Source organism: Melanerpes formicivorus, unplaced genomic scaffold (genome assembly GCF_026170545.1).
Source record: "Melanerpes formicivorus ecotype bairdi unplaced genomic scaffold, bMelFor1.0.p_v2 SCAF_72, whole genome shotgun sequence".
Taxonomy (NCBI): domain Eukaryota; kingdom Metazoa; phylum Chordata; class Aves; order Piciformes; family Picidae; genus Melanerpes; species Melanerpes formicivorus.
The window spans coordinates 685,836-821,846 of record NW_027142424.1 but is presented as its reverse complement, the minus strand read 5'-3'; the positions used below and the strand labels follow the sequence as shown (position 1 = coordinate 821,846).

Sequence of the window (136,011 nt, the reverse complement as noted above, 5' to 3'; positions counted from 1 at the left end):
TGAGTCCAACCTATGACCCAACACCATCTAATCAACTAAACCATGGCACCAAATGCCTCAGCCAGGCTCTTCTTAAACACCTCCAGGGATGGTGACTCCACCACCTCCCTGGGCAGCACATCCCAATGGCCAGTCTCTCCTGCTGGGAAGAACTTCTTCCTAACATCCAGCCTGAACCTCCCCTGGCACAGCTTCAGACTGTGTCCTCTTGTTCTGGTGCTGGTTTCCTGGGAGAAGAGACCAACCCCCTCCTGGCTACAACCTCCCTTCAGGGAGTTGGAGAGAGCAAGAAGGTCTCCCTTGAGCCTCCTCTTCTCCAGGCTAAGCAACCCCAGCTCCCTCAGCCTCTCCTCACAGGGCTGTGCTCCAGACCCCTCCCCAGCCTCGTTGCCCTTCTCTGGACACCTTCCAGCACCTCAACATCTTTCCTAAACTGAGGAGCCCAGAACTGGACACATCCTGGAGGTGTTCAAGAGGGGATTGGAGGTGGCACTTGATGCCATGGTTTAGTCATGAGGTCTGGGGTGACAGGTTGGACTTGATGATCTTTGAGGTCTCTTCCAACCCTGGGGATTCTGTGGGGCTCCTGGGATGATTCTGTGGGGCTCCTGGGATTCTGTGACTGTGGTGGTGGCCAAGCCAAGCTTCCCAGCTTGAACCCCTGCATCTTGCTCGCCAGCCAGGTCACCTTAATCAAAGTTTAGCTGCCTGGCTGTTGCTGCTCATTACGGGCAGACCCAGCACCGTCTCGCTCCTCGCTGCCTCCTGCTAGCACAAATTAAATTGCAGGTGACACCCAGGGCCACGCAGCTGCTCGGGAAGATGCTTTTCCCCCAGCATTTTATTGATGGCACCTGCGGCAAAGCCTTCCCCGGGAGGGGCCCGACGAGCTCTCCCCCCCCCCTGCCGCCGCCACCTCCTCACCTCCCCCTCCCTCCCGGCAAGAGACGGCCTCCTACCTAAAGGCAGCCCCAATTTAGAAGTGCCTCTGATGACTTAATTTGCTGCTGAGTATCTCAGTAATTATCTTTATGGCTCTTCTTTCTGTCCTCTGGCATTGTTTCCCTGGCTATTAAGCGAGCCCGGCCGCGGGGCGCGCTGGCCGTCTGGCCCGGCCCCTCGCTGGGATCCGATTAGCCCGCCCCGCCGCTGATTCAGTTCGGGATTAATTTCATGGAAAAGGTGAGCTGCCTTCCTCTGCCCGCCCGTGCTGGCGGCTGACAGCCCCTCTGCCTTCAGACGACCCCAGAGTCCCGGCGTGGTGGGGCTTGGCAAGGGGACCGTCCCGCCGTCCAAGCCGGGGCACCCCCAGCGGCTCGCCCGGGAGCGCGGTGGCTCGGATGGGTTTGGGAGCTCTGCACATCCTCTCTGGGCAGCCTGCTCCAGCAGCCTCACACCAAAGAAGTGTTTCCTCTTGGTCAGATGGTCAGTTCTGGGCCCCTCGATTCAAGAAGGACATTGAGAATATTGAAGGTGTCCAGAGAAGGTCAACAAAGCTGGGGAGGGGTCTGGAGCACAGCCCTGTGAGGAGAGGCTGAGGGAGCTGGGGTTGCTTAGCCTGGAGAAGAGGAGGCTCAGGGGAGACCTTCTTGCTCTCTCCAACTCCCTGAAGGGAGGTTGTAGCCAGGTGGGGGTTGGTCTCTCCTCCGAGGCAAGCAGCACCAGAACAAGAGGACACAGTCTCAAGCTGTGCCAGGGGAGGTTCAGGCTGGATGTTAGGAAGAAGTTCTTCCCAGAGAGAGTTGTTAGCCTTTGGAATGTGCTGCCCAGGGAGGTGGTGGAGTTCCCATCCCTGGAGGTGTTCAAGAGGGGATTGGATGTGGCACTTGGTGCCATGCTTTAGTTAGTCATGAGGTGTTGGGTGCCAGGTTGGACTGGATGATCTCTGAGGTCTTTTCCAACCTTATTGATTACAGTATCACAGTATCACTAAGGGTGGATTCTATGATTCTATGGAACCTCCTGGCCCACTGCCCTTTGTCCTGTTGCTGGACACCACTGACGAGAGTCTGGCCCCAGCCTCTTGCCCCTCACCCTTTAGCTCTTGCTGAACATTGATCACATCCTCTCTCAGGCTGCTCTTCTCATTGAATGTTAGAAGAAACTTCTTCACTGAAAGGGTTCTTAAAGACTGGTTGAGGCTTCTTCCCTGGGGATATTCAAGGTGAGGCTTGATGAGTCCCTGGGCAGCCTAGTTGGGGATGTCCCTGCTGACTGCAGGGAGGTTGGACTGGATGACCTTAGGAGGTCCTTTCCAGCCTGGACCTGGTGATTCTATGCTTCTGTGACTGGAACAGGCTCCCCAGGGAAGTGGTTGAATCCCCATCCTTGGAGGTGTTTGACAGAGGTAGAGATGTGATGCTGAGGGCCATGGTTTGGCACCAGACCTGGCAGAGTTAGAGAATGGTTGGACTGGATGATCTCAAAGGGCTTTCCCAACCCCAAACAATTCTCTGGTTCTCCAGGCTCAACAGCCCCATGGCTCTCAGCCTTTCCTCCTCACAGAGATGCTCCAGGCCCCTCAGCATCTTTGTAGCCTCCCCTGGGCTCTCTCCAGTAGTCCTTTTTCTCTTGAACTGAGGAGCCCAGGGGTTCACCCCCTGGTTCTGCCCCTTGGCTCTCCTGATAATTACCATCCCCTTGTCCCACTGCCCTGCATCCCACATTCCAAGGGGGTCAGTGCATCCCACCCCATGGGTTACATTGCTTCCATGCTCGTCGTGGCAGCAGCCAGTGTCCCCCACCCGTAATCCCAGGGCTGCACCACAGGCAGCAATGCATCCTGGAGGAGGAGGAGGAGGATGCAGGAGGGTGCCCAGAGCCATGCCAGCCCTGCCCACCTCTAGCTGAGGAGCAGGAGGCTGAGGAGAAGCAGGAGCCTCAGGAAAATATCATGTCCAATTAACTCCAGCAGCCTGGCCCCGCTGGATTTCATTCCGTGTGCGTTACAGGAATCCTGAGCTTTATTTAAATGATAAATCAAATCATGGCCCTGCTGCCTTGGCCAAAGCCTCTGCTGCTCCTTCTCTCTGCAGCAGCTTAGAGGTGGCTCCTCCTGGATTAAATGCTCCTTTGGATGTGCCAGCTTCAGCTTGCCCTGCTCTGCTCGGTGCTGGGATCCGTGTGGAGCTGGGGGTTGATCGCTCAGCTCCTGGAAGGGCAGAGAGGAGCTGGAGAAGTGGAGAACCTCATGAGGTTCAGCAAGGCCAAATGCAAGGTCATGCACCCAGCTTCAGTCTGGGTTGGGGGCTGGAAGGCTGGAGAGCAGCCCTGAGGAGAAGCACTTGGAGGTGCTGAGGGGTTGAAAGGCTGGACAGGAGCTGGCACCGTGCGCTCACAGCCCGGAGCCAGCTGTGTCCTGGGCTTATCCCCAGCAGCGTGGGCAGCAGGGGCAGGGAGGGGATTCTGCCCTTCTGCTGTGCTCTGCTGAGACTTCCCCTGCAGTGCTGGGGCCAGCTCTGGAGTCCTCAGCACAGGAGAGACAGGGACCTGTTGGAGTAGGGCTAGAGGAGGGCATGGAGATGATCCAAGATTTGGAAGCCCTCTACTGTGAAGCCAGGCTGAGAGAGCTGGGGTTGTTCAGCCTGGAGAAGAGAAGGCTCCAGGGAGACCTTCTGGTGGCTTTTCAGTGTTTCAAGGGGCTGAGCAGAAAGATGGGGACAGACTTCTGAGCAGGGCCTGGTGTGACAGGTCAAGGGGTGAGGGTTTAAATTAAAAGGGGGAGATTCAGGCTGGAGAGAAGGGAGAAATGTTTGCCACTGAGGGTGGGGAGAGCCTGGCCCAGGTTGCCCAGAAGTGGGAGATGCCTCATCCATGGAACTACTGCAGGTCAGGTTGTTTGGGGCTGTGAGCAGCCTGCTCTAGCTGCAGATGTCCCTGCTGAGTGCAGGGGGTTGGACTGGGTGAGCTTGAAAAGTCCCTTCCCACCCAACCCAGTCTGAGATCCTATGAAGATCACCTCTGGCCATGTGAGCATCGACCACCACCTCTCCCCTCCCCTCTGGTGGTGGGGCTGGTGCTGGAGCTCTCGTGAGCTGCTGTGAAAACCATCCCACAGGGGGTGACCTGAACCCTCCTGGCATCTCCAGCTGGGTTATTAAAACACTAATGAGAGCTGATGGCCAGAGCTGAGGGAGCAGCTCCAGGGCCACCCCCTCCACACACACCTCTCTGCATGGGGACTCTCAATCAGCGCTCAAAGCAGTTAATTGTGTGGGGGGTGAAGCTCCATTTGATGGCTCCTCAGTCCCCATAAAATGCCCATCTGAATTCCAGGAGGGGGTTACAGATGAGGGAAATGAGAGGAATCCTCTCCTTTTCAGTTGCTGGAAGGGCTTGGTTCATGATGCTTCTGGTGTATTTATGTCCATGCCATAAAAAGGACATCAATTAGCAGCCAAGCCCCAAATGTGCTGCTGATTTGCACTTTTCCCTGCCAGGAAATGCTTGCAAAAACCCACTGTTTCCATGGGCCACGTGCGTGGTGGGAGGGTGGAGGGGTGAAGGAGACCTGCTGGGAGCTGGGGGGATCACCTCCCATCTGGTCAGAGCTTGGAGAGGCTTTTGCTGGTAAAGCACCATCACACATCAGCAGTTTGGTGTCCAGATGTCCCAGGACAGCATCAGTCCATCAGTTCCTGGGCACTGGTGGAGGCATCTCCTGCCAGGTCAGAGCTGGGTCTTGTACAGGCTTTTACTGGCAGTGTTCCATCACACAACAAGGATTTGGTGCCCAGACTTCTCAGGACAGCATCAGTCCATCAGTTCCTGGGCACTGGTGGGGGCATCTCCTGCCAGGTCACAGCTGGGTCTTGGAGAGGGTTTTGCTGGCAGTGTTCCATCACACAGTGAGGATTTGGTGCCCAGACTTCCCAGGACAGTCCATCAGTTCCTGGGCACTGGTGGGGGCATCTCCTGCCAGGTCAGAGCTGGGTCTTGTACAGGCTTTTACTGGCAGTATTCCATCACACAACAAGGATTTGGTGCCCAGACTTCTCAGGACAGCATCAGTCCATCAGTTCCTGGGCACTGGTGGGGGCATCTCCTGCCAGGTCAGAGCTGGGCCTTGGAGAGGGTTTTGCTGGCAGTGTTCCATCACACAGTGAGGATTTGGTGCCCAGACTTCCCAGGACAGCATCAGTCCATCAGTTCTTGGAGCATCTCCCCCCAGCCTTTGGGTAGGCTTCCCTGGCATACAGTGAAGGTTTGGTATCAGGATGGCATTGGGGTGGCATCAGGGCTGTGTTAGGGCACTGTTGGGTGGCATCTGGGTGGCACTGGGGCAGTATTGAGGTGACACTGGAGTAACATCAGGGTGACACTGGGACAGCATGGGGATGGCATTGGGGTGTCTCCAGGGTCTGCATTGAAAAGGCACTGATGTGACATCAGGGCTGTGCTGGGGCAGTGCTGGGTGGCATCTGGATATCATAAAGGTGGCATTGGGGGCAGTATTGGGGCAACACTAGAGTACCATCAGGGTGGCCTTGGGGTTTGTCTTGGGGTGGCATTGATGTGGCTTTGGGGTCTGCTCTGGGGTTGCACTGCTGTGGCATCAGGGCTGTGCTGGGGCATTGGGGTGGCCTTGGGGTGGCATTGATGTGGCTTTGGGGTCTGCTCTGGGGTTGCACTGCTGTGGCATCAGGGCTGTGCTGGGGCATTGGGGTGGCCTTGGGGTGGCATTGATGTGGCTTTGGGGGTTGCCTTGGGGTGGCACTGCTGTGGCATCAGGGCTGTGCTGGGGCATTGGGGTGGCCTTGGGGTGGCATTGATGTGGCATTGGGGTCTGCTCTGGGGTAGCACTGCTGTGGCATCAGGGCTGTGCTGGGCATTGAGGTGGCCTTGGGGTTTGTCTTGGGGTGGCATTGATGTGGCTTTGGGGTCTGCTGTGGGGTGGCACTGCTGTGGCATCAGGGCTGTGCTGAGGCATTGGGGTGGCCTTGGGGTGGCGTTGATGTGGCTTTGGGGTCTGCTCTGGGGTTGCACTGCTGTGGCACCAGGGCTGTGCTGAGGCATTGGGGTGGCCTTGGGGTGGCATTGATGTGGCATTGGGGTCTGCTCTGGGGTGGCACTGCTGTGGCATCAGGGCTGTGCTGGGCATTGAGGTGGCCTTGGGGTTTGTCTTGGGGTGGCATTGATGTGGCTTTGGGGTCTGCTGTGGGGTGGCACTGCTGTGGCATCAGGGCTGTGCTGAGGCATTGGTGTGGCCTTGGGGTAGCATTGATTTGGCTTTGGGGGTTGTCTTGGGGTGGCACTGCTGTGGCATCAGGGCTGTGCTGGGGCATTGTTGGGTATCATGGGGGCAGGACTGAGCTGACACCAGAGCAGCATCAGGACGGCATAGGGGCCAGCAGCAGGGATGCCTTTGGGGTTGGCATCGGGGTTGGCCTTGGGCTGCTCGTGGGGCGACACCGGAGCCCCTCATGACCACGCTGTTGCCCTCCCCGGGTGCCGCTGGCCGCGGCGGTGCCTCGGGGGCCGCGGCGGTGTCTCGGGGTCCGCGGCGGTGCCTCGGGGTCCGCGGCGGTGTCTGGGGGGCCGCGGCGGTGTCTCGGGGGCCGCGGCGGTGTCTCGGGGTCCGCGGCGGTGCCTCGGGGGCCGCGGCGGTGCCTCGGGGGCCGCGGCGGTGTCTCGGGGTCCGCGGCGGTGTCTCGGGGTCCGCGGCGGTGTCTGGGGGGCCGCGGCGGTGTCTCGGGGGCCGCGGCCGTCTCTCGGCGGCGGCAGCCAGGGTGTCTCGGTGGCAGCCAGGGTGTCTCGGTGGCACTAATACCTCGTGGAGGAGACAAATGGGAAGTGACACGTGTGTGTGTAGCCGGGGATTCGTGGTGACGCTTTGACTGCAGATAATAAAGTGCTCGCCCTGGGGTGATCCAATTCAGCGGCAGCCGCCTCGGCACGGCGGCGACGATGGCGACGGCACGGGGGAAGGGAGTTAAGAGAAGAAAAGGGAAGGAGGGGGGGAGGGAAGGGGGAAAAAAAAAAAAGAGAGAGAATAAAAATCAAAGGCTGCCTCAAATGACATGTCAGCCTAAAAAGGGGACGTGTCAAGGGATGAATATCTCGGGGACGGCGCAGCTCGGCTGCGTCCCTTTGTGCTTTGTCATGAATTTTGTTGTCTTTGCAGATTAGGGCTCGGCAAGGGCTTTGCCACCTCCGGTTATTCCCGTGGGTTTCTCCTCTCTTTCTCTAGCTGCTTTGGATTTAAGCCCCTGAAGAAGATGGGGTGTGTTGGTGGGGGTGGGGGGCCCTGATCCCTGACCCCCCAGCACCCTGCTCCCTGACCCTCGGCACCCTGCTCCCTGCCCCAAACACCCTGCTCCTTGATCCAGCACCCCATTCCTGACCCCAAACACCCTGCTCCTTGATCCAGCACCCCATTCCTGACCCCAAACACCCTGCTCCTTGATCCAGCACCCCATTCCTGACCCCAAACACCCTGCTCCTTGATCCAGCACCCCATTCCTGACCACAAACACCTTGCTCTTTGATCCAGCACCCCATTCCTGACCACAAACACCTTGCTCTTTGATCCAGCCCCCTGATCTTTGATCCAGCCCTGATCCTTGCTCCATCACTCCATTCCTGACCCCAGCTCTCTGCTCCTTGGCTCCAGCACCCCATTACTGACCCCAAACAGATTAGGGCTCGGCAAGGGCTTTGCCACCTCTGGTTATTCCCGTGGGTTTCTCCTCTCTTTCTCTAGCTGCTTTGGATTTAAGCCCCTGAAGAAGATGGAATGTGTTGGTGGGGGGGGGGGGGCATGCACCAGACCCAGTGCCCTGATCCCTGACCCTCAGCGCCCTGATCCCTGCCCCAAACACCCTGCTCCTTGATCCAGCACCCCATTCCTGACCCCAAACACCTTGCTCTTTGATCCAGCGCCCTGATCTTTGATCCAGCCCTGCTCCTTGCTCCATCACTCCATTCCTGACCCTAGCTCTCTGCTCCTTGGCTCCAATACCCCATTCCTGACCCCAAACACGCTGCTCCAGCCCCTGATCTTTGATCCAGCCCTGATCCTTGCTCCACCACTCCATTCCTGACCCCAGCTCTCTGCTCCTTGGCTCCAGCACCCCATTACTGACCCCAAACACCCTGCTCCCTGCCCCCAACACCCTGCTCCTTGATCCAGCACCCTGATCTTTGATCCAGCCCTGCTCCTTGGCTCCATCACCCCATTCATGATCCCAAACACTCTGCTCCCTGCCCCAAACACCTTGCTTATTGATACAGCACCCTGATCTTTGATCCAGCCCTGCTCCTTGGCTCCAGCACCCTGATCTTTGATCCAGCCCTGCTCCTTGGCTCCAGCACCCCATTCCTGACCCCAAACACTCTGCTCCTTGCTCCAGCACCCTGCTCCCTGACCCCAGCTCCCTGGCCCTGGCTCTGCCCTCTGACCCCATGGGGTGGGCAGGGAGGTTCCTGCATGGGGCTGCTGCCCAGGGGGCTGGGGCAGCCAATTCCTGCTTTGCCACCTGGGGCTTGGACACCCAGACTTCCAGGATTTGATTGATTGTTTCAACTGCACCAGGTTTTGTTTGTTTTCTTCCAAGGGTTTTGCAAACACTGAGGTTTCTTCCAACTGTTTTGCAAACATTGAGGTTTCTTCCAACTGTTTTGCAAACATTGAGGTTTCTTCCAAATGTTTTGCAAACATTTAGGCTTCAACTGTTCCAAAAGCTGCTCCCAGCGTTGCAGGCAGAGTGGGGGGGGGGGGGAAGTGGATTTTTGGTGCTTTTTGGGATGCTTTGGGAAGCTTTGAAGGCATTGGGATCTCCTTGCTGGGAGGAGGATGAGGAGCCTGGTCCTGAAGTCCAGGGACAAGCTCTTGGTTCTTGAGTTTAATTCAGGTGGAGGCTGCAGCAGGATTGGTGTTTTAATGACAGCCACTGGCACCTCCATCACTGCTTGGGTCCCCAGTGTCTCCTCCTGCACTCAGCATCTCTCCCCTTCCCACCCCTCCCTGCAAATTAAACCCTGCCTCATTGCTGCCCTTTTGTGCCCTAGGCTTGGGCAGGCAGGGTGGGAGGGAAAGCCCAGTTCAGCCCAGTGCCTTCCAATAAAAAGGAGCAGGGCAGGAGGGAGGAGGAGGGTGAGGTCTGGGAGGATGCTGAGGGCAGGGTGACCCCCCAGGAAATGCCCCTTGCCTGGGTGATTGTGGAGATGTGCTGGGCTGCCTCCTGGGCTTGAGGAGCTTAATGGTCTTTTCCAGCCTAAGCTGTTCTGTGATTCCATGATGGGAATTCCAGGCAGAGCAGCCAGGGCTTTGTGTGGCATTTTGGGGCAGAGCACTACGGGTGAGCCCTCAGACGTTCCTCCTGGATGGCTGCCCAGCTGCAGGACACTGCTGCAGGGACAGAACTACCCAGATCAGGAGCCAGGTGCCAGCCAGGCAGCCAGCATGCTGTGGCACAGGGAGTTGGCATCAGATTGACTGTGCTGGCAGAGGGAAGCATCCTGATGTTCCAAACGTCCCAGCACCAACAGGCTGGGTCCCCAGCACCAGGCTGGTCCCAGTTCCCACCACCTCCTCCTGCCTGGGATGGGGTAACCCCCAAGATGGGGAGTATCCTGCTGTTGCTTCCTCTCCTTGCTGGAGCAGCCAGGATGTGTCCATGGTTTGCCCAGGGCTGTGCCATGGCAGGAGGAGCTTGGCAGCTCCAGCAGCCCCAGCAGCAGGTCTGCTCCTATGGGGAAAAGGGTATCCTGAAGAGGAGGGAAGGGATGGAGAGGAGGGAGGCAGCCAGGTGTGGCTGCCATGCTGGCACCAGCTAGGTGCCCAGTGCTGCTGCTGCATCCTCAGGATGTACCCCAACATCCCACTCACCATCCCCATCCTGACCTCCCAGGCAGCACAGCCCCCTCTGCAGCATCCTGCCCTGAAAAATGAAGTCATAAATTGTTGTGGTGTGCACTCACCAAGGTGGGAGTCTGCTCCAGGGACAAGGGCCCCCGCCAGGGGTGCTGCCAGCAGCGCCAGGCTGGGTACACTCGGGGCAGATGGGCTGTGGGCGCAGCATGGAACCCCTGCTACCGAGCATCCTTCCCGGTGCTGAGCATCCTTCCCATCCTTCCTGGTGCTAAAAGTTCTTCCTGAGCATCCTCCTCAGTGCTGAGCATCCTTCCTGCTCCCAAGCATCCTTCCTGTCCTCCTCAGTGCTGAGCATCCTTCCTGCTCCCAAGCATCCTTCCTGTCCTCCTCAGAGTGCTGAGCATCCTTCCTGCTCCCAAGCATCCTTCCTGTCCTCCTCAGTGCTGAGCATCCTTCCTGCTCCCAAGCATCCTTCCTGTCCTCCTCAGTGCTGAGCATCCTTCCTGCTCCCAAGCATCCTTCCTGTCCTCCTCAGTGCTGAGCATCCTTCCTGCTTCCAAGCATCCTTCCTGCCCTCCTCAGTGCTGAGCATCCTTCCTGCTTCCAAGCATCCTTCCTGCCCTTCTCAGTGCTGAGCATCCTTCCTGCTTCCAAGCATCCTTCCTGCCCTTCTCAGTGCTGAGCATCCTTCCTGCTTCCAAGCATCCTTCCTGTCCTCCTCAGTGCTGAGCATCCTTCCTGCTTCCAAGCATCCTTCCTGTCCTCCTCAGTGCTGAGCATCCTTCCTGCTCCCAAGTATCCTTCCTGTCCTCCTCAGTGCTGAGCATCCTTCCTGCTCCCAAGTATCCTTCCTGTCCTCCTCAGAGTGCTGAGCATCCTTCCTGCTCCCAAGCATCCTTCCTGCCCTTCTCAGTGCTGAGCATCCTTCCTGCTTCCAAGCATCCTTCCTGTCCTCCTCAGTGCTGAGCATCCTTCCTGCTTCCAAGCATCCTTCCTGTCCTCCTCAGTGCTGAGCATCCTTCCTACTCCCAAGCATCCTTCCTGTCCTCCTCAGTTCTGAGCATCCTTTCTGGCGGGGGGGATGCAGGGGTATGTGGGATACAGGGGGTGCTGGGCTCCTGGCAGTGGGTGCTCATGCCAGGAGAGGCCTTTAGGGAATTTCTCAGGACATTCTCATCCCCTCCCCCACCTCCCCCAGCCACCCCTTGTCCCCACCAGACATTTTCCTGGCTGCCCTGGGCCCGAGGAGAGCTTCCCAACCCACAAACCCAGATTCCTTCCGGCCGGCGGCCCCGTCGGGGGCTGGGATTTTCTGCTGTGCCTGGAACTGGGTTTGGTGGCCAATTTGCTGAAGTAAAAAAGTTGTTTAGCTGGAGGCATAATCTCATAAGCCTGCTCTGCCACTCCTAATGGCTTCTGGTTCCTGCCTGGCTTCCCAGTAGTGCTTGGTGAGCAGGAGCTGGGGGCAATAGAGAAAGCCCTGGGATGATGACTGCGGGCGCTGCAGGTTCCATTTGCAGGAACAAAAGAGGCCAGAAACAAAACAATTGAAAAATTCCAGTAACATTCAACCCAAAGCTTTGGCTGCTGAGCAGATCCAATTATTGAGCTGTTACTGAGTTGCGGCTACACAAAAAAATAGAGCAGGTCAGGGAGGGAGGGAGGGAGGAAAGAAGGAAGGGGGAGGCCGGCCGCATCCCGTGGGAGTGCTGGAGGTGGAGGGAGGGAGCTGGGAGAAGTGGAAACAATCTCCTGGGACAAGAAGCTGCTGGTGGGAGTCTGTCCCCAGGCTGGGTTTGGTTTAGGGGGGATAATAACTGTGGTTGCTCATGGTGGTGAGCCCAGCTGAGGTGTGATGGGTGAAGATCCCACCCAATCCCAGCATGACCTCCAGTGGTTCGAGTTGAGGGTGGAGGGAGGGAGCTGGGAGAGGTGGAAACAATCTCCTGGGACAAGAAGCTGCTGGTGGGAGTCTGTCCCCAGGCTGGGTTTGGTTTAGGGGTGATGAAAATTGGTGTGGTGAGCCCAGCTGGGGTGTGTTGGGGTCAGACTGCCAGAGTATGATCCATGGTTCATCCCACCCAATCCTGGTGTGACATCTGATGGCTGCAGTTGAAGAAGAAGGGATGGAGGGGAACACAGGCAGTGGCTGGTGTCAGGGCTGGTGTGGTGAGCCCAGCTGAGGTGTGTTGGGAGTCCAGCCCTGCTGGGTGGTGATCCATGGTGCATCCCACCCAATCCTGGTGACATCTGATGGCTGCAGTTGAAGAAGGGATGGAGTGGAACACAGAAAGGCAGTGGCTGGTGTCAGGGCTGGTGTGGTGAGCCCAGCTGAGGTGTGCTGGGGGGTCAGACTGCCACCTTATGATCCATGGTACATCCCACCCATCTGATGGCTGCAGTTGAAGAAGCAGGGACGTGGGGGGCCACACAAAGGCAGTGGCTGGTGTCAGGGCTGGCGGTGCCGGCGTGGGTTTGCATCTGGCAGTAATTACAGCCCGTTAGAAAGCAGTAATTAGCGCGGCGAGGGGGAGCCGGCGGCGTGCCGGCAGCCGAGCCGCCGGGAGCTCGGTGGCTTTGTCACGTTGCTGGCGGGGGGTTTGCTGTGTCACCCTGATAGGTGACAACACACTGCAGTGGGGGCTTGTCACATCATGGAAGCATAGAGTCATTAAGGTTGGAAGAGGCCTTTCAGCTCATCAAGTCCCAATGCCACCACGAGCGCTAAGCCATGGCCCGGAGTGCGGCCACAGGTTTCTTGAGCACCTCCAGGGGTGATGACTCCACCACCTCCCTGGGCAGCCTGTGCCAATCCCTGACCACTCTTGCAGTGAAGAAACGGTTCCTGAAGTCCAGTCTAAAGCTCTCCAACCCAGCTGGTGTGAAGAGCTGACAAAGGATGGCTCCTGGCTTCTCCATGCCCGCTCATGGTGCTCCTCAGGCACACCGCGGCGCTGGGGCTCACCGGTGGGATGCCCGTGGCTGAGCTTGCTTCGCCCTCATGGGCAGCTCTGCCCATCCTGCTGCAACAGGCAGCTCCAAGGTGGGGCTTCCCAGTGTCACCTGAACTCCAGGCCAAGAGGAAATGGCCTCAAGTTGTGCCAGGGGAGGTTCAGGTTGGGCATGAGGAAAAACTTCCTCGCAGGAAGGGTTCTCAGGCACTGGAACCAGCGCTGCCCAGGGAGGTGGCGGAGTCACCATCCCTGTGGTGCTGAGGGACGTGGTTTAGTGGCAGTGACTTAGCAGCAGTGGTGAGATGGTGAGCTCTAGGTGAACTGTTGGACTTGATCTGAAAGGTCTCTTCCAGCCTCAGCAGTTCTGTGATGGATTTTGGTGACCCCCACCAGGTAGCCACAGTGCCCACTGGTGATGCTACCTGCCTCCCTTCCTCCCTCCTTCCCTCCCTCCAGCAGTGGCCCCTTTTCAAGGCTTATTTTTGCTAGGAAAAGAGCATTTCTGTGGAACAGGCTCATTAGGGATTCTGCAAGTGTCACCAGCTAATTAGTGTCATGTTAATTGAGTATTCACCGTGCTGCCACCTCCAAGGACAGCGGTGCCGGCATGAAGGGGAATGCAGATGTACGTGGCTCACGGTGCCTGCTGCTGTGCCCTGCCATGCTGTGCCACAGGGCAACGGGGGTCCTGCTTGCTCCCAGTGCCCACCAGCTCACCCAGCAGGACACATGCAGCTCCCAGTGCCCACCAGCTCACCCAGCAGCACCCATGCAGCTCCCAGTGCCCAGCAGGACACATGCAGCTCCCAGTGGCAACCAGCTCACCCAGCAGTACCCACGAGCTCCCAGTGCCCACCAGCTCACCCAGCAGCACCCATGCAGCTCCCAGTGTCCATCAGCTCACCCAGCAGCACCCACGCAGCTCCCAGTGCCCAGCAGGACACATGCAGCTCCCAGTGCCCACCAGCTCACCCAGCAGCACCCAGTGTACACCCTGCCCTGCACCCATGCAGCTGCCAGTGCCCAGCAGCACCTATGCAGCTGCCAGTGCCCACCAGCTCACCCAGTAGCACCCAGTGTACACCCTGCCCTGCACCCATGCAGCTCCCAGTGCCCACCAGCTCACCCAGCAGCACCCAGGGTACAGGCTGCCCTGCGCCCACGCAGCTGCCAGTCTCAGGAACTCTACAGGGGTTGGGCAGTCTGCCCCAGGATGAGCCTGGTGGGGCTGATGGTGCATCCCCCGCCTGCACGTGTCCTGCTGGCGCCATCCATCCTGTCTCCTGGCAGCTACATTAAATCCTACTCAAAGGCCCTGGTTTTAATTGGCTTAATATACTCATTAATGACAATGTCTGCTTAAGACACCTGTAAAAAGCCCCTGACATCAGCTTGATGGGAGGAAGGGCTGGGGAAAGCTCTGCTGCTCTGAGGGAGAGTGGCCACCACCTCGTTCCTGCATCTCCCCAAACATCCTGCTGCTGCCCAAGAGGTGAGGTGGAGTCCTGCAGCCACCAGGGCTGCACCCTGGTGCCACCCCCACTTCCCCCAGAATCCTGCTGGTAGCATCATGCCTGCTTCCACCAGCACTAGTAGGGAAGTGATCTCTCTCCTACACTGGTGGGGCCACAGCTCGAATCCTGGCTTCAGTTTTGGGACCCCCAATCCAAGGAGGACATTGAGGGGCTAGAGCAAGTCCAGAGAAGGGTGACAAAGCTGGGGAAGGGTCTGGAGAACAGGGCTGGGGGGGAGCAGCTCAGGGAGCTGGGGTTGAAGAAGAAGAGGCCAGGAGGAGGCTGAAGGGAGACCTCATTGCTCTCTCCAGCTCCCTGAAAGCAGGTTGCAGTGAGGTGAGGAATGGAATGGAATGGAATGGAATGGAATGGAATGGAATGGAATGGAATGGAATGGAATGGAATGGACCAGGTTGGAAAAGACCTTCAAGATCATTGAGTCCAACCTATCACCCAACACCATCTAATCAACTAAGCCATGGCACCAAGTGCCTCATCCAGGCTCTTCCTAAACACCTCCAGTGATGGTGACTCCACCACCTCCCTGGGCAGCACATCCCAATGGCCAATCTCTCTTGCTGGGAAGAACTTTCTCCTAACATCCAGCCTGAACCTCCCCTGGCACAGCTTGAGACTGTGTCCTCTTGTTCTGGTGCTGATTGCCTGGGAGAAGAGACCAACCCCCAGCTGGCTACAACCTCCCTTCAGGTAGTTGTAGAGAGCAATGAGGTCTCCCCTGAGCCTCTTCTTCTCCAGGCTAAGCAACCCCAGCTCCCTCAGCCTCTCCTCACAGGGCTGTGCTCCAGACCCCTCCCCAGCTTTGTTGTTGCCCTAGTATCAGGTGATAGAAGGAGAGGAAACAACCTGAAATTGTGCCAGGGGAGGGTGAGGTGGGAGATGGGGAAGAATTTCTTTGCTGCAAGAGTGGTCAGGGATGGGAACAGGCTGCCCAGGGAGGTGGTGGAGTCCCCATCCCTGGAGGTGTTCAAGAGGGGATTGGATGTGGCACTTGGTGCCATGGTTTAGTCATGAGGTCTGGGGTGCCAGGTTGGACTCGATGATCTTTGAGGTCTCTTCCAACCTTGGTGATTCTGTGATACTGTGGTGGAGTCCCCATCCCTGGGAGGCATCTGAGAAACCTGTGGCCACGGCACTTGGGGACAGGGTTGGATGGCCGTGGCGGCGGCGGGTCGCAGGTCGGACTCCCCCATCTCGGCAGCTCTCGGATTCTCCTCTCACCCATCACCCACCCAGGTTTCCAGGAGGGTGGGGGGAGGAAAAAAACCAGGTCAAGGCACCAAAGCTACCCCCCCCACCTCCCACTGCCAGAGTCACTTGTAAGTGGCCTAAAATAAACTCGGTGTGGAGAATGGAAATGTCACTTTCCCCAACGGGGGAATCTTTCTCCGAGATTGGATTTAAACTACATTATACAAGCAATTTCATGGGTGCTTTGAGCTGCTCCAAGAACCCTCACCCAAAAATAGGGGGGGGAGAAAAAGGAGGGGGGAGAAAAGAGCTGCATTTCCCAGCCATAAATCAGCGGCTCCCTATATAATGAGGCAGCACAGACCAAAAACAAGAAAGGAAAGGAAATAAAAATGGCACTTTTATGCAATTTTACAGATGAACAAAACTGGGGGGAAATTAACTGTGGTAACCTACTGGAGTCAGCAAAAGTCACTGCAGGGGAAAGAAAAAATATAAATTAGATATGGGTGTATATATTATGTTTCCTCCCTCCCCCCTCCTTGGGTTCCTTTCAAACTCTTCTGTGGTTTCCCCCCCCCACCCCCCCTCTTTCCCAAGCAAGTTTCTGCCATTCTGGTGTGAAAACTCATTTGTCGTCCCCCCATTACGCTTTCATTGTGGAGTTTATCTTGAGTAGCCAACGAGCCACCAGCTGTGAAAATGATTAAATCTACAAAATCTATCTAAGAGAGGGAATAAATTAGGTGCTTAAAGGAACGGCCGTGCCCGTCGCGCCGGGCGCGGGGGCCGGCGGGCAGGAGGGGGCCCGCGTGCGGCTGCTCCCAGGGCTGCTCCACGAAGCCCTGGGAGTTGGGATGGGATGGGGTAGGGTAGGATAGCATAGCATAGCATAGCATAGCATAGCATAGAATAGAATAGAATAGAATAGAATAGAATAGAATAGAATAGAATAGAATAGAATAGAATAGAATAGAATAGGAACAGGAAAGAAATAGAATAGGAATAGGAATAGGGATAGGATAGGATAGGATAGGATAGGATAAGGATAAGTGTAGGAATAGAATAAGAATAGGGATAGGATAGGATAGGATAGAACAGAACAGGAATAGGAAAGCAACAAAATAGGAATAGGAACATAATAGGGATAGAATAGAATGGAGATAGGATAGGATAGAATAGAATAGGGATAGGATAGAATGGAATAGGGATAGGATAGAATAGAATAGGGATAGGATAGGATAGGATAGGATAGGATAGGATAGGATAGGATAGGATAGGATAGGATAGGGATAGGGATAGGATAGGGATAGGGATAGGGATAGGGATAGGAATAGAATAGGAATAGGGATAGGATAGAATAGAATAGGGATAGGATAGGATAGGATAGGATAGGATAGGATAGGATAGGATAGGGATAGGGATAGGATAGGGATAGGGATAGGGATAGGAATAGAATAGGAATAGGGATAGGATAGAATAGAATAGGGATAGGATAGGATAGGATAGGATAGGATAGGATAGGATAGGATAGGATAGGATAGGATAGGAAAGGATAGGATAGGAAGAACAGAAATAGGAAAGGAATAGAATAGGAATAGAATAAGAATAAGAATAAGAATAAGAATAAGAATAAGATAGAACAGGATAGAGCAGAACAGGAATAGGAAAGGAACAAAATAGGAATAGGAACATAATAGGGATAGAATAGAATAGGGATAGGATAGAATAGAATAGGGATAGGATAAGGATAGGGATAGGGATAGGATAGGATAGGATAGGATAGGATAGGATAAAATGGAATAGGAACAGGAACAGCAATAGGAATAGGAATAGAATAAGAATAGGAATAGGAATAGGAATAGGGATAGGATAGGATAGGATAGGATAGGATAGGATAGGATAGGATAGGATAGAACAGGAATAGGAAAGGAATAGAATAGGAATAGGAAAGGAATAGGAAAGGAATAGAATAGGGATAGGGTAGGATAGGATAGGATAGGATAGGACAGAACAGGAATAGGAATGGAAATAGAATAGAATAGAATAGAATAGAATAGAATAGAATAGAATAGAATAGAATAGAATAGAATAGAATAGAATAGAATAGAATAGAATAGAATAGAATAGTCCAGGTTGGAAAAGACCTTTGAGATCATCCAGTCCAACCTATCACCTAGCACCATCTAATCAATTAAACCATTGCACCAAGTGCCTCATCCAGTCTCTTCCTAAACACCCCCAGTGATGGGGACTCCACCACCTCCCTGGGCAGCACATTCCAATGGCCAATCTCTCTTTCTGGTAAGGATTTCTTCCTAACCTCCAGCCTAAACCTCCCCTGGCACAGCTTGAGACTGTGTCCTCTTGTTCTATTGGTGGTTTCCTGGGAGAAGAGACCAACCCCCACCTGGCTACAACCTCCCTTCAGGGAGTTGTAGAGAGCAAGAAGGTCTCCCCTGAGGGAGTGATGGGTGATGGATGATGGGTGATGGATGATGGGGTCATGATGGGGTGATGATGGGATGATGTTGGGAAGACGATGGTGAGATGGGTCCCTCTCCTCCTGCTGGCACCAGGGTTCACCCTCTGCGTTGTTCCCCCAGGCGAGACGACGGCACCAATGCATTCCCCGCGCTACCCCAGCCCCGCGGAGCTGGACGCCTACGCACAGAAGGTGGCCAACAGCCCCCTGACCATCAAGATCTTCCCCACCAACATCAGGGTCCCCCAGCACAAGCACCTTAACCGGACGGTCAATGGCTACGACACCACGGGGCAACGCTACAGCCCCTACCCCCTGCACGCCGGTGGCTACCAGGGTCTCCTGGCCATCGTCAAGGCCTCCGGCAAGAGCGTGGTGAAGAACTCGGAGGGGAAGCGGACTAAGCTGTCGCCCGCCCAAGTTGGCATCGCTCCTTACCCCGTGTCAAGCACTTTAGCTCAAGGTCCCTCCTGCGCCGGGCAGCTGAGCTACCACAGCAGCCAGAAGCAGCTGGAGGGTCCCGTGCCCCCCAACGTGACGGTGGCGGCCTCGGTGCTGCCGCTTGTGAGCAGGAGCCTGGCGCTGCCGCCGTCCAACCTGCCCTCCATCCAGAGCATCATCTACCAGATCAATCAGCAGTGCCAGGCGCAGGGTGCCCAGCCGGGCTGCCCGGCCGTGGTGGCTGCCAACCCCAGCCCGGCCAAGCACGGGGCTTTCCCCGGCACCGCCGCCACCTACGCCGGCGCCGTGCTGCCAGAGTGCCGCAAGGGTGCCGAGCTGGCGCTGGGCTCCAACCCGGCCGCGGCCCTGGGGCCCAAAGCGGGCATCTACCCCGAGGGCATGGACTACCTGGTCTGGCAGCAGAAGCAGCAGCAGCAGCACCTGCGAATGTACAGCGGGGGCAGCGGGGGGGCCCTCAGCAAGTCCCCCGAGACCTGCGCGGGTTCCTCGCGTCCCTACGGGCTGGGTGGCGCCGCCGGGGCCGAGAAGGTGAGCTCCTCCCCCTTGAACTGCATGCATGGCAACTTCTCGGTGGGACAGTACTTTGCCCCTCCCTGGAACAGCATCTTGGTGACCCCCAACAGCGACTGTTACAACCCGGCGGAGCTGGGGGCAGCGGGACCCCGGGAACTGGGGGTACCCCCCGGCGAGGGGCTGCCCAGTAAGACCCTCTGCAATACCTCCATCCTCAGCAGCAGCCTCCAGTCCTTGGAGTATCTCATCAACGACATCCACCCGCCCTGCATCAAGGAGCAGATGCTGGGCAAGGGCTACGAGACCGTGTCTGTGCCAAGGCTCTTGGACCACCAGCACGCCCACATCCGCTTGCCCGTCTACAGATAAGGACCCGACCCTGCTGCTTAGCCCAAAACACCCAGGGTGGGGACTTTGGCACGAGCCCCGCTCCCCCTCCGGCACCGCGCGGGTACCGGACCGTGGCAGCGAGGGTGAGGGAGGGGGGAGGGGGGGACGGGGGATGGGGGGGGGACCCGGGGGTCTGCTGCCAAAAAAAGGGCTCCCAGGACACTGGCATTGCCCCGCGGTCCCCCCCCGCCGCGTGCCGAGGAGGAAGGACCTCTTGTCTCTCGAGCTCAGAAACCATTTTATCTCCACGAATGTGAACAGGGAATCGCTCCAGAGTTGCTGCTATCCAGGGAGAGGAGGCTCCAGGGGGGCCAGGCAGGATGGATACGGGGCAGAGCCCTGTGCCTGGGTGCCCCGGGTGCCAGCCCGGGTGCCCGCAGGGAGCTGGCACCCGGCCTGTAGCTGAAGTCCGTAACTTGCACTGCTTTGATTAAAGCTAATAACTGGGATAACTGGGGACAGTCTGGAGGCTATTTAAGAGAAAACAAACACTTGAAAACTTGAACAGATTTGGGGTTGGGTTTTGGTTTGGGGTTTTGGTTTTGTTCCTTTTTTTTCCCTTTGTTTGTGGTTTTTGGGGCTTGGGGTTTGTTTTTTTTGGTTAAGTTTTATCTTTTGGGGAGTTGTTTTGTTTGGGTTATTTTTAGTTGGCTAGGCTGTACATTTACATGTTGGCTGCTACAGAGGCTCCCCCTGCCCCTCATCCTCCTCACCCTCCTCCTCCCCACCCCCCTCCTCTTCATTTTCATCCTCATTCTTCTTCTCCTCTTCATTCTCCTCCTCTTATTCCTCAGCTACCTCCTTATCATCCTTCTCCTTATCCTCCTTCTCATCCTTCTCCTCCTCCTTCTCCTTCCCCTTCTCCTCCTCCTCCTTCTCCTCCTCTCTTCTTCTCCCTCTCCTCCTCTTATTCCTCAGCTACCTCCTTATCATCCTTCTCATTCTTCTCCTCATCTTCCTCATCCTTTTCCTACTCCTTCCCCTTCTCCTCCTTCTTTCTTCTTGTCTTCCTCCTCATCCTTCTCCTCCTTTCTTATTCTTCCTTCTCCTTCTCCTCCTTCTCCTCCTTTCTTATTCTTTCTCCTTTCTTCTCCTTCTTCTCCTCATCCTTCCCCTCCTTTCTTATTCTTTCTCCTTTCTTCTCCGCCTTCTCCTCCTTTCTTATTCTTTCTCCTTTCTTCTCCTCATCCTTCTCCTTCCTTATTCTCTTTCTCCTTTCTTCTCCTTCTTCTCCTTATCCTTCATCTCTTCTCCTTCACCTCCTTCTCCTCCCCATCCACTTCCTTCTCCTTCTCCTCATCTTCCTCACCCTCCTTCTCCTCCTCCTCCTCTCCCCAGCCCCACACTGCCCCCCCACCTGCTGTTCCCACTCAACCAAGAGCTTTGGTGCCCAGCAGGACCCTACCCTAGCCCCTCTCTCACCCCACAGCTTCCCCAGGAACCCACTCGGGGCTCACATTTGGGTTATTTAATATATTCCACACCCCCCACCCCCTTTTATTATCATTTTGCCCTTGGTTCTAGGTTAGAGCTGACCACAGCACCCAGGGACCATTCACAAGCCTCCTTTTTTTTCCCCTCTCCTTTCTTTCTTTTTTTCCCCCTCTCCTTTTTGTCTGTTTTTTCTCCTTTATTTTTTCCCCTCTCCTTTCTTTCTCTTTTTCCCCTCTCCTTTCTTTCTTTCCCCCCCCCCTTTTTGTCTTTTTTTTTTCCTTTCTTTTTTCCCCTCTCCTTTCTTTCCTTTTTTCCCCTCTCCTTTCTTTCCTTTTTTCCCCTCTCCTCTTTCCTTTTTTCCCCTCTTCCTTTCTTTCTTTTTCCCCTCTCCTTTCTTTCCTTTTCCCCTTCCTTTCTTTCTTTTTTCCTCTCTCCTTTCTTTCCTTTTCCCCTTCCTTTCTTTCTTTTTTCCTCCTCTCCTTTCTATCCTTTCCCCCCTCTCCTTTCTTTCCTTTCCCCCCCTCTCCTTTCTTTCCTTTCCCCCCCTCTCCTTTCTTTCCTTTTTTTCCCCTCTCCTTTTTGTCTTTTTTTTTTCTCTCTCCTTTCTTTTCCCCCCCCTCTACTTTCTTTCCTTTTTTCCCTCTCCTTTCTTTTCTTTTTTCCCCCTCTCTGTGTTTTTTTTTTCTCCCTCTCTGTCTTTTTTTTTTCTCCCTCTCTGTCTTTTTTTTTTCCTCTCCTTTCTTTTTTTTTGGTGTGTTTTGTTTTGCTTTAATTTTTCAGACACCCCACACACACACACTCAACCACTTCCCAACCATTCACTATAGGCTGTTCTCCACTCTCTGTAATTTTGTTTTTGATACACTGAATAGATTTAATTCATTCAGGATAAAAAAAAAAGAAGAAGAAGAAAACAGAAGAAGAAGAAGTAGAAGAAAGTGGTGTTTGAGGCCCTGTCCTAGGTGGTTGAGGCCCCATCCCTGGAGATGTTTAAGCCCAGGCTGGATGAGGCTCTGGCCAGCCTGATCTAGTGTGAGGTGTCCCTGCCCATGGCAGGGGGGTTGGAACCAGCTGATCCTTGTGCTCCCTTCCAACCCAACCCTGACTGCTACTATAAAGGAGGGGGGGAAAAAAAGGCAGATACAAAGTGTTTCAATACTGAGAGGGCAAACACAAGCAAAGAAAAAAAAACCCTGATTGAAACCCAAAGTGATTGTGCTGGGAGAAGAGGTCCTGTACCCTCCCACCCTCCCCTGCCCCAAACAGCCTGCTCAAGCACTAAGTGCATTTAAAAAACAACCCAGAAAGAAACACACAGAGGAGAAAAAAAAAAAAACCCACAAAAATCACTGAGAATGTTTTGTTGGTTTGGTTTTCTTTTGGTTTTTTTTTGTTTGGGGGGTTTGGTTTTGGGGGGTTTGGTTTGGGGGTTTTATTTTTAATAGACTTTAAGACCATTATATTCTACTGTGAGAAGTGCTGGCTGCACTGATATTCTGCTATTGTTTTGACAAGGAGAGAAAAAAAAAGATGAATGAAAACATTAAAGACAAAAAAAAAAAGGCAAAAAAGAATGATTTACCAACCAAAAAACCCACAAGTTGTGTGTCCTGAGGGTGTTTTTCTTTCCCCCTCCTCACCTCCCCCCCCTAAAAAGTAAACCTGAGGATGTGGGCTCTGGAGTCGCTTTGCTTTGCCCACCCTCCCCCTCCCCACTCACCCAAAGCCAGGATCTTTTCCACTGTGTCCTCTGTCCCTTGCTCCCCACAGGTTTTCAGGGCATGGGGGGAAAGCACCTATAAATAAACCTGCTCATGGTGCTGAGCCATTAATCCCACCCTCGGGCACCAGCCTCCACCTGGCACCCCAAGGGCAACCGGGAGAGGCGGCTGCACGTGGGTCAAATCCTCGGGGATTAGGGCTGTGGCCCTGTGTGCTCCTGGGGGGTTGCTCCTCCCTGGGTGATGGGCACTGTGATGGGGTCACAGGATCACCAAGGTTGGAAGAGACCTCAAAGATCATCGAGTCCAACCTGTCACCACAGACCTCATGACTAAACCATGGCACCAAGTGACACGTCCAATCCCCTCTTGAACACCTCCAGGGATGGGGACTCCACCACCTCCCTGGGCAGCACATTCCAATGGCTAACAACTCTCTCTGGGAAGAACTTTCTCCTCACCTCCAGCCTAAACTTCTCCTGGTGCAGCTTGAGACTGTGTCCTCTTGTTCTGGTGCTGTTGGGTACCACATCCCCATCCTGTGACTCACAGCTGTCACCAGGGCATCACAGTATCACCAAGGTTGGAAGAGACCTCAAAGATCATCAAGTCCAACCTGTCACCACAGACCTCATGACTAGACCATGGCACCAAGTGCCACATCCAATCCCCTCTTGAACACCTCCAGGGATGGTGACTCCACCACCTCCCTGGGCAGCACATTCCAATGACGAATGACTCTCTCAGTGGAGAACTTTCTGCTCACCTCCAGCCTAAACTTCTCCTGGTGCAGCTTGAGACTGTGTCCTCTTGTTCTGGTGCTGGTTGCCTGGAAGAGACCAACCCCTTCCTGGCTACAACTACTTTTCAGGTAGTTGTAGAGGGCAATGAGGTCACCCCTGAGCCTCCTTTTCTCCAGGCTAAACAATCCCAGCTCCCTCAGCCTCTCCTGATAGGCCATCGCTGCCAGGCAGGGATTGCCACTGAGTTTGCTCCCAGTGCCAGGGTAGGTTGAGGGCTCTTTGGTGTCCCCACAGATAGAATCACAGATTCTATCACAGACCCTCCAAGGGCATCTTGTCCACCCCCCACCCCTGCAGTCAGCAGGGATACCTCCAGCTAGAGCAGGGTGCCCAGGGCCACATCAAGTCTGATCCTGAATGCCTCCAGGGCTAGGCCCCAGCTGCCATCCCTCCCCACAGCCACCAACATGGCTGGGAGGACACAGTGGGGGTTGATTCCTTTACCCACCTGAAGAATTGGCTGTGGGACTGGTCCCAGTGGAAACCCACAGCAGGACATGCAGGGATGGCACTGGACTCTCCTGTCCGTGGTTGGGTGTCTGGCAGCACAGAGTGGCCAGGACACACACTGGAGTAGCCACGATCCATACCAGTGGCCATAACCCACACCTCTGCCAGGGATGGTGACAGGGATATGGATAAGATCAGGGACAGAGGACAGAGACAGGGAGGAGGATGGTGTTAGGGACAGGGATAGAGGTAAAGGATCAGGGATATGGAACAGAGACAGGGAGGAGCATAGGGTTAGGGATAGGGATCAGGGATAGGGGACAGAGACAGGGATGGGGATGGAGTTAGGGATAGGGATAAGAGTCGGGGATAGGGTCAAGAATAGGGACAAGGATACAAAAGGGGATGGATAGGGGATAGGGATAGGGACAGTGACAGGGAATAGGGATGGGGGTGGGAACAGGGACAGAGCAGTGCCCCCTTTCTCTCCCGTCTCCTTTGCCCTCTTGCCGTCAGGCGTGGTCCTGCCGGTATTTACGGCGTGCCGGGAGGGGACCGCTCCGTCACCGGCTGCGAGCGGTGTGACAGCCTGATCCAGGGAACAAAGAGAAATTGGGACAAAAGGAAACTGTCACAGAGGTTCACCTTCCTGGAGAGGGGGGTGGGGGGTGGGTAGGACGCCTTCGCCTGAGCCGTTAAAATTAGACCAAGCTGGAGGGAAATACTTGCTTAGCTCTTTCTCATTCCCAAGGTATCACCTCCGGAGCCCACGGGAGGCTGAAAGCGCGGCGCTGCCGGTGGGTCCCAAGGTCGTGGTGGTGATGGTGCTGGTCGCATCCCCTCCATCGGCTCCCCGCCCTGCATTGTGGGGCGGGGGAGGGCACCAAAGTGGGACATCCCACCAAACCCGGGGCTGCCCAGTGCGAGGGACCTCACCTTCAGCCAGCAAGAAACTTTGCTGCGGCGGTGGTGGGAGAGGGGAGGATTCATTAGCTCTGCTCCATCATCTTCCTCCCGTGGCCATAAATCAGGGGCGAGTGGCTGGGAGTGATGGCGTGATCCATCTTGCTGGTGTCCAAGTCATTACTTTTCATTAGGTGCTGCACGGGGGGGTGGGGGGGTGGTTATTATTTAGCAGGTTAATTGTCCCCACGGGGCGCTCCAGCTCGTGGGAGAAGTTCACCACGCACGGCACTCCACGTGTGAAATGCAACAGCAGTGGGCCCCTCCTCACCTTCCCCCCAGGACTTCAGCAGTGCCAGCTCTGATGGGGTGGTGGGAACCCAAAACCAGCTGGAAGGGGGAAAGGAACCTCCTCTGCTGAGATGTAGCCCAGCAGCTAGGCTGAAGCTACCTCCACCCAGAGACTTCCAACACCCCAGGAGGGCTTAGAAGCCCATGAGGGGTGCAGGGATGTGCTGGGGGGGGGAATTGATGCTGTTTCTGGTCTGAAAATGATCTTCCTATTAAAACAGGAATAGTAGGAATGATACTAATATAACACTAATACACTACTAATAACAACCATAAATAACAATAATAATCCTGCTTCACACGTGGAACACAAAATCAATGGCTCCCTCCTCACCTCCACCCAGAGACCTCAGCAGTGCCAGCTCTGGGGAGGCTGTGGGGACGACCCCAAACCAGCTGAAAATGGGGAAGGAAGCTCCCAGTGAGATGCACCTCAGCAGCCAGGCACCTCCAGCACCCCAGGGAGGGCTTAGAAGCCCGTGAAGGCTGCGGGGACGGGCTGGGGGGAATCGATGCTGCTTCTGCTTTGCAGCTATCTCCTCACTGAAATAATCACCACAGTAATCACCACAGTAAAATGAGGCTAATACTCCTAACAGCAATGCAATTCCTTAAGGCATGAGGCTGATAGGGAACTTGGGGGCCACCTCTGCCGCGCGAGCGCCAGGAGCCCGAGACAGGGACTATAAATTGCAGGGCTGGCAGAAGGGACTCACCCAAGCTCATCTCTCATCTTGATTGATTTCAGCTTCACAAAATAAGCCTGAGATTTATCTAAAAATAAATTTGCTTCCACTCTGGGCGTCGGGGCTGACAAGTGCTTTTCTCTTCCCTTTGTCGGCTTTGTCACCGCCAGCAAGGGGAGGGCGTGGGGTGGGAAGGGGCTGTGCCCGAGGGCCTCCAGCTTGCTGCCCGCCCCTCCGGCCCAAGGGCACCCTGCTAACCTCGGGGCAGGGTGGAAGAAGAGCCAAATGGCAGCCCTGCAGCTCTGAAGGTGGTGTGCTGGGATGTCACCACCCTGGCCGTGGTGTCACCATCCCCACCAAGACACCACGATGGCACAGGGCACTGGTGCCCGCCCTTCCTGCATCCCGACCCCTTTAAACCTCCCTCATCACAATTTGCACAAAAGGGGGGGAAATGTGGATTTTTTCCCCCCCAGTTATTCTGGAAGATCCCATCCCTGGTGCTGGAGCCAGAGGCAGCCACTGTGCAGAGCCCACCTTCATCACCAAGCACTGCACCAGGCCTTTCTGAGCCACCCCAGGAAACCAGTCAGGGCAGAGTCCATCTCCAGCACCCAACCCTCTGCCAGGGCTGCCCAAGCCACCCCAAATGCATACTCAGGGCAAAGCAGGACCCATATCCAGTACCCAACCCTTTGCCAGGGTTCCCCAAGCCACCCCAAATGCATAGTCAGGACAAAGCAGGACCCATCTCCAGCACCCAACCCTCTGCCAGGGCTCCCCAAGCCACCCCAAATGCATAGTCAGGGCAAAGCAGGACCCATATCCAGTACCCAACCCTCTGCCAGGGCTCCCCAAGCCACCCCAAATGCATAGTCAGGGCAAAGCAGGACCCATCTCCAGCACCCAACCCTCTGCCAGGGCTCCCCAAGCCACCCCAAATGCATAGTCAGGGCAAAGCAGGACCCATATCCAGCACCAAACCCTCTGCCAGAGCTCCCCAAGCCACCCCAAATGCATAGTCAGGGCAAAGCAGGACCCATCTCCAGCACCCAACCCTCTGCCAGGGCTCCCCAAGCCACCCTGACTGCCCAGCTGTGTGAAAGCAAAGTTTATCATCTCCCTCAAGTTGCACCTGGGGAGGTTTAGGCTGGACCTGAGGAACAATTTCTTTCCCTTGAGCATTGCCAAGGCCTGGCCCGGGCTGCTCAGAGCAGTGGTGGAGTCCCCATCCATGGAGGGCTTTCAAAGCTGTGTGGATGTGGTGCTGAAGGCCATGGTTTGGTGGTGACCTGGCAGTGCTGGGCCAACAGTTGACCCATGATGATCTTCAAGGTCTTTTTCAACCCAAAGTTGAATGTGATGCTTCATGATTCATCACATCTTCTGGTGGGAACAAGGAGCAGGCTCAGCTGCTTGCTCAGTTAAGGAGCCTCACTCAGCTGCTCCTGAGCACTGGTAATGGAACTTACTCATTCCTCACCCTAGGGAAATGCTCACAACCACCAGAGGAAGCAGAGATGGAAACCCCACCTGAGCTGAGTCATAGAATCAATAAGGTTGGAAGAGACCTCAGAGATCATCCAGTCCAACCTGCCACCCCAGACCTCATGACTACTAAACCATGGCACCGAGTGCCACGAGTCAAGACACCGGCGTTACCACCAGTGGTGAGTAATCAAGGCTGAAGCTGAAGCATCTCCCTTTCTGCTGAATCATTTGCTCAGGGAGCCAAGGCTGCCTCCAGGGTCCTGCCCAAGGTCACTGGCATCATGCCCTGTGCCACCACATCATCAGGGCCTACCCAGATTGGTCCTTGTCCTTCAGACCTACCCAACATCCAGCTGTGAAAGGAAACTACAATGGGGGGGAGGGGATCAGGGGGTTGGGAAGGGAGCTAAGCACAGAAGGAATATCCTGGTTAATGGGATGGAATTTGGATGAGGATGGCAGTGGGGATGGGTTGGGAATTGGGATGGGATGGGTTGAAGGACAGGGATGGAGATAGGATAGGTGGTCATGAGGTCTTGGGTGACAGGGTGGACTTGATGATCTTTGAGGTCTTTTCCAACCTTGTTGATTCTATTCTAGGATGGCGTGGGAAAGGATGGGATGGATTGGGACAGACTGGGAATGTGTGAGGGAGGGAATGGGATGAGGACTGCATGAGTTGGGGATGGTGCTGGGGATGAGTTTGGGACGGGCTGGGGTGGGATAGGATGGGTTGGAACAAGTCAGGGAGCAACCCAACAAGGCAGTGCCACCCATCCTGCTGCCCAGCCCACCGGCAGTGCATCGGGCAAGGGATGCAGAGGGACCCCGGGGCGGGGGCCCAGCCCAGCTGCAGAGCCCCGCTTTGCCCCGGCCCAGCTCCCCTCCAGCCCTCCCGCAGGGCGCGGGGCAGGAGCCCGGGCCGGCCGCGTCTCTCGCCGGGCTGCCGCCGCTGGCCCCGCATCGCACGGTGTCTGGTGCCCTCCAGTGGAACAGGGACGGCGCTGGGATGGAGCCGAGCAGCCACGGGGCTGGGGCATGGGCTGGGCACCAGAGTCATGCACCATGCCCGTAAATCATGCCCGTGCACCGTCACCACGCACCAGACCATCACCACAGCCCTGCACCACCGGATGAGTGCGGGGCTGCTAGGGCTGGGGTCTCCAATCTCCTGGGCAGAGCTGCCAACACCAGGATGGTAAAGCTGGGTGCCCATGACCCCCATCTGCTGCAGCCCTGCCCATCTCTGCCCCGTGGACTCTTGTCCCAGGCTGGGCTCAGGGCAGGAGGGGAGGCTCTGTCTGCAGGGTGTGAGCTCAGGGTGCTCGGTGACCATCCACCATGGCATGGCACAGCATGGCACAGACCAGGGAACTGCTTTCCTCCTGGAAACCTGCTGGCAGCTGGAAGCAGGTGGTGCCAGGAGGAGGTGGTGGTGGTGGTGGCAGGTCCATCTTTATTTCTAAATAAATAGTCATTCATATAAATCTTGTGCAAAATCGTGTGGCACAAACCATTTGCCTCAGTGGGCAGAGGGGCCTTGCTTACTGCCCATGCCAGAGCTTCCCAGCATGGCACAGTGAAGCGTTGGCACTGGAGCTCATCTGTGTGAGCTGGAGATGCTCAGCACCACCCGGGCAGGGGCCAGGACCCCCAGGCTGGACACCTGCTGAGCGCTGGAGGGATGGAGCTGCACAAATCCCTGAGGAGCAAACAAGCACCACCCAGCCCAGCCCATGATGGCAGCAGCTGTGCCGGGGCTGTGCCAGGAGCCTGGGCAGAGTCCATCAGTTCCCAGTGCCACCATGCTAGAGGGGGGAGCTGGGGGCCTGGCCGTGCCGCCGCTCCCGTGGCTCTGCTGTCCCCACGGTCCCCAGTGGCACCACCACCTCTTCTGGCTGGCAGCTCTTGTTCAGCTCTACCACACGTGGCACCACTGTCGACCAGCGATCTGTGGAGATGGTGGCATCTGCAGGAGATTGCCAGAGCCAGGGGCCTGGGGCTGTCCATGTGTGTCCCATCAGCCCCCCCAAAAAATCTCCTCCTGAGGCTCATCAAGAAGCTGCAAGCAGCATTTCAAGGGATGCTCCCAGCCCTTGGCACCATGACCACCTCCCTGCAGCCCCCAGAGATGCTCCCAGCCCTTGGCACCATGACCACCTCCCTGCAGCCCCCAGAGATGCTCCCAACCCTTGGCACCATGACCACCTCCCTGCAGCCCCCAGAGATGCTCCCAGCCCTTGGCACCATGACCACCTCCCTGCAGCCCCCAGAGATGCTCCCAACCCTTGGCACCATGACCACCTCCCTGCAGCCCCCAGAGATGCTCCCAGCCCTTGGCACCATGACCACCTCCCTGCAGCCCCAGGGATGCTCCCAGCCCTTGGCACCATGCTCACCTCCCTGCAGCCCCCAGGGATGCTTCCAGCCCTTGGCACCACACTCACCTCCCTGTAGCCCCCAGAGATGCTCCCAGCCCTTGGCACCATGGTCACCTCCCTGCAGCCCCAGGGATGCTCCCAGCCCTTGGCACCATGCTCACCTCCCTGCAGACCCCAGGGCTGCTTCCAGCCCTTGGCACCACGCTCACCTCCCTGCAGCCCCCAAGGCTCCTCCCAGCCCTTGGCACCATGCTCACCTCCCTGCAGCCCCCAGGGCTGCTGCCAGCCCTTGTCACCAGGCTCACCTCTCCGCAGCCGGCCCATGGTGTGGGAGAAGCCATAGTACTGGTAGGTGTCGCTCTTGCCCGGGTCCTCACTGATGATACCCAGGTTCTGGTTCCAGTGGGACCAGTTCACCTCATCCACCCTGTGGGGAAGGTCAGACCCAGAGGGGCTGCATGGAGCCAAGGGGGCAGCTCCTCCATGCCTGCACCCTCTGGCCACCCAGCTCCAGGTTCATACAAGCCACCCAACAAAGGAACTCGTGGCGCCGGGACCCCGAAACGCCGCCAGCTGCCATGGCAGAGGCTCAGCTGCTCGTGGTGCCCCAGCTGCCCAGGGCTGCCCAGGGCTGCCCAGGACGTCAGCCTTTACCTGAAGCACCAGCGGCGGTCGGGGGTGCCGTCGGTGCCCTTGCCCACCGTGACCATCTCCCCCGAGCGGAAGGCCTTGCGCAGGAACACAGGGAAGGAGCGCTCGATGTCCAGGATGGTGGTGGCCCACTGTTGGGAACACCAGAGACCCCCTTCAGCTGCTTGGGGATTGGGGTGGTTTTATGCCTTTAAAAATTCTTCACTAGGATCTTGAGCAGAAAACTTGTAGAATAGGGTAGAGTATAAGTAGAGTAGAGTAGAGCAGAGCAGAGCAGAGCAGAGCAGAGTAGAGTAGAGCAGAGTAGAGTAGAGTAGAGTAGAGTAGGATAGGATAGAATAGAATAGAATAGAATAGAATAGAATAGAATAGAATAGAATAGAATAGAATAGAATAGAATAGACCAGGTTGGAAAAGACCTTTCAGATCATCAAGTCCAGCCTATCACCCAACACCATCTGATCAACTAAAGTATGGCACCAAGTGCCTCATCCAGGCTCTTCCTAAACACCTCCAGGGATGGGGACTCCACCACCTCCCTGGGCAGCACATCCCAATGGCCAATCTCTCTTTCTGTGGAGAACTTCTTCCTAACATCCAGCCTAAATCTCCCCTGGCACAGCTTGAGACTGTGTCCTCTTGTTCTGGTGCTGCTTGCCTGGCAGAAGAGACCAACCTCTGCCTGTCTACAACCTCCCTTCAGGGAGTTGGAGAGAGCAAGAAGGTCTCCCCTGAGCCTCCTCCTCTCCAGGCTAAGCAACCCCAGCTCCTTCAGCCTCTCCTCACAGGGCTGTGCTCCAGACCCCTCCCCAGCTTTGTTGCCCTTCTCTGGACACCTTCCAGCAACTCAACATCTTTCCTAAACTGAGGAGCCCAGAACTGGACACAGCACTCAAGGTGTGGCCTGAGCAGTGCTGAGCACAGGGCAGAATGACCTCCCTGCTCCTGCTGGCCACACTGTTCCTGATGCATTCCATTGCAGGTTGGAGTTTTGCTTGTAAACACAGCTTCCATTTACTTCCAGCTGAGCTGGTCTGGCATATTTGACATTGGGGGGGAAATTTCCACCCACCACAGGGATGGAAGCGTGGGGGACCCTCCCCCAGATGGTGCCACTGGGGTGGAGCTCCCAGGGTGGTACCTGCAGCTTCCAGATGTGCTTGCTCTCCTTGGAGACTTGGCCCACGGTCTCACCCATGAGGGCGATGAGCATGTTGAGGAGGAGCACGAAGGTGAGGATGATGTAGGTGACAAGGAGGATGATGAAGACTCCGGGGTACTTGGCGCTCTCCAGCATCTCCAGGTCACCCATGCCAATGGTGAGCTTGAAGAGGTCGAGCAGGAAGGTGCTGAAGGTCTGGCTGTCCCGGCAGGATGGGTAGGTGAGCACTGTGCAGTTGGACTGCTCCTTGCTGCAGGCCTCGCTGCTGGGGCATGGGTTGAGGAGGGACACCAGAGCTGGGGGAGGAGGGACAGGGATAGCAAGTCCATGGGGGCAGCAGGAAGGATGGGGGCCACAATGGGCTCCATGCAGCTTCTTCTCCACCACAGGAGGTGGCAGAGGTTGAACCCACAAGGTGGGTAGGATGGAGCAGGAGCTCCAGAGCCATGCCACTGCCATGCCCTTCCCCCAAGCCTCAGCTCAGCGGCCAGGCACCTACCTGATGCATAACCAATCATGAAGAGCAAGTAGACCAAGAGGAAGCGGAAGAGGTCCTTGAAGAGGATCTGTAAGCGATGGAGAAGGGGATGAGATGTGCTGGACCGCAGTGCCAAGCCGTGTGGCAGGGCACCACTGCCAGGGCATGCCACAGGGACAGCTGGGCTGCAACCAAGGCATTGGGGAGCCACAAGAAACCCTGAAGAAAGCACAGAGGAAGCTCCTGTTGGGCCACACATCCACAGGAGGAGCTGTCAGAATCATAGACTCAACCAGGTTGGGAAAGACCTCAGAGATCATCAAGTCCAACCTATTACCCAACACCTAACACCTCCTGACAACTAAACCATGGCTCCAAGTGCCACATCCAATTCTTTATTGAGCACCTCCAGGGATGGTGACTCCACCACCTTCCCTGGGCAGCACATTCCAATGGCCAATTACTCTTGCTGGGAAGAGCTTTCTTCCCACGTGCACAAAGGAGACAAGGAAGCTAAGGAAACTCTCAGGATCTCAGGGAGTGATAGGACTAGGGGGAATGGAATGAAGCTGGAGGTGGGGAGATTCAGGCTGGAGGTGAGGAGGAAGTTCTTCCCCAGGAGAGTGATGAAGCCCCGGAATGGGTTGTCCAGGGAGGTGGTTGGGGCGCCATCCCTGGAGGTGTTTAAGCCCAGGCTGGATGAGGCTCTGGCCAGGCTGATGTAGTGTGGGGTGTCCCTGCCCATGGCAGGGGGGTTGGAACTAGCTGATCCTTGTGGTCCCTTCCAACCCTGACTGATACTGTGATACTATGAAGGAGTCTCTGCCTCCCAAGGTTTATGTTGTCCCTGGAAGATCAGGCAGACACACACAGAGTAGGAGATGTCCACTAAGGTGTGTTCTGCTGGGAGAATAGAAGACTCTTGGGCCCATCAGACCTTCTGGATCATGATGCTGTAGGTCCCTGTCAGCTTGAGGCCCCGAGTGAAGTAGAGTGCATTCATCCAGCCCAGGACCAGGGCGAAGACCATGACCGCCAGGTACGCCTCGACGCCACCCAGGTAGAGCCCCGCCGTGACGATCACCAGAACCGAGTAGATGAAGCTGAAGGACAACCAGGGTCAGATCCTGCTCCAACAGCCACTGCCACCTGCTGCTCCTTGTAAGCCCAGGGGTGCTGTGGCTCAAGGAGGCCCTGGGGATTCCCCACGTACTAGAGCAGCTGGAAGGAACCGTCTATGAAGAAGGAGTTCACACCTGGGCACTTCTTCATGAACAGATCTTTGATCTGGGGGCGAGAGGAAGAGGTTGGAGGGGGTCAGGGGAGCGAGACCGTGCTCAGCAGGGTCCCAGTGTCCAGGGGGGCATCGCATCAGGAGCTAACTCCTTGGACCCCAGGGTTGTCCCCCTTGAGCCTCTCCTTGTGTGGAGGCCAGAAGGGTCTGGCCATCCCACAGGAGGACTCCCTGCCTCGCTGCACTGACGTTTGTGAAGAAGAAGAGGATGCCAACGAGAAGGGTGATGATCTCCCCAGCCAGGCGCAGGTAGTCAACAGTGGTGGTGTATGGGTAGGGAGGCTGCAGAGAAAGGACAGAGCTGAGCTGGCTCCATCACCCCAGGGCTGCTTAGGGGTAGAGATGCAGCAAACCCCCCCCCCCTTCCCCCAGGAGGTGCTGGCTGACAGCGCTGTGGGACTCACAGGGCCTTCCATGGGGCGGTAGTAGGCAATGAGGGTGAAGATGATCATGGCGCTGAGGTAGGAGACGACGCTGATGTAGAAGGAGACGGCGCCGAACTTGCGCCACTTGTCGCGCAGCAGCTCGTTGATGGGCTCCACGGCCAGCATCTCGTGGCGGTTCTGGCGGCACAGGGGCGCTGTCAGCGGGCACCCGGCGCCGGGACCGCTCCCCCCTCAGCCCCTCCGGCCCACCTCGATCTTGCTGTTGTAGACGAGGATCTCCAGCACGGACACCTCCTCCCCGCAGGTGTCCAGCGAGGAGAGGTCGTAGAGGGAGGAGTAGACCGGCCCGTAGGCCCAGTCCTTGAACTTGCGCGAGAGGTGCCGCGTGTCCTCCTCCACGATCTCCCGACGGATGATGTGCTGGAAGATCTGCCAGAGGGAGGACCCACACACACGCGGTCCCTGCCTGCTTGGGACACCCTCTGCTCCTTCCCCCCACCCCACCACAGGCACCATTCTCTCCTCCCACCTCTCCCAAGACACTCGGGTCTCCTTGCATCCCACCCCAGAAGCCTTGTTCTCCTATCTCACCCCAGCACCCTGTTCTCCTATCTCACCCCAGCACCCTGTTCTTCCACCCCACCCCTGGCACCTATCTCACCCCAGACATGCTGTTCTCCTTCCATCCCACCCCAGCATCCTGTTGTCCTCCCACCACACCCAGGAGAGCTCAGGGTGCAGGACGCTATCAGCAGCCCCCAAGAAACGCTGCAGCTCAATGACCCCCTGCCCACACCTCCAGAGGACAAGAGCAAGCCAGAGGAGAAGATGAGATGTGCTGAGGGCCTGCAGTTAATTAGGGAAGGGACAGAATGCAGTGCAGGGGGTGGGTTAATTAGCCAGGTTAATTAGCCAGGTTAATAGTCTGCACATCCAGGTTTCCAACATCATCTGCAGAGAGAAGCCAGCACAGCAGGGACAGCTTCAAGTTGTGCCAGGGGAAGGTTCAGGTTGGATATCAGGAAGAATTTCTTCACAGGAAGGGCTCTCAGGCACTGGAACAGGCTGCCCAGGGAGGTGGTGGAGCCACCATCCCTGGAGGTGGCTGTGGTTTAGTGGCAGTGGCTTAGCAGCAGCAGTGGGACTGTGAGCTCTAGGTGAGCAGCTGGACTCAGTGACCTCAAAGGTCTCTTCCAACCTCACCAGTCCCACGATTCTCTGACATGCACTGAGCATGGCAGGTCTCAGCCGGGAGCTGACAGGGATCCCAGCGGGGAGGGGAGGTCACCATACCCCGATCTTGCCGGTCTTGGCTGCCATCATCAGCGGGGAGAGGCCGTCGTTGTTCAGCAGGGCCTCCAGGTTGGTGTCGGGGAAGAGCTTGGCGCACTTGACGAGGAGCAGGTCGTACATCTTGGTGACGAACTTGGTGTTCTCCCGGGTGTTGTCGGCGATGGCCACCAGGGCGTGCAGCACGGTGTTGCCGCGGGAGTCCTGGCGCCGCAGGTCCGCCTGCTTGTGGCCATTCTCCGTCAGGTACTGCACGATGTGAGGCTGGTTGGTGCAGGCGGCCAGCGAGAGGGGCAGCTCCCCTGCGGGGACAGACCGACAGCACCGTCACAGGCTGCACCGGCTTGGAAAGCAGCCTCACAGTGCACTCAGCAGGGACAGACAGGCAGCACCATCACAGGCTGCACTGGCTTGGAAAGCAGCTTCACAGTGCACTCAGCAGGGACAGACAGGCAGCACCATCACAGGCTGCACCGGCTTGGAAAGCAGCCTCACAGTGCACTCAGCAGGGACAGACCGACAGCACCGTCACAGGCTGCACCGGCTTGGAAAGCAGCCTCACAGTGCACTCAGCAGGGACAGACAGGCAGCACCATCACAGGCTGCACTGGCTTGGAAAGCAGCCTCACAGTGCACTCAGCAGGGAGAGACCAGCAGCACCGTCACAGGCTGCACTGGCTTGGAAAGCAGCCTCACAGTGCACTCAGCAGGGACAGACCAGCAGCACCGTCACAGGCTGCACTGGCTTGGAAAGCAGCCTCACAGTGCACTCAGCAGGGACAGACCAGCAGCACCATCACAGGCTGCACTGGCTTGGAAGCCACCCTCAAAGGGCATCTTGATCAACCCCCCTGCAGTCAGCAGGGACATCTCCAACTAGAGCAGGTTGCTCAGGGCCACATCAAATCTGATTGTGAATGTCTCCAGGGATGAGGCCTCAAGCACATCCCTGAGCAACCTGTTCCAAGGTTCCACCATCCTCATTGTGCAGAACTTCCTCCTGATGTCCAGCCTAAATCTCCCCTGCTCCAGTTTCAAACCATTTTCCCCTTATCCTATCACCTCAGGCCCTTCTAGGCAGTCCCTCCCCAGCCCTCCTGCAGGTGCACTTCAGATATTGAAATGCAACTCTAAGGTCTCCCCAAAGCCTTCTCCTCTCCAGGCTGAACAGCCCCAACTATCCCAGCCTGCCCTTGCAGGAGAGGTGTTCCAGCCCTCTCATCATCTTTGTGGCCTCCAGCCCTCACATCATCTTTGTGGCCTCCTCTGGACCCTCTCTACCATGTCCAAGTCCTTGTGTTGGGCATCCCAGAGCTGGACACAGTACTGCAGGTGAGGCTTCACCAGAGCAGATCAGAGGGGCAGAATCACCGCTCTGTGCCTGCTGACCACGCTTCTTTTGATGCAGCCCAGGATGCCCCTAGTCTTTTGGGCTGCAAGTGCCCATTGCCAGCTCATGTCCAACTTCTCATCCAGCAGCACCCCCAAGTCCTTTTCCACAGGGCTGCTCTCAATCTCATCATCCCCCAGCCTGAACTGACATCAAGGATTACCCTGACCCAGGCGCAGGACCTTGTAGTTGTTGAACCGTCACCCAGCTGAGGTCCATCACCCTTGCTCAGCTACTGGGACATCCCCAGGGAGCAGCCAGCCCTCCTGGGTGAGCCAGTGGCTTGCTCTGCACTCACCAAAGTAGAAGTAGCCACCTTCATCCTTGGGCTGGAAGAAGCGGCCACGGGCCTGGGCATGGACATCTGCTCCCTTCTCCACCAGCAGCTCCACGTAGTGCTTGCAGCGGCGCTCGATGGCAATGTGCAGGGCTGTCTGACCTGTGCCAGGGCCAGCTGTCAGCCCCCTCCTCACCCTGTGACTCCCCTCAGGCCCACAGACTTCCCAGGGTACCTGCTGCTCCAGTCCCCAAACACCCTCCCCAAAGGACCCCAGCTCTCCAGTGTCCTTGCTGCTCTGGTCCCCAAGCCCTTCTAGGGTCCTCTCTCTTCCCCGAGGTCCCTGTTGCACCATTCCCCAACCTCCCCAGCATCTTCCATCCTCCCTAAAGTCCACACTACTCCAATCCCCAGCCTCCACAGCATCTTCCAGCCTCTCCAGGATCTCCACTGCTCCTTTTCCCAACCTCCCCAGCAGCCTCCACCCATTCCAGGGTCCCCAGCACTCCTGTCCCCAACCTCCCCAGCAGCCTCCATCCATTCCAGGGTCCCCAGCGCTCCTGTTCCAAACCTCCCCAGCAGCCTCCATACATTCCAGGGCCCCCAGCACTCCTGTTCCCAACCTCCCCAGCAGCCTCCCCCCATTCCAGGGTCCCCAGCACTCCTGTTCCCAACCTCCCCAGCAGCCTCCATCCATTTCAGGACCCCCAGTGCTCCTGTTCCCAACCTCCCCAGCATTCTCCACCCATTCCAGGGTCCCAAGCACTCCTGTTCCCAACCTCCCCAGCAGCCTCCACCCATTCCAGGGCCCCCAGCACTCCTGTTCCCAACCACCAAAGCAGCCTCCATCCATTCCAGGGTCCCCAGCACTCCTGTTCCCAACCTCCCCAGCATTCTCCACCCATTCCAGAGTCCCAAGCACTCCTGTTCCCAACCTCCCCAGCAGCCTCCATCCATTCCAGGGCCCCCAGCACTCCTGTTCCCAACCTCCCCAGCAGCCTCCATCCTCCCCAAAGTCCTTTCTACTCTGATCCCCAAGTTCCCCAGCATCCTCCGTCTTCTCCAGGGTCCCCACTGCTTGTGTCCCCAGTCTCCCCGAGCTCCCTCACGCTGGTGGTGGTGCTGTGCCACTCCCCCCACCTCGGTAGTAGACGTCCCTGAAGGGGGAGTTGATGAACTCCCGCATGTTGCCTGTCTTCTCGGCGATGTCCAGGAGCAGGGGGATGGTGTCGTTCCTGCCCCCGCTCAGGTTGAGCAGCGCCTTGGGCAGGCAGGTCTTCCCCGTGGAGGGCTCTGGGGGTGGAGGATCACATCACATCACATCACATGACCTCCCTGGCCAGCAGGAGCAGGGAGGTCATTCTGCCCCTGTACACTGCACTGGTTAGGCTGCACCTCGAGTCCTGTGTCCAGTTCTGGGCCCCTCAGTTTAGGAAGGAGGTTGACTTGCTGGAACAAGTCCAGAGAAGGGCAACGAAGTTGGTGAGGGGTCTGGAGCACAGCCCTGTGAGGAGAGGCTGAGGGAGCTGGGGTTGCTTAGCCTGGAGAGGAGGAGGCTCAGGGGAGACCTTCTTGCTCTCTACAACTCCCTGCAGGGAGGTTGTAGACAGGCAGAGGTTGGTCTCTTCTCCCAGGCAGCCAGCACCAGAACAAGAGGACACAGTCTCAGGCTGCACCAGGGGAGGTTTAGGCTGGATATTAGGAAGAAGTTCTACACAGAGAGAGTGATTGCCCTTTGGAATGGGCTGCCTGGGGAGGTGGTGGAGTCACCATCCCTGGAGGTGTTCAGGAGGAGACTTGATGGGGTGCTTGGTGCCATGGTTTAGTTGTTTGGGTGGGTTGGATTGGTTGGTGGGTTGGACACGATGATCTTGAAGGCCTTTTCCAACCTGGTCTGGTCTATTCTATTCTATTCTATTCTATTCTATTCTATTCTATTCTATTCTATTCTATTCTATTCTATTCTATTCTATTCTCACAGTACACTAGAGGTTGGAAGGGACCTCAAGAGATCATTGAGTCCAAACCCTGCCCTGCCAAAGCAGGATCACTTTAGGGTACTCCACACAGGATTGTATCCAGGTGGGTTTGGAAAGTGTCCAGAGAAGGAGACTCCACAACCCCTCTGTGCAGCCTGCTCCAGGCCTCCAGCACCCTCACTGCACAGAGGTTTCTCCTCATGCTGAAGTGAAATCTTCTATGTTCAAGCTTGAACTTGTTGTTTCTTGTCTTATTAGTGTGCACCACTGAAAAGAGCTTGGCCCCCTCCACTTGACACCCACCCCTCAGGTATTTATAGACACTGATCAGATCCCCCCTCAGTCTTCTCCAGACTAAACAGCCCCAGGGCTCTCAGTCTCTCTTCATAGGGGAGGTGCTCAAGTACCATCACCCTGGCTCTCTGTTGGACTCTCTCCAGCAGGTCTCTGCTTCTCTTGAACTGGGGAGCCCAAAGCTGGACACAGTATTCCAGGTATGGTTTCACCAGAGCACAGTAGAGGGGGAGGAGAACCTCCCCAGACCTGCTGGACACACTTTTCTTCATGCACCACAAATGCTGAGACAGGCATCAGGGCAAACCCCCCCCAGACCTTGAGGGTGCCCACTTCTGCACCCCTGAACCCCTTGGCCAAATCCCCAGGTACTCCTGGGCACTGCATGTCTCAGTACTCCCAATCCCAGGGCTGGGCATCTCCACCCTCTTGAGGACACAGGGACCACCCTCCAGCGGCAAGGCACAACCCTGGCACCCCAGCTCCTCACCTCGAAACTCCTCATCTGTCAGGCGCTTCTTGTGGGCCAGGAGGAAGGAGAGGAGCCCCTCCAGGCCAGCTGGGGACCCCCGGGAGACGATGTCAAAGAGGATGGGTCTGTTGAAGACCTTGAGCACGGGGGGTGGGTCGGGAGCCGGCCCCTTCACGCCCGGTGCCTGCTTCCTGCGGGACGAGCACCGGAGCTGGGAACTGGAGTCACTGCCTCAGTTTCCCACTCGTGCAATGAGCTTGAGGCTGCTCAGCCGCCAGTAAAGAGCATGGGCACCACTGGGGTCACCCATGGGGTTTGGGCAGCCTCCCAACCCACAGCAGCACACTGATGCCAGCATCGCACCTCCCGGTATTGCCCACGGGGGCTGCTGGGCACCTTGCCAGCTCCCAGCTGCCTGCTGCAGTATTTTGACACATCCCCCCACCCCCATTTGTGCCCCCCCAGCAGGGACAGACCACGGGTTTGGTCATGCTCCAGTGCCAGGGGTGAAGCCAGACCGGTCGGAGCGGTTGGCGGCAGCGGGGCAGGCTGGGGCCAACCGGTTGACTCTGGGCACGGGGAGGAGGACAGATGGTGGCTGCCTCAGCCACGGATCTGTGGGGCTGAGGGCACAGGGGCATCGTTGTCCCCCCCCAGGGGACTGAGCTCCTGCTGCGGCATGGGGATACCCCCTTGCACCTGTGGGTGGGGACAGTGGCAGGGGGCCACGGTGCCGCCCCAGGTGCCCAGCACAGAGGGACATTGTGTGCCCAGGCGCGGGCTGCCCCCCCCAGCTCCGGTTTCCTGGCGCAGGGAGGGTGGAGGCCTCCTGAAAAGCCCTTTCATGGTGGGGAGCCAGACGTCCTCACCGGCCAGGGGAGCGGCTGGGCACACAGAGCCTCATTCATGGCACGGGCAAGGGGGAAGGGGAACCTCGCTCCAGCCCCACGGCACCGTGGGTCTGCAGACCCACCCCACAACATGGCACAGCGCAGCGTGGCACAGCCCAGCGCTGCCACTGGACCTGACCGGGAGCAGCTCCCCTGCCCAGAGCACCCCACTCAGAGGATAACGGTGGGGTTTGTCCCCATCCCCGGCTGCCGGGCATCCCCTTCCCCACCATGCTGCACCCAGGGTGCCTCCCCCCACCCCGGCCCCCACTGCTGCCCGTTGGCACCGGGGCGCCCGGGCATCGCTGTACTCACTCCACGACCCTCCTGCGCCAGCGCTTGTTCTCACTGGGGTGGTGCCTGTAGGTGCCATAGTCAAAGAGGGAGTCCATGGGGGCTTTCTTGGGCGCAGGGACCACGGCGGACTCATAGATGGTGGCCTCCAGCAGCTCCATGGGCTTGGGGGCACCTTTCCGGAACGCCCCGTGGAACTTCATGCGGAGGTTCTGCTTCCCGTCCCCAGGGCTGGGGGCGCCCCGAGCTGCCTCGCCGGGGGGGGAGGTATCCTCGCTCTCAAACAGGTTGGCCAGCGAGGAGAGCGGGAAGGAGTCGTTCTGGAGGGACCCCTCATCCCCTGGACCCTCCCCAGCCTCGTGGGGGGGTTCCTCGGTGTCTGCCATGCTTCCTACCCGGGGGGCACGGGCACGAGCAGCCTGCCTGGGCGGCTGCAACCCCCAGCTCCTTCCACCAGACCTGGCAGAGGAGAACGCAGTGTCAATCCTCACCAATTCCTGTCCCTCCCCATCCTCTCCCACGGGACGCTGTGTCCTTGCGCGGGAGCAGGTTCCACACTGGTCCCAGCAGCAGTTGGGGGACCCAGGGTCCCCTGGCCGGTCCTGCCTGCCCTGACTCTCCTCGGTGCCCACCTACCCGGCCGTGGGGACCGCTCAGGTCTGCGGAGGTGCCACCGGCTGCGGTGCTGCCGGCTTCAAAGCTCAGCCGTGATGGGCGAGGGCCCCGCGGCTTCTGCCTGCTGCGGTCAGCCTGGGTGCAGCCCAGGACAGGGCACAGAGCAGCCCCTGTGTGCTCCGATCGCCGCCCAAGGAAGGAAAACATTCCTGGGATACACCCTGCATCCAGGGAAGCGCCCAGGAGCAGCGAGGAGCTGCCACTGCAGCGGGGCTGGGGCTGATCCCTGATGTCCCACCACTCCCACAGCACTGGGGGGGGGTCGGGGGGATCTGGGTCTGGGTGCCCACGGTGCTGGCACAGGCATGTGGGCACTGGGAGGGCATCTGGTGCGGCACGAGAGAGCAGCAGCAGTGGTTAGGACAAGAAATTATGGGGTTAGGCTGCTCAGAGGAAAATGGGGCTGCAGGAGAGCCACTCCCCCAAAGGGCAGCAAAGCTCTGCACCGCGCCACAGGCGCTGCCTGACACATCCCTCCAGGCAGGGGCATGGAGAGGCAAGTGGGTACCCCTGGGTTGTCCCCCAGCCCCATTTTCCACCCATAAACCCCCAGTATCAACAGAAAGGCTCAGCCCAGCTCCTGCCTCTAGGCGGCTCAGCCCTCTCTGCGGGCCCTGGGACAGAAAAAGCAGCTGGGAAACGTGTCATTTTCTGCTGGGCAACAGCCACAATGGTAGGCTGGGTACTCCTGGGGTGGGCAGGCATCTCTGCCCCACAACCTGCTTCTAATTAGCCAGCGTGTCCCATGGCAGCCCCACGGCAGGGGCCCACAGTGCTCCCACAGATGTGGGGAACAAGGGCTGCAAACAGCCCCCAAATCCTGCAGTAGAAGGAGGGAGACCTTGGGCAGTGGTCCCCTCCTCCCCGAGTGGCACCCAGCAGGGATGGTGCAGCCCTGGAGGACACCCAGTGGGGATGGCGCAGCCCTAAGTGCCCCCCAACAGAGACAGTTCAGCCCCAGCCAGCACCCAGTGGGGACAGCACAGTCCTGAGTGGCACCCAGTGGGAAGAGTGCAGCCCCAGGTGGCACCCAGCAGGGATGGCACAGACCTAGGTGCCACCCAACAGGGACAACACAGCCCTGGGTGGCACCCAGCAGGGACGGTGCAGCCCTGGGTGACACAAGGCAAGCCCCAGAACCACCACACTTCCTCTCCTTCGCTGACTTTCCTGCCACCACCTTCTCCCCAACACATTCCACAGCCACCTGCCGAAGCCCTCGGGTCCCCACGTCCTGACCCCAGGCAAACATGGGCCCCTCTGGGGCCGCTTTGTCCTCGGAGCATGGAGAAAGGGGGCGGCCAAGCGGGCTGACCCTGAGGGCTGCGGTGGGAATTCCAGCCCTGACGAGTCCCAGGGCAGAGCCAAGGAGCCAGCAGCACAGCACACCATTCCCTGTAGCTTGGGGGACTTGGTTGGGTGTATGCAGCCCTGGAGATGCTCCTGGGGCTGGAGCTTGGGGTGCTCCAGGGGACAAGTGGAAAGGGCAGGGAGCTGGAGCTGGCCACCAGTGCCCGGGGCAGGAAGCTCAGGGTGGAACTGACAACTCGGTGCCTGTCAGCCTGGGCAGGCACTCCCAGGGGCACAGCCACTGCCAGGAAAGGTGCTGTCAGTGGGGTTTGATTTGGCTTCTTCATTATTTGGGTTTTTATTTTCTCAGCCTTCCTCACCCCACGGAATAAGTGAGTCAGGGAGCAGCTCACCAGGGTTCTGCGGCACAGCCCCAGCTCTTGGATCCTACACAACCCCCCCCTGCACACACACCTCTCCCCAGCTTCCCCTTGAGTTGGACTTGATCACCTTGGAGATCTCCTCCAACCTTTAACCACTCTGTGATTCTAAGTTACCTCCCAGCCACACCAGTGCCCCCCTGTTAGTCCCCCACCCCAGCCCACCATGGAGGGTGGATGGCAGGGAGGGTGACCCACGGGTGGGTGGTACAGAGTTGGCCACATTGAAGTGTTTGTTCCTCAAAGCAAAGCAGGGAGGGCTGTGGAGGGGAGTGAATCACTGGAACCACACCATGGGCACCTTCAGCCCTGGTGGAAATGCTCATCCGGAGTGGAGCAACCACCTCCCAAAAGCAACAGCCCCTGCAGGGCCAGGCTCACAGGGGTGACAGCCCTGACTCGGCCTGCTGCAATGCATGGACCTCAGCGCTCTTGCCAACCCTGTTCCCAAGCCTGCCAGGGAATGAACCTGGCACCTCACCCTTGGAGTGGTGATCCCCAGCTTGGGCAGACAGGGCAAGACCCCTCGGTGCTGGGGGGAGCCCATGGGACTGCACCTTGCCTAGCCCGGCTCAGCTCACAGCCCTGCCCTCTTCCCTGGGGGTTCCAGCCTGTCCTGGTCCCTGTATCCTCATCCCTGGCGATCCCAGCCTGTCCCGGTCCCTGTATCCTCATCCCTGGCGATCCCAGCCTGTCCCGGTCCCTGTATCCTCATCCCTGCGGGTCCCATCCTGCCCTAGTCCCTGTATTCTCATCCCTGGGGGTGCCATCCTGCCTTGGTACCTGTATCCTCATCCTCAGGGGTCCTAGCCTGTCCTGGTCCCTGTATCCTCATCCCTGGCGATTCCAGCCTGTCCCAGTCCCTGTATCCTCATCCCTGAGGGTCCCATCCTGCCCTAGTCCCTGTATTCTCATCCCTGGGGGTGCCATCCTGCCCTAGTCCCTGTATTCTCATCCCTGGGGGTGCCATCCTGCCTTGGTACCTGTATCCTCATCCTCAGGGGTCCTAGCCTGTCCTGGTTCCTGTATCCTCATCCCTGGGGGTCCCATCCCGTCCCGGTCCCTTGTCCTGTCCCGGTCACCACGTCCTGCTCCGGGGCTCAATTCTGCCCCGGTACCCTTGTCACACCGCGATCCCCGCGTCGCGGTCGGGCCACCCCCACGTTCCTGTCGCCCCCCATTTCTGGACCCACCAATTCCCACCCCCCCACCCCCCCCGCCCCGTACCGGGACACGTCCCGCGAAGTGTCCCGCAGGCTCCGGCGCCGCCGAGTCGCCGCGGGGCCGGTCGCGGAGCGCCGCCCCTCCCCGGGACAGCTCCGGGGGCGGGAGGCACCGTGACCCGCCTGCAAGAACGGCCCCCGCCCGCCCCCGCCGCTCCTGCACCGGCCCAGCCCCGAGCAGCCCCGGAATAACCTCCCCGAAACAGTCCCGTCCCCCCCTCCCCCCCGCCCAAAACAGACCCCCGGGAACAACCTCCCTCAAACAGCCCCCGCAAGGAATAGCCCCAAAAACTCGCCCCAAAATAGCCTCCCCCCAAATCTCCCTCTCCAAAACAGAAACACACACCCCCGGAACAAGCCCTGAAACACCCTCTCCAAAATAGACCCCCCCCCAAAAGAACCTACCCCAGAACAGACCCCCCAGGAGCTGCCTCAAATCACCCTCCCCCCAAAACAGCCTTCCCAAAACACCCTCCACAAAACAGACCCCCCCCCCACCCCAAGAAACAAGTACCAAAATCTCCTCCTCCAAAAAGTCCAGCCCCAAAGGAGTTCAGAAACACCCTCCTTGAAACATCTCCTCCACAAACAAGCCCCAAAACACCTTCCTGGAGGCAGTTCCTCCAGGAGCAGCCCCAAAACACCATTCCCAAAACAGCCCTCCCAGAAACAAGCCCCCAAACACCTTCCTCAAAGCATCTCCCCCAGGAACAACCCCAAAACACCATTCCCATAACAGCCCTCCCAGAAAGAAGCCCCAAAACACCTTCCTCAAAGCATCTCCCCCAGGAACAACCCCAAAACACCATTCCCAAAACAGCTCCCCCAGGAACAAGCCCCCAAACACCTTCCTGGAAGCATCTCCTCCAGGAGCAACCCCAAAACACCATTCCCATAACAGCCCTCCCAGAAAGAAGCCCCCAAACACCTTCCTGGAAGCATCTCCTCCAGGATCAACCCCAAAACACCATTCCCAAAACAACCCTCCCAGAAAGAAGCCTCCAAACACCTCTCTCAAAGCATCTCCTCCAGGAGCAGCCCCAAAACACCATTCCCATAACAGCTCCTCCAGGAGCAGCCCCAAAACACCATTCCCAAAGCATCTCCTCCAGGAGCAGCCCCAAAACACCATTCCCAAAGCATCTCCTCCAGGAGCAGCCCCAAAACACCATTCCCAAAGCATCTCCTCCAGGAGCAGCCCCAAAACACCATTCCCATAACAGCTCCTCCAGGAGCAGCCCCAAAACACCATTCCCATAACAGCTCCTCCAGGAGCAGCCCCAAAACACCATTCCCATAACAGCTCCTCCAGGAACAACCCCAAAACACCATTCCCAAAGCATCTCCTCCAGGAACAACCCCAAAACACCATTCCCAAAGCAGCTCCTCCAGGAGCAGCCCCAAAACACCATTCCCAAAGCAGCTCCCCCAGGAACAAGCCCCCAGACACCTTCCTCGAAGCACCTCCTCTAGGAACAACCCCAAAACACCATTCCCAAGACACACCACCCCTCCCTCCCCCCAGAAAAGAAGCCCCCTGAGAGCCTCCCGGGCTGAGGTTACTGTCAGCATTTATTAAGTCAGCTCCCTGCCGGCGTGGGGCTCGGCGGCGCCGTAAGGCCGCGGGTTCAGAAGGCACCGCGTGTTCCCACCGCCGGCACCGCGTGTTCCCACCGCCGCCACCACCACGCCGGGGACAGTCCCTCAGCTTCAGCCAGCGTGGGGGTCCCAGCCGAGGGGGCAGGGTTCAGCCCCACTTTGGGGTCCCCCGGGGGGTAGTCATTGGCTCCTCCATCACCAGCATCATTTGGGAAGCTCTTCACCGGGTGCCCACCGGGATGCAGTCTCGCGAGGCAGGGCACAGCCGAGGCGGCGTTGGTGGGGTGGTGCCACCAGCCCTGCGCCGTTCCCTGCGGCACAGCCGGTGGCTAGGACCCAGAAACTCTTATTTTGCTTCTTTAGTACAAAATCTGGGGGGGCCAACCCTACGATGTCACCATCAGTTTATTGCTGTATTGTTAACACAAGTAGGGATTATGGTGGGTGGGCCTAGGCTTTGTAGCTCAGCTCTGCGTTCATCTTCGTGTACATCTCATAAATGGCGTCCAGGATGGGGGTGACCCTCGAGAGGAACTGGTGGATCTTCTCAATGCTCTCCTCCTCCTTGACCTCTTTGCCCTTCTCCAAGGCCTTCAGCAAATCAGATTTGTATGGGAGAGCATAGACCGAGCCCTGAAAAACAGGAGAAGGAGATTTAAAGCTCCCACAGCCCCAAAGCTGTCCTCGCTCTGCAGGCAGCACCACAGCTCGGGGCGTTCCCCTGTGGCTTCGAGTGGATGGAGATCCCAACCGGGACACTGAAAGGTCTCTGGACACCGGGAGCCACATGGGAATGACCTCAGAGATGGTGTCTGGAGCCCTGTGGAACCCTCACCGTGAAGAGCTTCTGCAGCATCCAGCCATGGTACTTCTTCAGTGCAATCTCGTAAGCCTTCATGGCGTTCACCCGGATGAGGTTGGGATGTTCCTCGTCCCGCTCGCCGTCGGAGATGCTCTGCAGCAACACCAGCATGAACTTCAAGCCCCTGTGGGATGAATGGTGATGTCTGGGTGGGGAGAGGAATCTAGCAAGGAAACCCTCAGGCATGGAGCAGCCAGATCCTTCCAAAACCCACGGTCCTGGCACTAGACCCTTGATGCTTTTGCCTGCACGTTCCTGCCTCCCCAGCCAGACACAGCCCAAAGGGTCCAAGCCAAACCCATGTTCTCCACAGCAGACTGCCACTGGTTTCCAGTGGGGTCCCCACAAGCCAGGAGAGCAGCCCCTCGCCATCAAGAGTCACCTTTTCAGCCACATCAACGCCAGCGTCGCGCCGATCTTGGGCCATGCTGAACCATGAATCTCCTTCTCCACCTCCAAGATGTTCTGCAGGGTTTTGAACTTGGTAGGGTTGGAGTCATAAACTGCCCGGATTTTCTGAGGGCAGAGAAAAGTACTTGAGTACTGGGTTCAGTTTTGGGGCCTTCACTCCAAGGGCACTGAGGTGCTGGAGGGGGTCCAGAGAAGAGCAGCGAAGCTGGTGAAGGGTCTGGAGCAGCTGAGGGAACTGGGGCTGTTCAGCCTGGAGAAAAGGAGGCTGAGAGGAGACTTTCTGGCTCTCTACAACTCCCTCAAAGGAGACTGGAGCCAGGTGGGGGTTGATCTCTTTTCCCATGGAACAAGCAATAGGAAAAGAGGAAATGGCCTCAAGTTGCACCAGGGGAGGCTTAGGTTGGGCATTAGAAGACATTTCCTCACTGAAAGGGCTCTCAGATTCAAACAGGCTCCCCAGGGAGGTGGCTGAATCCCCATCCCTGGAGATGTTTCAGAGAGGCAGAGATGTGGTACTGAAGGACATGGCTAAGCACCAGCTTGAGTGGTTGGACTTGGTGATTTTGAAGGTCTTTTCCAGCCCAAACAACTCTATGGTTCTATCATTCTCTAAAAGGGGGGCTGGCACTAGAGAGCAGCCAGGTTGGAGCTCAGGGCTGTGGTGAGAGGAGACAGCAGTGCCAGGGAGCCTTGTTAATTAACACATACGAGTGAGATGAGTCACCACTGAGCCCAAAAGCCCCCATGGGACTAAAAACCCTTTTAAACATCTCCAGGTCTTGTCCCTTTGATCCTGCAGCATCTCAGCCCAGGGGTGTTCACCCACCCTGCATCCCCCTGAGCCCCTTCCTACCTTGATATTTCCACTCAGGTCAGCTTTGACTGGTGAGTAGACAATGGGAGTCCCTAGGCAATCTGTGGAAAGAGGGATGGAGGACAATGAGTCATTTGGGAACTTAGGGGACGCTTGAACTTTAGCAGAAACTTATTTGATGTGTGTGCTGAAGCCCTGGAGCAGCCTGCCCAGAGAGGTTGTGGAGTCTCCTTCTCTGGAGAGCTTCCAAACCCACCTGGACACGGTGATCCTGGGCAAGCTGCTGTGGGTGCCCCTGCTTGAGCAGAGGGCTTGGACTGGATGATCTCCAGAGGTCCCTTCCAATCCCACCACGCTGGGATTGCTTAATTCTGTGAGACACCACAAAGTCTGGAGTCCTCACCAAAAGGTTTCACCTTAACCTCAGCCAAGGCACTGAGACACACGCCAGCAAGGTTGGGAAGGGCAGCACATGGCTGTTGGCTCTCCAGGAGAGTCCTGTCCCCCATCCCACTCCCACCAGTGACTCTCAGCTCCAAGGACATGGCCCCAGGATTCAGAGCAGCACGATGGGCACAAGACCCTCTCTGCCCATCCCCAGGCAGGCAGCCCCGCGTCCTGCCCAGCTCAGTCGTGCCACAGAGCTGTCAACACAATGCCCACATTGTGGCAGGCAGCGGGACAGCGCAGGCCGTCGTGGCATCAGGGTAGCCGTGTCACCGTACACCCACGGCTCCGACATGGGGTGGGACCCACGGGCCAGCCGGGAGCCGCCCGCCTCGAGCCGTGCCTCCGGTCAGGGCGTACCGGGCAGAGGCGGACGGGGCGTCGGCAGGGCTACGGCGGCTGTGCCAGGGCGTGAGGACGGGCAGGACGTTTCCCAACGGGGCTGCTCGGCTGGTTTGACGGGGTCGTGATGCAACGCCGGCCCCGCCACGCTGCTTCCCCGGAGGGCACCGGGGTCGGGGGTGAGCACCGACTCAGAAGCGGGAGAGCCCCAGGAGCGAGCACCGAGGATTGGAGTGGGGGGATGTGGGGAGTGCGGAAGAGTGAACCCGGTCCGGCGGGGCTCAGGGGCCCACTACCCGCAGACTGAGCTGCGGGGCCGATCCCGGTCTCCGGTCCCTCCCTCCCACGCCGGCCCGGGCTTACCGAAGAACGGCGGCAGGTGCGCCACGGCCTCCAGGAAGGGCAGCGTCTCGATCTGCTTGTCGGCGGGCAGCGGCTTGAACTCGTGCTCCAGCAGCAGCGCCATGACCCGACCCGACCCGGCCTGGCCTGGCCTGGCCTGGCTCAGCCCGGCCCTGCCCGGCTCCGCTCCGCTCGGGCCCCGGCAAGCGCACCGGGAGCCGCACCGGGAAGCACAGCGGGACCGGCCCCGCCGCCCGACCCGGCAGCACCCCGCCCACGCCACTCCCGACCAATGGCAGCACCCCGCGCGCCCAATCACAATGGGGGGCGGGACTAGCGCGGCGCTGGGGGCGGGGCCGTGCTGGGACGGGGCGGGGTTAGGGAGTGCTGGGAGCGTGGAGTGAGTTGGGCTGGGAGCGCCGCTGGGATCAGCGAGTCCAACCACCGGCCCGGCGCCGCCACGGCCATCAAACCATGGCCAGCAGTGCCAGGGCCACACGTTTCTCGAACTCCACCCCCTCCCTGGGCAGCCTGTTCCAATCCCTGACCACTCTGGCAGCAAAGAAATTCTTCCTCATCTCCAACCTAACCCTCCCCTGGCACAATCCCAGGCCATTTCCTCTCCTATCACCTGATACTAGGGAGAAGAGACCAACCCCCACCTCACGACAGTCTCCTATAGAGAGCCAGAAGGTCTCCCCTCAGCCTCTTTTTCCCCAGACTAAACAGGCTGAGATTCCTCAGGCACTCCTCACCTGACCTGTTCTCCAGACCCTTCACCAGCTTCATTGCCTTTCTTTGGACCCACACCAGCCCCTCCATGTCCTTCTTGGAGAGAGAGGCCCAAAACTGAAGCCAGCAGTCAAGGTGTGCCCAGTGCCCAGTACAGGGGCAGGATCACTTCCCTACTCCTGCTGGTCAGAGCAGATCTCCCTGGTGCAGGCCAGGATGCTGGTGGCCTTCTTGGCTACCTGAGCACACTGCTGTTTTATCTTCAGCCAGCACCCCGGGTCCTTTTCTGCTGGGCAATTTCCAGCCACTCTGCCCCCAAGCCTGGAGCCTTCATGGGGTTGTTGTGACCCAAGTGCAAGGACTTGGCTTTGTCAAACTTCATCCCAGTGACCTTGGCCCACAGATCCAGCCTGGCCAGATCCCTCTGCAGAACCTGCTTCCCTTCCAGCAGATCAACCCTGCTACCCAGTTCAGCATCATCTGCAAACTCATTGAGGGTGCACTTAGTTCCCTCATCCAGACAATTAATAAAGATTAATAAAGAGAACTGGCTCCAGCACTGAGCCTTGGGGAACACGACTAGTGACAGGCCACCACCTAGGTTTAACTCCATTTCCCACAGAATCACCAAGGTTGGAAGAGACCTCAAAGATCACCAAGTCCAACCTGTCACCACAGACCTCATGACTAAACCATGGCACCAAGTGCCACGTCCAATCCCCTCCTGAACACGTCCAGGGATGGTGACTTAACCACCTCCCTGGGAAGCACATTCCAATGGCTAACAACTCTCTCTGGGAAGAACTTTCTCCTCACCTCCAGCCTAAACTTCCCCTGGTGCAGCTTGAGACTGTGTCCTCTTGTTCTGCTGCTGGTTGCCTGGAAGAAGAGACCAACCCCCACCTGGCTACAACCATCCCTCAGGTTGTTGCAGACAGCAAGAAGGTCTCCCCTGAGCCTCCTCTTTGGGCCTGAGCAAAGTTTTTGACTGCTTGGCCCTGCAGTGGGTGTTCCCTTCCCTCCTTCCTGGCTGCTGGTGCTGAATTATTGAGGGGAGATCAATTTTTCATGGGGAGCAGGCGGTTGGGTTGGCAAACCCCTGGTGCCACTGGGAAAAGCAACCTGAGCACGGGGAGGGGATTAAATTTAGACACTTCTGGGGATGGAAAACCAACACCGAGCTCTGATGGGGCACAGCCAGCTCACCTCTGGCACCAGGGCAGGAAACAGGAACAGGGAAGAGTGGCAAGAGGGCACAGGAGGCTCAGCCACATCCAGCAGCACGTGGGGAATGGATTTAGTGCTGACAGGGTCCCAGATCCCGTGTTTTTTACCAGCTGTTCTGGAAAAACAGGTCATGGGGTGATACAGATCTCTGGCTCAAAGCTCTGTGCTGCAGCCAGCAGCCATGTGTCCTCAGGGGTGCCACATGTGTGGGGCCATTGACTGCTGCCTACACCCTCCACTGAGCTGGTGCCCTGTGCTGGGGTGCCTGGCCCCTGTGTCACTTCTATGCCTGGATGCCCAACTCTGGCCCTGAATACTTGGACACAATCCCTGGATACCCAGACCCTATCCCCAGATGCCCACACCCCATTTCCTGGGTGCTCAACCCTGCCTATGGGTGCCCAACCCTGTTCCCTGCCATGTCACTTCTATGCCTGGATGCCCAACTCTGGCCCTGGGTACTTGGACACAATCCCTGGATACCCAGACCCTATCCCCAGATGCCCACACCCCATTTCCTGGGTGCTCAACCCTGCCTATGGGTGCCCAACCCTGTTCCCTGCCATGTCACTTCTATGCCTGGATGCCCAACTCTGGCCCTGGGTACTTGGACACAATCCCTGGATACCCAGACCCTATCCCCAGATGCCCACACCCCATTTCCTGGGTGCTCAACCCTGCCTTTGGGTGCCCAACCCTGTCCCCTGCATGCTTGGACGCTGTCTCTTCGTGCTTGTACCTCATCCCTGGGTGCCTAAGCCTGTCCCTGCTTGCTCAGACCCTGCCCCTGAGAGCTTGGACCCCATCTCTGGGTAATCAGACTCTGCCCCTATGTCTCCAACCCCATCCCTGAGTGCCCAGCACACCACACAGGTCAACCCATGGCCAGCCTGGTCAAGGTTTGACACAGTCTGACCTTCTGCAGGTGGTGCCGGGCTGGTAGTGCTGCCAAGGCTGCAGAAACAGAAACCTTTATCCCACCTGAAATATTTACAGTGCAATAAGCACTCGAGCTGCTGGCAGTGCAGCCAAGAGAAAAAAAGCAAAGGGGTCCTTTTTCCTGGTGTGCAAAGCCAAGTGACACACAGGGGTCAGATGTTAGCTTCAGCTTGGGTGCTGGGTGAAAAAAACACCCCAAATCCAGCCCCATGAGCTCAACAGAAGCACTTTAAATACAGTACAAATAACCAAGAAATGCTTTTATGGTGGGTGAGGTGGTTTTACATCTCATAAACCTTTGTACATGTGCTCCAGTCATCACCTAACTCATTAAACCATGACCTAATTCATTATCTGAAGGTGGTGAGACACCTACGTTGGAGTCCTCCTCCCAGAGGGGTGGGCTTTTAGCATTAGACACACTGGGAGGAGTGGTTGGCACCCTGTCAGGCTGTGCTGGCATCCAGTGAGAGCTGAAGAGCTGGGCAGAGGGACCTCCTGAAATTCAACATGAGCAAGTGTAGGGTCCTGCCCCGTGGGAGGGGGTGACCTGATGGAGAAGCACCTGGGAGTGATGGTGGTCAAGTTCCCTATAAGCCAGCAATGTGCCCTCATGGCCAAGAAGGCAAATGGTCTTTTGGGGGTGGGAGGGGCATGAAGAAGAGTGTGGCCAGCAGGTCGAGGAAGGTTCTTCTGCCCCTCTGCCCTGGTGAGGCCACAGCTGGAGCACTGGGTCCAGTTCTGGGCTCCTCAGATCAAAAGAGACAGGGAGCTATTGGAGAGAGTCCAGCAGAGGCTCTGAAGATGCTGAAGGGCCTGGAGCATCTCGGTGAGGAGGAAAAGCTGAAAGCCCTGGGGCTGTTGAGCCTGGAAAAGAGCAGCCTGAGGGGATCTGCTCAGTGCTCAGCAAGAGCTAAAGGCTGGGGGGACACACACACAAGATTAAAATCCCCACTGATTGTGGAGGGAACACCTGGATGGGTTGAGGCTGTCCCAGTCTGTCTCTTGGTTAGGTCAAGTGTCCAGGATGTGACGTTAGCTATAAAAGGTGTCAGAATACGACGGTCTCTAGCTCCTGCTCTTAAGTCCTGCGCCGTGTTTCTGGTTATTTTAGCCTTCCAGCTGTCCTTTACTCAGAGCTTCCTTCCAGCCTGCTGGTCCCAGTTTCAGACCAGTTCACTGGATGGTAATTCAGCCTAACTGGCTTTAACTCCATCCATCCCACAGCAGAAGCTTTGACCCTGCACGACGGGACCCAGCCCCTCCGCCTTCTCCATCCATCGGCCGGCCCGGGGGTCCCGGAGGCAGGAACGGGGCCAACGCGCAAGTGCCGCTCTGAAGCGCGAAGCTGTGAGAGGCGTGTCCCTCGGCGGCACCCGTACCGGCCGCGTTGCCATGGCGACAGCCGCTGGTAGCGCAGCTATGGCGCTGCGGTGGGGCCGGGCCCCGGAGCGCTGGGCCACTGTACGGCGGCGGGAGCGGGAGGAGCGCACCCGGCAGCAGTGGGAGCAGGCCAGCCTCTCCTTCGCCAGAGCTGCTGTTTGCTGCTCCAGGCAGGCGAGGTGGAGCCAGCCCCGCGTTCGCCCGCCCAGGTACCGGCTGGGCCCGGGGAAGGGACGGGAGGCTGGACCGGGCTCAGGGGGAGAGGTACCGTTACCGGTCCCCGGGAGAACAAGCGGAGAGGCCGGGCCGGGGCCCCCGGAGGGGAGTCCAAACCGGGCCAGGCCCGGAGGGACCAGGAGAGGAGGTCCGGTCGCAGCGGGCCCCGGGAAGGAGCGGCCGGCCGGGAGAGCGGCAGGCTGCGCCCCGTGACGCGGTGGTGTACCCGCAGCCCGGCGGCGGTGCGGCGGGAGGCGGAGGCGGCGGCGGCGCGGCTGCAGCAGCGGCGGGAGCGGCTGCGGAGGCTGCTCGATGAGGAGCGGCAGGCGCTGGCGGCGGAGCTGCGGCGGGGCCGCGGCGCTGAGGCCGGCGGGAGGCGGCAGCACAGCGAGGAGCTGCCAGCTGGCCGGGAGGAGCGGAGGAGGAAGGTGAGAGGAGCCGTGGGAAAAGAGCTGGGGGTGCTGGTCAGCAGAGGCTGGGGAGGAGCCAGTGTGTGCCCAGGTGGCCAAGAAGGCCGCTGGCATGCTGGCTTGGATCAGCAATGGGGTGGCCAGCAGGAGCAGGGCAGTGGAGGAGGCCCCATCCCTGGAGGGGTTTCAAAGCCTTGTTGATATGATGCCGAGGGACATGGCTCAGTGGTGACCTCTGAGTGAAGGGTTAACAGCTGGACTGGATGATCTTAAAGATCTTTCCCAACCTAAATGATTCTGTGGTATCTCAAATTCTTCTGTGTCCTGACATAACCCAACCTTTGCTTCCAGGCTGCTGAGCAGCTGCTCACCTCTGGGAGGTGTCAGAACTTTCCTTTCAGTCCCTGCTGCCTGGCATTTATGAAAGCAGCTTTTTAACTCCAGAGGGACTGTTTGTCTCCTGCTGTCATTCCTCTGACTCACAGCAACTATCTCAAGTTGTGAGAAGCAAAAGGCAAAGAAGTGAAATGGTTTAAGCTTGGAAGAGGGCCCCTCAAAGCTGGTATTTCTCACACCCAGTCACAAACCAGCTGTGGCTCAGAGCAGTTTCTCAGTGCCCCTGGTGTAAGTATCTCAGGTGCTTTTTGGAGCAGTGCCCACCGTGTCCATGGGGCTTCCCAGTTCTTTATTCTGTTGCTCTGCTGCTCCAGCAACCACAGCTTCACTTTCAGCCTCCCTGCGGTGTTTCCCAGAACTCAGATGTGACGTGGGGCCTTGTGGCCACTGAGGAACACCCAGATGATGCCACCACTTGCAGAGGCAGATCTGGTGGCACTTCAGAGCTTGGTGCTCTGGGGAATCCAGTAGACCGTGGGGGACAGGAGAGCTGGTGGCACTGCTGGCATCTGTTGTGTCTGCAGGTGGAGTCGGAGCTGCACGGGAAGCACCTGATGGAGGCGTGGGGAGATCAGCTCATGGAAAAAAACAAGGTATGCTGGGGCAGCCCTGCTGTTGCTGGTCACCAGAGCTTGGCTCATGAAATGTGAGCAGGTGGAGGTGTGGCACCAGCTGCCTTCTGACCTGCCTGGCAGCCAGGACCTACGGACGCTGCCGGGGTGAGGAAGGAACGGGAGATGGCTCTGTTTGCTCACACCAGGCTTGAACTAAGTCATGGCTGAGGTCACTGTGCTGCTTCCTGTGGCAATGGTGTCCACAGAATGATGGGAGCTGTAGCAGGAAGGATGATTGCTCCTGTCCAGCAAGTACAGACTGTCCATCTCCACTTCAGCTATTGTGGCCTTCCAGCGTCTGAAGGGGACCTACAAGAAAGCTGGGGAGGGACTTTTTAGGGTGTCAGGTAGTGACAGGACTAGGGGGAATAGATCCAAGCTAGAGGAGGGGAGATTTAGATTAGGTGATAGGAAGAAGCTAGAGGAGGGGAGATTTAGATTAGGTGATAGGAAGAAGCTAGAGGAGGGGAGATTTAGATTAGGTGATAGGAAGAAGCTAGAGGAGGGGAGATTTAGATTAGGTGATAGGAAGAAGCTAGAGGAGGGGAGATTTAGATTAGGTGATAGGAAGAAGCTAGAGGAGGGGAGATTTAGATTAGGTGATAGGAAGAAGCTAGAGGAGGAGAGATTTAGATTAGGTGATAGGAAGAAGCTAGAGGAGGAGAGATTTAGATTAGGTGTTAGGAAGAAGCTAGAGGAGGAGAGATTTAGATTAGGTGATAGGAAGAAGCTAGAGGAGGGGAGATTTAGATTAGGTGTTAGGAAGAAGCTAGAGGTGGGGAGATTGAGATTAGGTGATAGGAAGAAGCTAGAGGTGGGGAGATTGAGATTAGGTGATAGGAAGAAGCTAGAGAAGGGGAGATTTAGATTAGGTGTTAGGAAGAAGTTCTTCACCATAAGGGTGGTGAGACATTGAAACAGGTTTCCCAGGGAGGTGGTGGAAGCCCCAGCCCTGGAAGTTTTTAAGACAAGGCTGGATGTGGTTCTGATCTAGCATGAAGTGTCCCTGCCCATGGCAGGGGGATTGGAACTAGATGATCCTTGAGGTCCCTTCCAACCCTGACAATTCTGTGCTAGAAGATCCAGTGGGACCTGGATTTTCAGGTCCATTGCAGGGTTCAATGTGGCACTGAGTTCTTGTCTGACAGCAAACTGCAGTGCAGGGCCAGCAGCAAGCTGTGAGAGCTCAGACTTTGAATGCTAGATAGGGGAACAGAGTGATTTGGATGTGAAAGAACAATAAAGGCTTTTGAATATGGTTGGACTCGATGCTCTCAGAGGTCTTTTCCAACTCAAACAGTTCTATGAAATACAGAGTTCAGAGCTCACTAAAACACTACCAGGAAAAGTATTTGTGTATTTGTGCAGGATCCTGTGAAGGTCATGTAGACTCAGAACCATTTCCAGGCAGTGCTCAGCAAAGAGTTGGGCTCTGTCCTCTTCCTTCCCAGCACATTTTGCTTTCTATCTTCCCAACAGCAGGGAGGTCATTCTGCCCTGTGCTCAGCACTGGTTAGGCCACACCTGGAGTCCTGTGTCCAGTTCTGGGCTCCTCAGTTTAGGAAAGATGTTGAGGTGCTGGAAGGTGTCCAGAGAAGGGCAACAAAGCTGAGGAGGGGTCTGGAGCACAGCCCTGTGAGGAGAGGCTGAGGGAGCTGGGGTTGCTTAGCCTGGAGAAGAGGAGGCTCAGGGGAGATCTCCTTGCTGTCTACAACTCCCTGAAGGGAGGTTGTAGCCAGGAGGGGGTTGGTCTCTTCTCCCAGGCAAGCAGCACCAGAACAAGAGGACACAGTCTCAAGCTGTGCCAGGGGAGGTTTAGGCTGGATGTTAGGAAGGAAGAAGTTCTTCCCAGCAAGAGAGATTGGCCATTGGAATGTGCTGCCCAGGGAGGTGGTGGAGTCCCCATCCCTGGAGGTGTTTAAGAAGAGACTGGATGAGGCTGTGGTGCTGTGGTTTAGTTGATTAGATGGTGCTGGGTGATAGGTTGGACTTGATGATCTTGAAGGTCTTTTCCAACCTGGTTAATTCTGTCCTGTCCTGTCCTGTCCTATCCTATCCTATCCTATCCTATCCTATGTCAGCTTTCAGAAGTTTGATTTGTGGATGTCCTGAGGTGGAGGCTGTTCCTAACCTTAAGTGCCATGTTCTGTTTTGGGAAGCAAGAAGCAGCTGAACTTGAAGAGGAAAACCATGATGAAAATGAGCATGAAGCTGCAGAAAGGGAAGCTCTGGAAAGAACGAGACATGAGGAAGAGAAGCCTCAGCTGGAAGAGCAGAAACAAGCAGAGATGTTGCTTCAGCAAGTAGAAGAACTGAAATTACAGGAGGCAGAGGTAATTTTGCTTCTCTTCCTTTGAGAAGGAAATTCATTGTTTCACATGGAAATGCTTGGAGCTGTTCTCTTCAGGTTTCCACTGGATGGAATCTGGAACAGAGCTGTGACATCATTTCTGTTCCTCTCCCCACACCACCACCACAGTAACAACTGCATTCCAATAGCTTTTGTTTGCTCTTCTTGAAATAGGAGCTGCAGCAGGTGAGGAAAAACATTTCCAGTTTGACAGGTTCAGATCAGAGGCTTTTTCAGCTGGAGCTCCTGACAGTGGTTCTTGAACTGTGAGCCACTGAGCCATGAATGAAATTCACATGGAGTATTTCCTGTCATGAGGATTTTTGACTGGGTGAAAGCTCCACTACAGAGGTTCTCTCTGGGATGTTCTGGCTCTTCGGTGTAGAGCAGAGGACAAAGGCTTCCTCTGGGATGTTCTGGCTGTGTGGTCTAGAACAGGGGACAAAGGCTTCCTCTGGGATGTTCTGGCTGTGGTGTAGAGCAGGGGACAAAGATTTCCTCTGGGATGTGCTGGCTCTCTGATGTAGAGCAGGGGACAAAGGTTTCCTCTGGGATGTTCTGGCTCTTTGGTGTAGAGCAGGGGACAAAGGTTTCCTCTGGGATGTGCTGGCTCTCTGGTGTAGAGCAGGGGACAGAGTCTCTCTTTGGGCTGTCCTGGCTCTCAGAGCAGGGGACAAAGTCTCTCTCTGGAATGTCCTGGCTCTCTGACATACTCTTTCTTGGTTGCTGTTGTTCTTTTTCTTTTCTTTTAGGCCACAAAGCTGAAAAAAGAACAAGAGAATTTATTGAAGCAGCAGTGGGAGCTGGAGAGCTTGGAAGAAGAAAGGAGACAAATGGAAGAGCACCGCAAGAAGAAAGAACTTGGGTAGGAGGCTGGGTGTAGCACATTTCAGCAGGGCTTGGACAGAAGCTGTTTCTGTGCCTGTGATGGTTCTTGAGGAGGTACTTCAGATCTCAGCAGTGCTGGGTTGTAGATATTTGGGGTTTTTGATGGAAGTGCCCAGAACAGCTAAGGACTAAACCCATTGGCGCTGTTCTTCTTCTTGCTCCTGTTAGCAGCATCAGGTGTTCTGTTGCTTGCAGGTCACCTTGTCATGGCTGCACCTCCTGGTGTATAAATACACTTTAGTAATGGGGCTTTGGAGTCCATTTGAATGTTTTCTCTCTTTTTTTCCCCCCTCCTTCAGTCGGTTTTTGAAGCATCAGTGTGATGCCCAGCTGAAGAGACGAGCCCAGCAGATCCAAGAGGAGCTGGTAAGAGAAAGCCTCCCTTGATTTATACTTCCTAGGTATTGTGTGCTGAAAGCCACCTTTTGTTTCTCATTTCTGTGGCTGCCTCTGGTGCTTCAGCTAATGAAGGAAGCCTCTTCAGCTTGTGAGCAGGGCTGGAGCAAAGGGGTGACAGAGAAGGTGGTGCTCAGGGACATGGTTTGACTAATTGATCTCGAAGGTCTCCTCCAACCAAAGGCATTCTGTGAGCGAGTGTGTTGCTGAGCACAGCCTTGATGCTCTCACCAATGACTTGTAGAGAGCAGCCCTTCCCACAGGCTGAAAGCCTCTTGGATGGTGGCTAACCTGCTGGTTTTCCTCAAGGAGATGGACAGACAGATCCTATCAGCCCTCCTGGAGAAGGAGGACGAGGAGCAGCGCCGCCGTTGCGCGCAGCGGGAGCGAGCGGTCGCCGACGTGGCCTGGATGAAAAAGGTCATCGAGGAGCAGCTCCAGCTAGAAAAGCAGAGGGAGGCAGAGCTGCAGACTATTTTCAGGTGAGTCTGCACACCTCTCACTGTCCCTGGTTAGCAGAACTTCACTGGTGTCTACTAAATAGTCTTTGAAAGTGGACATTAGAAGGAGTGGTCAGGCATTGGAACAGGCTGCCCTGGAAGGTGGTGGAGTCACCATCCCTGGAGATGTTGAAGAAACCTGTGGACAGGGCACCTGGTTTAATGGCCATGGTGGTGTTGGGTTGAAGGTTGGACTCAGTGGTCTTGAGGGTCTCTTCCAACAGAAACAATGCCATGATTCTAAGCTTGGCCTTGCAGTTCTGGAAGAGCTGCAGGAGTGAGCTTTGTCCCTTCTTCCCGTGTGCCCCGTGCTGTGCTGGGGGTCAGTGGACCGGCACAGACAGACCCAAAGCTCTTCTCTCTCTCCTGTGAGGACAGGATGGTAAAGTTGAGGTTGTTCAGCCTGAAGAAGAGAAGGCTCTGGGGTGACCTTAGAGCTGTATTTCAATACCTGAAAGGGCCCTACAGGAAAGCTGGGGAGGGAGTGTTTAGAAAGCATGGGTACCACCTCTGTTGAGGCAGGATTCCTCCTGAGGGTATTCTGCACCTGGGAGAGGTCCCTGCATCCAAGAATTCCTGGTGCAGGCCCGTGTTTCCCTCCTGCTGTTCAGGAGCAGGGGGGTAAGAGTGATGCTCTGAACAGGCACAGGTGGGATGGGCACATGAGCTGCCTGGGAACAAACTTGAGGGGAAACCTAAGTGCTCCCCTGCAGCTCAGGGCAGCTTGTGTGTGCCTGTGGAGCACACAGTGGGTTTTATCTCAGAGTAGTAACCTTAGAGATAATTTTTCCTTCTCTCCTTTAGAGAAGAAGCTCAAAAAATGTGGGAGAAGAGGGAAGAGGAATGGGAAAGGGAGAAGGTGGCCAGAGATCGCCTGATGAATGAGGTGATGACCTTTCTGGATGAGGTATCTTGCTTGGTCTGATGCAACCATCATCCCAGCTGTGACCTTCCAGAGGGTTACAGCCTTCAGGACCTGTGGCAGAGCCCTTCTGCTTGTCTGAGACCTTTTTAAACCACCTGCAGTGAGATTTCCCCAGTTCTAAGGCTGGCCCCTTCCTTGACTCATCTTCCTCCCTTCATCCTCTCTCTTCACCAAGGTCCTGGCAGGCAGGCAGCGCCAGATCCAGGAGAAGATGGCACTGAACAGACAAGCCCAGGAGGAGTCTATAAAGTATCGAGAGCAGCTCATTCAGGAGCTGGAGGAGGCAAAAGAGCTGGGAAGGAGGGAGAAGGAGCAGGAGGAGGAGCTGAAGAGAGCCCACAGGCAGGAGCTGGAGGCACAGGTACACCTCACTGCCCAGCTGTGCCAGATCTCACTGTAACAACTCATCTGCTCTCTGCCAAGTCCCTGCTCGATCTCTCTGTGCCCAGCCCATCTTCTCTGTGCCTGATCTTGGTGTAACCCTCATCCTCCCTGTGCCCAGGTGGCAGAGCGTCGCAGGCAAGAGCAGGAGGAGCAGCAGCGCCAGCAGGAGGAGGCAGAGCAGAGCTCAGCCTGGCAGCAGGACAGGGAGCTGGCATGGCACGAGCGTGGGTACCACAGCAGGGTAGGTAGCAGGGGATGCTGTGGGCACAGGTCACCCTGAAACAGGAGCCCAGGAGTGAGGGTGACAGTGTCATACAGGCAGGAGTCTCCTTGTTCCTAACCTGCACTGGGCCCATTCCTCACTGAAAATGAAGCTGGATTTGATCTTCTCATGCTCTGCTTGGGTCTGAAAACAAAGCTGAGTTTGAGTAGCTTGACCTAAGCCATCTAAACTGGAACATCCCTGTGATGAGGAAAGGCTGAGGGGATTGGGGCTGCTTAGTCTGGAAAAGAACAGACTAAGGGGGGGGGGGAACTCAGCAATGCTGATCAATACTTCAAGGGTGGGTGGCAGGAGGATGGCACCAGGCTTTTTGCAGTGGTGCCCAGGGACAGGACAAGGGGTGACAGGCACAAACTGAACATAAGAAGTTCCATCTGAACATGAGGAGGAACTTCTTGAATGTAAGGGTGCTGGAGCCCTGGAGCAGGCTGCTCAGAGAGGTGGTGGGGCCTCCATCTCTGGAGACATTCCAAACCTGCCTGGATGGGTTCCTGTTTGACCTTCTCTAGGTGCCCTTGGACTGGATGATCTCCAGAGGTCCTTCCACCCCCTACCACTCTGTGCTTCTGTGAAACTGCATGCCCAGCAGATCCTGTTTTTCATACTAACCCCATGAGCTACCTGCAAAGTCACTTCTGTCACTTATTAGCAGCTACTGAAGTCAGAGAAAGCTAGGAGGAGGTGACACTGCCTTCAAGTGTCAACTCCTCAGGGTTCCTGCTGCTTTTTCCTGGAGGATATTCTGTGTGCTGAAGCTCTAGAGCCCAGGAAGTAATGGCAGTCTTTGTTTTGACCCCTTTAGCTCCACAGCTACCCCAAACCAGCCTGGACCTGAGGATCCCTGCTCTTTGCATCTAAGGAATGAGCACTGAATGAAGTTGCAGGCATTAGAATGAAAACACACAGAATTCCTGAACTAAGGGCAGCTTGGGAAGAGCCTCCAATGATACCAAGACTACACTCAGTAGATTTCTGATCATATTTAGCTATGGGCCAGCTGAACACAAGGGCTGGAATTCAGGAGGTTGGAGATGTGAGCATGCCTGGAGGGTTGAACTCCATGGTCAGGAGTTGGGATGATGAATTGTTGCATGTGCTACCTACAGCAAGTCATCCATGAACAAATCTCTGTCTCTTGGGGAGCAGGAACTGTGAACCTTGTCCCACCTCTGAGGTCCATGACATGTCCAGCTGTCTTCCAGGAGTGAATTCCTGATGTGTACTGCAAATCAGACAGTGTGTGGTGCAGCAGCAACTCTTTAACCTGTCCACTTCCTCTCCAGAAGGTGCTTCAGACTGCAGGAGATGTTGGTTTGCCCTTGTTTAACTACAACCTGAACAAATGTTTTGCTTCTTCACACAAGCAAGCTGCTGGAGCAGGAGGGGAGTTTTAGTGGATGACTGCACTCAATTCCTTGCTCTCATCCTCCAAAGCAGCTTGAAAATCAGTGCTGGCACTTGCAGCTGCTGTGGCACCTTCTACTCCTGTCACTGGGCCTGAGGAGCTGTTACAGAGAAGGTTTCAAGGCTGGGTGTTAGGTATCTGGTGCTGCCCCAACTCACCACCCCAACCCCCCTCCCTTCCCCCCAAGATCTTTTACAGAGCCAGCAAGCAACCTCAAGGAATGTCACACACCACAGACTTTTAGCATTTTATAGTAATACTGTAAACAAAAGAGTAAGTCAAAATATTGTACAGAGAGACTGACACTGATAAATACAAGTTGGGGGGGAAAAGGCAGAAGAGAAAAAAAAAACAACCCCATTTTTACTTTCCTATGCAGCACTTTGTCAAAGGAAAAAGCACTTCTGTTTACAAGGGGAAGAGAGATCTGAGCAGAAAAGGAGAATAAAAGAAGTTTATTTCAGGTGTTCTAAACCTTCTGGCCTGCAGTGCTGTGTGATCTGAGGGTTCACCCAAGTCCTAACTCTCTAGTGCCGTGGGTGGCTGTGAGCCACGCTGCCTGCTTGGGGTGGGGGGGGGGTGGTAAGAGTTGAGGTCACACATCAGGATCAGCTCAGACCACTTGGGCTGGACTGAGAAGGTCAGAAAATCATTGATCTGGCATTCCAGCCACTGTGATGACATTGTGTGACCATAACCAAGCCAAACCAAAGGTCTGGTGCCAGGGCAAGGGATCAGAAATGCTGTTTGAGTGACGGGAGAGGGAATCAATCACGGATTGATTAAAGCTGGGCCTTCCAACAGCAACCTGTCAGCACAGGGTGGGGGGGAAAAAAAGACAGAGGAGTCCTGGTGGACAGTGGGATGAGCCAGCAATGGGGTCAGGAAGGCCAGTGGCATCCTGGGGTGCATCGAGAAGAGTGTGGCCAGCAAATCCAGGGAGGTTCTCCTCTCCCTCTTTGCCCTGGTGAGGCCACATCTGGAGTACTGGGTCCAGTTCTGGGCTCCCCAGTTCAAGAAGGACAAGGACTTGGTGGAGAGGGAACAGCAAAGGGCTGCAAAGATGCTGAGGAGACTGGAACAGCTCTGAGGGAATTGGGGCTTTCTAGGCTGGAAAAGAGCAGCCTGAGGGGGATCTGATCAATGCTGATCAATACTTCAAGGGTGGGTGCCAGGAGGATGGCACCAGGCTTTTTTCAGTGGTGCCCAGGGACAGGACAAGGGATTATGGGCACCAACTGGAACATAAGGAGGTCAATCTAAAGATGAGGAGGAACTTCTTGAATTTAAGGGTGCTGGAGCCCTGGAGCAGGCTGCCCAGAGAGGTGGTGGAGTCTCCATCTCTGGAGACATTCCAAACCCACCTGGATATGTTCCTATGTGACCTCCTCTAGACAACCCTTGGCAGGGGGCTTGGACTGGAGGATCTCCAGAGGTGCCTTCCAACCCCTACCCTTCTGTGATTGTGAGCAGGTTGTTTTTAGAGCTGGTGCAGCTGGAGCAAGGCCTGCAGCTATCAGAGAGTCTGTTTGCTTTGGAACACAGACAAGTACCAACCCCTGATAACTCCTCACATAGCTCAGCCTTGCCCTGCTCTGGCAAGCAGGTTTGATATGTCAAAGAGGAGCACTCAGTGCTGTCCTGAGAGATTTAACAAAGCCACCCCTTGCCTTGTGGTGAGGCCAAGTTCCTAGAGGATCATCAACATTTTATTGCCATTAGCATCACTCTGAAGTAGGTTTCATTATGGTTTTTTGCAGCTCTGATCCCTGCCTTTCTGCATTCCCCTGAGTTTAGAGACAGCTTTGAACTTCAGAAGTGCAGAAAGGAAATGAAGTTTCCCCCCACCTCCATGAAGAACATGAATTCACTGGGTTGTCATCTACTTTCTCCATTCCTTCAGTCCCTCAAAACTTGCACTGCTTTAGAAAGGGAGCTAATGACAGCTAGAATCCAACCCTGTTATGGCACTGTGTGTTTATAGAGAGATACAAACACTGTGACTTGAAAAGGAACTAAACACTGAACTTTGCTTCATTTGCCACCTAAACATCATTCACAGCCAGCTGGAGGTGAGCCAGTGGGTGCTCAGGTGGTCAAGGAGGCCACCAGCATCCTGGCCTGGATCAGCAACAGGGAGGAGGGCAGGGATTATCCCCCTGTACTGGGCATTGGTGAGGCCACATTGCAAATACTGGGTTGAAGTCTTGGGGCCCTCACTCCAAGAAGGACATTGAGGGCCTGGAGCATGTTCAGAGAAGGGCAACAAAGCTGGTGAAAGGTCTGGAGAGCTTCTGAGGAACAGCTGAGGGAACTGGGGGTGTTGAGCCTGAAGAAAAGGAGGCTGAGAGGAGACCACCTGGCCCTCTACAACTCCCTGAAAGGAGGCTGAAGCCAGGTGGGGGTTGGTCTCTTCTCCCAAAGAAGAAGGCATAAGACAAGAGGAAATGGCCTCAAGTTGCACCAGGGGAGGTTTAGGTTGGATGTCAGAAGAAAATCCTTCACTGAAAGGGTTCTCAAAACACTGCAAGAGGCTGCTCAGGGAGGCTGTTGACTCCCCATCCCTGGAGGCGTTTCAAAGCCACAGAGAGGTGGTGCTGAGGGCCAGGATTCTCTCATCTTTGAAATCCCAGACTGAGCCACCCTGGGCCGTGACCGCCAACCTCTGACACGCAGAGTGACATCTGTGACATCCACCTGCCAGGCAGCACTGCCTGGGTTACCCTCCTTGGGTAATGGTGCAATATAGAAAGATCTGCATTAGAACTCACTGGAGAGAGGAAACCTTTTCACATTTGGGTATGCTGAGGTATGGAGGTGATGTGCTAGGGCAGACCCAGCTGCTGGCGCACTGGCACGTCGCTTAACTTCCTATTTTCCTGTTGTTCCTTTAGGGAAGCTGCATCTTGAGCAACAACACTTGCTGCAACCAAGATGATGCCTGGAAGATGGCAGGAACAAAAAAAAACCACCAAAAACCAAACAACCAAAACACAAACAAAAATTCCCTAGGGAAACTCAACAATGAATGCTTCAACCAGAAACAAACAAAGGTTATTAGTTTAACCACTAATGCCCTAAAGTAACATCAAACACCTAGATGAGTGGCATAGTGACACAGCTAAAAGGAATAACCATGGAGTTGCAAAAATCCTTCCAAAAAAAAAACCAAACAAACCAACCCAGATAAAGTGACAAAGACCTTGGAGAGTTACATGGAAGAAGCTCAGCTGCCCACAGCTACTATTGGTTTTAGCAGACTAAAAAACGTCTTATTGCACAACAGTTGATATGGGAACAGATAATGCTCAGCTTGCATTCAATCTTCCTGCTGCTGCTGCTGGCAGTTAAGGTCCTGGAGCCTTTGGTGCCCGTTTCCACTGTGACAACTGGGCAGGCTGGAGAGTTGAGGGGAGAGGAACCTCATGAAGATCAGCAAGGGCAAGTGGAGGGTCCTGCAGCAGGACAGGAGAAGGGGGTGACCCCATGGAAAGCAGCTCTGGGAGAAGGACCTGGGAGTGCCGGTGGGCAACATGCTCCCCGTGAGCCAGCAATGTGCCCTCGTGGCCAAGCAGGCCAATAATCTTCTGGGGTACGTAGAGCATGGGCAGCAGATGGAGGGAAATTCTCCTCCCCTTCTATTCTGCACTAGTGAAACCACATCTGCAGTCCCGGGTCCGGTTCTGGGCTCCCCAGTTCAAGAGAGACAGGGAACTGCTGGAGAGAGTCCAGTGGAGGCTCCAAAGATGCTGAGGGGCCTGGAGCAGCTCTGTGAGGAGGGAAGACTGAGAGCCCTGGGGCTGTTGAGCCTGGAGAAGAGCAGCCTGAGAAAGGATCTGATCAGTTCTCAGCAAGACCTAAAGGGTGAGGGGCAAGAGGAAGGGGTCAGGCTCTTCTCAATGGTGCCCAGTGACAGAACAAAGGGCAACAGGCACAAACTGGTACCCAGGAAGTTCCATCTGAAGAGGAGGAGAAACTTCTTTGTTGTGAGGGTGCTGGAGCCCTGGAGCAGGCTGCCCAGAGAGGTTGTGGAGTCTCCTTCTCTGGTGAGCTTCCAAACCCACCTGGCCACTGTGATGCTGGGCAAGCTGCTGTGGGTGCCCCTGCTTGAGCACCAGCTTGGCCTGGATGATCTCCAGAAGTTCCTTCCAGCTCTGACCACGCTGGGATTCTGTGATTCTCAGTCAGCAGCACCAAGGCACATGAGGCTCCAGGGTGGACAGAGCAGAGGTGACAGTTCTGCTCCCTGACACACGCAGCTGATGTCAGCAGGAGCTCTGTGAACAAGACCTGAAGGCAGGACACGGCCCCCAGGGAGACATCTAGCAAGAGCTTGGCTACAACGCCGGTAAAGGTGGATATTGGCTCCACAGCTATTTGCAACATGCTATTATCTGTAACTAAACTGGCAACACAGGCACAAAATAAGGCAGTGGGTTAAATTAATCATTAAAAACTGTTAGAAAAACATGCAAAAATAATACTGAGGTTTGGGGGGGAAAACCCCAAACAAACAACCCCAACAACAACAAAAATCCCCCCAAAGGAAAACCAACCAACCAACCAACCAGAAGTTTCTTGCCCCCTTTGTAAGTTTGTCCTCGTTAAGAAAAAACAATGTATGTGAACAGTTCCACACCCACAGCTGAAATCCAACCTTTTCCAACCCAGCAAGCAGGAGGAGGAAGCCAAGTGGGAGTCAGTTGTTGTTCTCTTTGGTGGTGATGGTGACCAGCTGCTTGGCAGCCTTGGCGATGTCGTAGGCGCACTGGATGACCTGCTGCGTCACCAGCTGGATGTCCGTGGTGGGGCATGCCTCCACAGGCAGGGTTTTTTTGCACTCAGATTGGAGTCTGTAGGCACTAGATGTCAGCAGGCGCAAAGAAGTCCTTACCAGCTCGGATTTGGGTTTCTGGGGAAGGAAAAGAAGGTGATGACACACACCCAGGGAGCGGCGCAAACCACCTCGGCATGGCGTTTCCCTGGGGGTTTGCGAGTGCGGCTCCATGCGAACTTTGGCTGCTAGGGCTCTGCTTCTGGATGGGCATCCAGAGATCACAGAATCAGCAAGGTTGGGAAAGACCTCAAAGATCATCAGGTCCAACCTGTCACCCAACACCTCATGACTACTAAACCATGGCTCCAACTGCCACATCCAATCCCCTCTTGAACACCTCCAGGGATGGGGACTCCACCACCTCCCTGGGCAGCACATCCCAATGGCTAACAACTCTCTCTGGGAAGAACTTTCTCCTCACCTTCAGCCTAAACCTCCCCTGGCACAGCTTGAGACTGTGTCCTCTTGTTCTGGTGCTGGCTGCCTGGGAGAAGAGATCAACCCCCACCTGGCTACAACCTCCCTTCAGGGAGTTGGAGAGAGCAAGAAGGTCTCCCCTGAGCCTCCTCTTCTCCAGGCTAAGCAACCCCAGCTCCCTCAGCCTCTCCTCACAGGGCTGTGCTCCAGACCCCTCCCCCAGCCTCGTTGCCCTTCTCTGGACACCTTCCAGCATCTCAACATCTTTCCTAAACTGAGGAGCCCAGAACTGGACACAGGACTCAAGGTGTGGCCTAACCAGTGCAGTGTACAGGGGCACAACGACCTATCCTGATCTATCCATGCTGCAGATCACAGAATCATTCAATGTTAGGGGTTGGAAGGGACCTCTGGAGATCATCCAGTCCAAACCCCATGCCAAGGCAGGGTCACCTAGAGCAGGTCATTCAGGAACACATCCAGGCAGGCTTGGAATCTCTACAGAGGAGACTCCACAACCTCTCTGGGCAGCCTGCTCCAGGCCTCCAGCACCCTCACACCAAAGAATTTTCTCCTCCTGTTCAGATGGAACCTCCTGGGTTCCAGTTTGCACCCATTGCTCCTTGTCCTGTGGCTGGGCACCACTGAAGAGTCTGGTCCCACTCACAGGTTATTCCCAGATTAACTCTTCCCAATTGTCAGACTAAGAATTAAAAGATGTGCCAAACACTTGGGTTACTTCTCCCTACCTTCAGCTTTTGGGTTTCATTTACCAAAGGGAAATCTACCAAGGAGCAATGAGGCCAAAAATCACAGGGTCACAAGATGTTAGGGGGTGGGAAGGAACCTTGGATACCATTGAGTCCAAGCCCCCTGCCAGAGCAGGACCATAGAATCTAGTGCAGGTCACACAGGAACAGATCCAGATGGGTCTTGAGAGTCTCCAGAGAAGGAGACTCCACAACCTCTCTGGAGAGCCTGTTCCAGTGCTCTGTGACCCTCACAGTGAAGAAGTTCCTCCTCATGTCGAGGAGGAACCTGGAGAGCCTGTTCCAGTGCTCTGTGACCCTCACAGTGAAGAAGTTCCTCCTCATGTCGAGGGGGAACCTCCTGCGCTGTAGTTTATGTCCTTTACCCCTTGGCCTATCACAGGGTGCAACTTAGCAGAGCCTGTCCCCCTCCCCTCTTGACACCCAGCCCTCAGATATAAGAATGCCTCATTTTAATGCCTGGAAGGTACTTACTTTTGGGAACAAGGCTGCCATTTCTGTCACTGCCACATGTATTCTCTCGGAGCACGGTATATAGCTGCAGAAAGATGCAGTGGATTATTCATCACGAAAAGGCTCCCCCTCTCCTCTTCACTCTCATTATAGTTATTGCCTCTTGCTCTCCAAACAGCTAGCCAACCCCCCTGCATACTCTAAAAACTATCTTTGTAGGCAACCAAAAAGAGCTGGTGCCACACCCACAAAGTGGTGGCTTTCAGTGGCAGCTCAGCACAAGTCGGTGTAGAACTGCATGAGTTCAGGAAGAGCCAAAACGATTCCTTAAGTTTCCCTCATCCATCAAACCACAGAATGGTTTGGGTTGGAAAGGACCTTCAAGATCATCTAGTTCCAACCCCCTGCCATGGGCAGGAACACCTCCCACTAGATCAGGTTGCTAAGCTGGCCTTGAGCACCTCAAGGGAGGGGGCATCCCCAAGCTCCCTGTTCCACTCTCCAATCAAGTCTGGTTTGAAGGCACAAATCTCCACACCCATCACACCGCTCACTGCCACTAAGTCTCTGTTTGGGTGCAGTTATGGAAGCATGCCTGTGAATATTCACTGCACATTCACCTGGTTGCCTGAATTTCCCAGCCTTCCCCTCCCCCAACTCTTCACATGCTGGCATTGGCCTCCAATTGTCCAGAAAATTGCTCAGCTGGGTTCTGTTTGGTGCACGCACAACCATGTGTTAAGTGTTACGTGTGGCAGAGCATGCCCAAGCAAACTGCTGTGGGTGAGTCAGGCACAAAGGAAAGCAAGGGTCTGCAGCTTGAGAATATTGACACACAATCTGGTGATGCAGAGGTGCTTTGGGGAAAAAAGAGATCAGGTCCAAAGTAGGTTGGAAGAGATCTCGAAGATCATGGAGTCCAACCATCAACCCACCACCACCATGGCCATCAAGCCTGCTCCCAAAGTACCATGTCCACAAGCTTTCTTGAATACCTCCAGAGATGGGGACTCCACCACCTCTCTGGGCATCCTGTTCCAGTGCCTGACATTTTCCCTAATCTCCAGCCTATGTCTCCCCTGCCACCACTTCAGGCCATTTCTTCTCATTCTGTCACCTGTTACTAGGAAGAAGAGACCAACCCCACCTCAGTGCAACCTCCTTTCAGGCACTTGCAGAGAGCCAGAAGGTCTCCCCTTAGCCTTCTTTTCTCCAGGCTGAACAACCCCACCTCCCTCAGCTGCTCCTCAGCAGCCCTACTCTCCAGACCCTTCACCAGCTTTGTTGCCCTTCTCTGGACCCACTCCAGCCCCTTGATGTCCTCCTTAGAGTGAAGGGCCAAAAACTGAACCCAGGATCCAAGGTGCAGCCTCACCAGTGCCCAGTACAGGGGCAGGATCATTTCTATGATTATTTTCCATCTGTAAGTTACTAAGTAGAAGCCTTAAAAAAACAAACCCACCCAAACACTAAACCACTTTGTACCTAAGTTACCAAACACAGCAAACCCAAACACTGTACTCCAAGCTGCTGGCAGCCAGACCTGAGGCTTGGCCTTCAAGAGCTTCTCAGCCACCAGCTCTGACCTCTATGGAGTGATTCACAGATTGGTGTAAGCTGAAGGGACCTTAGAGATCATCCAGTCCCACTGCCATGGGCAGGGACACCTCCCACTAGCCCAGGTTGCTCAAGGCCCCCTTCAGCCTGGCCTTGAACACCTCCAGGAGGGCGCATTCACAACATCCCTGGACAACCTGTTCCATCCTCACTGGAAAGGATTTCTTCCTGATCTCTGTACCAAACATAGGCCTCCCTGGGGCAGCTGTATTTTGTTGCAGTTGCCTGCTGAGGGCACACCTCAATTGCAAGGAGATTTATTTCCAGTCCACAATCAGCTGAAGGCAGGAATGCGGCACCATGCACATATTTCCCCTTTCTCATCCCACAAACTGGAAGGTCAGCCCTGGGAGAAGGGGAAATGGCAAGCTTCCAGTGGAGAATTCATACCTTGCTTTGTAGGTAAAGTTTAACTAAAGGTAAAACACCAGGTGAAGTTGACTTGAGAACAGCAAGAGTACTCTTGGATTCATTTACACACAGCAAACAAACAACATAGGATTCTCACACAGCAGCTTACAGATGTGCCTCTCCAATCTAACTGATTACCATCCCCATGGGTGAGTTTTAGGCTACAGATTAAGTAATTTTAGAATAGAATACAGAATTAACCAGGTTGGAAGAGACCTCAGAGATAATCCAGTCCAACCTATCACCCAACACCATCTAATCAATTAAACCATGGCACCAAGTGCCTCATCCAGGCTCTTCCTAAACACCTCCAGGGATGGGGACTCCAACACCTCCCTGGGCAGCACATCCCAATGGCCAATCTCTCTTTCTATGAAGAATTTCTTCCTAACACCCAGCCTGAACCTCCCCTGGTGCAGCTTGAGACTGTGTCCTCTTGTTCTGGTGCTGCTTGCCTGGGAGCAGAGCCCAACCCCCAGCTGGCTACAACCTCCCTTTAGGGAGTTGGAGAGAGCAAGAAGGTCTCCCCTGAGCCTCCTCTTCTCCAGGCTAAGCAACCCCAGCTCCCTCAGCCTCTCCTCACAGGGCTGTGCTCCAGACCCCTCCCCAGCTTTCTTACCCTTCTCTGGACACCTTCCAGCACCTCAACATCTTTCCTAACCTGAGGGGCCCAGAACTGGACACAGGACTCAAGGTGTGGCCTAACTAACTAACAAAACTGACTCCCATCAGCACTCACAGATTTCTCTTCTGGTTAATATACCAAATGAAAATTGGTCTGCTCATCACAGACCTTCAACCCATTCACAAGAAGCTGCTGTGAAGTGCTGTTAGTGTGAGCTGTTGAAAGGTTTCAATTTCATTTTTATGCTTCAGAGACTCAAGTTTTAGTTTCAAGTTCATTAAAGTGATTCCATCTTGAGCAAAAAAAAAGCCCAAACCAACCCAACCATCAAAATATCAGGAAGCATTCAAGAGAAATATTCAGCCTCCGTAGATTATGGTGGATCATTGCCCCTCCAAGCAGAAACAACCCTCCCACCCCCCAACCCCAACCCCCTCCAGTCAGGATTCGTGCAGTCAGCTGGCAACAGCAAAGGTGCAAAACCAGGTCACTTGCAAATGCACTGAGACAGAAGCAACACACTGGGGTCATTCTGGCAATGCAGGAAAACTGCTCTCAAAAGGACTGTTTCCTGTAGTTCTCAAATCAAATGAATTCTTCCCAATCAGCTGATAGTGGGGGAAAAACAAGTCTCCTAAGTTGCTCGACAGGATGAATGAGGCGATTCTCCCCCTCTACTCTGCTCCCCTGAGACCCTAACCTGGAGTACTGGGGTCAACTCTGGGGCCTCCAACACAAGAGGGACATGGAACTGCTAGAGTGAGTCCAAAGGAGGCCTGGAAGATGATCAGAGGGCTGGAGCACCTCCCCTATAGGGACAAGCTGGGAAAGTTGGGGCTGCTCGGCCTGCAGAAGAGAAGGCTCCGGGAAGACCTTAGAGCAGCCTGAAGGAGGCTGCAGGAGAGCTGGGGAGGGACTTTTCACAAGGGCTTGTAGTGACAGGACAAGGGGCAGTGGCTTTGAGCTAGAAGAGGGGAGATTGAGACTGGAGATTAGGAAGAAATTCTTTCCAGTGAGGGTGGGGAGACACTGGGACATTGGATGCAGGCCTTGAGCAGCCTGCTCTAGTGGGAGGTGTCCCTGCCTGTGGCAGAGGCTTGGAGTTGGGCAACCTTTAAGGTCCCTTCCAACCCAAACCATTCTTTGACTGTAATTCCCACTCTGCTACTGAGTTAACAATTAATTAGCTCCCTGCAAGCCACACTGAGCAGCACCTCAGCTCACTCCAGAGCCAGTTTGCTGATTAGGTTTCTTCACTGGCATGCCAGAGAAAGGCCCAAGAACACCTGAAATGACAGAGACCATGCTCAATGAGAGCTTGTCATGGCATGTTCTCCAGGTGAGCTGCAAGGTTCAGAGTGGCTGGAAGGAAGGGCTTTAGAGCCTACTCACTCACTGTGAGCTCATGAAATAAGCTGACACATTTGTGAGTGAACAGACAGTGAGACAGGAGGAAGACCTTCAAGCAGTGACAGCTTAGATAAAAGAATCCATCATGAGCAGCAACTTGTGGTAATCTCCTCCTGTCCTGATGCCTGCCACTGGCAGAAACACCTGGCTCAGAGGTTGGGAAGTTGTTTTAAAGCACATCTCACTTCAAGTTCATTTTATTTTAGGCACCAATAACCAAAACTTAGGTCAGGTTGGAGGATACCAGATAAACACACATCCCTTTTCACTGACTCAAGGCACAAATGGCCTCATTGGACATGCCCAGCTGTGCAAAGAGCTGAGAACTAAGCTGTCAGGTGTCAGTGTCCCATGTTGGGAGATGTGAAACTTCTGCTCCTTTGCCCTGGTGGCAGCTCAGAAGCAGCAACCACACTTTGTGCTGCTGGATGTCCTATTCTATCTTGGCTGACCCATTTGTCTTGATGGGCAATAGACAGAACAGAGCCAGGAGAATCTTGTCCACAAGAGACAGCTCCAGTTCCCCATGAAATTCCATGCTTCTGTTCCCTGTTAAATCAACACTGGGTGACCCAATGGAATGGGTAACATCTCAGATCTCCAGCTCCCTGGAGGAGATCTCTGCAGTTTTGTCCTCACCCAAAGCATTTCATGCATGGCCTTCAACGACCCCTGTGTGTGGATGGTGCCTGAGGGAGTGGAGGCAGCAGAAAGGAAGAGAAAGGACACTGTGCCTGGGAGGCAGGGACAGAGGCCAGAGTACCAGGAGGCTGGACTGGGCTGCTGGGTGGTCAAGGGCTGCAGGGGGGCACTCTCAGCCCAGGGAACCCGTGTGCTGGAGCAGCTGAGGCTCCCTCTGAGCTTGAGCACTCCTGCACGAGCTAATGGCCTACTTGGCCAGGTGAGCACAGGAAAAGGAGCAGAAAGCAAGAGGGGAAAAAAAAAAAGGAAGAAGATGTTTCATTAATAAATGATATTCTTGCACCATTTCATTACTCTATTATCTATGCAGTGTGCGATTTTCATCTACAAGGTTCCTAGCACCACCTTAAGTATCTCATTTTAAGGAAGCACTGCAGGCAGGGAAGGGTGGAACCAACCCCCTCCATCTCCTGTGTGTCCTAAGCCCACTGAGACAAAGCCAGGGAACAGGAAAACAAAGATCATCAGCTTCACAGTGCAGTGCTGTGTGAGATTACACTTGTTGAAGTGCTGGCAAACTCCCCACTCCCCACATGGGACAGAAGAGAAGCAAAACAGACCACAAAAAAGAACAGACCAGGTTGGTTAAAAAATCTCTTTACCAGCAAGAGCTGGGTGTGCTGCACTGGTTCTCCCAGTTATTTAAAAGAAATACATAGTCTGAATACTGCAAACTGGGAAGTACTTCAAAATCAAACTCCTTTAAAGCTTCTCTGCAAGAAACAGGCAACGAGGGATCAGTGGCAAAGGCTGTGGAGAAGAGCAAGGAGCTCAGCCCAAACATGTTGGAACTGGCTGTGAGGAGGGAGAGGCCATGAGCTGTCCCTTCTAAAAATAGAAAGGCCAAGAAGGAAAAAACACAGAAGTGGCCCCATTGTTGTGCACTTCTCTCAGCAGAGCAGGAAGTGAGGGCTCAACATAAATCATCAGCTGCCTCTCACCAGCAAAGCTGGATGCAGAGTGTGGGGCGGGAGGTGAGAGCTGCCAGCCTGCAGCTTCACATCTTCCAGAGACCAAAGCTGTTCCTGACCCAAAACATCTCCACACTTAGGAAGATGTAACTCTTCTTGACAGTCCTCTGTTGTGCTGGAGCACCACCTGATGAGCAGCCAAGGGCAGGATCACTTCTACTTGCTCACAGCTAGTCTGAAATTCTTGAGTTGGGTCAGAAGCTCCATGAGGGAGGTGAAGCTGTGTGCAACCTGATGTGCTGAGGAACAGGCTCCTGCTCACCCAGCTGTCTCTAAACCCAACAGATCAAACCAGCTTTAGCTGGTACATCATCTGTACCAATATGTCAATAGGAAAGTCAAGTTCCCCCTGCCTTTGCTCACTGCTCCTGAACCAGACTTGGTGTTCCTATCACACCTCTGCGGGATGGCTTCTAAGGCCATGGAGGTCTGAAGATCCACGAGAAGCTTACACCAAGCTCTCTGATTTCAATCTAAACCAAGACCCCTCTTGCAGCAGGACTTCACAAGTGCTTTGCTTCTCATCCTTGTGCCAGCTGTGGGCAGGGCAGGCAGAGCCCACTTGCAGGGGGCTGGGCTGGCTTTTTGGACAGGACCTGCTGTTCCCACCTCCTGTGGGAACAGCACTGTTCCTGTCCTGTGCACTTGTCCCTGCTCATCTCGGGAACCCCACGGACCTACAAGTGGCATAGGTGTGAAACCAGCTTCTCCAGCACAGGGGTGGTGGCTCCACTCCTGCAAACGCCTGAGGAGTTTCCTTCCTTCTCTCCCAAAGCCCAGGGCTTTCCCAGCCCCTCACACCTTACCTGTCATGCTTGTTCTCCTGCGCCGCCCGCAGCAGCTCCTGGATGTTCTTGGTGATCTGCTCGGTTTTCCGAATCACATCCTCCGTACTGGGCAGACTGGAGCTGGGGGCTGTGTCGCTGTCTTCAGGGATGGATCCCTCCCCTTGCCAAATGACACTCCTCTGACGGGCCTTCCTGCCTGACCTGCAAAGGAACACACCAGAGGTGGGTCCTGAGGGGCAGAACTGGCTGTGCCAGCAGCGCAGCGGCACTGTGGCCTCAGCTCCGTGGCACCTACCCAGTCTCCTCCATCTCCAGAGGGGTGGTGGGGTTGTCATAGTCACTCTCAGACACGCTGCTCTGCTTCTCCAGCTTGGAGGCCTGCAAAGAACACAGATCTGATTGAGTGTCCCACAGGGAAGAAGAGCCCAAGCCATGCCAACACCATGTGCTGAGAGCAAGTCCTGTGTGCAGGACAACAGCCCAGCGCCAGCTGCTGCCCTGGGGCCTGCTGGGTCCTCCCGCCCTGTGCCAGGCTCCTGCTGCCAGCCTGTACCCAAGGCCCTGGGTACTGCTGGCATGGCCCCACCAGCTCGAGAGTCACAGCATGGGAAGGTGAACATAGACTAGAAACCAAACTGAGCATGGGAGGCTGAAATTTGAGGCCCAGCACAAGGAGGAAGGTTGAACTAAGTGAGGGTAGAGGCCCAATCTAGTATGAGAGTGACCACAGAGCAAAGGCTGACCGAGGCACGGGGAGCCCACCAAACCATGGGAGACCAAAATGAGGGGTGAGGACTAACACAATGGGAAAGGCAAAACAAAGAGAGGAGACTAAAGTGATAGCAGGAGACCCATTGTGGGGTGATGGCCAAACAGAACCAATAGCTCCAGACTTTGAGCCCACTGCAGATGGGAGGCTGAGAGGAGGGTAGAAGACCAAACTGAGAACAGATGAGGCCTGCTGGGTCTGATCTCTCCTTTTTCCCAGATGCATAGAGGAGGACAAAGCATCAGGCAAAGCTCTGAAGAAATGGAACAAGATGGCACCAACTTCACTACATGAACCACAGAGAAAGAGCAGTGCAGAAAGAGAGCTTTGCTTGAAAGATCTTTGCAAAATCAGCTCAGTCTGACAGAGAAATGCCAATGTTTCCCTCTCAAGCTTCACCTCAGAAAGGTTTAACACAGAAATAAGCAAAGCTTAAGTCCTGAACATGTGCTACCACAAAAGGGGGCTAGAAAGATGCTGTGAGGAGAATTAACTCCAGCTCAGTTCAACCCAATACAGCTGTTCACTGTTATCTAAGAAAAGAGACATCAACATCTTGAACCAGCCCAATGGATCTTGCATTGGTGTTTGCTTCAGAGCTTAAGAGATTTAGTCTGAGCAAGGCCTCCAAACAGCCTCAACTCACCCTGGTGGAAGGTGCTCTCTGCACGCAGTACAAACTGACAGCTCAGGCTGCTCAAACAGCAGTGTAGAAGCCACACTGCTGCTCACCCCTTGTCTTCATTAATCTGTGACCTGTCAAGCTGGACTGTCCAGGGGCTGTTACTTCAGTCACAGCCCAAAATGGATGTTACTCTAGAGCTGCAAATGCAATGTGCTTTTTCCCTTCTTTGGAACTAGTTGATGGATCCCAAATAACACCTAGCCTAAAAAGAAGCTGTCACAGACAGTTTCTATCAACTCTTCACCCTGTTAAATGGGTCCTCTCCCAAGGTGGAGAGGTGCTCAACTCTAGCAAACAGATTTAAGACCAGGTTTAAGATGGAATCACAAAAGCTTAGGGAATGTGTCTGATGTTTCTTGGTAACACTGCAAATTTTCCTAGAGTCAGGACTGTAGCTAACCAAATCCCTAAGAACAAAGTTTAGCAGGTCCTGGTGGAACACCAACATAAGCATTATACACTCTCAGTGTCTGGAATCCTGCCCTGAAATGAGTCTTGCTAAAACCAATTCCCAAGCCCATCCAGGCTTTTTCTGTCCAGGTCAGCAGAAAGCAGGCTGCTGAGACTAAATGTGTCAGTGGGCAACATGAAGTTTGGGTGCTTGAAGAGCTTGCTTCAAACACAATAATGAGCATCTGCAAGATAAATGGTAAACAAATAAAGGTAACTTGGTCAAGCAGTACTAAGACTCCAGGGAGACATTATAGTGGTCTTCCAACACCTGAAGGGACCTACAAGAAAGCTGGAGAGTGACTTTTTACAAGGGTTTGTAGTGACAGGATGAGGGGCAATAGCTTTGAGCTGGAAGAGGGGAGATTTAGACTGGAGATTAGGAAGAAATTCTTTCCAGTGAAGGTAGTGAGACACTGGAACAGGTTGCCCAGGGAGGTTGTGGATGCCCCTTCCCTGGAGGCATTCTAAGGCCCAGCTGGATGGGACCTTGAGCATCCTGGGCTAGTGAAAGGTGTCCCTGCCCATGGCAGGGGTATTTGAACTGGATGATCGTGTAAGGTCCCTTCCAAACCAAACCATTCTATGAACTGTAAGATAAACAGTCAATAAATCAAGATAAGTTGGTCAATCAGTACCAAGTTGGATTGGTGCAAGCTGACAGCCCCCAAAAGAAAGCAGGCTTCCAAGGTAGGACCCGGTGAGCTTCAGACGCCTCATGCAGCGTGGTTTAGTCAGGAGGAAGAGTTATGTTGGCTTTAGGAAACATCAGCAACCAACTTGTCTTTGGGCTGTTACACAGCTGAGTAAGTGACCTGGAGTAGCTGTGCATGGTGTTAAATGCTAAAGATTTCAGCCACTGTGAAGTTAGAGAAGAGCTAAGTGTCCACAGCACGTGGAGGAAGAAATGGAGCGCGATGAGATACTGCTCGGTGCAAGCGGGAGCGGAGTCAGCGGAAAAGAGGAGAAGACAGAGGCAGGATGGCTTCCAGGGGAGACTGCTGCCTCCTCCAGGCAAGAAGAGACCAATTGGGATGGTACTTAACCCTTCGTGTGCTTTCATCCCTTGACCAGGAAAGCGTGGAGGGGAAGGAAGGTAGAGATGAAGAGGAGGTCACAAACGCACTCCTCCCGATCTAAAAATGGGAGAGAGAAAAAAACAAAACAAAACACTGGGGAAAAAACAAACAAACAAACAAAAACCCCCCAGACCAAACCACAAACCAACTGAAACCAATCATTCAATTAATTAATTAATTAATAGAAAGGAACCATCTTATAATCAGGGAGATGACAAAGCAAGGAGGACTTCTTTTTGATCTTCTAAGGGTGGCTAAACCTGAGCGGACTTCGTGCCTTCAAAATCGTCTGCGCTTCGAGTCAATCCCAACATCGATGCTCCAGGGGGGATGAATTCCACAGAGAATAAGATGCATTCCCCACCAACCCCAATGGATTAGCTCCACACAACAAAGCAGTGCTGCACAACCACTCTCTCCACCCCAGTTTCAAACCAAGAGGCTGGAGGAGCTACACAAAGCGCTGCCACGTCGCATACAATCGAGGATCCCGGACGTTTCTTGCTGCCAGATCTGCCTCTAAATCAATATGCCAATAACGTTGGCAGTGATCCAGATGTGAAGGTCTTAGCAACTGAAGGGAGGGGAAACCCTGTGCTGACTCCTTGGTGCCCTCAGCTGTCTTCTTTGGACTGTGGATGGAGTGTTTGCTCTCCCTCAGGCCAGGCAATAAAAAAGTTAAAACTTCCAAATTCCACACATCCAGCCTGAATCTCCCCACCTCCAGCTTCACTCCATTCCCCCTACTCCTATCACTAGGGGGAATGGAGTGAAGCTGGAGGTGGGGAGATTCAGGCTGGAGGTGAGGAGGAAGTTCTTCCCCATGAGAGTGGTGAAGCCCTGGAATGGGTTGTCCAGGGAGGTGGTCGAGGCCCCGTCCCTGGAGGTGTTTAAGCCCAGGCTGGATGAGGCTCTGTCCAGCCTGATCTAGTGTGGGGTGTCCCTGCCCATGGCAGGGGGGTTGGAACTAGAAGATCCTTGTGGTCCCTTCCAACCCTGAATGATACTATGATACCATGAAATAGGTTTCAATTATCTGGAAGGAAACACAAATCCACAAATGTTAAGTAAGTAACTAAAAAAACCCTCCAGGTTCCCACATTCCTGCCCTTGGGTCAACCTATAATGATTAACAAAACAATTAACTTGAATAAGCACTGGTGTGTGTTGGCTCACATCAACAGTGTGAACACATCAGTGAACAATCCTGGTGGCTTAGCCTGGAGAAGAGGAGGCTCAGGGGAGACCTTATTGCTCTCTACAACTACCTGAAGGGAGGTTGGAGTCAGGTGGGGGTTGGTCTCTTCTCCAGGCAACCAGCACCAGAACAAGAGGACACAGCCTCAAGCTGCACCAGGGGAAGTTTAGGCTCAAAGTGAGGAGAAAGTTCTTCCCAGCAAGAGAGACTGGCCACTGGAATGTGCTGCCCAGGGAGGTGGTGGAGTCACCATCCCTGGAGGTGTTCAAAAACAGACTGGATGTGGCACTTGGAGCCATGGTTTAGTTAGTCATGAGGTGTTGGGTGATAGGTTGGACTTGATCTCTGAGGTCTTTTCCAACCTGGCTGATTCTATGATTAACACACAACTCCCTCTCCACTATTAGCTCATCATACAGGGGAATACTAAAAGCAGGAGAATTTGTTCAACTAACAGACCTAACCCACTCTCATTTCCAACTTCAGAATAAAAGTTTGGTGGCCTGGTGAAAATCTACCTTGGATTGTGTTTTAATTCTGAAAGGTGGCTCTGAAATCCCACAAATTGGCATCTGCTTCAAGAAAGAAAACCACCAACTTCCATTACCTGCTTGGGATATTATTTTTCTCCCCCCTTCCTGGTTTTTAAACAAATAAATACTGATATTTGGCCTGTCTACTGTGGTTAAGAGAAACAGCTGAGCAGCAGCCAACACCTCCAGTTTCCATACACCAGAATCATTCCAGTTTTCACTTCACAAGCTCCTGCAGACATGTTAACACAGCAAACACAAAGGGTTCTTCCAGCTGAATACAGAATAGAATACAGAATTAACCAGGTTGGAAGAGACCTCTGAGATCATCCAGTCCAACCTATCACCCAACACCATCTGATCAACTAAACCAGGGCACCAAATGCCTCATCCAGGCTCCTCTTAAACACCTCCAGGGATGGTGACTCCACCACCTCCCTGGGCAGCACATTCCAATGGCCAATCTCTCTCTCTATGAAGAACTTTCTCCTAACAGCCAGCCTGAACCTCCCCTGGTGCAGCTTGAGACTGTGTCCTCTTGTTCTGGTGCTCGTTGCCTGGGAGAAGAGACCAACACCTACCTGGCTACAACCTCCCTTCAGGGAGTTGGAGAGAGCAAGAAGGTCTCCCCTGAGCCTCCTCTTCTCCAGGCTAAGCAACCCCAGCTCCCTCAGCCTCTCCTCACAGGGCTGTGCTCCAGACCCCTCCCCAGCTTTGTTGCCCTTCTCTGGACACCTTCCAGCAGCTCAACATCTTTCCTAAACTGAGGAGCCCAGAACTGGACACAGGACTCAAGGTGTGGCCTAAACAGTGCTGGGCACAGGGCAGAATGACTTCCCTGCTGCTGCTGGCCACACTGTTCCTGATACAGGCCAGGATGCCATTGGCTTTCTTGGCCACCTGGGCACACTGCTGGCTCATGTTAGAACAGAAAATAGAAAAAAATAGAATTAAGCAGGTTGGAAAAGTCCTTTGAGATCATCAAGTCCAACCTATCACCCAACATCATCTAATCAACTAAACCATGGCACCAAGTGCCTCATCCAGTCTCTTCCTAAACACCTCCAGTGATGGTGACTCCACCACCCCTCTGGGCAGCCCATTCCAATGGCCTATCTCTCATTCTATGAAGAACTTCTCCTAACATTCAGCCTGAACCTCCCCTGGCACAGCTTGAGACTGTGTCCTGGAGCAGAGAGCTGAGCAGCTTTGGTGAAGGAGCAGAGATGGAACAGCAAAGCCGACTACGAAGAGAAATGCAGAAGCAGCAGCAGTTTTACTTACATGTGGAGGGAAAGGCTGCAGCCTGGTTATGCTCTCCTCTGGGTAGGTGACCTCTGCCATGGGCAGGTAGGGCTTCTGACCCGAGCCGGTCTCGTACATGGACATGGGTCTGCTGCCCCGTGCAGATGGGCGTCGCTTTAGAGAAGAATTGTTGCTAGGGTCTGTGTATTCAGAACCACTTTGGACCTGATAGATATTGGTTGTAGCCTGTCTTCTGAGGTTGGTATTTTCACTCTGCAGGGTTTGGAGCTGAAAGAAATGTTTAGCAGTGGGACTGTTTAGCACTGTTTAACAGTGACAGGACGAGGGGTGACGGCGTTGAACTGGAAGAAGGGTTTAGATTAGACATTAGGAGGAAATTCTTCCCCAGGAGGGTGTAAAAGGTTGCCCAGGGAGGTTAGGGAGGCTCCAAGCCTGGAAGTGTTGAAAGCCAGGTTGAATGGGGCCTTGAGCAACCCAGTCTAGAGGAAGGTGCTCCTGCCCACGGCAGGAGGGTTGGAACTAGGTGATCTTTAGGGACCCTTCCAACCCAAACCATTCTGTGGTATTAGGACTTTGCTCTTCTAACAGCAAGCATCAAAAGAACTCTGACTGTACAACACATGCTTGGCAGCTTTACCAGCTTGATTTCTTCTTCAAAATCTACTTAAGTTGCTTAGCTCAAGCATAGAAACATCCAGAGCTGGAAATATTTACATTCTGATTCCCAGTAGGATCCCAGCTAGTTTAGATCCCAAAACTGGATGTTGGAGCTAAAAGACCCCACACAAGCCATTTCCTTCCAGCCTGGCTGTACTGGCACATGAACCATGTGGTACAATGAGACTGGGAGAGGTGGGGAAGGACTGCAAATTAAGCAGATTTTCAAGCAAGAGTGATCCATTTCAGCAGCCAAAACTTCAAGAGGCCTTTAACATCAAGCCCATGAATCGTGAGCATGCCAGGACTACAGCACAGACAGCAGAGGCAGCACAAAGAGAGCTGGAGCTTGCTCTGCAAAGCAAGAGGAGAGTTGAGCTTAGGAAAATTAAGTGTTTGCTTTCTGAGCTGCCACCAAGAAATCATTGTACAGCTTTTTAAAGTGATTCTCTCTGTGTGTCTGGTTAAAAATGTAACAATTATGATAGGTTTTTTGGGGGATGGAGTGACTGGGAGGAAGAAAGAAGAGATGGAAAAATCTCACGACCAGCAATTCTCTGCTAGGACTCAAGTCAAATACTCCAAGCAGCTGATGGCCTTTTAACCAGCAAATTGCTTAGTTACTGTTTACATTGACTTTGGCATCATGTGAACCTTTGACAACATGATCAAACACTCCTCTTTTGCCTAAAGCACCCTCCAGAACCCAACAACAAAGTGCAGGATTCCGCCAACATCATCTATGCTTTTCCTCCTCGTTCTGTGTGCTCTGTAGTGAGGTGCACCAAGCCCTAAGATGTGAGGATCAGCCAGCAGCCAAGCCACCCCTTTAACTTTTGACACTAGAGGCAATTAAATGGATCTATCCATTTTTATAGTCCCCTCCTTCCAAACTTCTCCCACCTTTTATAAGTATGGTTGGGGAGCAGTTTCTGTAAACTCAGACCAAAATCTTAACCACCTGAAAAATCCTTCCTTTAGAGCCCACAAAAATCTCTGGTCACCAGAACACTGGCAAAGCATTCAACAAGCTGCTGATTTGCCTCTGTAAGAATCAGAAGGCTGGGCTTCTAAACTGAGGGTTTGGAGCTTTGAATGCAGGATTTTAGCAGTGTTCAGTGTTCTTTCTGTATAAGGCTATCCAGGCATAGTAACTCTTACTGTAAACACCATAGCTCTACCTTATCCTTCTGGAAGTTATTGCATCTTCAGTTTTAGTCTGATCAATTTCAAATACTCAGGGGTTAGACTGGGGTGCCTGTTACCTTTTTCTGCATGATCCTCAGCTCATCACTCAAGTTGATGTTCACTTTCATTAGCTGCTGAATCTTGACCTCAGAGGCCACCAGAGCGTTTTTAACTTGCATGTACTCCTGGGCTGTCACTGGTCCATCTGACAAGTCTGAGTCCAGGCTCTGTGAACAGGAGAACCACCACACTTACACCACTGAGAAAGATTACCAGGACAACACAAGACAGTGAGATTTCAACAGCTTTTTCTGTACTTTGAAGGGCTCAGGGTGCAAATGAAGTTCAGTTGAGAAAGATCCATTCACTACCAACAATTTTAGTCCAATATCAAAGCAATTTGATGCCAAACAACAGCAAAACGCTTGGCTCAGCATTTTAGTGACACAGTATTGTTTCACAGGGATTTAATGATGCACTGAAGAACTGGGAAGCCATAAAAGACAGGTTAACTAAGCATCCAGCATGCTACCAGGGAAGATTAAACTGGAACTACTAGCTTTACTGCTCCTTTTTTACTATATCCCCAAAATCCCAGCATGGTGGCAGTTGGAAGGGACCTCTGGGGAATCACAGAATCTGGAAGGGACCACTGGATATCATCCAGTTCAAGCCCTCTATTAAAGCAGAGTCACCCACAGCAGCCTGCCCAGGATCACAATGTCCAGGTGGGTTTGCAATCCCTCCAGAGAAGGAGGCTACACAACCTCTGTGGGTAGCCTACCCCAGGGACCCTGTTCCCATGCTGCATTATTTCCAGGAATGGTTTAAAACACTCAGTCACTATTGATCTGCTCTGAGTAGTCCTTCAGTAGGAAGCAGGTTGTGAAACCACTGATGAAGAGTACTTTGGTGGATGCAATTATTCCAGATTTAGACTGGGAGATTAGGAAGAAATTCTTTCCAGTGAGGGTGGGGAGACACTGGAACAGGCTGCCCAGGGAGGTGGTGGATGCCCCCTCCCTAGAGGTGTTTGAGGCCAGGTTAGAATAGAATTCTTTCCAGTGAGGGTGGGGAGACACTGGCACAGGCTGCCCAGGGAGGTGGTGGATGCCCTCCCCTCCCTGGAGGTGTTCAAGGCCAGGTTGGATGGGGCCTTGAGCAACCTGGGCTAGTGGGAGGTGTCCCTGCCCATGGCAGAGGGATTGGAACTGGATGATCTTTAAGGTCCCTTCCAACCCAAACCATTCTAGGGTCCTATGATCTCTGCAGTGGGATCTGCATCTGAACTCCAGACATGCACAGTGGCATGTGCTGCTTTCTTAAGCCTATTTTGTTTCCAATACAAATTCCTGAAGTCACAACACTCAGTTTGGTTCAAGCCCACAGATTGCTTGATGGCTCTGAAATGAATTTGGATATCAATTAAAATTACCTAGAGGCAGTGAGGTCCCTTCACAAAGTTTCACTGCAGTGAAGTGAAGCAAGGTTTTGGGGGGTGCATGGATACTTCAAACCTACCTTCTGCCTATTTGATTTAGCTGCATTAGTTTCTAGGTCTGTATCTTCATCTGAAGCAACACTGTCATAATCAGGCTGGTCATTATCCTGGCTCTCACTGCTGTGTTGATTGCTGATGGACTTGAGTATCAGCTCCACGTTTTCTGCAGGTCAACATAACCCCATATAAAAAGACACCAGTGAGTTTGGTCAGGAAGTGGAAGGGCAGAGAGTAATTAAACCCCATAAATCAACCCACATTTTCATCCAGAGAGACAAGACATGCTGTAATAAAGCATCCTTTCTTCATCAAATGATGCTCGATTAAGAAGGTTTTGATCATCATTCATCAAAAAGTCATTTAAGATGCACCAAAGAGGTATGGATTATTCCTGGCCAAAACATTAAAGCTTTATGGTCTTGTCTTCCCCTGCAAGGGTTGAGGCAACTTCAAGCAAGTGAGAAGCACATTTTAACAGCTTAATAAAAATTCACATAAGGGGAAAAAAAACCAAAGCAAAACAGGACAATTAAAAATCCCAACCCAAACAGACTGTGGCTGGACAAAGGGATGACAACATTGAAATGAAAAGCATTATAAGTTAGAGAAGATTTTTTTGGGGTATTTTCTGGTTTTCAGGTGATTAGAATAGAATAGAATAGGGATAGAATAGACCAGACCGGAAGAGACCTTCAAGATCATCATGTCCAACCCATCAACCAATCCAACCCACCTAAACAACTAACCCATGGCACCAAGCACCCAATCAAGTCTCCTCCTAAACACCACCAATGATGGTGACTCCACCACCTCCCTGGGCAGCACATTCCAATGGCCAATCACTCTCTCTGTATAGAACTTCTTCCTAACATCCAGCCTGGACCTCCCCTGGCACAGCTTGAGACTGTGTCCTCTTGTTCTGGTGCTGCTTGCCTGGGAGAAGAGACCAACCCCCACCTGGCTACAACCTCCCTTCAGGCAGTTGGAGAGAGCAAGAAGGTCTCCCCTGAGCCTCCTCTTCTGCAGGCTAAACCACCCCAGCTCCCTCAGCCTCTCCTCACAGGGCTGTGCTCCAGACCCCTCCCCAGCTTTGTTGCCCTTCTCTGGACACCTTCCAGCACCTCAACATCTTTCCTAAACTGAGGAGCCCAGAACTGGACACAGGACTCAAGGTGTGGCCTCAGCAGTGCAGTATACAGGGGAAGAATGACCTCCCTGCTCCTGCTGGCCACACTGTTCCTGATGCAGGCCAGGATGCCATTGGCCCTCTTGGCTGCTTGGACACACTGCTGGCTCATGTTCAGCCTACCGTCAACCAGCACCCCCAAGTCCCTCTCTGCCTGGCTGCTCTCAGCCACTCTGCCCCCAGCCTGTAGCACTGCCTGGGGTTGTTGTGGCCAACCTGCAGAACCCAGCACTTGGGTGTGTTCAATCTCATGCCATTGGTCTCTGCCCATCTGTCCAGCCTGTCCAGGTCCCTCTGCAGAGCCTCTCTACCCTCCAGCAGATCAACTCTTGCCCCCAGCTTGCTGTCATCTGCAAATTTACTGATGATGGACTCAATGCCCTCATCCAGATCATCAATAAAGCTGTTAAAGAGCACAGGGCCCAGCACTGATCCTTGGGGCACACCACTGGTGCCTGGCTGCCAGCTGGCTGTGGCACCATTCACCACCACTCTCTGGGCTCGTCCCTCCAGCCAGTTCCTCACCTATGCTGTTTCATATCACCATGGCCAGAACCACGGTTCTAACTTGGCTGTTGGCACAGCTGTTTGCACTCTTTGGTCTCTATCCAGAAACACAGAAAATACTGATTTTTTAGGGCAAATTAGCAACAAGCTGAAGAGCATCTAAATTACAGCAAAGGCCTCCATGGGTAGAGCAGCCAGGAAAGGCACAACCTGAAACACTGCCAGTGGCTTAGCTGCCAATCCAAAGTATCACCACCCTAACACTATCCAGCAGTACTCTGGAAAACATCACCCACTTACCATAAAACCCACAACCAGCCTAAAAAAAGATGTTCCTCAACTGGGCAAACCCCACTTCATTTAATTGTGTTACAAATACACCAACATTAAGAGACACATCTGTGCTCAAGTGTTATTTTGGTGACCTAAACCTAGCAGCAGCCTGCCAGCCATAGGATTTAGTTCTTATTGTTTATAAATCCAGTGGAAATCTTTCTTCATTGACAGAGTACTTCTGGAGGAGGTTAGGGCATTGACTCAACTGCTGCAGAATGGATGAAGAGCTCACAAGCAGAAGGACCTCACCTTTGGAGCCAGCAAGAGGATTCCCTTGTTGTCTTCTTTTGGCATCACTTAAAATATCAATAACCAGCGTGGCAAACTCGTGGGCATTGAATCTGGCCAGCTTCTGCCTTCCCTACATTGCAGAAAAGAAAGAAACTACATCATGTATCAGATGAAAAGCAGAGTTTGCAGGTGAAACACAGACTACAACACTTACAGGCAGCTGATTATTTGATTGCATTAGAATAGAATTAACCAGGCTGGAAAAGACCTCTGAGATCATCAAGTCCAACCTATCACCCAACACCATCTGAACAATTAAACCATGGCACTAAGTGCCTCATCCAGGCTCTTCCTAAACACCTCCAGGGATGGGGACTCCACCACCTCCCTGGGCAGCACATTCCAATGGCCAATCTCTCTGGCTGGGAAGAACTTCTTCCTAACATGCAGCCTGAACCTCCCCTGGCACAGCTTGAGACTGTGTCCTCTTGTTCTGGTGCTGCTTGCCTGGGAGAAGAGACCAACCCCCACCTGGCTACAACCTCCCTTCAGGGAGTTGTAGAGAGCAAGAAGGTCTCCCCTGATCCTCCTCTTCTGCAGGCTAAGCAACCCCAGCTCTCTCAGCCTCTCCTCACAGGGCTGTGCTCCAAACCCCTCCCCAGCTTTCTTGCCCTTCTCTGGACACCTTCCAGCAACTCAACATCTTTCCCATTAGCTGTAGAAAGTGTGATTTAAATCCCCCAGCTGCAAGCTGCAGGACAGGGGAAACAGGAAACTATTTCAACTTCTATACTAAGTAGAATCATAGAATCAGTCAGGGTTGGAAGGGACCACAAGGATCATCTAGTTCCAACCCCCCTGCCATGAGTAGCTGCAACAAACCTTCAGTAGCAATGCTCAGCAAAGAAATAGCAATCACAAATACAAGTAGTTTTACAGTGTTAAGAAGACTGCCTACCTGATTCCTGGTTGAGGAATACTCAGGATTTACAGGAAGAAAAGGGACTACTGTGGTCTCTGTCACAAGTGTACTGTGATTCTGAGTGGCAAGCCAAACTGCTCAAGGAAGAGAGAGGGAGAAAAAGCAAACCAGAAGAGAATCACCTTCCTGTATGACTTGAGAGTGTTTCTTCCCACAGAATAAGAGACCACAGCTTCAAACACTAACACAATCAGGGCAAAAGATGGACATTTCCCCCCTCCCCCCAGAGGGTTCTCTATTTTGTAGAAACCAGAAGATATGTTCAGCTGAAGTCACCTTCAGACAGTGCAAGGCAAAGCAACTGCCATTCTCATAGTATCATAGTATCAGTCAGGGTTGGAAGGGACCACAGGGATCATCTAAGCTCCAGCCCCCCTGCCATAGGCAGGGACACCCCACACTAGATCAGGCTGGCCAGAGCCTCATCCAGCTTAAACACCTCCAGGGACAGGGCCTAAACCACCTCCCTGGACAACCCATTCCAGGGCTTCACCACTCTCATGGGGAAGAACTTCCTCCTCACCTCCAGCTTCATTCCATTCCCCCTAGTCCTATCACTCCCTGAGATCCTGAGCAGTCCCTCCCCAGCCTTCTTGTAGCCCCCTTCAGATACTGGAAGGCCACAATGAGGTCACCTGGGAGCCTTCTCTTCTCCAGACTGAACAGCCCCAACTCCTTCAGTCTGTCCTCATAGGAGAGGAGCTCCAGCCCTCTGATCATCCTCCCTTATCAGGAATTAGTGAACACAAAAGTACTTTACACAGAAAACACACCTGCATTAGCATCTTGTGTGCAAGTTAACAGTTCAAATGTACTTCGTGGACCTTCCAGAAGGCCTCACTCACCTGCATCTGTTTCCCTCCTGTCAACTTCATCATACACATCCATGGCAAGCTCTTCAAACAAGTGGTTGCTCAGCTAGAGGGTAGAAGAGAAGAATTATTGCACTTCATCTTTCATTGCCCAGCTGAGTTTGCCACATCTGGACAAAGAAGTTGTACTTACAGACTGAAGCTTCTTCTTTGCTGCCTTTGCAAGTTCTGATACATCCAGACTGCTATGAAAACAAGAAGTGATCATTATATGGGGGCCTAGAAGGCTGGGGATAGACTTTTGAGCAGACCATGTTGTGACAGGACAAGGGGTGAGGGTTTAAACTAAAAGAGGGAGAGAAGGGAGATATTTTGATGCTGAGGATGGTGAGAACCTGGCCCAGGTTGCCCAGAGAGGTGGCTGATGCCCCATCCCTGGAACCATTCCAGGGCAGGTTGTTTGGGGCTCTGAGCAAGCTGCTCTAGCTGAAGATATCCCTGCTGAGTGCAGGGGAGTTGGACTGGATGAGCTTTAAAGGTTCCTTTCCATCTAAATCATTCCATAAGTCTATGATTAGATATCTACAACATTTAAGAGCTTCTTTATATCTAAATTCTACATTCCAATAATTCAATGATTAAAATACCACTTTTAGTTGAAACTCCTTCATCTTTTAAGGTGTTTAACACAGTCTTTAATTCCTGACTCTTCCAGTAATCTTTCACATCTCTGATACTGGAGACCCATTAGGGTGGTCTTAAACTTTTCTAAACAGCAATCTTAAATTTCAAGCAAACAATCACCAAAGTCCTTTGGAATATCAGTACCCACGTTTCTATAGCTCAAGTTGTGCTCAGTGCTGGTTAGGCCACACCTTGAGTCCTGTGTCCAGTTCTGGGCTCCTCAATTTAAGAAGGACATTGAGATTCTTGAAGGTGTCCAGAGAAGGGCAACAAAGCTGGGGAGGGGTCTGGGGCACAGCCCTGTGAGGAGAGGCTGAGGGAGCTGGGGTTGCTTAGCCTGGAGAAGAGGAGGCTCAGGGGAGACCTTCTTGCTCTCTCCAACTCCCTGAGGGGAGGTTGTAGCCAGGTGGGGGTTGGTCTCTTCTCGTGGGCAAGCAGCACCAGAACAAGAGGACACAGTCTCAAGCTGTGCCAGGGGAGGTTCCGGCTGGAGGTGAGGAGAAAGTTCTTCCCAGAGAGAGCTGTTAGCCATTGGAATGTGCTGCCCAGGGAGGTGGTGGAGTCACCCTCCCTGGAGGTGTTCAAGAGGTGACTGGATGTGGCACTTGGTGCCATGGTTTAGTAGTCATGAGGTGTTGGGTGACAGGTTGGACTTGATGATCTCTGAGGTCTCTTCCAACCTTATTGATTCTATGATTCTGAGAAGCACTCAAGCTGTAGTGCAACAAACTGCTTCCTTTGAGGAAGCTGAACAATGTGATCACTCTGAGCAAAACTTGAGTCCACAGAAACCACAGAGGGTTTGTTCCACTGGAGTGTGCAGAAAGTAAGCGACACCAGGCTGGCAAGTGGCTACAGCAACAGGGCCATGCTTAAAAGTATCAGTGGATAATCACTTTTGTGAGTTCCCAGCCTTGAACATGAGGCACAGGATGAAAATTGTGCAGTTCAGAATTTATTGTCAGAGTCACAGCTCAGGAATTGACAAATTTTGGGTCCATATTTACATCATCCAGCTCTGGAGTCCTCAACACAGGAAGGACTGGATGGAGTGGGTCCAGAGAAGGGCCATGAAAATAATCAGGGGGATGGAGCACCTCTCCTGTGAGGACAGGCTGAGGGAGTTGTAACTGTTCAGCCTTGCAGAAGAGAAGGCTCCAGGGAGACCTTACAGTGGCCTCCAAGTACCTGAATTGGTCCTGCAAAAGGCTGCAGACACTACTTCCAAAAGCCAGGAGTGATTAGATGAGGGGCAATGGTTTGGAATTAGAGAAGAGGAGATTTAGGTTGGATGTTCTTCACCACAAGGGTGGTGGAACACTGTCACAGGTTGCCCAGGGAGGCAGTTGAGGCCCCACTCCTGGAGATATTCAAGGTCAGGCTTGACAGAGCCCTGGGCAACCTGATCTACTGGAGCATGTCCCTAGATGACCTTTGGAGGTCCCTTCCAACCCAAACCATTCTATGATGGAAGAGCTCAAATAAAACCTCTCTCTGATTAAATAACATCAGAGGGTTTGTGCAGGCATTCACCCAGGCAAGAAAGCAAGAAAAAGCTGAGCAGAGGACACGAGGCAGAGGTCAGACAGGCAGGCTGAACCACAGGCTTTGCAGTTTGAGCAGCAGCACCTTTGAACAAGTTGTTTTCTCTTCCTGTCAACTTCCTCCTCTGCCTAGTGAGGTAAATAAGAACCACTCTGCTCTGCCCTGAAAGTGCAGTGCTGTATCGAACACCTAATGCACAGGGCATCTAAAAACAACCACAGGTGTTCACACCCAGTTGTTTTTAAACCAACTGCCACAGTTCCTGCAAGTATTTGGCTACATTTTTTCCCCACAGACATTTTTGCAAGCAAGAAGTTGGAAGAGGGGTTTACTCACAGCCTCCTTATTTCCAATTGCAGAGCAGGGAAAGAAAAAGAAGGGCTTCAGATTAACACTTTTGAGATGGTCGAGCCACAGATGATTTCACTGAAGCAGAACCAAAAGTTCAAAGCACTCAGATGGCCAGAAATAAAGCTGCAACTTTTTGTTGCAAGTGTTGAGTTTCAAACTGAGGCATCCAGGAAACTACACTCAGCTGGTCCTGGCTTTGTTGACAAAACCTGCTTCTCAGGATCCTCATTTGTGTTTCCCTGCTCTCCCCCCTCCCCCCCCACCCCTGCCCTTTCACAAATATGGTAAGCTTCCACCATTTTCTGGTTTTGTTTCAGTGGCAATATTCCTCCTGGGAGAAGAAAAGGCATCTCAGGTTGATAAAGGCACACATTAAACAAACAAAAAAAAACCCCAACAGAATGCAAACAAGCTTGAAAGGTTCAGAAGAGAAAGGAAACTTCATTACTGTTGTTACAAGTCCATGTTTCCATGGAATCAGCAGCTTACCTGTCTGCCATCTGAGGTATAACAAAGTGCTGTCCAGTTTTATGCTCTAGAGGGGAAAACAAAGTGCACTTTTATAAGGCTGTTATACCAGGCTACAGCTTTCAGTGTTGGCAGGATGTAAAGCTGGTGCTCAGGCCTCAGCAAAAGACACAGCAATAGGAAACCCAAGAACATGTGCACCAGGCAGAGTCATTTAGCCTGCTTATAATGACTCTATTTCCAATTATAGGATGCTAACAAGACTTTTAAAAGGTTGACAGCCCAATTTCCTGGTGGTAGCAAAGGTTCCAATTAAGATTCATCAATTGGATTAAAATTCCATTTAATAAGTTCTAACTGCAGTGCCTTTTCTTTTTTGGCAGCTAAAAGGCTTTAAACCTTAATGCTTTTAAGTATCCTTGCATTCCAAAGGCACCCACTTAAATCTTTCATATTCCCCTAGCTCTGCATGCCAATAAGAAACCACTGAGAAGAGATTCCACAACGTTTCTGCAGTTCATTCAGCATTCACCAATGCCTATGTCCTCTCCAGTCCCTTGAAGTTCAACAGATCTAATTTGATGTGTAGGTTTCTCCCCACTTTCAGGGAACAGTCCATTCAAAAACCCCATGGATTTGTGGAAAAACAGAAAGGAAATCAGTTTTAAGTTTAAGACACACATAAGCCCAAGCTGTTGAATCCTCAAATGATCTGAATTTGAACTGCATGATCATTAATCTAACATCTTTAGCTTGCTTCAGTTCTGCCAGTACTACTTACAAGGTACATGAAAGGCAAGTCTGTAGCAACACTGACACAAAGATTAACAGGGAAAGGTCTCAGAGGGTGATTTTGCCTCCTTACCTGGTTTCCTGCCACAGAGATAGAAAGCCAACCTGTCTGTCAGCTCGTACTGAATTTCCACCAGGCGCTCGGCCAGCTCGTGGTGCCCGCCTTGCCTGGTTCACACACACAAATGTACCATGAGTTATTGATTTGGAGACATTAAAAGGTCATAACAATTCAAGCAGTACAAGCTGCTGGGCAACACTGAACAAGCTACTGAAGTAAGTTTGACAGCTGGCTGAACATGAGCCAGCAGTGTGCCCAGGTGGCCAAGAAGGCCAGTGGCATCCTGGCCTGCATCAGGAACAGTGTGGCCAGCAGGAGCAGGGAGGTCATTCTGCCCTGTGCTCAGCACTGCTGAGGCCACACCTTGAGTCCTGTGTCCAGTTTTGGGCCCCTCAGTTTAACAAGGGCATTGAGACACTTGAATGTGTCCAGAGAAGGGCAACAAAGCTGGGGAAGGGTTTGGAGCACAGCCCTGTGAGGAGAGGCTGAGGGAGCTGGGGTTGCTTAGCCTGGAGAAGAGGAGGCTCAGGGGAGACCTTCTTGCTCTCTACAACTCCCTGAAGGGAGGTTGCAGCCAGGTGGGGGTTTGTCTCTTCTCCCAGGCAGCCAGCAGCAGAACAAGAGGACACAGTCTCAAGCTGTGCCAGGGGAGGTTCAGGCTGGATGTTAGGAAGAAGTTCTTCCCAGCAAGAGAGATTGGCCATTGGAGTGTGCTGCCCAGGGAGGTGGTGGAGTCACCATCCCTGGAGGTGTTTTAAAGAGAGATTGGATGAGGCACTTGAAGCCATGGTTTAATTGCCAGGAGGTGTTAGGTATTAGGTAATAGGTTGGACTTGATGAGGTCAGAGGTCTTTGCCAACCTGGTTGGTTCTAAGTTTGAGTGTATCACCACCCCACAGACTCGCAGCAGGATCCACAAGAGTGTGTTCCACAGGGTTAAAAACTATAACCTGTAATGAACTTTCCAAATGAGTCAGTGAACACTCTCAGAGTTTTTCCCTGCTGCTTTCCTCTAGAAAAACCCAGGTGACATATTCTACATTGAATGTATTCAGCATTTTCTAGGCAGTTCCTGAGCTCATGCTGTGAATTCAGCCCATTTCACACTTAATACCAGCATTAAGAAATATTCTGGTGTGTTGTGCTCTGCAGCTAAGTGAACTTAACTCATCAGTTTTCACATATGGCCTCAAATCTAAAGGATCACAGCAATAAGGATGTTTCATTCACAGGAGCATGCAGCTTCTAGTTGATCAATGATGCCCAGTTTTACATGCAAACACAAACCCCTTCACTGATGTGCTGCAAAGCCTGCAGTGCCTCATTGCTGCCAAACTGATGAGCAGAGCTACTGAGGTTTAACCTTTCTTGACACGATGTGGTTGTCCTCAGGAAGCCTGGAGCCTTTCTAAAGGTGAGCTTACCAGAGGGGGCAGTTCTGCAACTGGGGTGCACCTAACATTGCACTGCCACCAAAAAGCCTGGTTCCAGCTCTGCTCCCTCAACCCTCTGTGCCACCCAGCCTACTGAAGTCCCCTCATCAATCTGCACTCCTGGAGTGTGTGGAGCTTGCTCAACCTCTCCTGCTCATATTGTTTTCCTGTGAGCTGCTACATTAGCACAGCCTGTGTGGGACCACAACTATTTGTCTCTTCAGTAGCCAGGAAGCTACAGACTATGAAAGATGAAAATATTTATCTATTATCCTTTTATTTCTGGAGAAAGTCTTTGTTAGCACTCAGCAGCCACATTGTTTTCAGGAGGGAAGTATCCCTAAGCAGGTTTATGAACATAAGAGCATCCTACATGTCAGAACCTTTTACCTTGCATAGTCAACTGGAGTTTTCCCATTGGAATCTTGTGTGCCAGGATCAGCACCATAAACTGCTAATAACTCTGCCTGCAAGGTCTGTCCTGCCTTGGCAGCCACGTGGAGCGGGGTGTTTCCTTTCTCCTACAAGTGGGGGAGAAAAATACCTACTTAATCAGCTGGTCTGAGGAGAAAAGTGGTGTCTAATGTGTATCAAATGAAACCAGGAGAAATACTGTGAACCAGAAGCGTGGCCAGCAGATCAAGAGAGGTGGTTCACCCCCTCTGCTCTGCTCCAGTGAAACATCACTGGTACTGTGTCCAGCTGTGGAACCCCCAAGGCAAGAGAGACATGGACCTGTTGGAGTGGGTTCAGAGGAGGCCACAAGAGGGAGATTCAGGCTGGATGTGAGGAAGAGGTTCTTCACCATGAGAGTGGTGAAGCCCTGGAATGGGTTGTGCAGGGAGGTGGTTGAGGCCCTGTCCCTGGAGGTGTTTAAGGCCAGGCTGGATGAGGCTCTGGCCAGGCTGATCTAGTGTGGGGTGTCCCTGCCCATGGCAGGGGGTTGGAAGTAGATGATCCTTGTGGTGCCTTCCAACCCTGACTGATTCTATGATACAAAGATGATTGGAGGGCTGGAGCACCTCTGCTATGGGGACAGGCTGAGAGAGTTGGGGCTGTTCAGCCTGGAGAAGACTCTCCAGGGAGGCTTGATAATTGCATTTCAGTATCTGAGGGGGATCTACAGGAAGGCTGAGGAGGGACTGTTTAGAAGGGCCTTTGGTGACAGGAGAGGCAGTGGTTTGAGACTGGAGCAGAGTAGATCTAGACTGGACATCAGGAAGGAGTTTTTCACCATGAGAGTGGTGAAAAACTGGAACAGGTTGCCCAGGGCTGTGGTTGGGGCCCCATCCCTGGAGACATTCAAGACCAGAATCCATGTGTCCCTGGGCAGCCTGCCCTAGTTAGAGATGTCCCTGCTGACTGCATGGGGAGTTAGACAAGATGACCTTTGAGGGTCCCTTCCAACCCAGTGCAATCTGTGAAACCACAGGAATTGATAGTCTATCAAAACAATGAAAAAGGTGATCTTACAGGATGGAAGAAGTTGGCTTGAGCTCCTAAGGACAGCAGTCGCAAGCAGGTCTCCAGATTTCCTGTCCTCACACTGGAATGCAGTTGCTGAAACAGAAGCAGGATGGCAGGTCACACAGTAGCAGTAACTGTGAGGCAGCCTTTGCTTTTCCAACCATGCTTTTAGACCTAGTTAAGCAAGTTCTTGCTTTGTGTAAATTTCTCCCAGTTAACCTAAATCAATGCCTCTCAACCACCCACCTCCTCCAATGCCCCTATGTAACAACCCCTAAACACATGCCTTCAAGTTGTATTTGATACATAAAGAACATCTCCACTCAACAGCAACTCAACCACATTTCACTGCTCTGCTACACACAACTTGTGTCTTCTGCAGGCTGCCAGCCAAAGCACACCAACCTTGCTGAGATCTTTGGCAGTGACGCTGTCATCTTCACGGCACGGCAAGCGATGAACAAAGGCCAACATTTGATATTTAGCTCTGATGAATTCTGCTTTGTTGGGACTGCAAAGAGCAACAGAAGGGAGAGAAGACCCATGTTAGTGCTTTCACAGTGATACAGACACCCTAGAGAAAGGAAAAGTCACAACTGAAGGTTCCATCAGAACCTTGTGTGCTACCAGCAGCGAAGTAAGACAGGGGAAAAATACTGTCATTAACAAAACCCCAACCCAATTCTGTAGAGTGAGGCACTTCTGTTGCACACACCAAACCACCTGCAGACTCTGGGATGTAGTGTGCATTTCTTAGAAGCAGATATTGAACTGAAAATTATGTCAACTTAAAACTCTGTTCTGGCTGCCTGCAGTTTAATGTACAGTTTAAAATGAAACATCGAATTTAGTGATGGAAATCCTCCAATCCCAGTGTGGCCAGGGTTGGAAGGGACCTCTGGGGATCACAGAATGCTAGGGATTGGAAAGGACCTCTGGAGATCATCCAGTCCAACCCCCCTGCTCAAGCAGGGGCCCCCACAGTAGCTTGCCCAGGATCACAACATCCAGGTGGGGTTTGGAATCTCTCCAGAGAAGGAGACTCCACAACCTCTCTGGGCAGCCTGCTCCAGGGCTCAAGAAGCTTCCCCCCTAAAAAGCTTCTCCTCATGTTCAGAGGACTCATGCAATGTATTTGCAATCAACTTAAGATATTAACCACTGGAAATGATTAATTTCCAGTGAACAAACCCCCACAGTATCACCAAGGTTGGAAGAGACCTCAAAGATCATCGAGTCCAACCTGTCACCACAGACCTCATGACTAGACCATGGCACTTTCCTCCTGTTCTTTTCCTGCAAGAAAATATACTCAGCTTCCTGTGGATCTCCCTCTGTCACTGCTGGATAAAATAATGACACTTGCACAACACCAGCAACTGTGTCCTTGGGCACTTACTGCACTTTATCCTGAGGGCTAGCCTTGCGCCTTCCACTCATCACCGAGGCAGGATCCAGCAAGGAATGTTCCCAAATGGAGTTAGCACCATTGTTGTACAGGGTCTCAACCATCTGAAATCCAAAGTGTAGACAAATGGGCAGTCAAGAGACTTTTCTGCTTGCCACACAGAATGACTAACCACATCTCTGTGATTGTTTCTGAGCAGACAGCAAGCTAGAGATTCCTGTTCTGCATGCCAGCATCCATAACACTGTGAGGTATCAGACCCAGGCATAGGTACAGGAGGGGTTTTTTTGTGTGGTGAATTTACTAAGAATTCCCTGCTGGAAAGAGATAATGGAAGCTTAGGTTGAAAAGTTGAAGGTGACCTTCCAAAACAAATGCATGAAAGCCAGGTTTCATAGACAAGTCTCATTTTTAGTGGCCTAGCAGAAAAAGAGAAGTTAAAGAGTGGCTCAGAAAAAGCAAGCTTAAAAAGTCCAGCTCAGCTTATCTGCAACAAAAGCTTCCTATAAATACTTATTAAAGCTTTTAATATACCTGGTTTTCATGAAGGAAGACAAGAGTTTTACTTTTTACCTGCAGCAGTGTTGGAGGCCATGGAGTATGCTTGAGATGCCTCACTTGAGAGATGTGACGGCCCAGACTCCGGTGGACGCTGCAGCACTCGTCACAGATCAGAATCCCTCTGTTTATAGAGGCCCAGCAGGGATCTGGAAAGGAAAACATCAATTACAATATAATTGTCCATCATAGAATCACAGGATGGTTTGGGTTGGAAGGGACCCTAAAGATCATCTAGTTGCAACTCTATGCCATGGGCAGGGACACACCTCTTGCTAGACCAGGTTGCTGGAGGCCCCATCCAGCCCAGGTTTGGAGCCTCCATGAATTCTCTGGGCAACCTGTTCCAGTGCCTCATCACTCTCATGGGGAAGAATTTCAAGCAAGGTAACCTCAGCTCTGAAGAGATCCAAACTGAAGCCATCTTCTAATCAAGCCAGAAAGACATCTGGTAGGAGGTGGAGTAGTAAATAATACATACACCAGAGTGTTACAGCAGATTGAAATTGAACACGGGCACAACAGGACCTTAAACCGAGGTCCCCCTCTGCTGCTCTCAGTTCAGAAGAAACTCCAGCTTGCTGTCAGTGCCACATGAAACCCCACATGCCAAGATCCCTGCAGTAACAGGCAGCTGAATGTCAAACCAGACCTTCAGGAATCAAAATTAATTCATGATCTCTTCTATTTTGGAGAATTCTTTCTAACTTCCACTCCAGAGATAAGTCTGAGGCTAAACGAGTGCAATACAAGAGCAGTTTCTGCATCCTGTCAGAATGCATCTAAGCATTGGTGCATCCAAAAAAAAGAGCCTCCTGTGACCCATGCAGTGAATTTACTAAACCCCTGAAAGATGAGCTGTGATCACAGCTGTGGGCTCTGAGCAGAGGTGATGTGGTGTGTGTGGCGAAGGCAATGCAGGCAAACCTGTTCCGACCATGGCCATGAGGGATGAGAGCATCTCTTGACAGATGATAACTATCACAGCCCAGAGCCCAACTGAAGGATATGTTTTAGGGGAAAAAAAACCTAATCCAGTGTAAAAAACCAACTTATTAATGAGCACACAAGCTCATTATTAAATCATTCCACCGTTTTAACAACTTTGACTTGGAAGAAGGAAAACGGAAAACAAGAATGAAATGAGCTGCACTGGTGCTGATCTAATGACCCAGGACTGGAGGCAGCCTTCCAGGTTAAGGAGTTCAGTGCTTTTTGATAGACATAGTTTGGTTGGAAAAGGCCTTTAAGATCATCCAGCCCAACCATTCTCTAACTATACCAAGGCTAGTGCTAAACCATGGAGCTCAGGCAACATATCTCCACGGCTTTGACACCAGGGATGGGCATTCAACCACCTCCCTGGGCAGCCTGTTCCAGTCTTTGAGAAGCCTTTATGGGAAGAAGTTTTTCCTAACACCCAACCTGAACCTCCCCTGGCACAACTTGAGGCCATTCCCTCCTGTCCTATCACTTGTTGCACGTGAGGAAACAGGGAGAGCTGTCAGTTGGTGAGAAAAATGGGGATTTCAGGCTTAAATTTACTTTAATGAATTGTTTGTGCCAGAATTTACTTGCATCACTTAAAAAACAGAGATCCTGTTATGGACACAATCTGCTTAAGCTGCTACCAAAATACAGGAGGGGTGAGGCTCAGAGATAGGTCAGCTTCTGATGTCAGGACATGGCAGAGCAATTCAAAACAGGAAGCGTGCGCTGAAGACAAGCCCCAGCGCCACGAGTCTGAAAAGTGAACTCCTGCCTGAGAATAGGAAGTGTAGCAGAAAAGCCAGAGAAAAGAAAATCACCTCCTGTAAGAGGGGAAAAAAAAAAAAATCACTCACACCTCGACACAGAAGCAGAGCTGTAAGTGATGGAAGATCAAGGGGCAGGCAAAAACAGTCTTGATTCTCCTGAGGGGGGTGAAAAAGCTGTGGCGTCCCAGGTCTCGGACACAGCCACGTGCAGCAGCTCCCAAACAGCCCTCTGACAAGTTCTCTGCTTCAACTGCAAGCAGAGTTTCATGTTTTGTTTTTAAAGAGGCATTAAATTCAGGCACCAGTTTGAGCAGAAGTTTCCAAGAGGAAGAAGTTGGTCAGGGATTGGGACAGCTTGCCCAGGGAGGCAGTGAAGTCCCCATCCCTGGAAGCGGGTTTGGGTTTGATGGGGACGTGGTTTGATGGCCAAGGTGGTGGTGTGGGGTTGATGGTTGGGCTGGAAGGTTTTAGAGGGCTTTTCCAACCCAAACAATTCTATGAGTCTATGAGGAGGAACTTCTTTAATTTAAGAGTGATGGATCACTGGAAGAGGCTGCCCAGAGAGGTGGTAGAGTACCTCTGGAAACATTCCAAACCCACCTGGAAGTGTTCCTGTGTGACCTTGTCTAGGCAACCCTCCCTTGGCAGGGGGGTTGGACTTGATCTCCAGAGGTTCCTTCCAACCCCTACCATTCTGTGATTCTCTGACACTAAGATTTCTTTCTCTGTATTGGATAAACCAGCAGATTTCTTCACCATGACCAAGTAAATACCTGACCAGGCTATAATGTCACAAAAGCTGGCTTACAAGAGGACTCTGACAGCGATTCTGTCGCTCCTGAGGAGCTTAACAAACACAGTGACACAGCCTTATCTCAGAGTCACCACCCCACTGATGTTTAGAAGCATAGATACCTTAACTCATATGAGATAGACCCTGAGTATCTTATGGTGTTATCCCTATTGACTGTGAAAACAAAGCTCTCTGAAGATAAAAGTAACTCCCTGGGACTTAACTTGGGTTGTTGTTTTTTAATCACTTCATTATTTTTAAACAGAAGCCCCATGTTCCTAAGGTTCTTATCCCCTTCTCCCACATAGCATCTTCTGGCCATTCAAATGTTATCTACACTGCAGTGCTTCAACTCATTTCACTTATGTACCGAAGCAATTACGCTGGAAGAATCAGCACAGAAGGCAAACAACAAAGGAGGAAAGCCAACAAATTGACACTGTAAGCAAACAAGAACTCCAAAGCTACAGATGGTGGGGAAAGGGAGATGGAGCTGGCTCGCTAAAAAAGCAAGATTCGTTTGCATAAGCTCCCAAACTTTATCTGCAGCGCAAGACAGACAACGTGCAAGTCAACACAGAACACATGTTGCTCACTTGAGGGCTTCCAACCCAGCAGACACTGCAGAACAGCCTTTCTTTGGCTGGCTGGGATTCTCAACACTCCAGCCCAGGCTGTGGGGCACGTCGTGCACCTTCACATCCAATTCTTCTCTCCCCCTGACCCCCGGAGCAGGGGATGACTCCACAGCCAGCCCTACCCTTACCTTCACAAGCCCCCCCCCAAGCAGCCACCGTCCCACACTGCCACCCCGCACCCTCCTCACGCCTTTTAGATCTGTGTCCGTTCGGCTTCTTTCAGCGAGTCTTACGCCTTTAGAACACACGAGCTCCCGATTTGCTTATAACCGGAGGCCGCTGTTGCCCACAGGCCTTTCCCCGGAGGTCAGGCCCCTCAGCGCAGCCCCAGAAGGCAGGGGGGGAGGAGGCGGCGGTGCCAGCCGGGGTAGCAGCGCTTTAACTCTACAGCCGCAGCGAACGGGAGAGAGAGCGAGAGCTCCCCACCGCCCGGTGCGAAGGGCTGCCTCAGGAGGAGGCCAGTACCGACCACCCCGCGCCCAAACCCCCGCAGGAGGGGCCGCTGCAAGGCGCTGACACCCGCGGAGCGGCGCCGGGGAGGTGCGGGCCCACACTGGGGGCCGCGGCCGCCCCGCTGACAGGACACCCCCCGCCCCTGCCATGGAAGGCCCAGCGGAGCCTCCGCGCTTCCCGCGGCCCCTCCGCGCCTGAGGCGGGGAAGTGCCGCTGCCCGGTCTGAGGAGAGGGGGATGGGCTAGCTGCCTTCGCCGCGCCCCGAGGCCGCCACCGCGGCCGGTGCCTACCCTGGGCGCTGCAGTCGGCGCAGACCTCGCTGCTCCTCAGGCGCTTCGACATGGTGCGCGGCAGCACCGGCACCGGGAGCGTCCCGCCGCCCTAACGGCTCCCCGCCGGCAGCCCCCGCCAGGCGGCCGAGCCGAGGCCAAACCGCGCAGGCGCCCGGCAAAGCCGCCCGGCGCGATTCACCAAGCTGCGTACGGCAGCGTAGGGATGTGGTCCGCAGGCGGACGAGGAAGGAACGTGTGAGGCCACCCCGCGACGCCATATTCGCTGCTGGCAAAAGGGCGGTAAGCCGCCAGGGCGCAGCCAGCCATGTTTGTCCCTGGCAAACGGCTGCCTCAGGCTGCGTTGTGCTTCTGAGGAAGCACAGACACTTGCCGCCAGTGGCTGCGCCGGCTTCTCACTACTCTCTCTAGGGCAGAAGGATCTGAGAAACGGGAGGTTTCAGCAGGCTGGCAGAAAAAGCCACTTCCCAACAAGCCCTGCCCTCACTCGTTATGGCGGACGCTCCCGCCTCGCTTCACGGCAGAGCGGGCGAAACCAAAGCCGCGGGGGGAAGTAGCCTGTGTTGCGCGCTGGGTCCTGCCTAATGCTACACCGCGGCCAACCCCCTGCGCGGAGGGCGGTGGGTTAGTCGCGGGCGGAACGCTCCATCTGCCCCCCCGCCGGTGGAGGGGGAGTTAAGGTAGGCGGGGAGCAGCGACTTCCTCTTTCCGTGGGCTCGCCGGTGGCGGCAGGCGGAGGGGATCCGAGGGGGAGCGCTCCCCTCTCCGACCGCGCTGTAGTGTGTCCCGACTGCTGCCCTGGAGGGACAGGAAAGGGGGACGCGGGGGTGAGGTGGGGCGGCTGGCGCAGGAGCAGGGGAGGCTCGCGTGTGTGGGGCTGGGGGCGAGGGAGACCCTCAGGAGTAGGGGCTTGAGGGGAGCGAGAGGCCCCCAAGAGTGCGGACCTGCGGCCGGGCGGGCTGAGAAGCAGGGAACCCCCCCAGGAGCGTGAGGCTGTGGGGAACATCGCGAGCAGGAGAGACCCTTAGGAGTGGGGGGCTGAGGGGAGCAGAAGGCCCTCAGGGGGGTTAGGGGGGCACCCGGAGCAGGAGACTCCTGGTTGTGTGGGACCAGGAGGGGTGTCCATGAGCACCCCTTGGAGCGGGGGGAAGTGTTCTTAGGGGCCCAGTGCTCCCCAACGCCACCTGGGGAGGGCAGGTGCCAGGTGAGAGGAGAAGCTGAAGGGGTGAAGGCCTGGGTCATCGGCGGTCTCCAGCATCGAGAGAGGGGGGGACAGTGAGGGTAGGCACCCTGCTTCCCTGCTCCTGCAGGTGTGTGGCATGATGAGTTCCCCTGGCAGGGCCAGCAGCGAGTATCCCCTGCACGTCCTGGTGTGGAATAATGACTACAGGAGGCTGGACGTGGAGCTGCAGGACAAGGTAACCAGCACACCTGGGTGGCAGAGTGGCTGCGGTGGGGCTGGTGGCCTCAGAAGAGCTTGTGCCCCGGTGCAGGGCTTGGTGCTCCTTGCTTACTGCCTTCGTAGGGAGAAGTAACCCTGGTGGCACTGCCAGGTGTGTTTTGCTGGGCTTGTGGGGTTGCTGCGCTTCTCTCTCTTCACCTCTTTCTTTGTGGCTGCAGGAGTGATGTCAGAAGGTGTAGGAACGCACTTTCTGTCCTGTATGATCTTTAGTGTTGGCTTCTTAGCTGCAAAGCCTTGCCCAGAGCATTCGAGTGTGGGCTGCAGAATGGCTGTAGAAGGTATTTAGGAGTCGTTGAAGTAGATCAGGGAGAGCAGATATGATGGATGTTGCGTTTGGGGGCTGTGTGTGCCAGAGGAGCAATAAATACTGCTTACCTTAATGGGAAGTCAACATGCAGCAAAGGTGGCTGCTGCTGCTACTGCTACTGCTGCTGGAGATTAAATCAGCCCCTAACTTGCTGAGGACCAGCAATTCTTACAGCTCCATTGCTGTCAAAGGCTGTGGAGGCAGCGTTTTTATACTGGCTGGAATGTTTTCAGCATCTCTGGTCAAAATAAAAACAGATCATTGTTTGGGGCTGTAGGGTAGAAAAAGACAAAGCTGTTCCTTCTCTGGGACAGCTCAGATGTAATGATGTAAGGAAATGGTCTGAAAAGCTGCAGCAGAGCTGGAGCAGCAAACATCCTTCGTGCTGAGACGCTCTTGGAACAGCTCTGACACCGGTGTGGAGTAGAGTTTGCTTGAGCAGAGCATGCTGATTACGTTACACCTGACACCACAAGTGTGTGAGCCGAAGAGCAGCGGGGCCACCTCCTGATGAGTGACCATCATCTGCGATTCTAATGACACACCACGACCCACTAACACTTGCTTACAGCATGCTGCTGCCCTCTCGGTGGGAGAATCTTTGGAATGCGGTTACTTTGTACCTAATGGATGGGACACTTCCAGTCCTTAACAAAAGCTTTAACCTTCCTGGCACGTTGCTTTTGTGTCTTTATTTCTGCTTCAACGTTCTCACCTGGGGAAGCTTGTCGTTAAACAAGGGTCGTTCTGCCTCTCCTTGGTCTGAGGCTGCAGTTCACACCTGGGAAGTGCTCCTTCCTCCCTCAAACTAGAGAGATGAACATGTTAAGATGGGATATGCCTCTCTCTTACTTCCTTTCTCTGCTTTTAAATGATTTCTGCCTTCTTTTTTGTTTCAAGTGTTCCAAAGATGTTATTCCTTCTGCTTCCTTGGGATAAGCTTCTTGCTTGTCGGGAGGGGTGCCTGAGGGAATCTAAAGACACTTGCCAACTGCACTCGGTGTGGCAAATGATGGGTAGGACGTTTGGCTAGCAGTTAACCGTGAACAAAGACGACTGGGAGGGCCACCTTGGAGTCCTTTGCCTGGCGGTGCAGTGGGCATTGGAGCTGTAGGAAGTGGGGAAGCAGATTAAGTTGCACACCACCACAGGAGTGGAAAGAGAATGCTTTGAAATGAAGCACTCCCTACTCTGTGTGTGTGTGTGATCTTTCCAACTTGATGCTGTCAGATAAACCGTGTTAACTTGCATAATAACTTTTCCTTTCTCATTCTGCTATTGACTTTCCCCTTTTCCTTTAGTTATAGATGCTCTTCTGTTTCAAATCTCTAAGCTAATAGTGACAGATATGTAAGGTATGAGTATGTTGTGCTTTGCATGTTTTGGCTAGTTATGCCTGTGTAGTTTGGGGGGTTTTTTTTGGGGTCGTTTTGGTTTGGTTTTGTTCCCTTTGGTAATTTGCTTTCAGTGCCTTGTCCAAAACGCTCTCACTCCTCGTTGTGCTCTGTGTGTGTGTGTGTCAGTCAGATGGATGCTGTGTAAAATACCATTTGCTTCTAGACTTTTTCCAAAGTGCTCCCAAACTTGGTGTTGTATGCCCTGCTCTGTTTCTTTTTCCCTCTCTTTTCATGGTGTTGTGTGGTGTTAAACCTTCTGTTGGTCTCTCAGGCATGTTGACTGTCCATGGTGCAGTGCACACAGACTGCAGCTCCTGTCTTCTCCTGACAGAGAAACTCTCCTCCAGGAGAACAGCTTCTCCTGAAGGGGAAATAAAATGACAGCAAAAGAAATGAGAAGCATCAACAAGAACTCAGTCATGTCTTAAATGCCACCAGTTGTTACCATCTCAGTTTTGTAGGCCCTGTTCTGCTTCTCTCTTTATCTCCATGGGGAAGTAAACCTGCACCGTCCGGGGTGCAGAACAGAGTCACTGTGCACCACAGATGTGGCAATACCAAAGGAATATTGACTCCTGGATTACTTTGTGTAAACTCTACTTGCTGTGTTCTGATTAATTGGGTTTCATAGGACAGCTTCAGCATTCATCCTCTCTTGGATACTCAACAGGATGTTGATCAACGGGATCCACGAGGCCGGACCTTGCTGCACCTTGCTGTTTCCTTGGGTTACATAGAATCTGCCAAAGTCCTGCTTCAGCACAAGGCAGATGTCACCAAAGAGAATGGGCAGGGATGGACAGGTAAAGAGCTGGAAGAGCAGCAGGCCTGTGTTCATGCTTTTCAGTTGTAGGGGTTGGGTTTTAGAATTGCTTGGGTCGGAAAAGCCCTCTAAGGTCATCTGGTCCAACCATCAACCCAACACCACCATGGCCATCAAACCATGGCCCACAGTGCCATGGCCACACATTGCTTGAACCCCTCCAGGATAGGGACTCCACCACCTCCCTGGGCAGCCTGTTCCATTGCCTGACCACTCTTGCAGCAAAGAAATTGTTTCTAATCTCCAGCCTAAACCTCCCTGGTACATTTCAGGCCACTTCCTCTCATTCTATCACTTGATACTAGGGAACAGAGTCTAATCCCCACCTCGCTCCAAACTCCTTTCAGGAGTTGCAGAGAGCAATGAATTCTGCCCTCAGCCTCCTCTTCTCCAGACCAAACAACCCTAGGTCCCTCATCTGCTCCTTATAAGACCCATTTTCCAAACCCATCTGATTTTTAGTTCTGTGTTTAGCTCAGAGAGCGAAGTGACACCCTGTGAGTTTCATGACATCATAGAATGGTTTGAGTTGGAAAAGACCTTTCAAGCCCATCCAGTCCAACCCCCAGCAGTCAGCAGGGACATCTGCAACTAGAGCAGGTTGCTCAGAGCCCCACACAAGCTGACCTGCACTGGTTCCAGGCATGGGGCACCTCACACCTCTCTGGGCAAGAGTCTCGCCACCCTCGGTGTCAAACATTTCTCCCTTCTCTCCAGTCTGAATCTCCATCTTTTGCTTTACACCATCACCCCTTCTGCTGTCCCAACAGGCCCTGCTCAAAAGGTTGTCCTCATCTTTGTTCTTGCAGTTTTACATGAGGCTGTCAGCACAGGGGATCCAGAGATGGTACAAATGATTCTGCAGCACCGGGACTACCAGCAGACTGCTATGACACTTGGAGGAGTTCCTGAATTGCTCCAAAAGATTAATGAGGTAATGGTTTAGCTTAAACCTCTTACTCCAGACTGCAGTTTTCATTCAAGCAGTTCAGTTAAGCAGCCAGAAAGCAGATGGGCAGTTGTGTTCTTGGCTTCATCTTGTGCATTCCACAATGCTCTGGGAGGTGGAGAGTTTTCCCTTGACTTGACTGTGAAGTCTTCAGTCATGACTCCAGTGTTGAAGGCTGACTCTTGAAGGTGTAGTAAAATAAGGCAGGATAGCTCATCAGAGAGCTCTCTCTCACCACCACACAGTGCAAGCCAGTGTCTTTGGCTGTTGGTCTATCAGGGAATCACAGAAATAGTGGAGACTGGAGGAGACCTTTCAGATCATCAAATCCAACCCTTAACCCAGCGCTGCCAGATCACCACTAAACCATGGCCCTCAACACCACATCCCCTCCAGGAATGGGGATTCCACCACTGCCCAGCCTGGCCCACAGCCTTGGCAAGCTTTTGTGGGGAAGAAATTGTTCTTCATGTCCAACCTAGGCCTCCCCTGGCACAACTTGAGGCTGTTTCCTCTCATCCTGTTGGGGTCATCGTGTCACCACATCTCAATTTTTCAGTTCTTTGTTTTCCTTTGTCTAAAATGGTTTATAGAATAGAATTAACCAGGTTAGAAAAGAGCTTTGAGATCATCGAGTCCAATCTATCACCCAACACCATCTAATCAACTAAACCACAGCACCAAGTGCCTCATCCAGGCTCTTCTTAAACACCTCCAGGGATGGGGACTCCACCACCTCCCTGGGCAGCACATCCCAATGGCCAATCTCTCTGGGAAGAAATGTTCCCAAAGCCTACTGTACGGAATGAGCAATGAAAACTGTTTGATGAATTACTGCTTTATTGTTTTCCTTCTCCAGACTCCTGACTTTTATGTGGAGATGAAGTGGGAGTTCACTAGCTGGGGTAAGAATCCTCCTCCTCATTACTTCATCTGATCTGTGGACAAAGGGACTTGTTTCAGTATAAACATCACAAAGGATAAACCAGTTCACATCTTTTAGCCCAAACTCGTGTTTGTCTTCCTTCTCATATCCATCTTGAATTTCAAGTTGGTGGGGCTGGTCCCTAAGCTGACTGTTCTTAAAGCTCAAGGAGATCAGTATCTCACCTCCTCTGGAATAATCATAGAATCAACCAGGTTGGAAAAGACCTCAAAGATCACCAAGCCCAACCTGTCACCCAAAACCTCATGACTACTAAACCAGGTCACCAAGTGTCACATCCAATCCCCTCTTGAACACCTCCAGGGATGGGGACTCCACCACCTCCCTGGGCAGCACATTCCAATGGCCAATCTCTCTTGCTGGGAAGAATTTTTCCCTCACCTCCAGCCTAAACCTCCCCTGGCACAGCTTGAGACTGTGTCCTCTTGTTCTGGTGCTGCTTGCCTGGGAGAAGAGACCAACCCCCACCTGGCTACAACCTCCCTTCAGGGAGTTGTAGACAGCAAGAAGGTCTCCCCTGAGCCTCCTCCAGGCTAAGCAACCCCAGCTCCCTCAGCCTTTCCTCACAGGGCTGTGCTCCAGACCTCTCCCCAGCTTTGTTGCCCTTCTCTGGACATGTCCAAGTGTCTCAATGTCCTTCCTAAACTGCGGAGCCCAGAGCTGGACACAGGACTCAAGGTGTGGCCTAACCAGTGCTGAGCACAGGGGCACAGCGACTTAACGCTCATAGCACTGAGCAATCTTCCACCAGGGATGGAGCTTCTACTCGAGTTCAGACTTCCCTTGTGCTTAGTCCACTGCATGTTTGGTTTTTTTTTTTCTTGCTCATCTTTCTCAGTTTCCTTCCACAGTCCCCCTGGTTTCCAGAGTTTGTCCAAGTGATGTCTGTCGCATCTGGAAGAGCGGTGCCAAGCTGCGCGTGGACCTCACTCTGCTGGGCTTCGAAAACATGAGCTGGGAGAGAGGGAGGCGTAGTTTGATCTTCAAGGGGGAAGGTAAATGTCTTAGCAGCTCTGCAGCATTAAGCACTGAAATCTGTGTGAGCTCCAGGGAGGAATCCCAGTTTTCTTAGTCACAGACTTGTTTAGACTGTAAAAGACCTTTGAGCTCATCCAGTCTCCGGGGATGGTGACTCCACCACCTCCCTGGGCAGCACATTCCAATGGCCAATCTCTCTTGCTGGGAAGGACTTCCTCCTAACATCCAGCCTAAACCTCCCCTGGCACAGCTTGAGACTGTGTCCTCTTGTTCTGGTGCTGGGTGCCTGGGAGAAGAGACCAACCCCCACCTGGCTACAGCCTCCCTTCAGGCAGTTGTAAAGAGCAAGGTGGTCTCCCCTGAGCCTCCTCTTCTCCAGGCTAAGCAACCCCAGCTCCCTCAGCCTCTCCTCACAGGGCTGTGCTCCAAACCCCTCCCCAGCTTTGTTGCCCTTCTCTGGACACCTTCCAGCAGCTCAACATCTTTCCTAAACTGAGAGGCCAATCTCTCTGTCTGGAAAGAACTTCCTAACATCATAGTATCATAGTATCATCATCCAGGGTGGGAAGGGACCACAAGGATCATCTGGTTCCAACCCCCCTGCCATGGGCAGGGACACCCCACACTAGATCAGCCTGGCCAGAGCCTCATCCAGCCTGGGCTTAAACACCTCCAGGGCTGGGGCCTCAACCACCTCCCTGGACAACCCATTCCAGGGCTTCACCACTCTCATGGGGAAGAACTTCCTCCTCACCTCCAGCCTGAATCTCCCCACCTTCAGCTTCATTCCATTCCCCCTAGTCTTATCACTCCCTGAGATCCTGAGCAGTCCCTCCCCAGCCTTCCTGTAGCCCCCTTCAGATACTGGAAGGCCACAATGAGGTCACCTTGGAGCCTTCTCTTCTGCAGACTGAACAGCCCCAACTCCTTCAGTCTGTCCTCATAGGAGAGGTGCTCCAGCCCTCTGATCATCCTTGTGGCCCTTCTCTGGACACCTTCCAGCACCTCCAGATCCCTCTTGGAATAGGGGCTCCAGAACTGAAGGCAGTACTCCACCCTTGAGCAGCCGAGTCTGGTTGAGAGGTGTCCCTGCCAGCGACAGGGCGGTTGGAGTGGACGATTTGTGAGGTCCCTAAGCCATTCTGTCATTTCCCACAGATGCTGGAGGCTGGGCAGAGCTGATTGAGATCAATCATGATGAGAAGTTTGTCACCACAGAACGTTTTGAGATCTCCCAGCACATGAAGCGGTTGACCTTGGGCTCTATGACGCCCAAGAGGAAAGATGTGGAGCGGCGCCTGACGTCTCCCATCATCAACACGTGCCTTGACACCAAAAACATTGCTTTTGAGAGGTAAGCTGGAAACCTGCTCTTCACAGAGGAAGCCTTTGAGGTTATGGATGGTCAGACTTTGCAATCAAGCTCTAAAGAGAAGCTCTCAGAAGCGAAAAACGTTGAGGGTGAGAGCTGAAGTGCCTCAAAAGTTCATTGAGTGTTACATAAAGAGGTTCAGGTGGGTCAGCTTGGCACTACTGCTTGCTAACAAGTTCACAGGATGTCAGGGATTGGAAGGGACCCAAAGAGATCAAGTCCTGCCCCCCCTGCCTGAGCAGGACTGTAGAATCTAGTGGAGGTCACACAGGAACACATCCAGATCATAGTATCATTCAGGGTTGGAAGGGACCACAAGGATCATCTAGTTCCAACCCCCCTGCCATGGGCCATGGAGGGAAGGGAGGCCACCCAGAGGGACCTTGAGAGGCTGGAGAGGTGGGCACAAGCCAACCTCATGAAGATGGGCCTTGAAAGTCTCCAGAGATTCCACAACCTCCCTGGGCAGCCTGTTCCAGTGCTCTGTGACCCCCTACAGTAAAGAAGTTCCTCCTTGTGTTGAGGTGGAACCTCCTGTGCTGCAGCTTACATCCATTGCTCCTTGTCCTATCCCAGGGAGCAAGTAAGCAGAGCCTGTCCCCTCCCTCCTGACCCCCAGCCCTCAGATACTTAGAAACATTTATTAAATCCCCTCTAAGTCTCTTTTCCAGACTAAAAAGCCCCAGGTCCCTCAGCCTCTCCTCATAAGTTACCAGTGGAAAAGGCTGATGTGCAGCAAACCTCCAGGTTATCATGTTAGTGAGAGGAATGGTAATCACACAAATGTTTAGGCTGCAAAAGACCACCAAGGTCATCAAGCCCAACCCTTAACCCAGCACTGCCAGGTCACCACTCAACCATGTACCTCAGCACCACATCTCCACTGCTTTGAAACCCCTCTAGGGATGGGGACTCTACTGCTGCCCTGGGCAGCCTGGGCCAGGCTTTGGCAACCCTCAAGGAGAAGTTGCTTCAGGCTGGAGCCTGAAACTCCCCTGGTGCAACCTGAGGCTGTTTCCTCTTGTCCTGTCATTTTGTTCCTTAGGAGAAGAGGCCATCCCCACCTGGCTCTAACCTCCTTTCAGAGAGTTGTAGAGAGCAATGAGGTCTCCTCTCAGCCTCCTTTTCTCCAGACTAAACCACCCCAGCTCCCTGAGCTGCTCCTCACCAGCCCTGTTCTCCAGACCCTTCCCAGCTTTGTTGCCCTTTCCTGGACATGCTCCATCCCCTCAATGTCCTTGGAGTGAGGGCCCCAAACCTGACCCCAGTATTCAATATGTGGCCTCACCAGTGCCCAGGAGAGGGATACAACCCTTTGTGTGCATCTGCTTTGGGAGTGCTCTGTGCTGCAGCAACCTCCCCAGTGATCACAAGCAAACAGTTTCAAAGCAAGATGTGGAATTCCAACATCTTTCTCTTGAATATTCAATAACCTTCCCAAGCTGCCCAGGATTGGCCCCTCTGAAGTTTGCTGAGCCTTAGTAACTGCAGCATCTGCCCACCCTAGAGACTAAGGTCCTAACTGGCCACTCCTAATGTCCAGTTCCTCAAATTGCCATGGCAGGCCTAAAATCTGAGTGTTGACCTCAGAGCTAAGGGTCAAAAAAGGCAGCAGAACTTCCTCAGCCCTCAGATTTGTGTGAGGACAGAGTGACTTGTGGTTTTGACCTGAGGTGAATCATGAAATAACCCTTCAAATGCTGTCTAAAATCACATTTGGGAGAAAGGAGATGGGGTTTGTGTAGAAATGCAGCTGTTCAGTGATGACCTTCCTGTTTGCTTCTTCTCAGAACCACCTCTGGATTCTGGGTGTGGAAGACAGAGAGAGCAGAAGGTGTGAATGGTTATGAAGCAAAGGTAAAGCCCATTGTGTTCTGTTCTGAGCTCTTCTGGATCACTGAAGCGTGATGGTGACTTCTGCCAGGGTGTTTGGGGTCTTAAACTTCCCCTTGAGGGCATTATTGTGTTGTCAGCAGGAGTGAGGAGCTTCAGGGCTGCCAAGCTTATGGGAAGGATGTTGCCTGTGGGAGGGATGTTGCCTGTGTGCAGGAAGTTGCCAGGAGCTGTAGCAGAGAGGGAGGATCAAAGTGTTCCAGAAAAGGGGCAAAAGATGTGGCACAGCTGCTAGAACTCCTTCCAAAAGGTTGAATTTAACTCCAGGATGAGTGTTGTCATTCTTTCACTGTTGAGAATCATACAACCAATAAGGTTGGAAAAGACCTTAGTCATCATCAAGTCCAACCTGTCACCTAACACCTCATGACAACTAAACCATGGCTCCAAGTGCCACATCCAATCCCTTTTTGAACACCTCCAGGGATGGGGACTCCACCACCTCCCTGGGCAGCACATTCCAATGGCCAATCTCTCTTGCTGGGAAGAACTTTCTCCTCACCTCCAGCCTGAACCTCCCCTGGCACAGCTTGAGACTGTGTCCTCTTGTTCTGGTGCTGCTTGCCTGGGAGAAGAGACCAACCCCCACCTGGCTACAACCTCCCTGCAGGGAGTTGGAGAGAGCAAGAAGGTCTCCCCTGAGCCTCCTCTTCTCCAGGCTAAGCAACCCCAGCTCCCTCAGCCTCTCCTCACAGGGCTGTGCTCCAGACCCCTCCCCAGCTTTGTTGCCCTTCTCTGGACACCTTCCAGCAGCTCAACATCTTTCCTAAACTGAGGAGCCCAGAACTGGACACAGGACTCAAGGTGTGGCCTAAGCAGTGCTGAGCACAGGGCACAATGACCTCCCTGCTCCTGCTGGCCACACTGTTCCTGATGCAGGCCAGGATGCCATTGGCCTTCTTGGCCCCCTGGGCACACTGCAGGCTCATGTTCAGCCTACTCTCAACCACTACCCCCAGGTCCCTCTCTGCCTGGCTGCTCTCAGCCACTCTGTCCCCAGCCTGTAGCACTGCCTGGGGTTGTTGTGGCCAATGTGTCTGACTTCCCTTCTTTGTTCTGCCTTAAAAATCTCTGCCCAGCTGGGGGAATCTTTCCAGCAGACCTGGCCTGGACATGCCTGTTTAGTTTTGAGGTGTAACTCTTGGCTGTAAGGCTGACTTCTGCTGCTGTCACAGTCTCCTGTGTCACCAAACCTTGCTGCTCTTGCCCCACAGGATCTTTGGGAGCTGTCTGCTGGCTGGAGACCCTCTGGTGTGTGATTTGCAGGGTTCTTTTGCCAGCTTGCCCAGCAGGTGGCATGTCCTGACTGCCTTAGCAAAGCTGTCAAAAACAGATCAGATTAGAATAGAATAGAATAAACCAGGTTGGAAGAGACCTTCAAGATCATCCAGTCCAACCTATCAGCCAACACCATCTAATCAACTAACCCATGGCACCAAGCACCCTGTCAAGTCTCCTCCTAAACACCTCCAGGGATGGTGACTCCACCACCTCCCTGGGCAGCACATTCCAATGGGCAGTCACTCTCTCTGTGTAGAACTTCCTCCTCACCTCCAGCCTAAACCTCCCCTGGTGCAGCCTGAGACTGTGTCCTCTTGTTCTGGTGCTTGGGAGAAGAGACCAACCTCTGCCTGTCTACAACCTCCCTTCAGGGAGTTGTAGACAGCAAGAAGGTCACCCCTGAGTCTCCTCTTCTGCAGGCTAAGCAACCCCAGCTCCCTCAGCCTCTCCTCACAGGGCTGTGCTCCAGACCCCTCCCCAGCCTTGTTGCCCTTCTCTGGACACCTTCCAGCACCTCAACATCTTTCCTAAACTGAGGAGCCCAGAACTGGACACAGGACTCAAGGTGTGGCCTAACCAGTGCTGAGCACAGGGGGAGAATGACCTCCCTGCTCCTGCTGGCCACACTGTTCCTGCTGCAGGCCAGGATGCCATTGGCCCTCCTGGCTGCCTGGGCACACTGCAGGCTCATGTTCAGCCTACCATCAACCATCCTACCATAAGAGCAGACCCCAAACGCAGCTCGTTGATCCCCAGCGTGTTAAAGATGCTCTTTGTCAGCGAGGGGGAGATCCCTGCTGCTTCCTTCTGCCTCTAGATGTTGTGCACCTGGGGTTTGCCTAGGGAAAACTCTCTTGTATTTTAACCTGTGGTGCTTTTTGGCCTTGTGCCCTCTCTGGTTTCTTCCAGGTGTACTTTGCCAACAACGTCAACGTGGTCACCAAAATCCGAACAGAGCACTTGACAGAGGAGGAGAAGAAAAGATACAAAGGTAAGCTCTCCTCCAGGATACCTGCAAACAGCATCACAGAATCATTTGGGCTGGGGAAAGATCTTTAAGGTCATCAAGTCCAACCATTTTCTGACTCTACCAAGGCTGCTGCTAAACCTTTGGGCTTGCTGATATCTTCTCTGTGTGACTGGGCAGACAGACAAGGGAAACTTCGCCCTGCTTTGCTTTCGTGTTGTGTGTCTGATGGGGCTCATTACTTGACTCCTAACCTTCAAATCCCAGCATGGTGGGACCTCTGGAGAGCATCCAATCCAATCTCCCCTGCTCAAGCAGGGGCACCCACAGCTGCTTGCTAACTTTGCCCTGCTTTGCTTTCATATTGTGTGTCTGATGGGGCTCATTACTTGACTCCTAACCTTCAAATCCCAGCATGGTGGAACCTCTGGAGATCATCCATTCCAACCCTTCTGCTCAAGCAGGGGCACCCACAGCAGCTTGCCCATGAGCACAATGGCCTGGGGGGTTTGAAATCTCCCCAGAGGAGACTCCACAGCCTCTCTGGGCAGCCTGCTCCAGGGCTCCAGTATCTCCTGTTCAGATGGCACCTCCTGGGTTCCAGTTAGTGGTTGTTGTCCCTTGTCTTGTCACTGGGCACCACATGAGCTAATCTTTATCCTGCCTGTGTTCAGAGGAAGAAAGGACCTTTCAAAGCTGTTGGAAGTGCTAAGAGGCTTCACTTTTCTGCTCTGGAATATATTCCTGCTGTGGCCATTATTGCAAGTTTCCTGTGGGCCTTTTTTTTGCTTGGACTTGGTTTGTTGTGGTCCACTTGTGGTGTTAAAAGTAGATTACAAAGAGTCACCAGCCAGTAACTTCCTGTGGCCCTTCCCTGGCCAGCCTTGGAGTGCAGGGGGAGAAACTGGGAATGATAAATCTGTCTGCTAATGGTGATAGAAACCATAGGAAAGCTTTGCCCCTGGTGTGGGAGTTGTGCCTGTGTCAAGTGGAGGTCCTTGGCTTGCCTTGGGTGAAGCTCAGAGATGTGAAAGGTTTGCTTCACTGTGGCTTGCCTGGCTGTCAGCCTGGTGCATGTGCAACTTTTAGTGCTAATTAATTGGGGGTTTCTTTTTTTTTCTCCTTTTTCCCCCCTCCTGATATCCTGAAGCTGACAGAAGCCCCCTGGAATCCTTTCTGGGTACAGTGGAGCACGAGTATGGTGCTCAGGTGAGTGTCTTTGGTGTCCAAACACATCACTGCAGCCCAGAGCCCTGTGCTGATGGGAATTTCAGGCATGTGGATCATAGAATGGCTTAGGTTGGAAGGGACTTTAGGTCTCATCTGCTCCAATTCCCCTGCCATGGGCAGGAACACCTTCCACCAGACCAGGTTGCTCAGGGCTTTGTCTAACCTGGCCTTGAATAGAATAGAATTGAATTAGCCAGGTTGAAAAAGACCTTTGAGATCATCAAGTCCAGCCTGTCACCCACCACCATCTAATCAACACAACCATGGCACCAAGTGCCTCAGCCAGGCTCTTCCTAAACACCTCCAGTGATGGTGACTCCACCACCTCCCTGGGCAGCACATTCCAATGGCCAATCTCTCTTGCTGGGAAGAACTTCTTCCTAGCATCCAGCCTGAACCTCCCCTGGTGCAGCTTGAGACTGTGTCCTCTTGTTCTGGTGCTGCTTGCCTGGGAGAAGAGACCAACCCCCATCTGGCTACAGCCAGAAGGCATCCACAATCTGCCTGGGCAACCTGTTCCACTGTCTCAGCACCTGAAGAACAGGTGAAGAACAACTTCCTAAGATCCTGTTGAACCCTTCTCTCCCTCAGCTTCAAACCATTCCCCCTTGTTCTGTCTCTAGACACCCTCAGGAAAAGTCCCTCTCCAGCCTTCCTGTAGGATCCCTTCAGGTATTGGAAGGCAGCTCTAAGGTCCCCCTGGAGACTTCTCCAGGCTGAACTTCCCTAGCTCCTTTATTTGCCTCCTTTCCTCAGTTTGGCAGCACTTTTTGCTGAGGAGGTTTAAATATTCCCTGAGGATGTGTTTGGTTGTTTTTAGCCCTCAGATGTTCTGCACATAGAGCAGGCACCCCCTTCTGAATGCTCTTAGGAAAAAGCCATAGGAGCTGTGAGCAGAGCAAGAACTGGGCTGTGAGCAGTGGAAACAGACCTCAGCATGCCCAGATCTTGGTGTTGACCCAGCAGTCACCTGGGAAGGCATTGTCCAGAGAGCTGCAGGAGCCTGCAGGTGGGAGATGGTGATCCTCAAAGCTGTGAAAGGCTGCTGGGGCCCAGCAGCACCCTGCTCTTGTGCAGCTCAGAGGGGAAACCCTCTGTCTTCTGCTGTTCTGACCTGTGTTGGTAATGCTTTTAATGTGGCTTTGAGCCACTCCTGTCCATCTGTGCATCCTTCAGTAGGTGATAGATTTGCCAGCTGCTGGCTTGGTATCATGATGGTGCTGCAGACCTTCCATGTAGAGATCATTGCTTCAAGTCCCCCCTCCAAGTTTTGCCTTTTAATGATGAAAGGATTTGGTATCAAGGTGGTGCTGCAGACCTGCCCTGTAGAGATCATTGCTTCAAGTCCCCCCTCCAAGTTTTGCCTTTTAATGATGAAAGGATTTGGTATCAAGGTGGTGCTGCAGACCTTCCATGTAGAGATCATTGCTTCAAGTCCCCCCTCCAAGTTTTGCCTTTTAATGATGAAAGGATTTGGTATCATGATGGTGCTGCAGACCTTCCATGTAGAGATCATTGCTTCAAGTCTCCCCTCCAAGTTTTGCCTTTAATAACTAAAGGATTTGGAGCCTGGAAGTGCTGTAGCTTGGTGTGTGTGTGTTTCTGGTTGGTTTCTAGCTTGGAAGTATTGAAGCAGATGCTTTCCAGATTGGAGCTTTTCAATCTGAGTAGAAAACAACCTAAATATGTCCTTGTCTTTATGGTTGTGCATCACTTGTGCCTAAAATAAAGGAGGAGTTGCTTCACAAGAGGTATTTTAAGAGTCTCTTCTATTAGCTGCTGCCTGTCTGTTCCATGCTTCTGGATTGTTGAGCTTTCTCTTCTCTCCCCCTTGCAGAGTACAACCAAGACAACAGAGTATGCTGCAAGTAACAACCCCACTGCTATTACTCTGGAGGAATACTTTGACCCAGGGTTTGACTTGAAAGGCAGAGACATTGGGAGACCAAAGGAAGTCACCATTCGAACTCAGAAGTGAGGAATTGCTTTAACTGTTCCTAATTGGTCTCTTCCCAGTCAGCTAATCTCTGGAAACCATTTTTGCTGCAAGTACCCAGGGTGGTTTCCCCCCTGCTTTCAGAGTTACTTCAAGATCTCTCTTTTCATTATTCAGCTATAGTCTAATTCTTCATCTACAAACTGACACAATCCCAGTATGGTGGTGGGGGTTGGAAGGGACCTCTGGAGATCATCCAGTCCAATCTCCCCTGCTCAAGCAGGGGCACCCACAGCAGCTTGCCCAGGAGCACAATGCCCAGGGGGGTTTGGAATCTCTCTAGAGAGGGAGACTCCACAACCTCTCTGGGCAGCCTGCTCCAGGCCTCCAGCACCCTCACACCAAAGAAGTTTCTCCTCCTGTTCAGGTGGAACCTCCTGGGTTCCAATTTGTGCCCACTGCCCTTTGTCCTGTCCCTGGGCATCGCTGACAAGAGTCTGGCCACAGCCTCTTGCCCCCACAGGTCCCTTAGCTCTTGCTGAGCATTGAGCAGATCCCTTCTGGGGCTGCTCTTCTCCAGGCTCAACAGTAGCAAGGCTCTCAGCCTTTCCCCCTCACAGAGATGCTCCAAGCCCCTCAGCATCTTTATAGTCTCTGCTGGACTCTCTCCAGTAGTTCCCTGTCTCTCTTGAACTGGGGAGTCCAGAACTGGACCCAGTACTCCAGATACACTCCAGTGCAGAGTGTGGGAGAAGAACCTTCCTCAACCTGCTGGCCACATTCTTCATGGCCCCCAGTCAAAGAGCCTGTGGGACTCTGGCTGTGACTTGTCAGTGCCCTCCTGTGCTCTGCCTTAGGGCTGCCCAGGCATGTGGCTCTGTTTCTCAGAGCAGTGCCTGGCTGACCCCAGGCTCCCCAGAGAGGATGTGGAGTCTCCCTCTCTGGAGACTTTCAAGGCCTGTCTGGGTGTGTTCCTCTGTGACCTGAGCTGGATTGTGTGGTCCTGCTCTGGCAGAGGGGTTGGACTTGATGATGCCCAGGTGGCCAAGAAGGCCAATGGCATCCTGGCCTGCATCAGGAACAGTGTGGCCAGCAGGAGCAGGGAGGGCATTCTGCCCTGTGCTCAGCACTGGTTAGGCCACACCTTGAGTCCTGTGTCCAGTTCTGGGCTCCTCAGTTTAGGAAAGATGTTGAGGTGCTGGAAGGTGTCCAGAGAAGGGCAACAAAGCTGGGGAGGGGTCTGGGACACAGCCCTGTGAGGAGAGGCTGAGGGAGCTGGGGTTGCTTAGCCTGGAGAAGAGGAGGCTCAGGGGAGACCTTCTTGCTCTCTCCAACTCCCTGCAGGGAGGTTGTAGCCAGGTGGGGGTTGGTCTCTTCTCCCAGGCAAGCAGCACCAGAACAAGAGGACACAGTCTCAAGCTGTGCCAGGGGAGGTTCAGGCTGGATGTTAGGAAGAAGTTCTTCCCAGCAAGTGAGATTGGCCATTGGAATGTGCTGCCCAGGGAGGTGGTGGAGTCCCCATCCTTGGAGGTGTTTAGGAAGAGCCTGGATGAGGCACTTGGTGCCATGGTTTAGTTGATCAGATGGTGTTGGGTGAGAGGTTGGGCTGGATGATCTCAGAGGTCTCTTCCAACCTGCTTAATTCTATTCTATTTCTTTGGATCCCTTCCCACCCCTGACATCCTGTGATCCTGTGCTGTCTTTTTGCTGCACCTGTTCTCAGGCTGCAGTTTTATGCAACTTTTCTCTTTTTAGATTCAAAGCAACCCTGTGGATGAGTGAGGAGTTTCCCTTGTCTCTCATGGAACAAGTCACTCCCATCATTGACCTGATGGCCAGGACAAGTGCTCATTTTGCCAGGCTGAGGGATTTCATCACTCTGGAGTTCCCCCCAGGATTTCCTGTCAAAATTGGTAACTCTTAGCCATTTGTTGTTCTTGTTGTAGCATCTTCTCCATTTCCATTCTTCTCCTTGGTACTGCAGCAGGGATTTACAGAAGCTTGGGGGTGTTTCACTAGTCAGCTCACTGGAAGCTGGCACTCAAAGAGGCCTGAGCTGCTTCTGGGCTCACTGAATCCAGATTTTGAATGACAACAATCCTAGAGTGGTTTGGGTTGGAAGGGACTTCAAAGATCCTCTCTCTTTCTCTCCCCCCCCAGCTCCCTCTCTCTCTCTCTCTCTCCCCCCCCAGCTCCCTCTCTCTCTCTCTCTCTCCCCCCCCCAGCTCCCTCTCTCTCTCTCTCTCTCCCCCCCCCAGCTCCCTCTCTCTCTCTCTCTCTCCCCCCCCCAGCTCCCTCTCTCTCTCTCTCTCTCCCCCCCCCAGCTCCCTCTCTCTCTCTCTCTCCCCCCCCCAGCTCCCTCTCTCTCTCTCTCTCCCCCCCCCAGCTCCCTCTCTTTCTCTCTCTCTCCCCCCCCAGCTCCCTCTCTTTCTCTCTCTCTCCCCCCCCAGCTCCCTCTCTTTCTCTCTCTCTCCCCCCCCCAGCTCCCTCTCTTTCTCTCTCTCTCCCCCCCCAGCTCCCTCTCTCTCTCTCTTTCCCCCCCCAGACTTTTCTACCCTCTGTCTTACTTTAAAGGCAGGAACATTGCCTGTAGAGATTGCTTGGGCCTGCCTGATCTTCAGCTGTCTCTTTTGCCCTCAGTATGTGTCCAGGCTTGTCTGCAACAAGGCTCTGTACAAAGCTGAGTTATTTATACCAAGTCATATTGCTGAGGGGGGGTGGAGTTGAAGAATCCTGTGAGATCTGATGTGTGTGTGTTGGTTTTGTTCAGCAATGTCCAAATCACCACAGCAGTCCCTGGACAGATTTCTCTCTTATTTCTTGAGGGAGAATCTGAGTCAGGATCTCTCTCTTCTCTTTGGCTCTTAGCTGTTTACCATCCTCTCTCCCCTCCCCCAAGCTCTTTTTATCTGTTTTTTGTCTTTTAATAGACACACTTTCTCTTTCAATCTGTGCTATGACTGCATTCTCACTCCCATGTAGCTTCCTTATTCCCTTCCACTCATTGGATCCTCAGAGGTAATCTCCTCCCTGACAGCCTGAGAGCCTGGGAACAGCTGAAGGTTTTCAGGGAAGTGAAAATGCAGGTGCAGGACACAAGCCCAGGTCGCTCCAGGCCTCGTTTAACCTGGCCTGGAGCAAAAGAGGAGGAAAGGCAGGAGCAGAGGAGGAATGTTAAAGATTTGAGTACCATGCCAGTGAGAACAAGCTGTTGCCACCCCCATCCTCTCAGCTTCAGTTCCTCAGGTTTGGCAAATCTGTTTGCAAAAGTAGAGAGTGAGGATGGCTGAGGGCAGCTTCAGGATGCAGGGAGTTGCTCTCTACCCACTGTTACCTTGCACACAAGATGCTAATGCAGGTGTGTTTTCTGTGTAAAGTACTTTTGTGTTCACTAATTCCTGATAAGGGAGGATGAGCAGAGGGCTGGAGCACCTCTCCTATGAGGACAGACTGAAGGAGTTGGGGCTGTTCAGTCTGGAGAGGAGAAGGCTCTGAGGTGACCTCATTGTGGCCTTCCAGTATCTGAAGGGGGCTACAGAAAGGCTGGGGAGGGACTGCTCAGGATGTCAGGGAGTGATAGGACTAGGGGGAATGGAATGAAGCTGGAGGTGGGGAGATTCAGGCTGGAGGTGAGGAGGAATTTCTTCCCCATCAGAGTGGTGAAGCCCTGGAATGGGTTGTCCAGGGAGGTGGTTGAGGCCCCGTCCCTGGAGGTGTTTAAGCCCAGGCTGGATGAGGCTCTGGCCAGGCTGCTCTAGTGTGGGGTGTCCCTGCCCATGGCAGGGGGGTTGGAGCTAGCTGATCCCTGTGGTCCCTTCCAACCCTGACTGATACTATGATACTATGATTACAGGGTGTGCTGCTTGTGGAGTACATTCAAGTAGAGGACTGATGTGGCTGTGGGGGTGCAGGAGGGAGTTCCCTCTGTGACAGGTTTCCCCCCTGTTCCTTGCAGAAATTCCCCTCTTCCACGTGTTGAATGCCCGGATTACCTTTGAAAACGTCAATGGCTGCAGGACAGCTGACAAAACATCCTCCCAAGGTGTTGGAGCTGCACAGTGTGAGTCAGGTGAGGAGGGGGAAGGTGCAGTGGCTGCCTCTGGGGAGGTGTCTGCCAGTGGAGTGCACAGGAGAGAGCTGAGCTAACTGCAGTGAAGGGCACAGCCATGGGTGAGAGGGAGGTGCAGTGTGTCACAGCTGATCTGGGTACTGCTCATGCTGTGCTTCCTCAGTTCCTGCCAGACTGAACTCAGCTCTACCAAGCCTTACCAAGTAGTTCAAGGTCTAATTTCAGAGAATCATAGATCCAGAGAATGATTTGGGTTGGAAGGGACCTTCAAGATCATCTAGTTCCAATGCCCTGCCATGGGCAGGGACACCTTCTACTAGACTAGGATGCTCAAAGCATCATCCAGCTTGGCTTTGAACACTCCCAGGCTTGGAGCCTTCACAACTTGTCTGGGCAACCTGTTCCAGTGCCTCACCACACTGGAGGGGAAGAATTTCCTCCTAATTCTGGTGCTGTGGGAGGTGAAATCCACATTTGCTGTTCCTAGGTCTGCAAGCTCTTTCAAGCAGAGAGCAGATTATGTCTGAGCAGGATGCTCATGACTGCACATACCCAGTGACTCCCTGTCCTATGAGCTGTTGCAGATCCATTCATTAGGACTTCTCAGGAGAGTCACTGCAGTGTTTCATCTTCTGCAACCTCTTTATTCTCCCATCTGGCTTTGGCAGTGTTCAGCCACCTTAGTGCTCTGCTGCACGCTGGTTCTGTGTGTTCCATCTGCCAGCATCCAAAAGAAAGCCTCTGCTTTCTGTCTGTGGCCACAAGCATGGCACCAAGAAGACTTTCAGAGCCTGTGAGTGCATTTAGCCAGGTGGTTCCTCTGTATTTGTGGAGTTAACTGAGTCATGCATAAACAGCAGGGCCTAGAGCATGAACGTTGTGAGGAGCAGCTGAGGGAGCTGGGGGAAAGGAGGCTGAGAGGAGACCTCACTGCTCTCTACAACTCCCTGAAAGGATGTTGGAGCCAGGAGAGGGTTGGCCTCTTCTCCCAGGGAGCAAGTGATAGGACAAGAGGAAATCACAGAATACATCTGGTTGGAAGGTAGCTCAGAGATCATCCAGTCCAACCCTTCACCCAGCACTGAGGTCCCTAAACCATTAAACCAGGTCCCTAAGCACCAGGGCTGAGCACTCCCAGGGATGGTGGCTCCACCACTGCCCTGGGCAGATCATTTCAATGATTGAGAACCCTTTCAGTGAAGAAATATTTCCTGATAGGCAGCCTAAACCTCCTCTGGAACAGCTTGTAACCATCTCCTCTAGACCTATCACTTGACACTGAGGACATGGCCTTAGGTTGCCCCAGGGGGAGGTTTAGGTTAGATACAAGGAACAACTTCTTCCCATTGTGGTTTGTCAAGGCCCAGGCTGCCCAGGGTGGTAGTGGAGTCCCCACCCCTGGAGGGGTTTCCAAGCTGTGGTTCTGAGGGCCATGGTTTGGTGGTGCCCTGGCAGTGCTGGGGTCATGGTTGGACTGGATGAGCTGAAAGGTTTCTTCCAACCCAAACCACTGCTTCTCTGATTCTGTTCTATGAGCCTGCTGTACCTGTTCAGGGACAGGTTTGTCATTCCTGACATGATTTGCTCTGACTCTTGGCTGAATCCCCACCAGCAGCCTTGCACTGACCCAGCCATGCTGAAGTGGGGTGCTGGCAAGGGTTTCCAGCTTGTGCTGAGCACTCCTCTGCATGCAGGTGTGTTCATGCCCTGGAAATGGGAACCTCTCCATGTCCACCAGCGGGGGTTGGTCTCTTCCCCCAAGGAACAAGTGACAGGACAAGAGTAAAACAGCCTCAGGGGGCAGGAGCAGGGGTTTAGGTTGGACATGAGGAGCAATTTCTTCTCCTTGAGTGTTGTCAAGGCCTGGCCCAGGCTGCCCAGGGCAGTGGTGGAGTCCCCATCCCTAGAGGGATTTCAGAGCTGTGGAGATGTGGTGCTGAGGGTTTGGTGGTGCCCTGGCAGTGCTGGGGTCATGGTTGGAGTGGATGACCACAGTGTTTCCATGAACCCTCAGAGGTGTTTTCAAGTCCCATCCTGTAAAAACAGACTGTGCCACTGCTTGGAGCTGTGTTTGCCTTCTCCAGGTGCTGATTTTGAGGTTGACCAGTCGGTGTTTGAGATCCCCAAATCCTACCACGTCCAGGATGATGGCAGGAACATCCACGTGCAGGATGAAGACAACGAGATCATGCAGTTTGCTATCCAGCAGAGCTTGCTGGAATCTGGTGGCAGTAAGGTAAGGAAAAGTGCTGTGATCTCTGCAGGGCAGGTCTGGCAGCTCTGATGAGGACCATGCAGCAGCAGCTGCCTCTCTTATAGAATCATGGAATTGTTAGGGTTGGAAGGCACCCCAAGGCTCAGCCAGTCCCAACCCCCCTGCCATGGGCAGGGACACCTCACACCACAGCAGGTTGCTCACAGCCACCTCCAGCTTGGCTGCAAACACCTCCAGGCATGAGGCTTCCACCACCTCCCTGGGCAACCTGTGCCAGGCTCTCACCACTCTCCTGGGGAAGAACTTCTTCCTAACATCCAATCTCAATCTACCCATTTCTAGTTTTGTTCCATTCCCCCCTGACAGCCTCAAAAGTCCCTCCCCAGCTTTCTTGTAGCCCCCTTCAGATACTGGAACGCCACAATTAGGTCTCCCCAAAGCCTTCTCTTTTCCAGACTGAACAGCCCCAACTCCCTCAGTCTGTCCTCACAGCAGAGGAGCTCCAGCCCTCTGCTTATTCTCATGGCCCTTCTCTGGACACCTTCCAGCACCTCCAGATCCTTCCTGTAACAGGCTCCAGCACTGGATGCAGTACTCCAGGTGGGGGTCTCAGCAGAGTGGAGCAGAGGGGGAGAATCAGCTCTCTCGAGCTGCTGGCTGTGCTTCTCTTGCTGCAGCCCAGGATGGGATTGGCTTTCTGGGCTGCAAGTGCTCACTGCTGGCTCCTGTGGAGCTTCTCCTCCCCCAGCACCCCCAAGGCCTTTTCTTCAGGGCTGCTCTGGAGCCAGTCCCTGCCCAGCCTATATTGGTGCTTGGGATTGCCCTGACCCAGCTGCAGGACCTTGCACTTGGTCTTGTTGAAGCTTATGCGGTTAGAATAGAATAGAATTAACCAGGTTGGAAAAGACTTTTGAGATCATCAAGTCCAGCCTGTCACCCCACACCATCTGATCAACTAAACCATGGCACCAAGTGCCTCAGCCAGGCTCTTCCTAAACACCTTCAGGGATGGGGACTCCACCACCTCCCTGGGCAGCACATCCCAATGGCTAACAACTCTATTTGGGCAGAATTTCTTCCTAACATCCAGCCTGAACCTCCCCTGGCACAGCTTGAGACTGTGTCCTCTTGTTCTGGTGCTGCTTGCCTGGGAGAAGAGACCAACCCCCACCTGGCTGCAACCTCCCTTCAGGGAGCTGGAGAGAGCAAGAAGGTCTCCCCTGAGCCTCCTCTTCTCCAGGCTAAGCAACCCCAGCTCCCTCAGCCTCTCCTCACAGGGCTGTGCTCCAGACCCCTCCCCAGCTTTGTTGCCCTTCTCTGGACACCTTCCAGCACCTCAACATCTTTCCTAAACTGAGGAGCCCAGAACTGGACACAGGACTCAAGGTGTGGCCTGAGCAGTGCTGAGCACAGGGCAGAATGACCTCCCTGCTCCTGCTGGCCACACTGTTCCTGCTGCAGGCCAGGATTGTCATGGGCCCACCTCTCCAGCCTGTCAAGGTCCCTCTGGGTGGCCTCCCCTCTAGCATGTCTGCTGCACCACACAGCTTGGTGTCATCCTCTGAATGAAACCAGTGCAGGACCTGTTCTTCTAAGAACCCCAGAAGAGTAAAAGCCACAGTGCTAGGTACTGCAGAGAAGAAACCAGAGGGATTGAAGAGCTCCCTTTCAGTGAGCTGCACCCCAAGTGTGCTGACAGCTGTGATGATCTTGCTTGTTTCTCCCCACTTCTAGGACCTGGGGGTGCACTCCAATGGAGCAGTTGCATATTCACAGGACTTCAACATCCAGTATCAGAGGTAACTCACTTGATTTCACACCAAGCCATACAGTGGCAGAGCAAAACCCCCTTCCAGCAATGCCATGAAACAATTTTCCACCTTCTTATGTCTTTTTGTCTGCATCCTACATATTTGTAGGATGCCCAGAACTCAGAGTCTCCTCTCTTGTGCTTTTCCCTCCCTCCTCTTTGTCATGAAGCAAGGACTCTAAATTGGGCCTCCCTGACTTAAATGTAGCTCAGCTGTGGGCCAGAACAGGTTCTTTACCCCCCACAATAAACTCAGTCCTCCTGTTCTGCTCCTAGCCCTGTGAATTCAGTCCCCCTTTGGGCTGAGTGTTTGTTTATTAGATGCTGCACCCTTCAGGGTAGCAGTTTCCCTCCCCTCCCCCTTCTCCAAATCATTATGTAAGCCTTCAAGCCAGAGCAACATCTGTTTAATGGACCCTGGAGACTCTGCTCTGGGAGGTCTTCCTGCAGTGAAGTGCAAGGAGGTCCTTGGGCTGACAGGAGAAGTGCATCCCCCCTGGTTGTTCTGCGGGGGGCAAGTGAGGTGGTGGTTAAAGCAGGCAAGAAGGCTTTCAGGAGCCCTGGAAAATGGAGCTGTTGGGGTGTGTGAAAGGTTCTGAGGAGCCTTCAGAGAGCAGCTCTCATGTTGGGAGTCATACAGATGTTAGACCAGCTGCTCTCTTACCCAGAAAGCTACTCTGAGCCCTCTGGGAAGAGGTGGTTCAGGTCTGCCACTTGGAAACAGCTGCTGGGGAGGATGCCTGCAGGAGGGGTGACCCTGGCTCTGTCCCCTTCACTCCCTGAAGTTGTTTTTCTCCTCCAGGGCGCTGCAGGAGAGCCTTCTCACCAGCTCAGGTACCTCACTCTGCAGCACCCCCAGTGAGCCTTCCAGCTTTGAGAAGGACTTGCAGCTCGCCATGGAGCTGTCGGTGAGGGAGCAGGAGGAGCGGGAGCGGCAGCGCCGGGAAGAGGAGGACGCGGAGCTTCAGCAAGCTTTGCAGCTTTCCCTGGTGGAAAAGTAACTCTGCAGCCATCTCCCTGAAGCAAGGAGGACCAAAGCTGGGTCAAGCTGAGAGCTTCCAAAGCTCCCAGCCTGAAGACCACTCCTGGATTGCTTAAGTAATCATTTCACCTGCCTTCTACGCTGGCGCCCTCGGCCACCCACGGCTGATTTCCTTTGGTTTGAGGGAGCTGCAGCTCATGGGACTCTGTTTGGCTCCCCAGCCACGAGGTCCTAGCTTGGGAGGAAGAGTTGGTAGCAAAGAGGTATTTATTGGAGGGCAGCTGGGAATTCTGCTTAGCCTCAGGATATAGGATTGCAGCAAACTTTTCTGGGGAGCTCAGGAGGGGGGAAACTTCCTTACTCACCAAAGAGATCCTCACCTGCTTAGTTACTTCTGAATCATTCAAAGCCATTGCCTGCTTCTTCCAGTTGGCTCATGGAAGGGCCTTCCCACAGCACACACAAGGCAGTCCTTCCTGCTGACAGCTGTTTGCTGTTAGCCCTCTTCACCTGTGACTTCTCTCTTCTCTACTTCCTGAGACTTCACCACGCACCCCCTGCTTCAGAGGGATCCTTTTATACTTGAACAGCTAATCCAAGCTCCAGATTAAACCAGTGCTTTTTTTGTTGGGTTGGGGGGGGGGAAGGACAAAAGCAGCCAGTATCATGTTTTTTAGATCCCCACAAGGGACCACCTAAGTGAAGCAGCAGAGAGGGCAGCAGAAACCCCAAGCAGTGCTAGGCTGAGGTGCTTCTCGGGGCTCTCTCTGCCTGCTTGTGAGGTGTGGGTGCTGCATTCAAACAGGAGGCAAAGCAGGGGTGTGGGGGGGACAAAAGCCTTGATGTAGCCCTTCTTGGGAGCTCTAGTTTCTCATTCTGCCACCTGAAAGGGAAAGGTGCTGCTTCTTGGGAGGTTCAAATGCACATCCTTCATGTGAATACATCTATTTTTTTACCTGAATGTTTGTAATTGATTTTTTTTTTGGGGGTGGGATGTTCTGTTTTTTAAACCAAGCCAATAATGACCTAACAAGCCAGCTTCTGACAGTCCCCAGGTAGCTTTTAACCAGCTTTCCTCCCAGGAGAGATTTAGAGCTGTTTTAGCTGCACTCCTCTTGGTGTTTACAGCACTTTCCACTGGGGCTCTCTTAGGTGGCACCCCCACAAGGACATGCTGGACACCCAGAGGAAAGCCTCACAGGGCTTCAGTGTGAGCAAAACTCTGCTCTGGCTGGCAGAAGCCTGCAGAGTTTGGGCTATGGTACCTATGCTCTGAGCTTGCTACCTAATCCTGCACGTGTTCCTGGGGCAAACCAGGGTGGGTTTGGGGGTGCCCAACTCCTACACCTCTATAAACTCACCTTGATGGGGACTCACTCGTAACCAGGGAGGTGGTTGGGGCCTCAGAACCTGCTTTTTAACCCAATACTCCATTGTTTTACAGAGCAGATGATTAAAATCCCATCAGTGTGCACTAGAGCTGGTCTGCCTGCACTGTTTTTGTCAGGGATCCCACCTGCCCCACCACCCCCCTGGTGGTTGCAGGAGTCTGTTTGCTTGCCCTGTGGCCCATGGTCAGTGGTGGAATCTTGGCTGGGGATTTCTGTGGGGGAGGGGAAAAAGGGAATGAGCCTTGTGTTGAGCTCCTGAGAGAGAGCTGTGAGGTGGGGAGATGAAGCTGGGGTTTTCTCCTTCAGGGGCAAGAGGATGTTGTTGCCTTTATCCAGACCATCTGGCTGCCATCACTTTGTCTGTTGAGCATCTCCAAGGTTACAAGGTGGGGGAGAGGGGAACCCCCCCCTTTTATTCCAAACTAACTTGTATTCTGGGGTTGGGAGGGGGTGTGTTTTTATATTGTAAACTAAAGAATAGTGAGAACTCACTCTCAGCTTTGCTCCTGTGAAAGGAAAAATGGTGTGGTTTGTGTGTTTGCTTTCTGTGACCCTAGAGGCCCTGCTTTCACACAGCAGGAGCTGCTTTTCCTCAGCCCCAGCTTACCTCTTCCACTCTCTACCCTGCTCTGCCCTAGCTTGGCCACATCTGGAATCCTGGGTCCAGCTCTGGCTCTCCCCCAGTTCAAGAGAGATAGGGAACTACTGGAGAGAGTCCAGCAGAGGCTACAAAGATGCTGAGGGGCCTGGAGCATCTCTGTCAGGAGAAAAGGCTGAGAGGCCTGGGGCTGTTGAGCCTGGAGAGGAGCAGCCCCAGAGGGGATCTGCTCAATGCTCAGCAAGAGCTAAGGGACCTGAGGGGAGCAAGAGGATGTGGCCAGACTCTCTTCAGTGGTGCCCAGTGCCAGGACAAGGGCCACTGGGCACAAACTGGAACCCAGGAGGAGAAACTCCTTTGTTGTGAGGGGGCTGGAGCCCTGGGGCTGGCCAGAGAGGTTGTGGAGTCTCCTCCCCAGGCCCTCGTGATGCTGGGCAAGCTGCTGTGGGTGCCCCTGCTTGAGCAGGGGGGTTGGACTGGATGATCTCCAGAGGTCCCTTCCACCCTCTTCCAGAAAAAGGATCCTCTGTGTGTGCTGGAAGGAAAAACAAAGGGCCTGCACAGTGTTACACTGCACACAAACTACTCTGTTGGGTTTTTTTCTTGCAGGGTAGCTGGAGCCTTCTACTAACTATCCTTATCTGCCCTTTGGTGCATCAAAGGTGGCATCAGGGCCTGGGAACCTACCAAAGGCAGTCATGATTTAGGCTGAAACAGACCCCTAATGCCTGGAAATGTTGCTCTGCTATTTTCAGCCAACCTTTGAGTCTCTCTTTTGAAAACAAGGATGCAGGAGCCACAGAGGTGTAAGGGAGGGCTGGGACTTCAGGCACTCTTCATCAGGGGCTGGAGGTGGGGAGAGAAGAGGAGCAGAGGCTTCTGTGGTGTGTTTAATAGTAATGCTGAGCCTGCTGTGAGAGCTGAGTCCAGCTCCTCTGTCCAGGGATGGTTGAGGCTCAGGGAGGGAAGCAGAAGCTCAGAGCTGAACTCTTGGAGTTTGTTCTAGACCCAGAGCTTGGTTGTTAAGGTCCATTTCCAGTCAGTGCTGTTTGTCTCTCTCCCTGAGACCAACTCTCTGCTGCTTTTGGGCTGTTGCTTCGAAGCAGAACAAGAATTAATGATGTGAATCCTTCCTTGCCCTGCCCTGGCTGACTTTTAAATCAAACCAGATAGTCTTCATAGCTGAGCTTGCCCTCTTCATGTCTGCTGTGAGTGCACCAAGGCCTGCGGGGTGAGCTTTCAGTTTCAGTTCACTGCTCGCCGCTCCCTGCTCACAAACAGCCACCGACGGAGGGCATCACCCCACTGCTGCCCTGCCCCATTCCTTCCCCAGGGGGGGAAGAGGAGCTGCCACCTCCCTTCCCACAGCCCTGCTAACAACCAACAGAGCAGCCATGAATAAAGAAGAGAGGCCTGGGTTGTTTACTCGGGTTTTTATTTGCACAGAGGGACGTGGGAGGGAGTGGAGAATGAAGGCAAACAAGGGCTCAGCTCGGGGGAACAGGAGAGCTGGGGCTGTCAGCTCTGCACCAGCCACCTCCTGAACAGCAGCCAGCTGCAGGCCAAGCTTTACAGCAGGTGGGGGGCACACCAGTCAGTGATGACAAAGGAAAGGAGCAGAGAGCAAGAGAGGAGTGTCACCTTCCCTCCTTCTCTCATGTTTCACCTGGATCAGCGACTGGAGCTGTTGCAGGCCAGCCTCCAGCTGTCCCTTCACAGAATCACAGAATGGTCTGGGCTGGAAGGGACCTCAAAGACCATCTTGTTCCACCTCCCTGCCATGGGTTTAGACACCTTCCACTAGTTCAGGTTGCTCAAGGCCTCACCCAACCTGGCCTTGAACACCTCTCCAGGGAGGAGGCACCCACAGCTCTCACCAATAGCCCCCAAGGAGCTTCCCTGTGGCAATGAGAGGTCAGTGTCCTCCAAACCAATCATGTCACATGCAGCACAAGGCTGAAGGAAAGTAAGGTTTGAAACACTAAATAAATTACTAGCCCAATCCCCCCTCCCTGTGTTAAATACCAATGGAATAATTAATCAATCAGCAAAAAATCCAGTTATGCCTCAGGGCAGTGCAAACCAAACTAGCAGCATGGGTGTGGAGATGTGGCTCAGTGGAAACACTTCAGTTTGCTGCTGAAGCTGCAGAGAACTGCTCTGCCTGCAGCTTCACCACCACACACCACCCCTCAAGAGCCTCAGCCCAGCAGCCTCTGCTGGGCTGGGGGACAGGGAGAGGTTCCCATTTCCAGGGCATGAACACACCTGCATGCAGAGGAGTGCTCAGCACAAGCTGGAAACCCTTGCCAGCACCCCACTTCAGCATGGCTGGGTCAGTGCAAGGCTGCTGGTGGGGATTCAGCCAAGAGTCAGAGCAAACCATGTCAGGAATGACAAACCTGTCCCTGAACAGGTACAGCAGGCTCATAGAACAGAATCAGAGAAGCAGTGGTTTGGGTTGGAAGAAACCTTTCAGCTCATCCAGTCCAACCATGACCCCAGCACTGCCAGGGCACCACCAAACCATGGCCCTCAGCACCGCATCTCCACAGCTCTGAAACCCCTCTAGGGATGGGGACTCCACCACCACCCTGGGCAGCCTGGGCCAGGCCTTGACAACACTCAAGGAGAAGAAATTGCTCCTCATGTCCAACCTAAACCCCTGCTCCTGCCCCCTGAGGCTGTTTTACTCTTGTCCTGTCACTTGTTCCTTGGGAGAAGAGACCAACCCCCACTTGGCTCCAGCCTCTTTCAGGGAGTTACAGAGAGCCTCCTCTTCTCCAGACTAAGCAACCCCAGGTCCCTCAGCTGCTCCTTGCCAGCCCTGTTCTCCAGACCCTTCCCCAGCTTTGTTGCCCTTCTCTGGACCCACTGCAGCTCCTCAATGTCCTTGGAGTGAGGGGCCCAAAACTGAACCCAGGATTCAAGGTGTGGCCTCACCCATCCCCAGGTCAGGGGGACTATCCCTACCCTGGTCCTGCTGGCCACGCTATTGCTGATCCAAGCCAGGATGCTGCTGGCCTTCTTGGTCACCTGGACACACCCTGGCTCCTCTCCAGTTGGTCATCAGCCAGTACCCTCAGGTCTGCTCACGCTGCAGTGTTTCTGCTCAGAAACAAGCACCTGCCAGCCCTGCAGCTCCACAGCTGTGGTTTTGCCTCCAGGCTGCTTCTGAAGGCTGCAGAACAAACCTTCCAGACTCAAGGAGTGGTGATGGCAACACTCTGGCCAGGCTCTTGTCCTGACCTCAAGGTCTGGCCCCCCAGGTCACTGGGCAGAACAAGTGTCACAGCAGGTCACACTCTCTGCCTGCTCCTGATGTGCACACAACACACCAGGGACACTCTTGAGGACGTCAGATCAGCCTTGCTGGCATGCTGTGGTTTTGGGATGAAGGTGCAGTGCTACAGACCCTGCTCCAACCCAGCTGGGTCTGCTGTACGCCCACTGTGGGCAGGGCCAGGAGTCAGTCTGCTGCTGGGCGTGATCTCCCACACCCAGCCGTGTTGCTGCGGAAGGTGACCTCACGACGGAGCCGTGGGGAGGTGAAGCCGTGCACACAACATCAGAGCATCCTGCTGGAGGTGGTGGGATGGCTGCAGCCAGGTGGGATGACCCAGGTGGGACTGGGAGATCTTCTCTGAGACGGAGCCACCAGGCTCTGCTAGGCTACCGCCGCCGGACCGGCTTGTAGACACAGATAGCCATGAGGATGATGGTGAGGAGCAGAGCACTGAGGATGCTGCCCAGCAACACTGCACGAGGAGGGAGGGATTAAGGTTAGAGAGGCATAGAATCACAGAACAGTGTGGGTTGGAAGGGACCTTAAAGGTCATCGAGTTCCAACCCCCTGCCACGGGCAGGGACACCTCCCACTGGATCAGGATGCTCAAGGCATCCTCCAGCCTGGCCTTGGACAGCTCCAGGGAGGGGACATCCACAACCCCCCCGGGCAATCTAGTCCAGGGTCTCACCACCCTCACTGTAGACAATGAGATGTAAAGAAAGAGATGGAGGCAGCCCTCCCCTAATAATAATAATAAGCAATAACAATAATAAACAATAACAGCAATAATAATAACAATACAACGAAATAATAACAACAACAACAACAATAATAATGATATTCAACCAGTACAACAATTAAACGAGCCTCCTGCTAAGCAAGCTCCCCCCATCCCTTACCCAGGTTCTGTTTCTGCAGCACGGCGAAGGCTCGGCCGCGCTCCCCCGGGCCCGGCACCAGCACCGCCAGCGCCGCCAGCGCCCAGCCCCGCACGGCCGCCAGCGCCATCGCCGCTCCGCGCCGCAGACCCGGACAGACCGACGGCCGCCCGGATAGAGCGGCGGACAGCCCGCCCCCCGGGCTTTGTGCGCCCGGCACGGCCCTTCCTCTGCTTCCTCTTCCTCTTCCTCTTCCTGCCGGAGCTGCTCCGCCCTGGGCAGGCAGCGCCCCGCCGGGAGCGTCGGGAACGGGGAATAGCAGGGACCCTGACTCTGCACCCTCCTGGGTGTCATGCGTCTGCTGCCGGTGCCCCCCCAGCCCCACCAGCCCCCCAGCTCCATGTGCATCCTCCATCCCCATCATCCCCCCAGCTCCATGTGCATCCCCAAGCCTCATGTGACTCACCCTGCTCCATCACCTCCCCAGCTCCATATCACCCTCAGCTTCATAGCCCCCCAGCCCCTCAGCTCTCCATGCGCATCCCCCAGCTCCAAGTTCACTCCCAGCCCCATGTGCATTCCCCAGCCCCAATGCACCCCTCCAGCCCCATATACCCCTTCAGCCCCATGTGCATCCCCCAGTCCAATGGCCCCCCAACCCCATGTCCTCACCCACCCCTGTGTGCATCCCCCCCATCCCCACGTGCATTCCCTAGCCCCGTGACCCTCCCAGCCCCATCACCTCCTCCACCCCCAGGCTCTCAACCACACCACGGCGCTTCATGGAGACATCTCAGTGAGCTCCAGCTCCTCTGCCTCCTCAGGTCTCCTAACACTCCACATCAGCTTTATTTTCCGTGGCTAAAGGCATGCAGCACTCGTGCCCAGCAGCTTGGCACCAGGAGCTCATGAGCATCTAAGCAAGGCGCGTTCGTGGCCATGCCCTTGGACGTGGGGAGTTGGGGTTCACCTCCAAACCAAAGCAGCTTGAACCTTGGCTTCCATCTCAGAGGGCTCAGCAGTGGTCTCCCTGCTGTGGGTCAGAGGTTTACCTGCCCCTTGGCAACAACGGGCACCTGCTGGTGGTGCAGCTCCAAGGTGCAGAGATGGTGGCCAAGGAGCTGCCACCAGCACACGCAGGTGCCCGGGGCGGGCATGAGGGGCTGGTTGCTGTGAGGAGGGTGAAGCAGCTTCTCTTCTGCCTGCCACATGGCTCTGTCAGGGCAGGGACAGGAGGTCGAAGCAGTCTCTGCCTCCCCTGGACGTGTCCCCAGGCTATGGGACAGGTGACAGGGACAGCACCTCTGCCTGGGGCTCTTGTGTGGTTTTCTCCGGCCGGATGCAGACAGCAAGGCGCTGGAGGGGAAAAGCAGGCAGAGGAAAAGGGCAATGGGCAGGATCTTGCTCACTGCAGGGCCAGGGCTGTGCCAGCCTGCAGCAGACCATGGCAAGCAGGTGAGTCATAGAACCAGGAGAGCTTGGAAGACCAGGTTGGAAGGGACCTCAAGGAGGTCCAACCTGTCTTGGCCAAAGCATGGTCTAGACAAGCTGACCCAGCACCTTCTCCAGCTGAAGCCTAACAGTGTCCAATGTTGGGGACTCCACCACTTCCCTGAGGAAATTATTTGGAGATCTCCCAAAAATGGGCCAAGAGGAGGGGGTGAGAGCTGGGGATGGTCTCCAGGCCCATGCTGATGCAGATCCACCACCTCCTGGCCCAGCCAAAAGCCTCAGAACTGTGACTTAGAACAATCAGTCCACTAAGCCAAGCTCCTCAGAGTCCTTCTCCAAGCAACTTTCCACATGTGATTTAATTGCTACGTGAACAAAGATGCTGAGAAGGTGGCAACCATCTGCCCAGCTCCCTGGCTGTGGTCTCAGGCTGAGCTGAGCAGGGCTCCTTGCCCACTCCCAGCCCACAGAGGGGTTGTGGCATTGCCCAGCCCACTCCTCACCTGCTTGAGGGAGCCTGGTGTCCAGACGAGCTTGTACACCATGTAGAAGGGGATGCAGATGAAAGAGGATGCTCCTATGAGGTACCCCACTGAGATGCTCCACTCAGGGTACTGGTAGTCAAAGAGGGTCAGAGGTGGCTGGTCCAGGAGGGAGCTGATGACTATGAACTATGACAAAGTGGAGATCATTACGGAGGGATCTCACGGGGCTGAACCACAGCAGGACATGTCCCACTGCCTGTCACGAGCAGCACAGGGCTGCAGCAGAGCTGGACAGTCCACCAGACCCAGGTGCACACAAACATGGGTGGCCAGGAAAGCTCTTTTGGGGTGGCTGGGCATCCTCAGAAGACCAGCCCCGTTGGCTGCTCATGGAGAGCAGATCCTGCAGGACATCTCTCCAGCCACAGCAGCTCCAGCATGGCTCATGGTGTAGGTTCACACCACCTCCATCCTGCTGACACTGGTGGTCTCCTAACCACAGGAGGCCAGCATGGAGGTTGCAGTGACATCTCCCAGCCTGCCACCTCTTGCTGGCTGCAGGCTGGGAGGTCTTTGTGTGACAAACCCCCACTGAGATGGTGGCCACACGTCCCTGTGCTGAAGCAAAATCATTGGCTGTTGGCTTTGGTGACCTGGGCCACCATGATTAGTCCTCAGGAGGCCTCTTCTCCTGCAGATCCAACAAGATTTGACCCCTCTACAGACACAGCCTTTGAAGTGGGGTTTCAAACGGGACAGGGAAGGATTCTGCTCAGTGCACAGCACCACAGTGCCATCAGAAATGCAGCTGCAGCTGACCATGCCCAGCATGAACACAGGACACCCTGGAGCAGGAGGATGAATTGAAGCTGTGCTTTCCCCTGTGTGAGCACCCAGCTGCTGGCTCCCAGCCCTGGAGAAGCACAAGAGGCTGAAAAATGCACTCCCAGCTCCTCTGTGTGGTGAAACTCCTTGTCCCAGGGTCTGTGGGCAGCCTGTTGTTGCTGTCAGAAGCAGCATGGAGAGCAGGGCAGATGGCACAAGGTCCTACAGCCCTGGCCATCACCCTGGTCCACCCTCCTGGCAGCTTGTTCACCTCACATGAGGGGAGAGTGATGAGAGGAGAGAGCTGGTGAGGAAGAGGTGGTTTGGCAACCTGGTATGGCATCTGGGCAGCAGCTACTCACCGCTAGCAAGGCAGGGCTGATGGCCACCCAGCACACCTTCCAGAACATCCCTGGGGTGAAGCCCAGCATGGCCTTCACATCATGGGAGAACCTCTGTATCCCTGCCAGAGGAGAGAGCTGTCACATCCCCAGAGACCCATGGGAGGACGTGGGTACAGGGACACGGGGACACGATGCTCTCCGTGCCCCATCCCAGTCCTGCCAAGGAGCCACACATCTGCTGCTTCTCCCAAGCCACTGGCCTCTGCACACCCTCCTGGGGGCTTTGTTGGGTTGATGGTTGGACTTGATGGTCTTAGAGGTCCTTTCCAACCTCAATGATTCAATGACCCTAGGGTGTTTGTCCTAAGAGAGGCAGTTCCTTACCATAAAACCAGGAGACAGCTATTGTCTCCAGTAGCACCACTGCCAGGATTGAGCAGCCAGCACCAAACTCCTCCAGCAGCTTCACCACGTAAGCTCCCCCCTGGAAGAGCACAAGGGGTGCTGAGCAGGTCTCCAGCAAGTGCTGCTCCAGGAGTCACTTGAGATAAAAGTGGAGTGTGGTGCGGGGACGGAGCAGAGCAGCGTCTGGCGGTACTCACGTAGGTGAGGGTGCTCAGGGAGCCCAGGAAGCAGACTGTGATGAGGCCAAGGACGAAGAGCTCCCTCCGTCCAGCCAGGACCTGGGGGTACTCATCCATCACAGCTGTGATCACTGCCTCCAAACCCCCAAACTGCAAAGGGAATGCCAGCAGGGGCTGGAGAAATGAGGCGTGGGGACAGCCCCGCTCTTGGAGGAAAGCTGCTCCCTGCAAGCCCTCTCTGCCCAGGAGCAGAGTGGAGACCCCCACCCTGCCCCCTCCCTCCAAGGTGACCTTCTGATGGACTCTGGAGGAGGCCACCTCAGCCCTGCTGGGGACGACAGCGTGGTGCTGCCTCTGTTCAGGGCTTGGGCAGGCAGCCGTCCCTCCCGAAGCCAATGCTCTCCCTGCCACCCCACTATTGCCCACAGGACACAGCCATTCCCAGTGCCTGCTGGGGCTTCCCTACCGTGCTGTCCAGCCCCAGGGTGATCATCATCAGGAAGAAGATGATGGCGAAGAAGGTGGATCCCACCATGTTGGCGATCGCTTCGGGGTAGG

At 53.9% G+C, this 136,011-nt stretch overlaps 7 protein-coding genes across 15 annotated transcripts; 3 read left to right on the top strand and 4 right to left on the bottom strand.

Annotated features, from left to right (window-relative positions):
* Window positions 1-17,972: 17,972 nt before the first annotated feature.
* FAM222A (family with sequence similarity 222 member A) lies at window positions 17,973-21,014 on the top strand. Its single transcript, XM_068163310.1, has one exon. The coding sequence runs from the start codon at window positions 18,034-18,036 to the stop codon at window positions 19,318-19,320; it is 1,287 nt and encodes a 428-aa protein (XP_068019411.1). The 5' UTR covers window positions 17,973-18,033; the 3' UTR covers window positions 19,321-21,014.
* Window positions 21,015-28,623: 7,609 nt separating this feature from the next.
* TRPV4 (transient receptor potential cation channel subfamily V member 4) lies at window positions 28,624-44,121 on the bottom strand. 2 transcript variants are annotated; one of them, XM_068163258.1, is made up of 16 exons: window positions 44,051-44,121; window positions 40,440-40,877; window positions 39,253-39,425; window positions 37,630-37,782; window positions 36,511-36,651; window positions 34,826-35,124; window positions 33,782-33,961; window positions 33,551-33,709; window positions 33,336-33,428; window positions 33,066-33,139; window positions 32,790-32,955; window positions 31,874-31,940; window positions 31,354-31,670; window positions 30,216-30,343; window positions 29,867-29,988; window positions 28,624-29,131 (listed from the first exon to the last, which is right to left on the bottom strand). In XM_068163258.1, exons 2-16 carry the CDS (start codon window positions 40,802-40,804, stop codon window positions 28,989-28,991), a joined length of 2,580 nt encoding a protein of 859 aa, XP_068019359.1. In that variant the 5' UTR covers window positions 40,805-40,877; window positions 44,051-44,121; the 3' UTR covers window positions 28,624-28,988. The 2 variants fall into 2 exon arrangements, with proteins under 2 accessions (XP_068019359.1, XP_068019360.1); XM_068163259.1 differs by lacking the exon at window positions 44,051-44,121 and adding an exon at window positions 41,055-41,069.
* Window positions 44,122-45,600: 1,479 nt separating this feature from the next.
* Window positions 45,601-49,113, bottom strand: GLTP (glycolipid transfer protein). Its single transcript, XM_068163309.1, has 5 exons — window positions 48,885-49,113; window positions 47,772-47,833; window positions 46,890-47,023; window positions 46,481-46,631; window positions 45,601-46,278 (listed from the first exon to the last, which is right to left on the bottom strand). The coding sequence occupies exons 1-5, from the start codon at window positions 48,985-48,987 to the stop codon at window positions 46,096-46,098; spliced, it is 633 nt and encodes a 210-aa protein (XP_068019410.1). The 5' UTR covers window positions 48,988-49,113; the 3' UTR covers window positions 45,601-46,095.
* A 4,054-nt stretch (window positions 49,114-53,167) lies between these two features.
* On the top strand, window positions 53,168-62,365 carry TCHP (trichoplein keratin filament binding). The gene is made up of 11 exons (XM_068163308.1): window positions 53,168-53,353; window positions 53,593-53,788; window positions 54,691-54,759; window positions 56,940-57,113; window positions 57,883-57,995; window positions 58,318-58,384; window positions 58,724-58,896; window positions 59,719-59,800; window positions 60,015-60,200; window positions 60,342-60,464; window positions 61,309-62,365. The coding sequence occupies exons 1-11, from the start codon at window positions 53,184-53,186 to the stop codon at window positions 61,339-61,341; spliced, it is 1,386 nt and encodes a 461-aa protein (XP_068019409.1). The 5' UTR covers window positions 53,168-53,183; the 3' UTR covers window positions 61,342-62,365.
* On the bottom strand, window positions 62,147-101,120 carry GIT2 (GIT ArfGAP 2). 3 transcript variants are annotated; one of them, XM_068163305.1, is made up of 20 exons: window positions 100,991-101,120; window positions 97,075-97,208; window positions 96,493-96,605; window positions 95,499-95,604; window positions 95,100-95,186; window positions 94,017-94,147; window positions 92,206-92,300; window positions 91,362-91,407; window positions 88,486-88,537; window positions 88,326-88,398; window positions 87,457-87,554; window positions 86,517-86,628; window positions 84,259-84,401; window positions 82,815-82,964; window positions 80,911-81,159; window positions 77,863-77,952; window positions 75,208-75,290; window positions 74,931-75,113; window positions 68,410-68,473; window positions 62,147-66,823 (listed from the first exon to the last, which is right to left on the bottom strand). In XM_068163305.1, exons 1-20 carry the CDS (start codon window positions 101,040-101,042, stop codon window positions 66,611-66,613), a joined length of 2,274 nt encoding a protein of 757 aa, XP_068019406.1. In that variant the 5' UTR covers window positions 101,043-101,120; the 3' UTR covers window positions 62,147-66,610. The 3 variants fall into 3 exon arrangements, with proteins under 3 accessions (XP_068019406.1, XP_068019407.1, XP_068019408.1); XM_068163306.1 differs by having other exon boundaries at window positions 88,486-88,534; XM_068163307.1 differs by lacking the exon at window positions 77,863-77,952.
* Window positions 101,121-101,266: 146 nt separating this feature from the next.
* ANKRD13A (ankyrin repeat domain 13A) lies at window positions 101,267-127,084 on the top strand. Of its 6 annotated transcripts, none has more exons than XM_068163298.1 (16): window positions 101,267-101,670; window positions 102,301-102,408; window positions 104,827-104,959; window positions 105,789-105,913; window positions 106,788-106,833; window positions 107,726-107,869; window positions 109,011-109,206; window positions 111,015-111,081; window positions 113,308-113,389; window positions 114,516-114,574; window positions 116,433-116,569; window positions 118,287-118,444; window positions 120,487-120,600; window positions 122,685-122,836; window positions 124,550-124,614; window positions 125,428-127,084. In XM_068163298.1, exons 2-16 carry the CDS (start codon window positions 102,310-102,312, stop codon window positions 125,624-125,626), a joined length of 1,776 nt encoding a protein of 591 aa, XP_068019399.1. In that variant the 5' UTR covers window positions 101,267-101,670; window positions 102,301-102,309; the 3' UTR covers window positions 125,627-127,084. The 6 variants fall into 6 exon arrangements, with proteins under 6 accessions (XP_068019399.1, XP_068019404.1, XP_068019400.1 ...); XM_068163303.1 differs by having other exon boundaries at window positions 101,596-101,670; window positions 102,330-102,408; XM_068163299.1 differs by lacking the exon at window positions 101,267-101,670 and adding an exon at window positions 101,690-101,822.
* Window positions 127,085-132,930: 5,846 nt separating this feature from the next.
* LOC137453753 (sodium-dependent serotonin transporter-like) lies at window positions 132,931-136,006 on the bottom strand (the record flags this gene model as incomplete). Its single annotated transcript, XM_068163264.1, has 6 exons — window positions 132,931-133,119; window positions 133,719-133,886; window positions 134,888-134,988; window positions 135,254-135,353; window positions 135,472-135,603; window positions 135,920-136,006. Coding segments are annotated over 6 exons (669 nt in total), but the record flags the coding sequence as incomplete, so codon positions are not given.
* Window positions 136,007-136,011: the final 5 nt, after the last annotated feature.

Coding starts and splice junctions, on each gene's coding strand:
- TCHP (XM_068163308.1), top strand. CDS start 53,184: ATGGCGCTGCGGTGGGGCCGGGCCCCGGAGCGCTGGGCCACTGTACGG. Junction 54,760..56,939: donor AGCTCATGGAAAAAAACAAG/GTATGCTGGGGC, acceptor TGTTTTGGGAAG/CAAGAAGCAGCTGAACTTGA. Junction 57,114..57,882: donor TGAAATTACAGGAGGCAGAG/GTAATTTTGCTT, acceptor CTTTTCTTTTAG/GCCACAAAGCTGAAAAAAGA.
- FAM222A (XM_068163310.1), top strand. CDS start 18,034: ATGGTGAGATGGGTCCCTCTCCTCCTGCTGGCACCAGGGTTCACCCTC.
- ANKRD13A (XM_068163298.1), top strand. CDS start 102,310: ATGATGAGTTCCCCTGGCAGGGCCAGCAGCGAGTATCCCCTGCACGTC. Junction 105,914..106,787: donor TGCTCCAAAAGATTAATGAG/GTAATGGTTTAG, acceptor TTCCTTCTCCAG/ACTCCTGACTTTTATGTGGA. Junction 106,834..107,725: donor GTGGGAGTTCACTAGCTGGG/GTAAGAATCCTC, acceptor TTCCTTCCACAG/TCCCCCTGGTTTCCAGAGTT.
- GLTP (XM_068163309.1), bottom strand. CDS start 48,987: ATGGCGCTGCTGCTGGAGCACGAGTTCAAGCCGCTGCCCGCCGACAAG. Junction 47,834..48,884: donor GCACCTGCCGCCGTTCTTCG/GTAAGCCCGGGC, acceptor CTCTTTCCACAG/ATTGCCTAGGGACTCCCATT. Junction 46,632..46,889: donor GCGTTGATGTGGCTGAAAAG/GTGACTCTTGAT, acceptor TTCATCCCACAG/GGGCTTGAAGTTCATGCTGG.
- GIT2 (XM_068163305.1), bottom strand. CDS start 101,042: ATGTCGAAGCGCCTGAGGAGCAGCGAGGTCTGCGCCGACTGCAGCGCC. Junction 84,402..86,516: donor TCCTCTTGCTGGCTCCAAAG/GTGAGGTCCTTC, acceptor GTTGACCTGCAG/AAAACGTGGAGCTGATACTC. Junction 77,953..80,910: donor TGCAGCCTTTCCCTCCACAT/GTAAGTAAAACT, acceptor TCCCATTTTTAG/ATCGGGAGGAGTGCGTTTGT.
- TRPV4 (XM_068163258.1), bottom strand. CDS start 40,804: ATGGCAGACACCGAGGAACCCCCCCACGAGGCTGGGGAGGGTCCAGGG. Junction 37,783..39,252: donor GACAGATGAGGAGTTTCGAG/GTGAGGAGCTGG, acceptor CTCCACCCCCAG/AGCCCTCCACGGGGAAGACC. Junction 29,989..30,215: donor GACCGCCGCTGGTGCTTCAG/GTAAAGGCTGAC, acceptor CCTTCCCCACAG/GGTGGATGAGGTGAACTGGT.